The sequence below is a fragment of the Canis lupus genome, chromosome 14 (genome assembly GCF_011100685.1).
Source record: "Canis lupus familiaris isolate Mischka breed German Shepherd chromosome 14, alternate assembly UU_Cfam_GSD_1.0, whole genome shotgun sequence".
Lineage (NCBI taxonomy): Eukaryota > Metazoa > Chordata > Mammalia > Carnivora > Canidae > Canis > Canis lupus.
The window spans coordinates 6,756,999-6,878,894 of record NC_049235.1 but is presented as its reverse complement, the minus strand read 5'-3'; the positions used below and the strand labels follow the sequence as shown (position 1 = coordinate 6,878,894).

Genomic DNA, 121,896 nt, shown 5'->3' with positions numbered 1-121,896 from the left:
TCGGCGCCCGCCTCCCCGCGCCCGGCCCGACTCCGGTTGGGCCACTTCCGTTTCCGCAGACGGCGGCCGGGGGCGGGGGGGGGGGACGGGGGGGCGGGGCGGCTCGCGGGCTCCAGGCTGCGCGCTGCGCCGCGCCGCGCCCCGGGGCCCGCCCCCCCCCGCCCCCCCCGCCCCCCCCGCCCGCGGGCGCCCACCAGCGGGGCGCGCTGCCCGCCGCTGCACGGCCTCTGCCGACCCGGAGCTCCCGGCTTCTGCCACGTTCGCGGGACCTGGCGCTCTGGCGAGGGCTCTGCTTCTGCGGGAAACGCCGGCTGTGCCCGAAGCTTCCCGGGCTGCGCTGCCCGGCGGGGAGCCCGGAGCCACGCGTGCCCGGTGAGCCCCCGGGGGCGGCAACCGAGGAGCCGACTTTCTTCTCGTTTAATTTCAACTCAATCTGAAAACGAGCAGTGTGAGACCGTCTGTGACACAACTTTTGTCTTGGTAGCACGACGTGCCACTTAAAACACGGAAGATGTAGTGTGCCAGCCGAGATGTGCTGCGGAAAATACAGACTGGATTTCAGAGCTGGCACGAAAACGGAGCGCTCAGTATTCACGCCAAACTAGGAATTAGGCGGTTTAGCGCCGCCTGCAGCCCAGGGTGTGATCCTGGAGACCTGGGATCGAGTCCCACGTCGGGCTCCCTACGTGGGGCCTGCGTCTGCCTCTCTCTGTCTCTATGAATAAATAAATAACTTAAAAAAATAGTAATTACACACTGAACTATTTTGGATACGCTGAGGTAAATAAAACATTGATTTTACCTTGTTTAAAATAATATGGCTACTAGAAAGTGGTAAATTACTTGTGTAGCTGGCATGGCATCTCTAGATTTGCTCTAGTGGGTAGGTTGGGTCAAATCCGAATCTTATACTCTGACTCCACTGCAGGCCCCAGAGGTTGGTGACATGGTTATCAGCAAATATGGGGATGTGTGTGGCCTAAGTCCTGGACGTCAGGGACCATGGGAGTGATCCCTTGACAGAAGTCACACAGGCAGGCTCATAGGGTCAACCCAGATGCACCTCCAAGGGGCCCCAGATGGCAGGATGAGGTCCCTCCATGGTTTTGGAGGCGGGCACAAGGCTTGGCATGAACCCATGGAAAGAATACTCACCTGTGGCCTGAAGACTTGGCTGCTCACTATCTCTGTGCTTCTCTCTTGGTGCCTCGCAAAGCAGTTAATATGAAATAGGTCCAGGGCCAGGTCCCCTTCTGGAGGGACTCCCAGGGCCAGAGTGAGGATCATAAGGGGAAGCCCTCTTCAGCCACTGCTGAGGTCACCATTATCTTTGAATCATCTCTGGAGGAAGGCTTCATGGGAGACTTTCATATGCTTTTGGAATGATTTGTTACCAGCACATATTTCTTTTGAAATATTTAGAAGTGCATCTTTACAAGCTTGGTTCCATACTTTTTAAGTGCCCACTGGGCTAGAGCAGGCACCTGATTCACTGTTTATACAACCGAAGAGAACAGGATCTAGGCTGAAGCTTCTTAAAAGGAGCTGTGTGTTCTGCTCTTAGCTAGTAGGGGCCTCAGGAGGTGAAGCTGAGAGACCTGAAGGCCAAACCTCACAGCTCTCCAGCAACCCCTCTCCTGGTTAATCAGCAATGACGGGGCAGCCAGAAGGGCTGTATTTCTCTTAGGGAGCCCAAGTCTGTCCCTGCCATCCGACACCAGGTCCTAGGAGCCAAGTTTGAGACCCAAAGGGTTCTGGGGAACCCAACACCACACAAGTGTCCAGCCTTAAAAAAAAAAACAAAACAAAACCCAAAACATAATAGACATACAGACATCCACACACACCCCACATACAGAGCAAGAAGGGAAATATTCCTGTATCTTTTAATCTAACATTAAATCCCTTGTCAGGGCATCTCTTTGGTTGCAAGAAGTTCTAGTGCACAAATCCTACAACATGAGGCATGGGAGAGCAGGGTTGACCTAAGGTGGATCATCCTGGGTTCACCTGGGGATCTGGGTCTGAGAAGCCTGTGGGCTCCTCATAAGCAAGGCTGTGCAGTCTCGCAGGCAGTCCCCCAGGGCCTCTGCAGAGCTGGGGATTGGAGGAACCATAAAAACTCTCTTTGCCCTGCTTCCGGGTGGGGAGCAGGGACCACCGGGGTCTAGTGTCACAGGAACTCATTCCCTGGGATGGAGAGCAGGCTTCAGAGATGGCAAGAGAACTTAAGGTGACACAAGTCCTGGGATTCCCTAGTTCTGTGCCAGGACAATACACCTCAGAAACCCTGGGTCCCCCTTCCTAGGAAGGGGGTACTTACTTGCTGCCCCAGTGGCAGTGGAAAGCCACCTGCCCCCTGGGAAGCAGCTGGACTGAGGCTGAGGGAAGAGTGACACGGAGTGTGAGATTACTGTGGTGGTGGAGGTGGTGGTGGTGGTGGCGGGGGGGGGGGGGGGGTGCGGACCCAAGCCCCAACAAGTGTACCGGGACTTCCCATGGAGTTTTTAAAGCAGCTTCCTGTGAGATCGGTAGAATGGATTGTGCACATGACTCATACACCTCTTAATTCTTTTAGCTGGAAAATGGGATACTCTGAACTTCCGAAGCTGTTTGGGTCCCAAAAACGTCTGATCTTGAAACCTCGATTTCACGGGTTGCTGAAATATCCTCAGGATACTGCATCCCGGGACACGGTATTGGAGTTCAGGATACTGAATGGAGTTCAGAGTCACAGAGGGTCAGAGCCAGAACCTACTCGTTGAGGGACCTCATTTAAAAACACGAACCAGAGGCCGCACAGCTGAGGAAGAGATGGGACAGGGACCCACAGCGCTGGTTGGTCTACTAGTCCTGGCTGAGGGGTCAGCGAGCACCAGCTGCAAAGAACCTGTTGAAGGTTTTGCTTCTGAGCACTGGAGGCAGCCAGGGTAGCTGAGGGCTCACTCGCCCCAGGAGGGCTTCCGGTGCTCATTCACATTAGAGCACCACTCCTAGGTGCCTTACTGTCCCTCTCCCTGGTGGATACGAATCTGGGTCTACTGGAGAATGCGTTAGGATGCAGGGAGGAATCAAGGAGTTGGGGAAATTGAATAAGAAGAGAACAGTGGAAGAGAGCCAGCCGGGGAAGGAAAGCATGTGATCAAGTCATCCCTTTGCCTTAAGGGGCTTTAACAAAATCCAGCCCAAGTGGATTTTCCAGTAGCCTAGGCAACATTGCCATCTGGTGGCCATTGAGGGCACATGCTTTAGAGAGAGGAGTTGAAATGAGAAGCTAACCCACCCAGCGATACCTTTCTGATCCCAAACCCAGCGTTTCCCCACCCGCCCGGTTGAGGCTGGAATTTGGTGCAGCGGGGCCCCCTGTTTAGGCAGATCACCCAGGCAGGAAGCTGCATTGCCTGTGAGCTCCAGGCCAAGTGGATACCCTTCGTTCAGCATTAGCTGACCGGCAACATGGAAGCCATACCTGTTGATCCACGTGGGGGCAGTGGGGTCCTTCAGGCTACAGGACTTCACAGAAGAGAAGGCCTTTCAAGGCTGTGGAGAAGCCTCACAGCCAGCCTTGTTCATATAGTCAGCAGTTACCTGCCATTCCAGGTACAGAGATGGGACCTGGAGGTGGAGCCTCTTAAGTTATTACTGCCTAAAGGTGACACTCCCTTCCTAAACTAACCCAGTCACTTGCCTTTGTAAGAGCTTCTGTCAAAAACAAAAACAAGGGGCACCTCGGTAGCTCAGTGGTTGAGCATCTGCCCCTTGGGCTCAGGGTGTGATCCCAGGGTCCTGGGATCAGGTCCCTCATCGGGCTCCTGGCAAGGAGCCAATGCCTAGGTCTCTAGGTCTTCTTCCTCTGCCTAGGTCTCTGCCTCTCTGTCTCTTATGAATAAATAAAATCTTTAAAAAACAAAAACAAGCCAATGTCTGCTGCTGAGAGGAGTCAGATGAATAAGGAAGGTGTTTGGTGGTGCCTTTTTAGGGCTAAGTAGTCATGGAGGCTATCATCTTATTGATCAAGGTCCAGCCATTTGCCAAGGTATATACACATTTTATTTAAAAAAGTTTACAGTTTTCATTATACACAACTATTAAGAGGTTATAGTCAGAGGAGGCATTTGTCCTGTTGACAGAAGTGCCCGCTAGATCATCACAATGCAAGGAAAAAGGTGGAAGAGAGGAGATAGGGCAAGGAAAAAATAAGCGGTAAAAAGCTTAGATTTCAATTAAGGGCTGGTAAGTCCCTTTTCTCTCTTCAAGTATCACACAATATGTACCAAATACAATCAGTAAATAATGGCCATTTCTTCCCAAGCCCCCAGCCAAGACGAGTATTTGCTGAAGTGAGAATCCTGGCCCTCTCTCAGGTGGGTGGAGAACTTGCCCACCCGAGGGCTGTTAGCTTCCCTTCCCCAACGGGCCTCCACTCCAGTCCCTGATGGAACAGCCAAGGTGTTCCATGGCCAGAGAAAATATGAACATGGATTCAGAAGTCCAAAGAAACGCAGGTCTTTGCACCCAATCGGAAATGATTTTAGTCAAGAAGGCCGTGAACCTGGTTAGGAAGTTGGTACAAGGAAATGGAACTCTTGCTAACTCTTGTTAATGGCTTTCACTTTTCTGATTGAGTCCCTAGAACGTAGAAGGGCCAGGCGCCATTTAAAATCAAACACCAGTTCCTAGGAACTTGGTGTCTAGCAACTTTACCCATGAAGGCTAGCAGAGGATCTGTCTTTCATGATTCTCAGCCATAATAGGAGGCCTAATAAAAAGCAAGTGTCAGGCCAAGGCCAACCAGGGCTTCAGGGAGCATTTTGAGGGGGAAAAAAAAAAAATCCTTCGAGGGGAGACCCTCCTCAGGAGCTTAGATCAGCCAGTTGGCAATCAGAACAGCTTCTGAAGTGGAAGAATGTTAGGTACTGGAGAGACATATGGCAACTTCTGAGAACTACCCTAGTATAAAATGCTGGTTGAAACTGCACAGTAACCTCAAGGAGGGCGAGAAGACTGAAGACAAAAGAGCGAAATGCCAGCATCTGGCTTGGCTACCACTAAATGCAACCTGCTGGGCCCCGGGGCTGGGGCTGCGGCCACCTCGCTTGTCGGTTTTGGCAAGAGCTTGAGCCCGGTCATTTGAACGGGGGCAGAGGATGGCTTGCGCTGGTAAACCACAAGGTAAAACTTCAAAAACTATGGGTACACTAAGAAAGGGAGGGAAACCGCCAGAAGCAACGCTGACCTGCTACCACCACCTTTAAGGGCAATAGTGTTCAGCCCTTCTGAGGGGCTCTGGATGCTTTTGAGTGTTATGATGGGAAACCTGGAAAAGCTTTTGGTGCTGTAACATCCCCTCTTCTAAGCCTTACAGTATCATCTACTAGTGGGGGCAGAATCCTCTGCTTCACAGCCAGGCCTTCTTCCAGCTCCCTCTGCACCTAGAAGCATGGTCTCCTTGTCCTACCCAGGTACAGGAAGGGACAAAAATAATAAAAAGGGATTCTGCTCAACCCCTCAAAACCAGTTTCTCAGAGGATACGAAGAACCCCACACAGAGCCAAAAGCTTGGCTCCCCCCAAGGTTAATGCCCAAAAAGGACAGATCTCCACAGAACGAGAGGGTACAGCGTGATTTGGGTGGCATTTCCAGAAGCTTCTGTGCTAATGGGAAGCCTAATTACACCTTCATCAGATGGACTTGGATGGACAAACATACACGCACACATGCTGCAGCCATGCTCAGATCTGCGGCTTCACACCTGCAACCTCCCCCAATATGTCTTCATTCGGAAATTCCACACCACCAAACTCCCAGTGCCAGAGCGTTCAATCCGCGACAAGCTGACTTCTTTTTTGTTTGAGAAAAATGTTTTCAGTTGGGGAGCAGAGCTGTGGCTCATATACATTCCCCCTCTAAACTTGGCTCTATTAGTTTGATGGGTTTTGTTTTGACAAGATTAAAAGCAATTATTATTTGGACATTATTTTTTTTTTGAAAGGTAATTAGAACACTATTGTTTATACAATATTGAAAAAATACAATTTTTTATTGTTTGAACTCAAATCACCACCCAGCACTTTAAAGCCTACCCTAAGTCGCACCTACAATTTAAACGGTTATAGCACAAGCAAACTGCTAATTCGGCAGGTAAGCAGGTTAGACAGTGCCAGCAGAGACCCTCCCTCCCCCAAAATAATGAGAAGACAACGCGCTAGAAAAGTTAAAGCACACCATTCCATGTTAAATAGTTAACACTACCCCTCCAACAAGCCACAAATGCTAGATAGATAACTCAGTACGGTTAACTAACCACAGCCCTACATAACTGCACTTTAAATTTTTTTTTAAAGAAAACCTTTTGCTTCATGCCCGTAATTAACATAAAATAAGTAAATTCTTTGTCTTTTATTTAGGAAAATAATCATGCTAAAAGCAAGTTGTACTTTATATAGATTTTCAAAGAAAAGATTGATTGTGCTTTTTGAATAAAAAAAGATAGGATATCTTCCAACCTCACGGACTCAAATCTTGTAGAATAGATAGCACTTCTAAACTAAAAACACACATTAGAAAGAAAAATTCAATTATCCCGGTGGGACATTCAAAAATGGTCTTTAGAAGGTTTTAGGATTGGCTAATTCTGCTATTGTCCTATTGGTTGTGGCAAAAAAAAAAAAGGTGGGGGGGATACAGACTTGCTGTCTAAAGTTCTCCAAATTCAGTAGGCAACACTCATATCTGAAAGAAACTCTGCCGGCAACCTGGACATATGGTGAGCTAAGTAAACATTTGATTAGCAGGCATTTTCAACTGTCTGATTTCCTCTTAACAAATACAGGAGAGAATATGTTCTTCCTTCAAAACCTGTTCTACTGCATCATATTTCCGAACTCTTTCCTCCTCTTCAGTCACACTCTGAAAAAAGTGGTTTGTTTTTCTCGTGTGGAGTCACTTTGGGTACAAGGACCTTTATATGTTCCAATTATTACTCATTTTAAATTTAGAATGTGTGTTGGTCTAAAAACACCCGTTTCCCACTCCCACAAGCAGATGATGACCAGACTCCTGCCAAGAGCAGCAGCAGAAGGGAAAATAAACCCCAAACATGAATGAGAGTACCCAGGAGTAAGAGCCACAGGTGGGTCTTCTTGCTGAGTCTAATGGTCCACTGAGCGGCTATCCAAGGAGGAGGCCATCTCTTGGTAGGTGAAGATTAAATTTGCAACCTAAGCACAATTCACATGCACACACCAAAAAGAAAAAAAAAAAAGAAAGAAAAAAAAGAAAGAAAGAAAGAAAAAGGATGGGGGGGAAGCTCCAACCCAAACAAAACCACCCACAATCACCCTCAAATTTAAAGCTCTTAGTCCAGGGTAGTATCACAAAGTGGCCAATAAGATGAGGATGTGACTCTGCACGTGCTGGATGAGATGAAATACCTTCCCAGTCACTTTACTCCTCCTGTCCTGTCCTCTCAGAAAGGTATGGATTTCAAGCTCCACCCCAAGAAAAAGAATCAGGTTCAGAAAACACTTCCAAAAGGTTCTCCAAAGCAAAAACACTTGTGGGCTGTAGGGCCTGATAGCAAGACAGGCAGGAATCTACATATAAAAATGTACTTAAAATTCAGAGTCAAATGGTTTTAGGTTTCAACACTCCAATTAGCTCTCTGTCTTATACCGTTACTCCACAGAAATGGGGCCACCCAGGACTCACAGGAAGGAATGGCTGTGGCTCTGACACGGCTGGCTCTACACCTTCCCACAGCAGGCCTTTTCCTCCCCTGGCTCCTCCCGTCCATTTTGAAAAAGCACTATTCTATCTTCACGTCCAAGAGCTGGTTGGTTTGGTTTGTTTCTTTGGAACCATCAATAAAAGAAGCAACTTTTTCCTGTTAGTTTTACTCATGTCTACCTATCAGAGCGGCTATTTCTTTTGACAGTTCAGTAGCACACAGGCTGACTTGGCCAAAATGGACTTATGAATGCATGCATTCAGACCGCATATTGCTACCAAAATGGAATGTGGGAATATGCTATGCACCTCAGGTTGAGAAATGACCAAGAAATCAAGATCTAAAGGGTGATATATAATATATATATATCAATGCTATTATTCATAAAAACCTTGTTTAGTAATAAAAAAAATTGCTTTGTTTAAATATGAATATTATAGTCTGCTTCTCATGGTTAGGAAATAATAGTCTTTCTGAAAAGCAGGTGCTTTTTCTACTACAACTCCATATCCTGGGCCTCATCTTCCGAAAAGTCAGACATAGAACTCTCCGACGAGCTGTCACCGGTACCCTCTTCCTGCTCTTTCAGTGCCTCCTCCGTGGCGTATTTCTGGATGTACTCTGCATGGGGGAGGGGAAGGGGGAGAGGAATAAAGAAAACACAGGGGTGGTGACCAGGGAGGCAGGTGCTTCAGTGAACCCAAAGCTGGCAAAGTCCCAGGGAAGTTTGAGCCTTCCTTACTTGTTGGGGAGCCTTCCTTACTTGTTGGGGTGGGCTGGGCGAGGGTAAGAAAGGGGACCTTCTCATGGTCATTAAAGCTAAGGGGAAAATCCCATGGAAGACGTCTTTGGAGTTCATGCCTTTTGCCCCCTTAGTAAAAGAGGCAAAAGTAGCATGTCTGATATATACACACATATATACACACATACACACACACACACACACGCTGCACCTCCATCCCAGAACTCCCTTGGGCCATCACCTCCCAGGTGTGTGAGCACCTCCCAGGTGGATGTGTACAAGGCAGCCGACCCACCCCGGGCAGTGTCTGGTGTTGACTGGCCTCCCCTCCTGCTGCGTGGGCACCCTCACTCTTGCCTTGTTGCCTATCCATGTGGCTGCATTCCTCCAACCTTGCAGGACTGGGGAAGTGCAAACCCCATCCTTTCTTTTTCTCTCTCTGTTAATAGAACTATTCACCTCCCAGGTAGAGCAGGACTAGTTATGATTCCATAGTAATTTATAAGGAAATCCCCCATCATTTTTAGACTTGCAGTTATATAATTACAGTCAGCCCAAATCTATTATTTTAGGAAAAGATTTTAGTCTAAACAGATCCTGCCTGTCAGGTTTTTGAAGCAGCTGGTGAAAACAGTCTCTCAATCTGCTCAGGAATGAGCTGCTATCTGGAGACACAGTGAGCCCAAGTGACTTGATCATCTATTATTTACCTGAAGATTTATGCATCTATAGCCTAGGCTGAGAGAGAATTTTAAGAACTGCTGAACAAACAAACTTGTTCCTAAAAACTCTAAGTGCACACTGTTCTTAAGTAAATAGCCTACACACACACACAATATGAAAAGGTAAGACAGACCCTATCCAGAGCGCCAGAAGGGGGGAAACACGCCGGTCCTTACGTTTTGTTTCTTCTCCTATGGAATCACAGGGGCCAAATGCCAAAGATGAGGAACATGGTCAAAGGGGCCTGCCAAGTTTGAATGATGTCACACAGGGGCTAGCTAAGAATCTTTTTTATGTTTAAAGGGTTATATTTTTTAGAAGATTTTATTTATTTATTCATGAGACACACAGAGAGAGGCAGAGACACGGGCAGAGGAAGAAGCAGGCTCCATGCAGGGAGCCCAGTGTGGGACTGGATTCCCGGACCCCAGGATCACAACCTGAGCCGAAGGCAGATGCTCAACCACTGAGCCACCCAGGCGTCCCTGTTTTTTGTTTTTTTTTTTTAAAGATTTTATTTACCCATTCATAATAGACACAGAGAGGCAGAGAGAGAGGCAGAGGGAGAAGCAGGCTCCACGCAGGGAGCCCGACATGGGACTCAATCCTGGGGACTCTGGGATCACGCCCTGAGCCAAAGGCAGACGTCCAACCACTGAGTCACCCAGGAGTCTCGGGTTATTTATTTTTAAAGATTTTATTTATTTACTTGAGAGAAAGAGAGTGAGCAAGCATGAATGGTGGGGGGAGTGGCAGGGGGAGAGGGAGAAACAGACTCCCCATTGAGCAGGGAGCCCAATGTGGGACTCAATTCCAGAACCCTGGGATCATGACCTGAGCTGAAGTCAGATGCTCAACCGAGCTATCCAGGAGTCCCTAAAGGGTTGTTTAAAAAAAGGGGGGGGGAGGGGGAGGAAAGAATATGTGACAGAGACTCTATTTGTGGCCAAATCTGGCCCTTTAGAGAAAAAGTTTGTAGACTTCTTAGAACCCTACAAACTCATTATAATAAAGTTTTATGTGGAGATGAGGTTCTAAAAGCTTCTGATTAGGTAAGAACTTACCTGAATTTATTCTTCAAAGAGAGAGAAATGTTTATTACAGTCTTAGAAATGTTATTTTTACCCTCTACTGGGTCAGCTATGTCCCTGCATTTGTAGAAAGCTGCTGCACTTTGATATTTCTCTCTGACGCTATAAGGTGATACTATTAGTCCTCTTTAGTATATTTGAGGAAATAAATAGGTCTTAAGTGCTAAGCTTACTAGGACAAGGGTTTTTAGGAGATAGAAGAATAAAGAGCAAGGTCACTAATGAGCAGGAGACACAGATGCAGATAAAAGCAGTTAGTGCCACCGGAGGGAAGTGTGGAGGAAGGGACCCTGGCCTCTGAGAGCCAGGAAGCCAGGCACACCTGACCTGACCCTGGAAGGAATTCTTAGCTGCAGCATAGGACATGCCACTCCAGGGGAATGCACAGCCTTGCCAAAAGCACAAGGGAGAAGGCCATGGCCGGGAGGTTAAAACAACACTGAGAACTATGTTTATATCTGAAACAAATAAGGCAAAATGTATAGGTCTTGCTGTAGTTAGATGGTGAGCATATGGTTAAGTTATTTTCTGGGTTTTTTTTGTTGTTGTTTGTTTGTTTTTGTAGGGTTGCAACTTTCCCTAAGGAAGGGAATATAGTTGGCAAACTCATCCAATTTGATGGTCACATAGTGATACATTTAGGAGTAAAGGCAAAGATGGAGCTCACCACACAGTGAGAGAGAGCCATGAATGGCAGGCTAAGATGTCACTCAGTAAAGGTTTCTAAGCAGGCAAGTGTCCTATCCTACAGGCAGCTCATACTTACACAATTTAAAAAATCAACTATATATGAACATTGACTAAAATCCACAGTAAGAAAGGTTACCAAGCGTGGAAATGTCTGGTAGCAGCCTGGGAGAGAAGGCCCATCTAGACACATTTTTGGAAATCACCTACCTGGAGGTAGCTGTGAAGGGTGAATCAGCTCCCCAAGTGGGGAGGGAGAGTGAGGGTGGGTTAAATGACTGAATCTTAAAAGAATGACCATTGACCATGTTTGGGAATGGAATGAGAAAGGTTTTCAGGAAGGGAAGGGGCAAAATAGCAAGGCTGCAGAGAAGTCTGGAAAATGGTTCTTGAGCAGGGTGCATATGATTAGGAAGAAATGAGAACACAGGAGGAGGGAAAACAAACTAGACCTCAGGAGTTTAGGGCAAGGAAGTGAGGAGTTTGAAAATGACAGGAAATAAAGAACAGGACTCCTCAAGAGGTCCATGGGAGCAGACACAGGCTTCTGAAGCAGGGATGCCTCTGACAGGCTGGGTGCAGGAGAACTGGGAGAACAACCTCAGGCTGGGGGCCAGGGGAGCGTGTTTAAGCAATCAGCCCTGATTTTCACATTACGCAGGAAGACAAAATGATAGCCAACACTGACATTTCAGGAAGCTCAAATTCCCTAAGCTAGAGCTTGCCATTCTAAAATAAAAACATAGGGTGCCTGGTTGGCTCAGGTCACACATGATCTCAGGGTCCTGGGATCCAGCCCCGCATCTGGCTCCTTGCCCACTGGGGAGTCTGCTTCTCTCTCCCTCTATCCTCCCCGCCCCACCCCGCCCTGCTTACGTGTGCGTGCTCTCTAATAAATAAATAAAATCTTTAAAAAAATGTAGATTGGATTCCTTTTGTAATTGGTGCTAGAGCAGATATGTACTAAAACAAGAATCATGTTGCTGAGGCACAATGAATGTAAGAACTAGAGAAATACGCTCTGCAATGAGGTATCTGTGGGCTGCAGATACTGTTAAGTGATGTTTGTGTCACAATTTTAACACAGTCTCATAATAGAACTTTATCTGGTTGAAATGGACTTTTTTTCCTTTGAAATACTTGTTTGGCTATACAGATATTCTGCTACATAAATTAGGTATTAATTTGCAAAATACCTGAGACTTAAGTAAATTAATTAGAGTAGATTTATTTCTATTTTATCTCAACAGAAGCGCCAAACAGTACCCTACAAAGATCAGGGGAGAATGAGAAAACAAAAGGAAAGCGTGAGATGTGCCTGTCTCATACCAGCACAGTTAAGAGGGAAGACCTATATATTCCAGGCGCTCGTAAATTATTCCTACTGCCATCTCCCGCAGATGGGCCCCAGAGGGGCCACACAATTGGCAGAAGTCATGCTAAAAATTAGGTAAATACCAATGCCTGTCACTTGGTAAGAAGAGCAGACCTACTTTCATGGACTCTGAATTCCTTTCCTTTCTGGTGGAACTTTATCTAGACTTTTCACTATGAAGGATCTCAAGCATGCAGAATAAAAATGAACACCAGTAAGCCAGGGTGAAGCTACAGATGTTCTCTTGAAACCAAAAGTTCATTTTAATGAACTTTATGTCTCATTAGCAGGTAAACTATTTAAGAATGAGAAAATAGTAGGATTCTAAATCCTAAAGGATGGACAAACTAGCACTACTACTACCAGCACACTTCTAACTTTGAACAGTACATTTCACGTTTTACTAGAAAGCTGGGCCCTGGGGCTAGGTATCTACAGCAGATAAATGTGCCCAGATGTAAACTTTCCAAAGTAAAAGAAAATCAGTATGGGGCCAAGAAAAGAAGCCAGCTGGGTATTCTTAATTCAACAGGTAAAATGATACAATAAAAAAAGTATAAGGATAAATTTGGCATTTCCCAACTTCCAAAGTTAACTGCTTTTCTGAAAGGCCAGGATGATACTATCTGTAAACAAATGTGAGATTATGCCCTTCAATTAATATTTCATTCTCGAATCCAATTTTCTAATTTTATAGGACAAGAGGAAACAAATGGAGGCTAAGATTCTTTTGTACAGAGGTCCATGGGGATTTCCGGCAGGGTTACATGTACCACCACCCAACAGGTGTCTCCCATTTTCTCATCTTTCCTTTTGCTCTTTCTCGCTCCTTCTCCTCTTCCTTGCTGGGACATTCAGGGGCCAGTGAGCTCCGCTCCAGCCCACAGACAGTGGTCTCTTTAAAGGCCTGAGAAAAATTATTAGTAACTAAGAAGGGCTTTTAATGATGAAAGCCCAGTACATGTAAGTTTTTCTGTCTCCAGGTTAAACTATTTGCCTTCTTACCTTTAATTTTCTGCTTGTATTCTTCTGGTCGGTGGAGATACATGGCTGCAGCATCACCATTGAGAGGATCTATGGGGTTGGGATAGGCCAACAACTGGGGCAGGAAGGACTCAAATATATTGGTAAGATCTGAAAAACAAACAGAAATATGTCATGCATGGAAAAAAACAAGTCACCTAAAATTCACTTGAGTTCAGTAGTCAAAACCGCTTATCTTCTGAAATAATCAACCACATGAAAGTGTTCCATAAAAGTGTGCTCCATTACATGTGATCTCTATAACATATTCCTTTTGATACCAATTTTAAAATTTAATATTTAATTTTAATTTAAAGAACCAAATAAAGGTATACCTGATACTCCACTTTCAAAGGCAATCATCCCAATTTGAATTCACTCCATGTTTTAAACCAAGAATTCAGAAATAGTACATACATCATTTAATTAAAATGTGTACCCCAAAACTCTACCACTCTATATCCTTACAAAATGGGTAGTCTCTTAATATTGCCTCTTTCTACAAATTTGAAAATCCCCACTCTGAAAAGTATTCAAGCACCAGATCTCAGAAGAACACAATTTTATAGGCCTGATGTTTAATTCAATTCTCATCACCTTCAATGGAGGTAAATAGAACCGGTTTTTAAATTCTTCTGGCTAATGAAAGTAGGAATCTACATAGGCCACTTAAAATCATAGATAATAAGACAGAGAAGTACCAATTTATTGAATTTATTGACAATCATTTTAATAAACATTTACTAACTCCCTTCTTGCCAGATGCAGCACAAGGTGCTGGGTATACACGGATAACATTTACACACACAGCAGAGTCAACAAGAACTCTGCCGTCATATAGTGTTTTATAAAGGAAATAGGCCTTGCAAACCTGTAAAATAAACTACATGTTCCCATCACTTCAGAGATGCTATAACTTCCATTCTATTTGCTGCTCAGCAGACGGTAAACTGTGGAATCTTAGTGCTTCCAGCTCTCTGCCCTAGTCCAGTTACTCTATCATGTTTTATAGAAAAATTTCTGTTTCTGGAAGGAATGCTAGAGTATAGCAGCATAAAACTATTCTTTTATTTATTCTGCTCTCTTAACATATTTTTTCCCCTTTAGAGTGAGCACTTTTATGCAGTATTATAAATGAATGTTTGGTCAAGCCACATCAATTTAGCTTAGTGATTCTTAGCCAGGGGTGATTTTGCTCCCCAGCAGACATCCTATAATGTCTGGAAAGATTTTTAGTTGTCACACCTGGATGGGGAAAGGGGACAGGTGGTGTACCAGCCGTTGTGGATAGAGGCAGTGATGTTGTTAAACATCCTACAATGCACAGGAGAGCCCTTTACAACACCTAATTACTTGGACCAAAATTCAATAGTGCTGAAGCTGAGAAATCCTGGTCTAGAGAAAAGGGATTGACTGACTTTTTCATAAATGGCCAGAGTAAATTAGACTTTGTGGGCAACATCTGGACTCTGTTGCATGTATTCAACATTTAGCTCTACCACTGTAGCACAAAAGCACCCACAAATGGATATGGATGTGTTTCAATAAAACTTTATATACAAAACCAGGCAGCCAATGTTTGTCATCTTCTGCTTTAGAAAACCCTACAAATATAACAGAAAGAGAAGCAGGCTCTACGCAGGGAGCCCGATGTGGGACTCGATCCTGGGACTCCAGGATCATGCCCTGGGCCAAAAGCTCAACCACTGAGCCACCCAGGCTTCCCTAATTTATATTTAAATAAGCTCAGGTCTAGACAGTAATGTCACGGAGAGTCCCAGGATGTCTAGCATAGTCCCATTCTCATGCACCAGGTACTGACAGAGCTTGTTTACCTTGAGCCCAGGTAAAAGAGACTTGGTATTATTACACAGACTGGAGCTATTTCTCCTTCATAAAGCTAACTTCCCAAATAACCACGATTCCCATACACCAGAAAATAAATGCAGAGATTCCTAATCAAAAAAGCAAAACAAAAATAACCTTTCAAGATAACTCAATCACACTGCTATTTTACTTACAATTATTTTTTTAAAAAGGAAGCAACATGTTCAACAAATCAGTAATTATTCATGGTATAAAACCACTGAAAACTATTCAAAGACTAGAGAATAAAATATACTTATTTTCCTTTTTTTTTTTTTAAATTTATTTATTCATAGAGACACAGCTAGAGAGAGAGGCAGAGACACAGGCAGAGGGAGAAGCAGGCACCATGCAGGGAGCCCGACATGGGACTCGATCCCGAGTCTCCAGGATCACGCCCTGGGCTGCAGGCGGCGCTAAACCGCTGCGCCACGGGGGCTGCCCTATACTTCTTTTCCTAATGTCAGAGGATAAAGTCCATAAAATGGTATGCTCTAGGGCAGCCCAGGTGGCTCAGCAGTTTAGTGCCGCCTTCAGCCCAGGGCATGATCCTGGAGACCCCAGATCGTGTCCTACATCAGGCTCCCTGCATGGAGCCTGCTTCTCCCTCTGCCTGTGTCTCTGCCTCTCTCTCTCTATCTCATGAGTAAATAAATAAAAAATCTTAAAAAAAAAAGGTATGCTCTATAGAATTATAACTATGTACAGTACGTGTGCATAAGAACATCTAAAATGTTATCTCAAGGTAATAGGCTTACAACTTCTACTCTTCATACATCAAGTGACATTTTGCTTTTTTTACCTTTAAAAATAGCATTTTCCTATGAATGTCCTTTCTACTTCTGCACATGTTTGAAATATTTAAATAAAACAGAAGTCTAAAAAATTAAGGTAAATAAACTCAAAAGAAAAAAAAAACAAGAGGAGAAGGTGGGCAGGTTTTACAAACACCATGAGTTGGGAGCAGAGGAGTTAACACAGGAATGGTAGCAGGGACAGTCTGCACTACAAGCCTTGTAAGTACTTTACATGCACTCTTAGGGTCACTATAGCCAATGAGCGAGGTACCATTACTATCTCCATACTGCACCTGGGAAAATTGAGGCACGGGGTGGGGGTGGGTAGGTAACTTGCCCAAGGAACTCGGTTTCAATCCTGGGCTTATCCACCACGCTGCCTCTGTCAACAGATGAAATGAGCATTGCCTAAACCTTCATGAAGAAACAAACTACCCACATCTTGGCATTAAAATTGCATATCCTCAGAAATGGCCAACCTCCCTACCACAAAGTCTTCCTTTCTTACAAGTTCAAGGCCAGAAGGGTGATCTTTAAGCAGAGAATGTTAAGGCATTTCTGTGGCTGAAATGTTTGATACTTTACAGAGGCCATGTGCTTGTTTCCAAGTAGCTAAACCACAGAAAAGTAGCCCACAGCTGTTTGCAGATACCTGCAGGTGGGGACCTGGGAGTTCTTCTGTCACACTGGCATTACAGGCTCTACTCAAAAAGATTAGCAGCTGAAAAGTTATCAAACAACATCAAAAACCTTTAAAATACACACACACACAGCCCCCCCCCCCCCCGAAGTATAGGTTTTATTCTCTTTTAAGTAATGTTAAGGAGTGCTTTAGGACTTGAGAATATGGCAGACAACATGTTTCATAACTAGGTGCTTCCTGTGTTCCAAGAAGGAATTTTTATACCCTTTCCCCACTATTTTTAAGTTTTTCAAGCTACCGATAAGTGTCTTTGCCTAGATATTTGTTCTCAATAAGTAAAAGAATCCTCAATTATTTGTTCTACCTTCCTATGTCTCTCGTCTTCCTGCATTAACACACTTCTGGTCCATTTTACAGATGTGCTGTGTCACGCCTGTAAAACAGAAAAGCAGAAAAAGGAAAGTACCACAGCCCAGTTGTGGGCAGAAGAGGACAGAATTTGAAGACCAGGAAGTTGTGGTTATGGTCATTTTTATTTTATTTTTTATTTTTAGATTTTATTTAATTATTTGAAAGAGAGATAGCACGAACAGGGGAATGGGCAGAGGGAGAGGGAGAAGCAGACACCACATTGAGTGGCAGCCAGATGCGGGGCTCATTCCCAGGCCCTGAGATCAAACCCTGAGCCAAAGCCAGACATTTAACTGCCTGAACCACCCAGGCGCCCTTGCTATGGCTGTTTTAAAGCAGTTAACACAGCCCTGAAAGTGGCTAACAAAGTGATTCCTACTGAGAGGGTCTTCCCCAAGGAAACATCTCTCAAAAGTTGCAGATAAAAATCTTCTTTCAAGATAAATGTTGACAAAGAAATCTAAACTGTAAACTGAAAGTGAACTAAAGATAGTCACCTTTGGAAAAATCCATCATAAAATGAGTATTTTCCCCCTAGAATTGTTTATAATAGTAATAAAACTTCAACATCTTTCAGTTCAAAAGTCTCTTAAAAATATATTAATCTTCCACTTTTTGAAAGGGAGAGAACCAGACACACAGAGCAACCCAATCTCGAGATTATAGTCAGCTGGTTTCCATTACTGGCTGCCTTAATTTTTTAAGGAAGTCCAAAGACCCCTGAGAAGTACAGTTTATGATGAGCAAACAGCTCTTACTTTTGCTTTGGACTAAATCAGCACTTACAAAAATGCAGTCCATTAAGACAGATTCTTCAGCCTGATCTTACAGTATTAATATTAACAATATTACAACACTCATTCCTCAGTTTAGGTGCTTCAACTAATAATTTATATTCATATTTCATTTTTTAAACACTCAAATCATACTGATCTTTCATCAAAAGCAGCACCATTCACCCCCTTTAGTCCAGAGCAATGGTTCCTGGTGAGTCTGGATCCTTGCTGTTTGTCCATCAGAATTACCTGTGGCATTTTTTCAAAACATGCATGCTGAGGCCTCATTACCTACCCCATGGATTCTGACTTAGACAAGCTGACATCATTGTGTGTGTGTGTATGTGTGTGTAGAATTGCACAGCCAGGAAACACTACCTACCCTATACACCCCTAGCCCCAGAAAACAAAGAGGGCTGTTTGCTTGCAGGTTCTCTGAAAATGTTCAGGACTCTCAATTAAGCTGCTCAGGAGGCTCTAGTGAAGCCAACTCCCTGACCCTTTCAGTACTCCTTCCTGCATGATGCTATCATTGTCACTTCCTCTGGGTGGAGGTATTCCAAACTAAAGGTAGGAGAAAGTGAATCCATTTTTGAGGGCAGTAAAGGGCTGCTTCAGAGCATAAAGGGCAGCAAGAGATACCACCTAACACATTGTGGACATAGGGTAGAGCAAATTCCATTAGACTGAACTGTTTCTAGCAAAAGTTGTAAACAACAGATGGGAAACCTACAAGACCACAAATCTAATCTCAGGCCTTCCACTGACTTGCTCTCTTTGACCTTGGGCAGGTCTCTTCCTCTCTGCAACTTAATTTCTTCATCTACAAAAAGAGAAGTATAATACTGTAGTTCCTTACAAGGAAGAATTACACATTACTAAAAAGGACTATAAAACAGGCTTCATATGGCATCAAAGGACTAAAATTTTCATAAAAACATGCCATCTTCTTAGAAATTTCAGCTATCTGTATCCTTCAAAGAATACACATTAATTAAAATGAGTCACACTGAAAAAAAAAATGCACCAATTCTTAAAGTAAAGCCACCCTACTTCAGGTGACTCACAAAAAGATGGGACATGGCTTTAAGGAGAAAACACAGGAGGGGATGAATCACAGATCATGTTTTATTCTTGGCTGTTTATAAACCAGTGACCAGAAGTTATTTCTTCTTCCTCTATTTCCTTTGAATGTTAAAGTGGAAATTTTGGTAAAGCATGCTGCTATCTTCAGGTTAAAGCCCTCCAGATGCCCAGAGCTTGACGTGGCCTGCCCACCAGGAACCGTACACCAGGGACCTGTATCAGGCAGGCAGTCACCCCAGAGACTTTAACTTGCATAACATTCATCTGTTTTTCAGATTTAACACCTAAAATGCTGTAACTTGGAAACCACGGCCATCACACAGTACAGTCATGGCTACAGTCATGGCTAGGTGCCAAGTCGTCAAAGCCATCCCCCTCCTCCCACATCTCTTCAAAGGCCATCTATCCTACTCCTTCAAGATGCCCAATGCCCTGGGTTCCTTCCATTTAAAAGCAAACAACATACAGAAAAACTTGCTCAGAAAGACATCATTCACTTGCACAGTGTGTGAACTCTGTGGTGTTTATAATTTAAGAAGTAGCTTCATATACTCTTACTCTGGGAAGCTCATCATTTTACAATTTTAAAAAAATAAGTCTATGCTGTTAACTACCAAATCTTTCTAATCAGTCCTTTATATTTCTGGTCTTACCAATTAGACATGCTTAAAATTATTTCCTTGAAAACCTAACCTTTTCTCCTACTACCTAGGTAGACTCCAACACCCTTGTTCCTAGGCTCTAGGACTTTGATTAGGCTTTCTCCTTTATTCCATGTACTCAGTTGGTTTTCCAGACTCACTAATTGTCCTAACAAAATGCCTCTAGTTCCTCTTCTGTTTTCCCTCGCATGTAACTACACCAAGCCCAATGTACCATTCCACTTTGGATCAGGGCAACCACCTCCTTGATGGCGCTCTAGGATTCAAACTCTGTAATCAGAGAAATTTCCTTAAAACAATCACTCAGGTAATTTCCCTTCAAAAGCAAGTTCCTCTTGTTTTCCTTCAAAACTCTTCATATTCTAGAAGCATGCTATCCAAACAAACTTAGAGTTCATTGGCCCCTCTTCTCTGATGGAGGACCCCTGGCTTCTCGAGTTTCACTGTACCACCCACAACTCCTTATGGTATTTATTTGTTCCATAATTCAACAAGGAGCAAGGCTGAGAACAAGAAAATAAAGTCCTACTCATAATTAGAGAGGTTAAAAAGATGGAGAAAAATCACAAATTGTTGGTTCTAGTGGTCTAGAACTAATGATTTTCTAGAACTCACACAGATCTCCTATGTCTGTGGACTTCTGGCTATGATAGTTGAAGCTAATGGCTAAACAGTTGAGATCACTTGAGAATTTGAACTGTGTTATTCATATCCTTGATTTATTAGAGAAAAATCAGCAGCTGCCCTTTCAAAACCCCCTAATTCACTTTTGCTCATCTTATAAGCAATTGTAATTAATCAATCATGAAATGGTAATAGGCAAGTCATAAACCTATGATATATATTCATAATAAAAACCATAAAATTCCATTTCATTCTTTTTTTTTTTTTTAAAGTTCTGGCTCTTTTTTTTTAAATTTATTTATTTATTTATTTATTTATGAATGATAGTCACACACACGGAGAGAGAGAGAGACAGAGACACAGGCAGAGGGAGAAGCAGGCTCCATGCACTGGGAGCCCGACATGGGATTCGATCCCGGGTCTCCAGGATCGCGCCCTGGGCCAAAGGCAGGCGCCAAACCGCTGCGCCACCCAGGGATCCCTCATTTCATTCTTTTTTTTTTGAAAGCTTTTCAAACTTTTTTTTCTTGGAGGGGGAAGAGGTATCTACTAGATGCATAAAAAATACATACAAATGTATATTAGTTAAATTTTTAACTAATTTAATGTAGTTAATTTTTTTTAAGATTACAACAGGGCAAATAAAATTTCCAGATTTCCTTCTGTTATTTAATAATTTTGGTTAACTAACTGATGTTTACTTTTCCACTCTTTAACTAGGTCCTAAGAAGTTTGAATATTAATAATGGATTTTTAAAATTTCTCCTGTTTACAGTCTGTGAATATGAAAGGAAGTGAAATTCTACCCTTACAAATGAGGAATCGTCAAAAACCTATATAGTTCTTCAACCCAAAGAACTGCATTCATATGATCAAGCAGTTGTTCTGTGTGAAGGACTCAGCAAGCAGGGGCCCTAGAGGCTGACAGATATCTTGAGGAAAACTTCAAAAAAGCTGGTCAGGAGGAATGCCCTTAGGTTGGGTAGGTGGACTTGCAAGAAGAAATGGCTTTGAAATTAAAAAATAACATTCTCTAAAATAACTAACTTGAACCCAACTTCAATGAGGAAAGCCTAATCCTATAGCTGCTTTGAGGGCACACACGTGGTGAGAAGCAGACCACTACAAAGACCTCCTGTGGTACTATGGCACAGAACCAGCTGGCCAACAGGGCTTGCCACGCCATATTTAGTTTACTGATGGCTGACATGCTGCTAATGGAATAGTATATCAAGCCACCAATCTGCTGGATGATAAATTCAAGACTGTATCCAATTACTTAACTGAGAGGGCCTTCTGTGTTTCTGTGTGGATAAAATATATAAAAAATATGAATTCATCAGATTTATAAATGTTCTCAAGGTTAGTCCATGCAGATCTTTTATTTTTTTAAGTAGGCTCCATGCCCAGTGTGGAGCCCAATATGGGGCTTGAATTCACAACCCTGAGATCAAGACTTGAGCTGAGATCAAGAGTTGAATTCTTAATCAACTAGGCCACCCAGGTGCTCCCCACGGCGATCTTTTAAAGACAGAATAAGGTCTTACTAAGAGGGTCATGCAAGCAAAAAAAAAAAAAACAAAACACACCTCCCTCTTCACATCTTTCAAGAAAAAAAAGTCCAATTAGGAATTAGTAAGAATTAGTAAATATTTGGGGGTGCCTGGGTGGTGGTTTAGTCAGTTAAGCATCTGCCTGTGGCTCAGGTCATGATCCTGGGGTCCCAGAATCAAGCCCTGTGTCAGGCTCCCTGCTGAGCAGACTCCCCTCACCCCACATGTGCTCTCTAAAATAAAATCTTTAAAAAAAAAAAAAGAATTAGTAAACACTCAGAATTTTTGCAATATGATTGATATACTTAATCTCATGAGGGGTAGCATTACAATTTTTAAATATTCCAAGGTAAACACAGGTATTTTTGCTCTATGTTTGAAATAGCAATGTCAAAGACATAGGGCCCTAAAGCCTGGAAGACTACCAGATACATTCTGCTAAGTGCCAGATCACCAGGCCATCAACCAGAGGTGTGTAGTTAAAAAACACAGAATGTTTTAAAGTACTCCACCAGACTTAGAAAATCATCTTCTGGGGCAGCCCGTGTGGCTCAGCGGTTTAGTGCCCGCCTTCAGCTCAGGGCCTAATCCTGGAGACCCGGGATCGAGTCCCACATCGGGCTTCTTGCATGGAGCCTGCTTCTCTCTCTGCCTGTGCCTCTGCTTCTCTGTGTCCCTCATGAGTAAATAAATAAAATCTTTAAAAAAAAAAAAAAAAAGAAAAGAAAAAGAAAATCATCTTCCATCCGTTGCAGCTCCCTCCCCTGAAGTACTTAACCTATAGAGGTCTGCAGAGCAAAATGAATGCTGTTACAGAGATGAGAATGAAGGAAACAGGCTCCTATTCCCCAAAGCCATTTCCCTTGTTGCCTTGTTGATCTCACACACCCCTGCCCCACTCAGGTACTCTTAAGAGGCCGTTCATCCTAATTCAGACATGGTATGACCTTGCTTACCTTACAAGACTGCCAGCTAAAACATAGTAATGGGATTTGTTATTAACTTTCCAGAAATAAGGGCAGTTAATGTACAATTAGCTAGCTAGTACTCTTACAGTCATACTAAAACTCATTATTAAAGTTTTTAATTACTAGACAATAATTCTGTTTGTCTTTAAGGTCAGGAAAAAAGATATTTTGTGCAATTACAAGGTAAGTGGTCACACACGGGAAAGAATTTACCTATACAGGGTGATCACAAGCAAATGGAAAGAAAACAAATCTACATCTTCACAATTGAGCCCTGAAACTACAGCCCCAACGAAGGTAGAATACAGCTGTGGCTATCTTTGGAGGCCACAGCCCGGCTCAGATCCCACCATCCACAAAACCTGGACCACTCCATGATCCTAATGCTGACTCTCAGCGAACATGAATGTGGTTTTTAATAAGTTTGTTAAGTTGTTTAACCTAAGATGATCCTGTTTTTTTGTGTATAGCTAATTAAACTCTTGGGCCACATACCAACACCACATCTGAGTAACTCCAAGCAGCCTGCAGAAGAGGTAGGCCATGGAGCTAGCTAAGTACTGTCCAAGCTGTCAAATCCCAAACTCAACATGTTATATTTTCTATAGCTGACATTTCCCCCACGGTACTAAAGAGAAATTGCTCCACTTGGCCTCTGTCTAGAAGACTCGTAATGACATCCAGCTATTCCAAAGGCATGATGACATTTTAGGATTCCAACGTGCACAGATCAATACCGAGTTCTCAAGCCTGTTCTCAGACAGTAGTTGTTGGCCAATCACCCATGCAGACAGATAGATATATCTCTTGTCTGTGTAACTACACTAAAAAGGGCTAGACACATAGTTAGCAAACACTAGTGGAGCATAAAGCATTATTTTAAGACACAGTTACCTTTGGCCAGAATTTTGTTTGGTAAGATTCACAGGCTACCTGACTGAAAAGGGGATGGAGTAAATATTTCCAACATGAGAAAGCTTAAAATTCATGAGGCCCACAGTATAGCATATTAAATAGATTTATGGTCTAAAATTCTCTAAATGCCTAGTAAAAGAAACTTTTGTTTCTCTTGTCTAATTTTAATCTCAAAGTCCCTGAAGCATTCCTTTTGTTGTAGTCAACTTCATTTGTCTGTGATTGACTCCCCAGATGACTCTAGGGGAAGTACTTTCCCAAATGTTGATTTTTCTCACCAGCAAAATAAGAGGAGTATCCAGTCCATTGGCTAGCAACCCTAAAGGTGAGAAAGAATAAAACTGTAAACTGCCCAATTTTATAAGAAAAGTGTTTTCGACCTTACTTGTCCACAACTTAATCCACAAAATAAGTAATCTACCAAGTCAGTCGAAAAATGAGTAAAATTAAATTGGAGAGAAACACAATTTACATGGTGCTGGGAAAATTGGACATCCACATGCAGTAGAATGAAACTAGACCACTCTCTTTCACCATACACAAAGATAAACTCAAAATGTATGAAAGATCTAAATCTGAGATAAGATTCCATCAAAATCCTAGAGGAGAACACAGGCAACACCCTTTTTGAACTCGGCCACAGTAGCTTCTTGCAAGATACATCCACGAAGGCAAAAGAAACAAAAGCAAAAATGAACTATTGGGACTTCATCAAGATAAGAAACTTTTGCACAGCAAAGGATACAGTCAACAAAACTAAAAGACAACCTACAGAATAGGAGAAGATATTTGCAAATGATGTATCAGATAAAGGGCTAGTTTCCAAGATCTATAAAGAACTTATTAAACTCAACAGCAAAGAAACAAACAATCCAATCATGAAATGGGCAAAAGACATGAACAGAAATCTCACAGAGGAAGACATAGACATGGCCAACAAATACATGAGAAAATGCTCTGCATCACTTGCCATCAGGGAAATACAAATCAAAACCACAATGAGATACCACATTCTCACACCAGTGAGAATGGGGGAAAATTAACAAGGCAGGAAACCGCAAATGTTGGAGAGGATGCGGAGAAAAGGGAACCCTCTTGCACTGTTGGTGGGAATGTGAACTGGTGCAGCCACTCTGGAAAACTGTGTGGAGGTTCCTCAAGGAGTTAAAAATAGACCTGCCCTACGACACAGCAATTGCATTGCTGGGGATTTACCCCAAAGATACAGATGCAATGAAACGCCGGGACACCTGCACGCCGATGTTTCTAGCAGCAATGTCCACAATAGCCAAACTATGGAAGGATCCTCGGTGTCCATGGAAAGATGAATGGATAAAGAAGATGTGGTCTATGTATACAATGGAATATTCCTCAGCCATTAGAAATGACAAATACCCACCATTTGCTTCGACGTGGATGGAACTGGAAGGTATTATGCTGAGTGAAATAAGTCAATCGGAGAAGGACAAACATTATATGGTCTCATTCATTTGGGGAATATAAATAATAGTGTAAGGGAATAGAGGGGAAGGGAGAAGAAATGGGTAGGAAATATCAGAAAGGGAGACAGAACATGGAAGACTCCTTAACTCTGGGAAACAAACTAGGGGTGGTGGAAGGGGAGGAGGGCGGGGGGTGGGGGTGACTGGGTGGCGGGCACTGAGGTGGGCACTTGACAGGATGAGCACTGGGTGTTATTCTGTATGTTGGCAAACTGAACACCAATAAAAAATAAACTTATTATTAAAAAAAAAAAAAAGAAAGAAACACGATTTACAGGGGACAGATGCATGGAAGGGTGCAAGAGAAATTTAAAGCTGTATTGCAGTGGAAGTACCAGAGCCTCCAAGGGTGTAGGCAGAAAAGCCAACAATGGGTAAAATATATATTTGTAAGTAAAAAGGAAAACTGGAGTATAGTAAGGAAGCTTAAAAAGCTACCTGTGGCTTAATGAACTTTCCTTCCATCACTCTTTAAAATTACAGTTGTTTCTGAAACTAAAATCCAGATCCCCTTGGCTGAATTTTAAGTTTTCCAGAGCTTTTATCAGTGCTGTCTGGAAGAGCAGGAAGGGATGCTAAAAAAAGAAAGAAGAGGAAAGAAAGAAAACAGAAAGAAAAAACAAAGAAAAAGATGCTATCATACAGGAAATGAAAATGAATCAATTTTGTTTTGTTTTGTTTTGTTTTTGTTTTTGTTTTTTTGAATCAATTTTGTGATGGCATCTGCTACTTTCCTTTAAATGTCACAAGAGTAACAATAGTTGACTTTATACTCAATAATTTCATATGCTGACAAGCATCTTTACAAAATTAACCATATTACCCACTATAATTAGCTCTCTTGCAAGGTTAAATAATATAAAATTGAAAATTACTGGGTGATTACACTACAATCATACCAATTCTAAGTTTGAATGAACAAACTATATGGACACTTGGCAAAGGAAAACAAAATAAGCACAGAAGCAATGAGTGAGAGGAACTAGAGGACTAAATTTGTTACAAACATGAACACTGATTAATAGCAGGTTATGCTAAGTATAAATCTGAAGTTTTAACTGGCAATTGCTGTTATACTATAACTATGTATATCCAGTGCACAGTCCATGCCTTGGGGCAAAGTTAATTGCAGGAAATTTCACAAGTAACTCCCTGCTCCTTACTATATTATATAGTAGAAGTGTTGAAACAAGTTTGCCAGGCTAAGCCTTTTGGTTTTTAGCTGAGTATTTGTGTTAACATGCCAACTTTCTCCTGTTAGTTGTCTTATATTAAATTAGTTTTTTTTGTCCTTTGAACTAAGATTCTCTCAAGAATCACAGGAGGAAACAGAATGACTCCAAATTCGCCAATTACAGACTAATCTTCAATGCCAAAAGCTTTAGCAGTTTGCAATAAAAATTCAGTTTCGACCTCAGGATCAGTTAAGCCTAAAAGAAACTTCAAGGTCATCTTGTACCAACCATCTCTATGTACTTTTATATAAATTGTAATTACCTGTTCTAAAACTTTCCATGAAAAAAAAGTTGAATTTTCTTGAGTAGTAGTTTGGGTTTGAACAAAATGTCAGCACAATTCTTCCTTGTTGAGTATATCTTAAGTAGGCTCCACACAGAGTGTGGAGTCCAATATGAGGCTTGAACTCATGACCCTGAGATTAAGAGTCAGCTGCTTAACCAATTGAGCACCCAGGTGCCCTAGGAGTATTTTTTGACTACATTCTAATAATACTTGGGTTCTTGCACTTACCTACAATGTTAGTGTTGTCCATGTTTACGTATTATGGAACACTTAATGGTAATTCATGCACATGTAATAGGGAAATAAAAGTTCACTTTGACCAATGTGATTTAATCCTTGTTACTTACTAAATGCTTTACAAAGCAATGCTCTACTAACATTCTATATATGGGATGAAATCTTAAGTCATATTGGGCTTCTGTTCTGAACCTCATACACCCTGCTGGTAAGAAAGCAAAATGGTACAACCACTTTGGAAAACAGTCAGTTCCGCAAATGATTGGCCAGAGAATTACCACGTCACCCAGCAATGCTACTCCTAGGTAGACACCCAACAGAAATGAAAACACACGTCCACATAGAAACTTGTGCACAAACATTTATACAGGCATTATTCAAAATGGCCAAAAGGTAGAGACAACCCAATTGTCCATCATCTGAGAAGTGGATAAAAATGTGATAGCTATAAAATGAAATATTATCTGGCCATACAAGGTATGAAGTACTGATTCACACTACAACATGAAAAATCTTGAAAACATTAGGGAACTGAAAAAAGCCAGTCACAAAAGACCACATATTATATATTCCATTATTAAAAATTCCAAAATAGGCTAATCTATAGAGACAAAAAAGTAGAATAGTCATTGCCTAGGGTTGGGGAGGAAGGTTAGGCGGATGAGGAGGTGAGAGCTAAAGGGTAAAAGATTTTTTCTTTTTAAGGTGAAGAAAATCTCCTATGATGAAAATGTAGTAATTGTTGTATACAACTGAGTTTGCTTAAAAACTGTCAAATTACATGCTTTAAATAGGTGAATTTCATGTATATGAATTATAATTCAATAAGCTGTTATTTTAAAAAATCTGTTCTGTGAATGTAAAGTACTTGATAATCAGCAAATCTCTTCCACAAAGCTCTTCTGGTCAACAGTCAAAGAATTAGCTGAAGTCCAATTTACTTTACTGTAATTGGAACCAGCTCACAGTATTTTGTTATGTACATTTCTAAAATGTGAATGCAGTTTAAGAAAATACATCATTACATCAGCTATTCCAGGCAGTCTGCCATGAGACATTTTTACAAAAAAAAAAAAAAAAAGAAAGAAAAAAAAATCTTAAAAGGAATCCATTTAACCAACCTCAGAGTATATGTTCTTTCTTGTTGCCTCATCTCCTTATAAGCCATCATATCCCTAAAATTCTCATGCTTAACAATACTAGGCATGATTTAGTTATTAATTCAACAAATATCTGAACCCTTATTGTACACCACGCACTGCTTCAGGCACTTGTATACCTTTGTACACACACATACACACAAGTACCTGCTCTTGTGGAGCTTACAATCTAGTAAGATAAAGAATAAACAAATGCTGGTTTTAAAGATAGGTTTTTAAAAAACAGAGTGCTATGCTATGGAGGAATGTTGTTTTTGATGGAGTATTTAGGAAAGGAGGCTTCCCTGAGAGATGTTTGAGGTGAGAAAAGAAGGTACTCAGCCATACAAAGACCAAGGAAGAGAACTCTAGGCAGAGGAAATAATTATTGAATGGCAGAATCAGGAGAAAAAAAAAACCAAAACAGAAGGATTAACCATATTTTGCCTGTGACAAGCTTCTGCTGTGAATCTCATGCACCGTCCTCATACAGGTATGTCTGGCAAAGCGGCTTGCCAAGTGCGGCTTCAATAAGATGTCTCACAATTGTTCAATAAGAAAGGTCACCTCTGGTTAAGTCCTGCTTAAAATGATCTTCTTGGACATCAGCGGTTTATTATGTGTACCTCCCATTCTTTCACCACACATGGGTACAAGGTGCTATATAAGAAATGCTGGGACACAGAGAGCAATCAGATACGCACTTCAGTTACTCCTATGGCAGATATAATCTAGTGGCACAGAAAGGTAGGCATGAACAACACACATAGCTAAAAAATAAAAGTGGGACACAAAAAAGAGATAAAAAATGTAGGAGCGTGCAGAAATCGCCTGCAGCTAGAGCATCAGGGGAAGCCTCATGGGGTGAGGGCATGAGAACAAAAAGTCTATGAGGCCTGAGAATTTGGACATGTTCGGGAATACAGATTGGTTTGCTGTATCCCTAATTAAGTATATTTCAAAATATTTTTAGCACCCCAACCAAGTTACAAGCTCAGGGAGAGAAGGCCTGATAGTCCTTACATCTCCCTGTGATACTTAGCATTGTATCATGCATGTGTTGATTCATCATAAGAGAGGAGATGTTGATTTATCATAAGAGAGGAGATGTTGATTTCAGCACTGAGGCAAGGCTAGATTATTATTTGCTTCATAACGAGGCTTTGGGCTTCAAAACAGAGGACTTCCCAAACCTCTTAATACACCATTTCACATCACAGGGACATTCCTAGAAGTTTTTTCAAAATTCAAAGGTTATTACAGGTAAACAGATATACAGTGTGCTTCTGAATATATACACATAAAATGTTTACATGTGTATTTGTATGTCTACATACATACATCACTATACCTTAAGTTCAGAATCTCACAAGATTATTTTAAACTTCTGCTGCTAAATCAAAGTTTATACTTGAGAGATAATATACTGATCAAACTTTCCCATCCAGGCCCTCATAATCCCTTCCCATTCCCAACAAAACATCTTAAACCAGAGAAGAAAAGCCAAACAACATTTTTTAGGCAGTGTCTCAACATCTCTAAAAATATGTATATATATATTCCATGGCCAAACTCACCATAGAGAGCTGTCCAAGTTTGATTAATTACATCTAGACACACAGTTCCTGACCTGAAACAGATGGAAAGAATGGCATTTTTTTAAAAATTAGAAAGCTAGTTGCATGTATCTGGCAACTAATTTTATTTATCAAGAAAAGTACTTTTAATAGATCAAAAAAAAGAAAAAGAATCCCAATTAGGGAAAGTATGAGGAGGAGCAGAATATATACAAAGTCTTAGTGTTTCCTGAGAGACTGAAAGGGAAACCAGCGACTCAACAATGGAGAAACCAGACAACACCTTCAGCAGGTGAGAATTCACACTGACAACCAGGAGGTAGACAAACCTATGGCCTCCCCAGGACTGTGAGGACACAGTCACACTTTGTGGTTTTCCGGGCCTTAAGTGCATCCTCGGGATCTAATGAGGAGGAAACCCCAGACAGCCCCGAATTGAGGGACAGTCTCTAAAACAACTCATCTATTTTCTTTTAAAAATGTCAACTTTAAAAAAGCTGAGGAACTATTCCGGATTAAAGTAGTTTAAAGAAACATGACAAGTAAATGCAATACATGGTCCTGGGCTAGACCCTTCGCTGAGGTGGGGAGTGGGGGGGTTAAAAAAAAAGGTACATTGCTAGAATGTGGCCATAGATTAAAAAGTACTGTATTGATATTCAATTCCTGAACCTGACGACTATACTGTGGTTACATAACAAAACATTCTTGTTATTAAGATGACTGATACACAGAAGCATAAAAAGACAACGAGGCATGACGTGTGTGTACAACCTATTCACACAGAGTTCAGAATATCTCATGTATATGTGTGTGTAACAGTAAAATTTAGATGCTGTGACAAGGAAAAACTGCAGAACAAAAAATCACGTATTGCAAACAGCATCAGAAGTACACAATAGGAGGCATTCGTATCACATTTTAAAATATCACTATAAAATATTAGAAGGAAAGGGTAAGTAAGATTCATTAACTGAAATGAAACTACAGCCATTCATGTTTGCTTTACTCTCAAGAACTAAGAAACACTGTAAGGGCTGATAATAGTAAATCTGTATGCAGAAAACTGATCTCTGAATTGTGTCTACACAAAGAGAATGGAGATGTGGAATATTACAAACGCTAGATACTTATCAGAGGGAACGAAGGACCCACTCATGACAATTGAAAAACTAAGCAGCCCAACAGCAGAATTTGCACTAAGTGGTTTAGAATATCATAACCCTGGGACTCCATAGTTTAAGTGACCATAGAGTTTTGTTGATAAAATCTGAAAAGATAATAGATTTTTAAAAATTTAATAACTGAGAGAGAGATGAATACTAGTAAGAGAGCAGTCACTGCTAAGATTTAAACATTTTTAAATAGTTACTTACGCTTCATCAATGTTGGGATGGAAAATTTTATTCATGAATCCTGTAAAAAGAGATGTTCATTAGCAGCAAAAAGTGTCCAGAGAACAATTCGTTTTCAAGTATTTCAGTACTGGAAACAATTTCAGTGTTGGAACAAGGAGATGATACCCATAACTCATTACTTTTAATCTTAGATGTTTGGTTACTGGTAAATTACATATTCTCCTGACAGCGTCAATTACTTAAAACTTCAGAGTTCTATTTAAAAAATGAGTAAACTGAGAGCAATGCAGCTTCTTATACAAAATAATCAGAGAAACTGTTTTCTGAGCTATGAAGGTACTTGCCAAGAAAATTTGTAGTACTAAATGCTGACTACTTTTATCAGAAAGTTAAGAAAGCTACTCTGACTTTCCTCCCAAAGGTTTTATTGTTCAGTCTCTAAATTTAGAGGTCTGCATTTGAACTTCTCCTTCTGAAGTTCAGTTACTGGTATCATACTGCTACACTGTGTGCGGAACATGAATGAAGCTGTTGAAACACTAAAGGAGTGCCGCTTCCAAACCACAAAGGATTTCATAAGAACAGTGACCAAAATATTTCCTTTAACTTTAGTCTACTCATTCCAGGAAACCCAGTTTTGATTAAAATTGGGGCAACCAAGAAATGAGGCAAGGAGTTAAAAAAAAAAAAAATCTGTCAGATAGCTATATCTGTCAGGGATTCAAGTTTTTTGATTTATTCCTAGAAAAACAAGCCAAGACTTTAACATACATATTTTTTAAGATTTTATTTTTAAATAATCTCCACACCAACATGGTACTCAAACTCACGACCCTAAGATCAAGGGTCGCACGCTGTACTGACTGAGCCAGCCAGGCATCCCTAGACCTTTTTTTTTTTTTTTTTTTTAAGATTTTATTTATTTACTCTTGAGAGACACACACAGAGAGGCAGAGACATGGGCAGAGGGAGAAGCAGGCTCCACGCAGGGAGCCTGATGTGGGACTCAATCCTGGGACTGCAGGATCACACCTTGAGTCGAAAGCAGGCACTCAACTGCTGAGCCACCCAGGTATCCCTAGACTTTAATATATTGACATTTAAATTCCAAGAAGAAATTAATTTTTCTCTAATTAAAACCAGTGACTTAATCAGTTTGTGTATATGCAAATGACAATGTGCTAAAAACAGAGGTCCACTGTCAAAGCTGTCATCATCCTTATCTCATTTCAAGACTTCCTTATTCCATTTCATACTTTAAATAAGTTGAAGTTCCCTATAAAAGTGACCATCATTATTGTCCTTCCCAATCTCACCCTCCCTTCCCTCACCCCTACCTCATATTTCTCTTTCCTTTATTCAAAATATATTTGGTCAACACCTATTTGTCAGGCATGAGCTTGTTCAGAGTACAAGTAAAGCAGTACATTATTCTCCAGGAGGTCACCGCAGCAGTGAGACAAGACACAAGGAAGTAAGTGCAATGTGCACAAAGAATGGACACAGCTGAGGGAATGAGAAGGGGAAGAGGAAGATATCAGGGAAGATGTAGAGAAGTGGCTTCGGAAGAAGATCCTCAAGGACAAGTTCCAACAAAGGTCATCTCAGGAAATCTAAGAAAGTTCTCTAGACTTAGGAAACAGGGATAAGACAAAATCTCAGGTTCCAGTCTTTGTTTGCTCTAGTGACTCCAATACTATGTTTCTAACTTTGTTTTTTAACTTTTTGTGTTGAAGTAGCTTCATGTTTTCTCAATTGCTCAAGCAACGTTTAAATTACTAATGCAAAAGAAATGCCTTGTGTCCAATTACTATTGCATATTAATTTTTCATTAAGGAAATAAGATGTTTCCAAGTCTAGATTTAAGAAGTATGTGTTTATTGAAGAGATTAAACTAAGCCAATACAAACGTTCATGTCTTAATGTTAGGAGGATAAAAATTCTGTATGACCCTAGGAAAACACTAATAAATGTATCTAAGAAGACCCACAAGGATATTTGTTCTAGCCCTATTTATAAAAAAGCCAAGAACCAGATGCAATCCTATCCAAAGGGACTGGAAAAACTATACTACATCCATACTGTATATACTGGGAGTTTTACACAGCTAAGGTAATAAACTAGATTAAGTATCAATTTGGATAGACCCATAACTGAGGAGAGGAAAAAAAAAGTTGCGGAATAATATTTACAGCATGATACCCTATAGATAAATTAAAACAAAGCAATACTACCTATATCTATGGTAACAAGTATAAAAAACTGTACTGGACCAACATATATCAAACTTAGAAAATTGTTTCAGTGAGGGTGCAAGGTCAAGGTCACGGTGTGAACGGGGAACAGAATAGGAATGGTGATTAAGATGAATCCATATATAATACTATACTCCTTTTAAGAAGAGGTAATGTGCTTGTATATTATTTGCTCTTGTTTTTTTCTTTTTTTAAAGTGTGCATACAGTTAGGAAACTAGAAGCAAACATATACAACTGTTAATAGTGTGTAATTCTTCATGGAGGGAATACTTTCTTCATTATACTTTTCAAATTACATCACCACCCTGCTCCTCAATTCTGTACCAGAAGGTGGATCAAAGCAATGTAAAAAAGCTAGAAGGAAACAACCAAGTGTCAATAGTAGTCAACTTTGAGAGACTCCCACATTATTTCTACTATTCCTCTTCTGACTTTCCAAAATTTCTACATTGTGTAATTTTAATAGTTGGGAAAAAAACCTTCCAAGCTAAGAAATTGTAAACAGTAAACATTCTAAAGTGACTTAATTATACATAATCTAGTGCTGAATCATTTTAAGGAAAAGAGTCAGTCACTATTATCAACTATTTTTTTTATCTCAAATCTTACATACTCTTGTTTAAATATTCTGAATTCATTACCAAAAAAAAATTAAAAATATTCAGGTTATATGGTATGTGGTCCTTAAGATCTGTTACAAATAGGAATATACTGCTATCACAATTGCCAAGAAACTTTTTTTTTTTAATTTTTATTTTACTAGCCCTTCTTCAGGGCTCTTCCTTTACATCTGACTTTCTGATCTATATAATGTTCCTTCTTTCTAAAGAACTTTTTTACTTATTTATTCATGAGAGACACAGAGAGAAAGACAGAGACACAGGCAGAGAGAGAAGCAGGCTCCATGCAGTGAGCCCGATGTGGGACTCGATCCCATGACTCCAGGATCACACCCTGAGCCAAAGGCAGACGCTCAACCACTGAGCCACCCAGGTGCCCTGCCAAGAAACTTTCTGATGAGTGGGAAACACTATTAATGTTTAGCCACTAGATGGTTTAATTTAAGAGATTCATTCTATTATGTGAAAAGTATTTTGGCTTGAGACTACAATTAAGAACTTAAAATTCATTCTTGATGCTTAAAATTCTGCTTCTGATAGATTTCTCATGAGTAACACCTAGTGAAGCAACATCTATGGCAGAGGTCCCAATGCTATGGGTTAAGAATCACCTGGAGAGTTCTTTAAAAACAGAAGTGCTATGCTAGAAGGTGCCAAATATTATGGAGAAAAACACAGCAGAGAAGGGGACTCAAGATAGAAATGCTAAGGTGGGGGCTTCAGTTTTAAATGGGATGGCACCTGGGTGGCTCAGTTGGTTGAGCATCTGCCTTCGGCTCAGGTCATAATCCCAGGGCCTTGGGATGAAGCCCTGTGTCAGACTCTCTGCTCAGTGGGAGCCACCTTCTCCCCCTCCGTCTGCCTGCCATTCCCCCTGCTTGTGCTCTTTCTCTCTGTCAAATAAATAAATAAAATCTTTAAAAAATAAAAAAATATGTGGGATGGTCAGGGAGGGCCTTATGGAGAAGGTGTCAATTCGAAGGAGATAAGAATCATTCAGTATCTAGGGGATGAGTATCTACAAAACATGAACGACCAAGTACAAAATGCATCAAGGAGTTCACCTGATGTGTTTGAAGACCAGTGCAGAGACTTGTGAGACTGAAGTACAGTGAAGAAGGAAAAGCCTAGAAGTAAGGTCAGAGAGGCGACGAGCATTTGTGGGCCCTTTTGAGGATGTGGATTTTCATTGAGTGAGGTGGGAAGCCAGAGGCTTAGCTAGAACAGTGACACATAACCATCCCTCTTTGAGATTTTTGTTTTCAACAAAAGCCTGATCTCTCTCTCTTTTTTTTTTTGATCTCTTTTTTTTAAAAACAGTTTATTTATTTATTCATGAGAGACACAGAGAGAAAGAGAGAGAGGCAGAGACATAGGCAGAGGGAGAAGCAGGCTCCATGCAGGGAGCCAGATATGGGACTCGATCCCGGGACTCCAGGATCACGTCCTGAGCCAAAAGGCAGACACTCAACCACTGAGGCTCACCCAGGTGCCCCAGTGCTGGGGACAGAACAGAGACCTCAAGCAAAATGGAGTGGGCTGTGTCTCCTACATCAAGAATGAAGCTTCAACAGTTTGATGTCACAGGAAACCTCAGAGGTTTAAGACTAGAAAACAGCCAGGGTCAAAAAAAGTTTTCAATGTTTATTACCAAAACGGTCTCTGAAAGATTAAGATGCCTCGCTCCTGGTACCATGCCTGGAGATTACATTTGAAATCAATGAAGTTTCCACAATGTTTTCAATAAAGTCAAGATTTTGGCTTGGTTGAATCCAAGAGTACATAACAGAGAGGGCCAAAAAAAGGACTTAGTAATAAACACACTCTTAGTAACAAATGGGTTGGAGCCCAGTCCCCAGTGTCCCTGCTAAGTATGAAATATCATCTAAGCTCTGAGATTAAAAAAAAAAAAAAAAAAGCTCTGAGATAGAGGGCAAAAATCAGGCTGGATAGAGAAAAGTAACAAGGACTTGAGTTCTAGTCCCAACCTTACTATTATTTGCAGGCCTTGGGGCAAATCACTTCACTTCTATGGGCCTGTTTCTTTATCTGAAATAGTTGGACTGTATGATCTCCAAAATCTCCATTCTTATTCTGTTAATAAAGTGACTATCAGTTCTAAAAATCCAGGATTTAAATAATAACAATGGCCAGAGCTCTGACAACAGAGGACTTTAGGTCCCTAAAGGAAATTAATTCTGCAAGGCAAAATTTTAGGTACAGAAATATTCAATACAAAACTAACAACATGCTAAAATACCAAGAGACACAAAACCCATGGCCTATTCCAAAGTAGGCAGAAACAGAGTTTATAACCTTGCCTTTGAGGAACAAGTTCAGCCAGACAGATTCTATCCAAAAAAACAATCCCCAGACTACAACGATCCCTTTCCATACCAGGCTTTTTCAACTGTTAGAAAAATACCCAAAGCAAATAAACAGAAAGGAGTATATCTCCTTTACATTTTACATTTGCTCTTGGACAAGCTGTGAGGAGCGTTTCTGGCAAAGCCAGTCAGTCACTTTCTGGATAATGATGGCAACAATGGCACTTCTGGACGAGGAGGGGAGGAGACGGAGAAAAGAACAGGCTAGGAATTCAGAAAAGGAACATTCTCAGGACGGAGCGTGTTTGCCCTGGCATGTTTTCCTTCCTTTTGGCAATGCTATCACCACACAAATGAATACGTCTGCAACAAGAGAATTTTCCCAACACTTGTTTCCATTCAACCAGGAACTATTTTGAAGATATTTTAAGAAAACATATTTTGAAAACTGCTTTTATGAAAACACGGTAAGTGGAAGCAGCAAGTCATTTTTAATCTACATGGCTTAAGATTTTATTCACTACCAGACATTTTCTAATCATATATATATTTCAGTGATTTGACCCGATAAAATCCAGAACTCCTTCAAATCTTTTAGACAATTATTCTCTGGCATGACTCAGGCACTTGTAAAAGGGAGGACAATAGGAACAAAGGTTTATAGCTAAAGAGCTCACCACCTCTGTTCTCTATCTTTCAGCAGAAGGGAATCAGGTGATTTATAACTCTGGAGGAGGAATCCAAATCATGCTTAGTTGATGTAAAAACAAAATCTACACATCTTAAAAAATAACAGACTATTAAAATACAAAAATATGCCACGCTTTTGCCTGTTACACTCCAATACTCAATTGTTCTAGAATAACAAATCTTTTGACCCACAGGCTAATAGGCAGAGAAAGTAAATAACATCATGCCAAGTCATGCTGAAAACTGGTTTTTATTTTGGCCTGTTTCTGTGTCTACTCCCAGGAGGGGATCTGTACAAAGTTGTACATACTTTCAAGTAACTTCTGATAGTGGGATCAATATGTAAATAATAAATAAAAGTGGCAAAAATTCATCACTTCTGTTTTACTTGTAAGGATATTTTTAATGATCAACATTGTGGACAGAATGAAATACCTAAGGCCAGTCATCAATACAGAAATTCCCTTCAGAATAGTCTTAAGAAGTGAGAGGTCAAACAAGTGACTCATGAAACAAGGTAAACCCACCCTAAGTTAAGTAGGTGAAAAGCACCAAAGATCAAACTGGTAGCTTCTATCCTAGGGATAAAATGAGCTTGGACTGCAAATGGTTGAGGCAGCTGTGGCTGATACAATTTAATTATAAGTTTATGAATTCCTGTGAGAAAACAGTAAGTGAATACATTCAATTATTCTGATATTCCATCTTCATGATACATGCCCACATAAAGTAGACCATTCAGAATCAAACTAATTGTATTTTTTAAAGTAGATATAATTGTTCAAAATATATTTATTAAAGATTGAATCTTATCACCCCTAGCAGTATCTCCAACTATACTTTTTTTTTTTTTTTTTTTTAGGTAATAACTTGGATCTCCATTCCTAGCATGCAAGGAGGTGACCAGGGTTGGGACGTTCCAGCTAAAAGGGGTGGTGGAGGTGTCGCCAGCTTCACCAGCAACAGCCATACTGCCAGCTTTGTGCATGAGTGCACAATCAGAGAGATTGTCATCTTACCTCAGACAGCTAGGCCCAGCCCGTGGCAGCCTGCACCCAGGCAGAAGTCTCTTCAGAGAGCTGAGCCTTTCCTACTCAGGAGAGATGGACCTGGGCCGGTCTCTTCTTGGGTGAGGAACCAATCAAGGAGCTCACTCTCAATGCCCTGTGTCATGGGAACTTCTGAACTGATCCTGTGTGTGTTCAGGAGATCTAAACTCAACAAGGGGTCCTCTTTTCTGTTTCTTCCTTTCTCTCTGATAATATGGAATCTGAGGAATGGGCTGGATGGATAAGAAAAGTTCATTTATAACTAAGAAAAGGTGAAGTGTTATCCTTCAACAGCCTAACCCTGTTACCAACCTAGCAGATTACCAAAACCTACAGCTCTAAATCTACTCTCCTGTAGTTTCATTTTTGGAAGATTATAATATCTTTTCTGGCTCTACAATTTATCGTTCACTCTCCTGGTCATCCTTATAACCACACTGTCTGAATCAGGCAGTATTTATTCTCATGGTTAGAGGCAGTATAGAACACACGTGGCCAGCCACTCTTTATAAACAAAGTCGTGGTTAAAAGATGAGGCTCAAGTCAGACTACCTAAATTCCATCTGTGAGCCTCCGGCCAGTAAGAGTTACTCAATCTCTTTGCCTTTGTTTCTTTCTTCGTAAAGCTTCGTTGAATATCGCTATCTACACATTGCAGGACTGTTATGGAGAGTAAGTGAATCCAGGTACGGCATCTGATCGGCGACAGGCCCACAGTAATCACTCAACGTCACTATTAGCTTCATGAGCACAGGCAAGTAACTCCATCTCACTTTCCTCGTCCTGAGGATGAAAATATCCACCCCTACCTACTCCTCTCTGAATCCTTTAGCAACTGTCCAGAGCATTAGAGGATATGTTGATTACTGGATATGAGGCGTTCTATAAGCCCACACTGGAAATAGCAAATACAGTGAGCTACTCTAACATTTGGTACTATAAAGACCATTCTAATTGCATTTGGTATGGGGGGAAATACTAGACCAGAAAAAAGAAGGCAGACTCTACAACTAACTGATAGTGATTTATCTCCACTTTCATATTTTTACTATCCTTAAAATGAGGCAACTGGGTGATAAAATCTGTGACATTCTTTCTAGCAATATGGTTTTCAGGGCTATGAACAAATCTTAAATTGTGGTAAACAAGCTTTTCAAAGGAACTAAGACCTCATTCTTATTTGTTTCTAAAAGAATCGCAGTTTTAACTAAAGAAAGAGGAAGCAAAGAATCCATGTTTTCATTGTAACAATCCAAAAAAGAAGGAGTCAATGCCAAAAAGATGTCAGAATTAGTAACTAGCTCAAAAACTAGAAGTCACTTACTATAATTAACGTAGGAAACAACCTAAAGAGCAAGTTAGATAGAATTCTTATACAGCAAATGGAAAGATCATACAATCATGAATCGCCAAAGGCAGAATTAAAATTGACATAAGCCAGCTTCAAGAAGAAAATGGACAAATCCTCTGACAGAAACAAGCCTGTACAGAGGCAAGACTCCCCTTACAGGTGGCCTGGGGGAGGAAAAAGCAAACTACTGTTTTTACTCTGGCTAATAGCAAGAAGAAGGTGAATGAATTTAGATATTGCAGACTGCTAACGGGATTTTTGTTAATAGGGCCAGTATGGCCACTAGTTTTTCCTTCACTGAGGACTTCAGTACCTGGTCTCCAAGTCTCTCTCTTGTCATTTTTAGTGACAGGTCATCTACACAGACCACACTACTGAAACTCTGTCCTCTCAGTCTCCGAAGCTTCTCCCCAGTGACCTTTTCCTCTATCACAATTCATTTACACTGCCAGGGCAGGGCATACCTTGAACTTTGTCATCTTACAGCCAGCTTCACCTCCAAAACCACAGACGCCTCCCGCCCACCAGTCTCCTATGAACTTGAATCCACTGACTCTCCCTCTTCTACCTACCAGTCCTCCTATCTTCACTCCTCTCCTTGCTTAGTTTAAGAGCCATCGCCATCATCACTTTGTAACAACCCTCTGCAAATCCTGGGCCCTCTCCCCTCTGAAACGTCCAGTTCATACTTGGGCTTGAAGGCACCACTAAATACTCATTCATTCACTTCCTTACTCCCTCACCTCAATACAGAGCAGGCAATGTATCAGAGGTGGAATAAGGAATATTAGTAGAACAGACCCACAGATGCCTTCACAGAGTTTCTATCTACCGGGTTGGCAGCAGGGAGAGACATAGGTGAACGTACCAACTTCAAGAAGTATGCTCAACAGCCTTTTGTGGATTCAACATCACGGATAATTCTCCTTTCTCCTTTCACTAGTGGCCTGTTCCCTATTCTTCAATGACTTGTGCATTGTACCGTTATTCTGCAAACCTCCTGGTTCCCTTTGCTCCTCCATTTTTCACTTTGACTTAAAAGCCCTGCCCATTTGCTTTGAGAAAATGGGAACCAATGAATAGGATTCCTCATTTTTCCCATCAAAATCCTCCCAGCATACATGCTCATTTCTCTTGCCTCAACTGCTCCCTCAAATGTTTAAGGTCTTCTCAAACACAAGTCCTCCATTTGTGTTCTGATCTTATCCCTTCTACCTTCTTTTTTTTTTTTTTTTTTTTTTAATTTTTATTTATTTATGATAGTCACACAGAGAGAGAGAGAGAGGCAGAGACATAGGCAGAAGGAGAAGCAGGCTCCAGGCACCGGGAGCCCGATGTAGGATTCGATCCCGGGTCTCCAGGATCGTGCCCTGGGCCAAAGGCAGGCGCCAAACCGCTGCGCCACCCAGGGATCCCTCCCTTCTACCTTCTTGAAGGCATCATGCCTTCAATCCTTCTTCTGATTCCCAGCATCACCAAGACTGGCCTCTTTTCTAGACAATTCCCTACAACGAACACGTCAACATCCTTCAGAATTTGTGCTTTCCTTCATACAGCCAAACTTCTTCAATGTATTATAGACACCAGAGTTTCTCGATCTCAGCACCATGATCCAAACCACCAGTATTTCTATTTTTTGCCCACAATAAGAGTGATCATTAAAACCTGCTTAAAGCCTTTCAATTATTTTTCCATTGCATTAAATATAAAACTCAAGCCCTTAACCTGGTCTACAAAGCCCTACAGAACCTCACTCAGCCTGCCACTTGGACTCTCTCTCCTATATCACTGTTCACCCATCCTTCCTCCTTTCTCGTGCATGCTAAGCTTCTATCTGCCTCAAGGTCTTTGTCCTCACAATTTCTTCTGCTTCTCATTCCTGACCTTGGAGGATTCAAGGCTGGCTTTCCCTGCTCCCTCCCCTTTTAATTTAAGCCTCAAGTTTAAATATACTTTATCAGAGAAGCCCTTCCCAAACACCTCATCTAAGGCAGCTATTATATCAATTTCACCACATCTATTCTCTGCATAAAGCTATCAGACATTTCAAAATTTTGTTTCATCTTTTTTTCTCAAAAAATATAAGGGTCAAGAGAGCGATCTGTTCACTTCTGGATCTCTAGCATCTAGAATGCACTGCACACAGCTGGTTTCTAATAAATTTATGGAGCTGATTAGAAGAAATGGGGTAAAATGTACCCATATTCTCAGAAAGTAGGTTCTGCTTCAGCTGCCGGACACACTCTTAAAAAAAAAAAAAAATCCATCCTGAAAATGTTCATTTTCAGAATAGCAGTAAAAAGAGCTTTGAACAAGGCCTTATAGTCTCATAGCACTGTCTAAAAAAAACTTAGGAAACTTTCCTACTAGAACTTTGTTTCTCTCTACTGGAATTCAAAAGATATAGATCACTACATAGTAGCAATTATATAACTGAGACAGAAGCTAAATTCACAACCAAGGTCATGAAAGTAGAGAAACAGAGAGGTGATCTGAATGGAATTTTGCTTCCTTAGTCAAAGAATTCATTCTATTTGTAGAAGTATAATGGTATAAACAAGGCTTCTGTTAAATGACTAACCCCAAACCTTTCAGAAATGACTACTCCAAATCCTGGTCCACCCCTGACAACACTGCTCTCTTAACTTACTCAGGGGCTAGTTCCGGAGAAGGTAATTGTATAATGTTTCCATCTAGGAAGACACAAAGTAAAATGGTAAACATTTTAAACTCTATAGTTTAGTCATACCGTATTATAAAATTCCATTCCAAAAACACTGTGAGGTAATTTCTGGCCATAGTGAATTAAAAATTTAGAAGTGTCTGCTATTCTGACAATGAAAAAGGTTAAAATCACTTTCCTTAGTTGCTGGCACAAATAAAAATAAGGTGAACTGATTATCAGAATATCTTCTAAGAACCTATGGCAGATTGGAGATTTAGAAGGTATTTTGATAGGTTTTCTAATCTAGTCTCCTTGAAATAGGAAGATCTAAACCATTCTATTTAGAGAATAGCTGACTTAAGTATAAAGGCCACTGGTTGAGCTCAATATAGTATTCCAGCTTTTGTTATTGTCCATGACCTTTGCATTTTGTCTCCATTTATTCATATGGGTTTGGCTAGCTTTTATTATATACCACTGACCATCGAATTCCACTGCAGAATCAGGGTGGTTTTTTCCTCTGCCCATTTTATCAACATTAAGTGAATTATTAAGCAGTCCCTCCAGAACCTTGTTTCTCAACCAACCATTCTTCTTACTCTGCTCTAGTATCATCACAAATTGCAATCCAGACACACAGCCTTCTCCTGAGAGAGAGTGCTCCTCACTGTTAATATGGAGATGCACATAGTATTTCAAAAGTTAGTTTCTAGACTTGTTAGCTGGATCTTACAATATAGTTTTCTATTTTTAAGAAATATAAATGAAAAAAAAACCCAATAAAGTATAAATGGCGACAGAGCTCTCACACTATAAGGCAAGGTTAAGGTTATTTATAAAAGATTCTAAATACTCCATAGTTCTATCTGAAATTAGTCAAATGCAGTTCTATTAATATACTGCCCATTAATCATTTAAAAATAAGATACAATGACAAATTCTTAATTTTCTCTTGAATATTAGTGTTTAAGTAAAGTAGCTATAGTGTGATGGAAACTACTGTAGATCCTGAAGGAGACTCCAAGGTATTTTTAAGACCTTTAGAGGCTAAAAGCCTTAAATCTAATATTTGTATTTGTATTTTATTAGAAGACATAATTTTTCCCCTGGGCTTAGGTTTATCAAAAATATTATTATTACTATTATTTATTAGCTATGAACAGGGACCTTTTTTGGTTCATATGAAGAGAAAAATGGAGCAAGAGGAAATACAGGTGGAAGAGTCAGGCTGAAAAGAGAAACAGGTAAGAACTGCAGGAGGTAGCATCCCAAGAGGAGGGACAAGGGGGTGAACAGCAATTATGTGTAAAGGTGTAAGGGGTGGGCTCACGATGGAATAAACTAAATTGCAAGCAGAAAAACAAAGGAAAGAGAACAGTCTGTACCCTTCTGCACACACATCATTCAAACTGAAAGGGAAAAAGAAAGGAAACTGTGGGGAACATAAGGGCCAGCAGGTGTTTTAGCATGCTACCAGGTGAGAACTCTGTCCAAGGAGAACTCTGGCCAAGGAAAGCTTCGTGGCTTTCTAGAACAAAGGACAGGAAAAGTGTAGACCCAGACAAAGATGCAGACAGGACATTCAAAAGACACGCATTTGCCATATGTTTAAAAACATATACTTTTATAATATAAAGGAACTTATGATAGAGTATTTAGAAATCATAGAAAAATGTTTTTATAATCCCCTTAACAGCCACGGATAACTGTATCGATATTCTGCCATTCATACCTGAAATTTCAAGGAAACAAAATACAAGTCACACTATAGAAGGTTACCATTTTCCTGTGGGTTCTTTTAAAGATGGGGTTAAAACATAAGTAGTGACTGTAAAACATTCTGTCCATTAAGCTATACCATAATTTAACTATTATCTGCTGGGTCACTTAGGGTGCTTCAAACTTCTAAAAATAAAAGTTTTAAGAATAACACTGCAATATGCATACTCTTGTACATTAATCTTAGTGCATCTCTCTGAATCTTAAGATAACTTAAATAAAAGCACTCAAAGGATATAAAATCTTCATCAAACCACATATACTGCTATGTTGGCTACATCATACCTGCCAATCTGACAAGTCCTATATCTCCCACTTTTAAAAATATGCATTCTTTGGAATAGACATAAAACCATTTTCTATCTTATGCTTATGGGTACTTTTAAATTTTTATTCAAAACTGCTCTATTTTACCCTCTTTGTGTATCAATCATCTTTATTTCAACCCCACAGCAACTGCAAGTCTGTGTTTTCTCTGACTTTCTAACAGCATTCTCGTAATAGATAAGCACATGCTGGAAACTAAACCTGGAGAAGTATGGCATATGGCAGTCTCCACAGCAACTTCTCTGCATAAAACAAAATCTTCATGGACTGCGGATTACTTGGGGTTTTTTTTTTTTTTTTTTAATTTTTATTTATTTATGATAGTCACACAGAGAGAAAGAGAGAGAGGCAGAGACACAGGCAGAGGGAGAAGCAGGCTCCACGCACCAGGAGCCCGATGTGGGACTCGATCCCGGGTCTCCAGGATCGCGCCCTGGGCCAAAGGCAGGCGCCAAACCGCTGCGCCACCCAGGGATCCCTACTTGGGGTTTTGAAAGAATGCTACTTCTATCTAAAGTCTTTATGCACTTTCACATCTCTGAAGCTTTCCAAAAACTATATTCTCAACACATGAAACATCTTTCTCGTAAAAGCCTATCTCCTTCCATACACACACTCTTTTCCCCAACTGAGGCACTAACTCACACCTCTCCTAAGAATCCATGAAATGTTGTCACTAAATACCATGCAATATTTTATTTACACTGGTCTTATCTCCTAACTACTGAGAGCCTTATGTGACCTTCCTAATTACCTAATAGATAGGTCATCTATCTTGAGGATCTAATATACTGGTCAGTATCAAACATGCAGAGTTCACTTAATTCTAATATCTCACTTTCTAGAAAAGGAAACAACGGTTCAGATGAGTATCATTCTCATGGTCAAGGAAAACCAGAGTGAGAAGTACTCTTTCCTGATAACCAGTCCACTAATGAAGCATACTCTCCTAACTCTACACAGCTGGTAACACCAGCAATACTAGCATTCTAGGAATGTTTCTGAATGAAAAAGATAAAGTCTGAACTTTCAAATAAATCAGAACTTAAAGATTTACATATGATTTATTTCTAAGCAGTCTCTCTGGAAAGCTATGCAAATATTTCAATGATGTTACAATTGATGAGAGGAGTTTTATAATTTCTCTTTGAAAGTGCTGCTTTGGCTAGTTCATGACAAAATCATAATCCTTAAACTTAAGCCAATTTCATAATCATATATCATTTTACACTCCAACTATGTCACTCAGTTTTTCCATTCATCTTATTCTGTGAAATTAAATGACCTTTAGCCATTTCAAAAATTTACATCCAGCTTCAAAGCATCAAGATGATTTCATAAACATCAACACTAATGATACTCAAAAAGAATGTAACATTCCAAAAGATCAGCTTAACATGCTTGAAACGATGGCATTTAGAAAGTTCATAACCTCTTTATATTCCCTATGTAAATAGTCTGTTTATGTTCCTTTTCTTCCCAAAGAGAATTCAAGATAGCTTTCTCGCTATTTTGAGAAAAAACAAAACACTTGTATGATAATATAAATTGTTTTTAAAGGACATTTTTAATTATAACTCAGGCAATAGGGTAACTACTGAAAACTATACAACTTAGAGGAAAGTCCAAAAGATAAGCATGTCCAATTACATTGATTAAATACTGAAATATAAAAAGAAAATTGGGGATCCCTGGGTGGCGCAGCGGTTTGGCGCCTGCCTTTGGCCCAGGGCGCGATCCTGGAGACCCGGGATCGAATCCCACATCGGGCTCCCGGTGCATGGAGCCTGCTTCTCCCTCTGCCTATGTCTCTGCCTCTCTCTCTCTCTGTGACTATCATAAATAAATAAAAATTTAAAAAAAAATAAAATAAAATAAAAATAAAAAGAAAATTGCTTTAAAGTACATATACTGGAATGTAAATAATGATATCCATTGAGGGACAGGATTAGGAGACATTTTAAATTTTTCTTTATTTTTGGTCACCTGGACCTCCTTAAATTCCTAAGAATATGGACCATTTATACAATAAGTAAACAGCAAACAAATGTTTACATAATGTGTATGTATATTATATTCATATATATATATTTTTTTTTCCCAAGATCTAAGGAGTAAGGATGCTTAATCTAAATTTGCATATCTTACTATTTAAGAGCTCAAAATTTGGCTCAGGAAGAAGAGTATGCCTAGATACTACAGAGGCAGGATTTAAAAAGAATCTTAAGGTTGGGTTTATCTCATCTCTTTGCCCTTCTATATAATTCTACACCTACCTATACAACTCAAAAAGCAAACGTTGCCTATTCTAAATGAGCCAATACCTCTCAAAATGTTTAAAGCAAATTCAACAGTAATTACATTGTTGATGACCTGAAAATGGGTCACCCCCAACAACTGATTATAACTCTCTTATGTAATGTTCCTTTGGAGGAAACAAGCACAGCTTGTACAAATATTTCAACTAGATCTACTTCCCTAAGAGAAGATGGTACACATCTGTAGGTATTACCAAGTTCTGAAAGCACACAGAAAGGTAAAAAAAAAAAAAAAAATTATGAAGAAGTTAAATCAGCCTAGTCATTTGTCCCAAGCAATTTCATATTACATCATTAATTTAAGAAAGTACATAGGCATTGTGTCATTGGTTAATAAATAAATAATGCCTGAAGTTTAGACATGTTTACTTTAAAAGTTATGATGAAATAATTACATTATCTGGAAAAATACATTAAGATAAGGTTTGAGAAATAACTGCATTTCTACAGGATATGCAATTGCTTTTCTATAGTTCACTATTAAGCAGCTATTCTTTCTGACTAGGAATTTAGGGCTCAAAACTAGATTCAGCATGCCAATTTTTAGTCTTTAAGCAAATGGACATATATGAAATATATTTGAAAGAATTTATATGGCTTATACATTCCATTTGTAAGGATTTAAAGATCCTATCACTTAACTACACAAAGGTTCAAATGCCTGTATAGAAAGAAGAGACCAATGGGAGAGGCGACCACAACGTGAAGGAAAAGCCTACCTGGCTGGGTAAGTAACACCAAATTCCATTACCCTGGAATGAATTGGGAAAGACTGCCACCTCATCTATACAGGTAGTAGTAAGTCATAGGGATTATCTTACAGCTCCCTTCCTTCCTAGTTCACCACCTGATAACCCTACAACTCAGAGACCCTTGCAGCAAGGGGGAAATTTCAATCATTCATAAAGTATCTTCTCCATTTCTGAAACTTAGAAAAACCATTCAAGGGACCTTAAAAGGAAACCACCAATTTATTCCTAAATGAACGATAAGGGTTCCCAGCATAAGGAATCACAAGTGCTCTGTATTATTTTTAAATAGCACCAAGCTTGAAAGCAGTAGGGTAGCTAGCTAAGTAGTGGGGAAGAAGCTGCTACATTTGATTGAAAATTAGTCTTGACTGAAAATTAGTCTATGATGATCCTACCTTTCCCACATTATCCTAGGATAGAGGGTGTTGTTGGAAGGTGGGTGGGTGTGTGATGTCTAAACTCCAAGTGACCTGGAATTAGTTCCAAAGATGAGCATAAAAAAAGTGAGCCCATAGCAGTAGCAAGTTGTATGAACCCTGGTAATTCTGAACATGAGGTTCAGTGTGACTGTCAGAGAATGCATAATATATTCCAGTTTTATTTTTCCTTCTTTCTTAAAGTTGGTTAATACTTTATAATATTTCAAAATTATCTTTAGAATTAAAATTTTAAAAGCTAGCTTAACTTAGCTGAGTTACTACCATTCCACGATCTCAAAATCTTTAAAAAATATATCAACCTTCAATCAGATATACTTCTGTAGTGTCTGATGGTAAAACACCTAAATTTGTGTGTCTTAATGGGGGTGATGGGTTAATAATATCACCAATTAGGGCAGAGAGAAGATGACAGGGAAGAAAAAGTACCTCTTTATACAATCTCACTGAGGCTCCTACTCTACTTTCTTCATCTGTTCAGGGGGCTAAAAAGATGAGTAGAAAGGCAAAGGGTGATTTCACTGCTAGTTTAAGTGAACTACAGTTTAAGTGAACAAAAGCAAAGGAGGATCTAGAGAGCATCTTAGTAAGAGAAACTGAGTAGTTACATACCTATAGATGGAGATTTGAAAGGGTATTTATCAGGAAGATCCACTCTAACTTTCCATACTCCGCCTTCATATGGTGCTGAAATAAAAGTAAAAATGTTAAACATTACAAGTGTCTCCACATTAAAAAATAAACTCGAGTGTAAGTGAAACATTAAATCCTAATCTCTTTTGAAAACCTTGCAAATTAATTCTTTCAAGAGTCAGGGAGGTATATTCTGTGTTTAAATTAAAATAATTTTCTTAAAAAGATCTAGAGTTAGAAAATAAGCAAAGATTCTTTTCTCCTCTAAGTTTACTTGATTTTTAAAGTATTAAACACTACTGAACTAGTTGGTAAGTAATAGCCTCCTATTTCAATCTACCCTGTTGACTCCTCCCCATCAAAAAAATAAAAACCACAAACCAAACAAACAAAAAATAGGAAAACACAAAAAACATTCCCCTAAAACCATCCATGTGGTTAATCATTAAAAAAAAAAAAAAAAAAAAACAGTACTCACAATTTGTGTTTAATACTGCCAGAGATGAAAAAGAAAAGCAATATAAAGTAATTATGGTAAGAGCAAGATTTCCTCACTGGTTCTAGAGTTCCAATAAACTTACTGTTCAAATACCACACACACCTCCACCTGTCACTGATACTCTCACTACCTACTAAGGAGTAGAGGAAAAAAAGAAACTGAAAAAGAAGAACACATATGAACACATGTACTTACTTCCTTGTGGTCCATAAAACTTGACTACAAATTCATTGAGTCCTCCCAGGATCGTAACCTCATGCTTACTCTCAATGCTAAGGTGGAAGGTAAAGGAAAGTACACAGGCTTTATATTACCTGGAAGAACTAAAGATGATATCCCCAAGATATGCTATGTAAAGTGGTATCAACATTTGATATGAAACTGATAAAATATCAAATATACATAGTCACTCTGGTCATTTAGAAGGAAACATACACTCTTGTGAAAAGTATGCCAATGACCTTTAGATTCAGACACTGGTGTTCAAATACTAAGACTGCCTCGTAGTGGGTTTGTGAGCCCACACAACATAATGTAAGCTCACTCCCCAAGCCTTTGTTATCTTTGTCAATCAGGAAATACCACTTCATAAGGTTTCTATGAGGATTAAATGGGTTAAGTATGCAAAACATGTAAACTGCATTTTGTAGATAATGTAAATGAAAGACAGGCACTTAGTTTTCATTTTTCTCCCCTCTGTGTTCTCTTCTCCCCTATCTACCCCCAGGGAACCTTTAACATAAACTCCATTATTTCCTTTAGTCAAATTCAAAAATTTAGTAAAATACTGATTCTCCTAAACTAGAAATGCTATGCTCCTAAAATTATGGATTTACTTAAGCAAAGTCCCCACCTATTTTCCTCCTGGCTTAGACAATAATCAAATAATTTGGATACCACCTTGCTACAAGTACTGTTAAATGCGAGACCAGGGGGAAAAAAAATTAAATCTTGTCTGTAGTATTTATTTTCACCTACTCTTTCCCTCCCTTCCAAATCTTTCTCCTCCCATTTAGATTGGCCTCTTGTTTCTGGTGTGTTCTGAGGCTCTAATCACAGGAGTAATTCTGTGCTCTCTTCCTCAAAAACTTATCTGTCCCTGAGACTCTTAAATACTTTTAAGACACTAAGATTCATCTGTAAAAAAACAAAACAACCCTTATCAATAGAGAACAGGGCTACTGGTCTAATAGGTACCTGTTTTATGTTTCTTCTTTGTGGTCTAAACAAATAATGACTCAGGAACTTTAGGTGCTGGGCCCTGGGCGGGGCGGGGCGGGGGGCTCAAATCTCACAATGAAATTAAAGAACAAGAAAACCCCAAACTACCAGATATGATAAACTCATCTTACCTTTCTCCACCAGCAGTGCAAATCACAGTTTAATTACAAATACTATTATGCCAAAGAAAAAGCTGAAGAAATTAAAAATTTTTCTCTTACACAGAGAAAAATAGTATTTTTAAAGATTTGAAACTACATATTTGGCTCTCCTATCTGTTCTATAGGCCACAGAACAGAGGCTAGGTGTATTTTTGGCAAAATCCTTGCTCAAGAACCTTGAACACTCTCCATTACAGGTATAAGAAGACCATTTAGTCTATGCTAATTAGACCCCATTCTTTTCCATTTTTAAAAATATTTTTAGGGGATCCTGGGTGGCTCAGCAGTTTAGCGCCTGCCTTCGGCCCAGGGTGTAATCCTGGAGACCCGGGACTGAGTCTCACGTCGGGCTCCCTGCGTGGAGCCTTCTCCCTCTGCCTGTGTCTCACTTCTATCTCTCTCAAATAAATTTTTTAAAATTTATTTATTTATTTATGATAGTCACAGAGAGAGAGAGAGAGGCAGAGACACAGGCAGAGGGAGAAGCAGGCTCCATGCACCGGGAGCCCGACGTGGGACTCGATCCCAGGTCTCCAGGATCGCGCCCTGGGCCAAAGGCAGGCACCAAACCGCTGCGCCACCCAGGGATCCCCTCTCTCAAATAAATAAATAAAATCTTTTTATATTTAAAAAGATTTTTATATCTCTTTTTATATTTAAAAAAGATTTTATTTATTTATTTGAGAGAGAGTGCACATGCATGAGCAGGCAGGGGATGGAAGGAGAGTAAAAGGGAAAGAATCTCAAGCCCACCCCATATCTGAGCACAGAGCTTGATGTGGGTAGGGCTTGATCTCAAGCCCCTGAGATCATGACCTGAGCCAAAACCAACAGTCAGATTCTTAACCTACTGAGCCACCCAGGTGCTCCAGAAAAAACATACACTTTAAAAACATGTCATATTAATGTTATTAACAAAAAATGTCCCTTCTAAACTAAGGATATGTGACAACCATGTGACTTGTAAACATTACTTAATTCTACAGAAAAAGACACCAATAAGTGGAGAAAACACTTTTCATGGATCGAAAACTCAGTATCACACAGGTATCTCTTATCTCCTAGATTACTTAGACTCAATGACATGTCATTGAAAATCCTAAGTTTGACATGCTGATAAAAATTCATTTAAAAGAGCAAATACCCAAGTATGTCCAAACATTCATACAGAAAAAGATTAAGATGAGAAACTGCTAAACATCAAGAATTAAAACCATAATAATGAGGACCATATAGTATATTGGCTCAGGGATAGGCATATTGACTAATGGACTCAAATAGGCAGCTCAGAGGGCAGACTCATGTGTAAATGAAGGTCTCATTCTTTTCTAAATGAAAACTGTTTTAATAGCATGCACACTGAAAGGATTCATATAGTAACTACAATGGAAAATGAGCTTCATTTCTCACTTGGTCAAATGACACATACATAAATACTTTGGTGTACTAAATTCTTCCTGACCTGTCACCCTCTGACACCCGGCAAAATATTCCAAAAGGTAATGCTAATGTAACAGATAAAAGCATAACAGGGGCACCTGGGTGGCTCAGTCAGTTAAATGTCTGTCTTTAGCTCAGGGTCCTGGGATAGAGCTTCACATTGGTCTCTCTGTTCAATGGGGAGTCTGCTTCTCCCTCTTACTTTCCCCCTGTATGCTCTCTTTCTCTTTCTACCCCCCTTTCAAATAAATAAATTTTTAAAAAATGTATAGAAGTACAACAGATTAAAATTGTTTTAAAACAAACAAAAAAACACCTTGAGTTAGAAGTTAAATCTAGTTACAATAAACAAAATTAAGTATGAACAATAAAGCCTTTCAAGAAAACAGACTTTTTAAAAGATAATCTTGGGGTAAAAAGGCTTTCTTTAGAGTAACACTGAAGCCAGAAACCAGAGAGGAAAAGATTAGCAGATATAAGTGTACACAGATATTTGAAACTTTTATATTGTAAAAGACAAAATTAAAACAAAGAACTAGGAAGAAAAAATTATAGCATACGACCAAAAAATGTGAATTAAAATATAAAAGGTTATTACAAAGCAGCAAGAGGGACACCTGGGTGACTCAGTGGTTGAGCGTCTGCCTTCAGCTCAGGGCGTGATGGGTGGGGGGGGGGGGGGGATGAGTCCCACACTGGGCTCCCTGCATGGAGCCTGCTTCTCCCTCTACCTGTATCTCTGCCTTTCTCTGTGTCTCTCTTGAATAAATAAAATCTTTAAAAAAAAAAAAAAAGGCAGTAAGAAAAATTAGAGGGGCACTTGGGTGACTCAGTTAAGTGTCCAACTCTTCACCTGAGGTCATAATCTCAGGGTTGTGAGATGGATCCCTGAGTCAGGCTCTGCACTGGGCGTGAAGTCTGCTTAAGATTCTCTCTTTTTCTGTCCCTCCCTTCAAAAAAAAAAGAAAAAAGAAAAATAAAAAACACCTTGACAAAGACCAGAACAGCCAAGAAAACTGAATGGGCTAAATTAAGCTTTAAAAAGTTCAACTCAGGGACACCCGGGTGGCTCAGTGGTTTAGCACTGCCTTCAGCCCAGGGCATGGTCCTGGAGTCCAGGGATCGAGTCCCACATCAGGCTCCTTGCATGGAGCCTGCTTCTCCCTCTGCCTGTGTCTCTGCCTTTGTCTCTGCCTTTCTCTCTCTCTGCCTCTCTCTGTGTCTCTCTCATGGATGGATGGATGGATGGATGGATGGATGGATGGATGGATGGATAAATAAATAAATAAATAAATAAATAAATAAATAATTCAACTGATTAGTTTAAAAATAAAACATTTTTCACTATAAATTGATAAAGATGAAAGAGATGATGAAAACTTAGTGTTCGGTGGAGTATAAATTTGTATTCCTAAGGATAAATTTAGCACTGTGTTCCAAAACTCAAAATAAATTTATTCTTTTATTCAAATTTCACTTTTATGAAGTTATTTTTAAAAAATTAACCAGACACTGCTGGTGGGAGTGTGATACAGTTTCAACCACTTTGGAAAACTGTTGGCGTGGTAAAACTACACATATGCACACCCTATGCCCAAGAGCACTATCCCACTAGATAGGTATAGCTACGATCATCAAAGCACAGTTTAAGAATGTTCATAGCACTATTTATAATATTCAAAAATTAGGTTACAACCCAAAAGCTCATCAACAAAAAAAGGATAAATTATGGTTGTCACCCAACACAATACTGCATCACAATGAAAAATAATTGCAACATGTAAGTATATGAGACTCCCAGATATTATAGTCAAAGAAACCATATACCAAAGAGCACACATTATATGATTCCATCTATACACATTTCAAGCAGGCTAAATGAATCAATGGTGTTAGAAATTAGGATAGTAGTTACTCTGATAGGGTCTGTGATCATTACAAAGTGGTTTGAGGGAGACTTCTAGGGTGCTGACTAAACCTTTATTTATTGTTCCATTTATCACTGAGCTACAAAGATTTATGGACTTCTCATATATATGCTATTGTTTAACAAAAAGTTTTCTAAAAATAAGACAGTGTATCTGAAACATGCAAATGTTTACTGGAATATGTGAAACTTAAAAATGGAAATTAAATATTTATTTAAGAGAACTGATTAAATGAGTTGTAAGTCACTTATACAATAGGCTGCCACTATGTCCACTAGGGTTTACTGGTACCCTCTCTACACCCAGAGCTCCTCTGATGTATGTTTCTGCTCAACTTGAGGTATACAGAAGCAGTCAACTGGATAAAGTAGTACAGGTAAAGATATCCCAGTCATTAAACAAAACCAAATAAATTCACAATAATAATGAAAGAACAGAGGAAGGTAGAGGATTTAAAGAGTTTAACAGAAGAAGTCATAATCTTATAATCTAAAAATATGTAGAAGGGCAGCCCAGGTGGCTCAGCGGTTTAGTGCTGCCTTCAGCCCAGGGCGTGATCCTGGAGACCTGGGATTGAGTCCCATGTCAGGCTTCCTGCATGGAGCCTGCTTCTCCCTCTGCCTGTGTCTCTGCCTCTCTCTCTCTCTCTCTCTGTTTCTCATGAATAAATAAAATCTTAAAAAAATATAAAATAAAGAAAAATATGCAGAAGCAGTATTTTCCATTGGTCAGAACTAATTTGCTTAGGAATAGTGTTGATGGATAGCAATTACTCTTAATCATTTAAAAGTTATCCACATGGATGTTTCTTCCAGAAAACTGAAGATATTTCTATCCTTTACGTGAATGCAATAAATCTGGGTTTCTTCCATTTTGTGATATGATTGAGAGTTAGTCCATGCTTTTATCTACTTTCCAAAGAAAATTTTCCTTCCCCAAGTCATACTGAAATGAGATTAGAAGTCAGTGCTCCAAACTTCCCTTTCCCACGACTGCTGGTACAAGCTTCACATCAGATATACGGGTCTGTCCTCAATTACACATTATACTGTAAATTAAAGAGTTCTTACAGTCTATTTCATGTGAAAAACTAGAAGTAAACTCAATGAAACCTTTAAAACCTCTACCAAGTTGGTAAAATGAAGAAGCTATGCTAAATTTATGCTGCCTTGGAACGGTACAGACAACTAAATCAGATGGAAAAAAAATTTTTTTTAGTCAAAAGAAAAACAGTGTATTAAAAATAAGCCATTTCATCACCACGAATGAATGACCTGCCCACAAAATATATAAAATTACTTGACTGCTGTTACCATGTGTATTTATGGTAGAGGCCACGAGTTTCTTTCTCCTCTCTGCTGCAAAGTCAAGGGCAAGGAAGGCAAATGAGAAGGCAGGTTACAATGACAAAAATAATGATCTATTTCTGAGATGTGCTGGTCAGGCTAGTAGACTGACAGGAACTCACTAGAAGGTTTCTTCACGACTTTCTCAGTTTCAAAACTTGAACACAGAAAATATCCTTCAGATACTGTTCCGGTAAACATGTTAAACCCATAAAGCCACTTTTTACTCACCTATAATCTAAGTTATTCACAAAATACTGTAAGCTTTCTACTTAGCATTTCACTATTAAGGACTATCAGCATTTTCGGTAGAATAATGATTAACATTCCCGGGAATCCAAGTTCGTTTCACTTTTAAAATGCCAACCACCCACCACCTTATTTTCCCTGAATGGCATTATGATTGCACAATTTAATATTTGAAGGTTAATGCCAAACTGTCAAGATAGCTGACGTTCTTGGCAAAACGTGTCTATTGGGATTTTTTAAAAAGATTTTTATATAGTTCTGGTATTTTCCAGAAAGGGAGCCAAGGACTAAAGCCTATGGTGCAGGATTGACGTTAACAGGTCAAAGACCTAGGAATCAGACAGCATTGTTTCCTAAGTTTACTGATAATGAGCTTATAAAATAAATGAGGGTGGCCTCCCTGAGCTGTGTCCATGGAAGGGAACAGGGTGAAGAATGCACTTCTGTGCAAAAGGTAGAAGCGGCTTTCTCTATGTTCAGACCAGTCTGTTTCCAACTCTCCTTGAGATGAATCACACTACAGAAGTTGAAGAAACTTGCCAACCTTTACTATCTAGTATTCTTGATAAAAATGCATGTCTATAAACCCATTAATGTGCAAAATATCATAAAAATAATACTTTTGGGGTTGTGTTTATAAGGAATCCTTCTCCTTTAGAGACATACGTTGAAATATGTACTAATTAAATGATATGATGACTAGAATTTGCCTCAAAATAAACCAGTGTGAGTGGAGTTAGAAGTATAGAAGAAGGCACACCTGGGTGGCTCAGTGGCTGAGCGTCTGCCTTCGGCTCAGGGCGTGATCTGGAGACCCGGGATCGAGTCCCACATCGGGCTCCCTGCATAGATCCTGCTTCTCCTTCTGCCTATGTCTCTACCTCTCTCTCTTTTTGTCTCTCATGAATAAATAAATAAAATCTTAAAAAAAAAAAAAAAAAAAGGATAGAAGAAATGGTAAAAGCTTGAGGTAGGAATTACTGAATCCATGATGGGTGCCTGGAGGGGGGGGGCATTCATCACATTGGTTTTTCTTTTATGTTTGAAATTTTCCATAAGAGAACTTCTAAAACAAAATTAAAAATGTAGTCAGTTATTGGAACTTTAGCATTTAATAAGCATAACAGTGTAGAAGAACTAAGCTGCTTTAGTTCTATTTTCTTATAGATTTATTTATTTAGAGAGAGTACATGTGCATGTGGGGAGGGGCCGAGGGAGAGAATCCCCAAGCTGACTCCTTAATGAGTGTGGAGCTCCACACAAGATTCAACCCCACAACCCATGAGATCATGACCAGAGCTGAAACCAAGGATCAGACACCCAGCTGAGCAACCCAGGTGCCCCATAGCTCTTTTTTTTTTTTTTTTTTTTTTTAATTTTGAGAGAGACAGAAAAGAGAGCTAGCACAAGTGGGGAGAGGGGCAGAAGGGCAGAGAAATGCAGACTCCCCACTGGGCAGGGGGCCCAATGCTGGGCTAGATCCCAAGACTCTGGGATCATGACTTGAGCCGAAGGTAGACGCTTAAGCTACTGCACCATTCAGGTGCCCCTCTGTCTCTGTCCCCACCCAGCGTGTGCTCTGTCTCAAATAAACAAATAAAATCTTTAAAAAAATAAATAAGAGCTTATAAAATGATGCAACATTTTTTTCCCTGAGGTCCAATACTTAGTCTAAGGAAGAAAAAAAATAGCAAGTGATCCAGTATATAAGAGAACAAAAACTTCTTACTGAAAGAGAAGCATACTCTGCCAAGAGAGCAAATCAACAAGTGACATTCTAGACAAATCAAATTTAAATGGATTCAAAATGATATCTAAGAAAAATCCAACCACCCTGAAGGAAGATGAGCATGGCTATTGCGTATCAATGATAAATAGCCAGCCCCTGGTCAAAATAATAGTTACACACATATTATATTTTTAAAGATTTTATTTTCAAGCAATCTCTACATCCAACATGGAACTTGAACTCATAACCCCAAGATCAAGAATTGCATGTTCTACTTAGTCTGCCAGGCGTACCAATAATTACTTATAATTTAAACAAAAGTACATCTGTAAAGAAAAATGGTCATGTAGAATAACAGAGGCTCCTGGGTGAAATGAAAGTTTAAATTAAAAAAAAAAAAAAAAAAAAAAAAAGAAAGGTTGGGTAGCCCGGGTAGCTCAGCAGTTTAATGCCGCCCTCAGCCCAAGGCGTGATCCTGGAGACCCGGAATCCAGTCCCACGTCAGGCTCCCTGCATGGAGCCTGCTTCTCCCTCTGCCTGTGTCTCTGCCCCTCTCTCTCTCTCTGTGTCTCTCATGAATAAATAAATAAAATCTTAAACAAAAAAAAAAGTTTTGAAAGGTTTGTATTCTTTATTTTGGGAGAAGGGAAGACTTTTACACAAAAGACAAATACTGAAAACAGCAGAAATAAAAAATTATAGAGACAATAAGCATGGGGAAAAGGATGCAAGGCAGTAAGAGGGAAGGAAAAAGCCTTCTACCAGTGATGAAATAAAATATAAATAAGAGCATATTTTCATCATTTATCTCAATCTGGGAGGCAATAATACAATGTCAAGAGCATTCAACAAAACAATATACAGGTGTTGTATCTCCTAAACTCAAGCAATTTTATTCCCTATATCCCCTCCACAAAATATTTTAAGCTTTCCACATGAAGTAATAGGAATCTATTAAGCTGAGCTATGGAGCATTCATTAAATCCAGTAAAGATCACAGGCTTTATTTCTATTAAAAGTTGGTTTACTAAATATTCTACAAACCTTCCCCACACAAGAGGCATAATGCAAACAAAAACTACCCTTAAATGAGTATACCTCCAAGAAGCTTAAAGTTGAGCAAGGGAACATGAGATCTGTACATTAAAGAGTAAATGCAGCAACAGTCTGCTACTAGGGTTTCAGGTAGGAATGGATTTCTTCCAGTTTGTGGATATAGACTGAGATGGATTTACATAGGCCTTAAGAACACCACAGGATCTGGGATGTGTAGGAGTGGGAGAGGCATTTAAAACAAAACCAGAAAAGTACAGGATAGGTCCACAAAATGAGACCACTGCATTTTTATTTTGATGAGTGGACAATGGGGAGTGTTAGAAAGTAGGCCAAGACCAGAGTATCAACTGCCCCAAAGCATGGATTTTATCTGGTGAACAGAGAGACAATTGGTTATTTCTAGGCATGGCATACACAAGTATGCCATATATATATATTGCCATATATATATAATAAAATATATACTTATATTTTATTATATATATTATCTTTATATATATATATATATAAATATGGATAACTGAGCCATGGTGTATAGGACCAGCTAAGGTGTGATTAAACAGTTAAAGCAAAAGAGCAGAAAAGAAACGTTCAAGGCCTCAACTAAGGTTAACAGCCATGGGAACAATGGAGAGATAGAGACCTCATAGGCTTTATAACTGCCTAGATTTAGCAAAGCTGGTAGAAAGCTCCAGAATATCTCATTTTGCTAGATATTGCTAAAATATCTCATTTTCATGAGAAACCAAAAAACTAGATTTCTAAATCAATCTCCTAATTTCTAAATGCAAACAGCACATGTGCTCCAGTGTCTCTCCATGAAGCCTTCTGAGACCATCCTACTTACAACCACATACTGCTACATTGTTACCGACTAATATACTATGTACTTTTTAAAAGATTTTATTTATTTATTCATGAAGAGACAAAGAGACACAGAGACATAGGCAGAGGAAAAAGCAGGTTCCCTGTAGGGAACCGGATATGGGACTTGATCCCAGAACCCTGGCATCATGACCTGAACCAAAGGCAGAGGCTCAACCTCTGAGCCACCCAGGCGTCCCTATACTATGCATTCTACTTTATCACTTATCTCCTACTACTACAATGCAAGCTTCCTTAAGGGCAAGGATTGTCTGGTTTGTTCACTGCTGAGTTCCTGGAGCCTAAGAAACTCCCAGCACATAGTAGGCACTCCATTAACACTATATAAAATGAACACATGAATGAAGTTGCAAGACAGACAGAGCCTGAACCTGCCAGTCTGAGGTCTAAGTATAGTCCTAGCCTTGTCTGACAGGGAAGGTGATACTATTAATGGCAAAGTGGAACACAGGACAGAAGGAACAAGTTTTTTACGGAAGATGCTAAGTTCGGTCTTAAACACAGAAACATCTGAAGTATAAATAGATAAAACTAAATGGCAATATAGTATAAGCAGCTGGAAAACTGGTGATTTAAAAGTAGTGACCTTGTAAATCACTTAACTCTCAGCTTGTTTCCAATCTCTAAAAAAGAGAGAGGGAATTGAGGAGGGATTACTACCTCATTCACACAGATGCTGAAGATGAAACACTTACAAAGAAAGGTACCTGGCCCAGTATCAGACATAACAGGAATTCAATTTTTTTTAATGTAAAAAAAATATACAAAACTAGTTTCCACAGGACTATAATTTACTTAAGCAACATTTGTTTAAATATCAAGAAAAAGGGGATCCCTGGGTGGCTCAGTGGTTTGGCACCTGCCTTTGGCCCAGGGCGCGATCCTGGGGTCCCGGGATCAAGTCCCGCGTCGGGCTCCCGGCATGGAGCCTGCTTCTCCCTCTGCCTGTGTCTCTGCCTCTATCTCTCTCTGTGTCTATGATAAATAAATAAATAAATCTTTAAAAAAATATATTAAAAATTGTAAGTTTTCTTCTACATTCTTGAGACCCCCATTCACCCAAAAAACCTTTCCTTATGTTATCATTACAGACAATGGTTACTTTAAGGCACCATAGAACACAATGTGCCACAAGGAACTAACAAGGCACATGCTTATTTTCTAAAATAGAATCTTCCCATACTGTTATGCTGAAGGTTTTGGCAGGTTCTTTTCCTAATTGTTGTTGTTTTATTATTATTTTTTAAATAATCTCTACACCCAACATGAAGCTCGAACTCAAACCGCAAGACCAAAAGTCCCATGCTCCACCAACTGAATTAGCCAGGTGCCCCCCTAGTGTTTTAGTTTTGTTTTGAGCTAGGTTTGAGATGTTTATGTGTTAAAATGTTATCTGTGAGGGCACCTGGGTGGCTCAGTTGGTTAAGCGTCCAACTCTTGGTTTTAGCTTAGGTCATGATCTTCTGGGTTGTGGGGTCAAGCCTTGCATAGGGCTCCACATTCAGTAGGGGGGTCTGTTTAGGGATTCTCTCCCTCTGTCCTTCCCCCACTCTCCCTCAAACAAAATCTTAAAAAATAAAATGTTATCTGTGGTAGGTTATAAAAATCAGATAATCAAAGTTCATGAAATTTTGTTAATAAAAAAAGGGAATACATTCTAAAAAACATTCTCCAATAAATAAAATACTTTTTCTTCTTAGCTGTTTATTTGCAGGTTTACAACTAAATTAGTTGGCTATAGCTGCCAAAAACTTGAGTGACACAGGTATCACTTATTTAATGGGTCTTTTCGAAATAATTACGTATTGTTCAGAGGTTTGTAAAGCAAAAAACTTTGACAATTTCCTATGATATACTGAACACTTAGAGACTCATTATCAGGGGTGCCTGGGCGGCTCGGTTAAGTGCCTGTCTTCGGATCAGGTCATGATCCTGAGGTCCTGAGATCGACCCCAGCATTAGGCTCCCTGCTCAGCAGAGAGCCTGCTTCTCCCTTTCCCGCATCCCCATGCTTGTGCTATCAAATAAATAAAATCTTTTTAAAAAAAGCCTCATTATCTAAGGGATAAAAGACAGAATGTATTATTTTCTTAGGTAGCAAATATACATATTTTTAAAGATTTTATTTATTTATTCATGAGAGACACAGAGAGAGAGAGAGAGGCAGAGACACAGGCAGAGGGAGAAGCAGGCTCCACGCAGGGAGCCCGACATGGGACTCGATCCCGGGTCTCCAGGATCACACCCTGGGCCAAAGGCAGGCGCTAAACCGCTGAGCCACCCGGGTTGCCCGGTAGCAAATATTTTTAAAGTTTTACATAGTCAAAAAATTTAGTTAAAAAAAAAATTTAGTTAAACAGGGTAAGAAAGTCAAAAGCAAGTATGTTCATTACCACGCAACAGGGTATAAATCACACTAACCCTAGAAGAGATTTTTTTTTTTCCCTCAAGTGTTATATTTTCATTTAAAGTTTCCATGTCAGAAACAAAAGTAAATACTGGTAAAATCTAAGTTTATTTTTTTTTAAATGGGAAAATCTTCATAACTTAGCTCTTCTCAGATGTATTATTCTGCTACCAGATTCCCAAATGAAGCTAAAAATTCAAAAGAAAAAATTGAGTCGTAAGTCACAGAAAATAATTTTTTTCAAATAGATTTCAGAAAAAGGAAGTATATTAGAAAGATATATAGAAAATTTAAGCCCCACCCGACCCCCAACAAAATGTTTTATAAAGCATACTTACAAAGTCTGATACTCAGAGATGTCCTAGCTACAGAAAAAGTAGTGAGAGAAAAGCAATGGGAAATATGGAAAAATGATGGCTTCTTGAGACCAAAAAAGTCAAAACAGAAAATTTAATATTATCTAAAAAGTTCATATTCCATTTAAGCACCTCAAAATATTTAGGTTATCAACAAAATATAAATAGTTCTTTAATAAACTTCACTGCTTTGCTATTTTATGGCAACTGTGCACTTTGTTTACTTTTAACTAAAAATGTACAAATCATATACATAAATTAACAGTATGTTAATTAAACAGTGTGCTAATCTTCAATAACTCATGCAAGGTTAATCAAAAGCTTAATTTTAGGAGTGGCTGCTGGCTCAGTCAGTAGAGCATGTGATCTCAGGGTTGTTAAGTCCGGGCCCGAAATTGGGCGTAGAAATTACTTAAAAATAAAATCTTAAAAAACAAAACAAAACAATAACAGCAACAACCCTTTTCACGACTTGATTTGTTACAGCTTAATTCAAAGGTAAAAAACACTGCTGAAAACAAATCATTTACTCAGAGTATTGCTTATAATCTTAAGCATGATAACAACATTATGGTTATTTACATAAATGTCCTTATTTTTAAGAGGGGCCACCTGGTTTATATAGTTGTTAAAGGACAATGTCTGGAATTTGCCCTAAAACATTACAGAGGAAAAAAAAAAAAAAAAAAAGATGTGTGAAAAAGTCCTGATAATTGCAAAGTTTTAAGTGACAGAGATTCCCTAAATTAATATTTTACATTTGAAAAATTTAATAATAATAAATCAATTTCTAATACCTGTCACATTTTTTTTTATATCAAAAGGTTGTATATGTCCAACTACACTCTGCTTCTATGGAAGGTGACACTCACTGTCAAGGAACTAGTCAAACATCCAGTTTAAAATCTACAGATGAAGGGACCCCTGGGTAGCTGAGTCAGTTAAGCACCTGCCTTTGGCTCAGGTCATGATCCCAGGGTCCTAGGATTGAGCCCCACATTGGGCTTTCTCCTTAGTGCGGAGTCTGCTACTCCCTCTCCCTGCTGTTCCCCTTGCTTCTGCTGTCAAATAAATAAAATCTTAAAAAATAAAAGCTACAGATTCAGAATATAGCTTTGAACTATAGAGAAAAAATAAAGACTTAAAAAGATTCTCAAGACACAAGATACCCAAGAGACATCAAGTTCACTATGAACATCTAAACAAATGATCCAGAAAAAATTGTTTTAAAAAACTGGGGGGGTGGGGTGGGGAGTGCCTAGGTGGCTCAGTCAGTTGACCATCTGATTTTTTAATTTCAGTTCAAGTCATGAACTCAGGGTCATGAGATTAAGCCCCACATCAGGCTCTGTGCTGGGTTTGGAGCTCACTTAAGATTCCCTCTATCCCTCTTCCTCTGCCCCTTTCTCTCCATTAAAAAAAAAGTTTTCTCTTTTTTTGGGGGAAAAATTTTTAGAAGTGGATACATTAAAAGACACTGGTACTTAATTATAACTTTCCGTTTTCTGTTCTCAGTATGGAGGTAGATGAAACCACTGTCCACATGTCAAAGAAGTAAACAGAAAGAACCCTGTCATTCCAAAGGCAGACTACCTAATCACAGTAGGCTGGAGAAGAAAAACAAATGAATCACAACCTTGAGAATGACAACAGTACCTAAACTTGAGAACTTTGAAGTCAAAGGCAACATATACTTTCCCTATAAATGATACAGAAACATGCAAATAGTCCAGTGGCCCTCTGCAAAATCCTAATAGAAGCATCTATTTAAAATACATCCTATCTCCCCTTCTGGGCGATATGCTTCTTCATTCTGCCATCCACAGTGTCCATGACAAAGTGCATCATGAAGCAGCTTCTCAGTAAGTATTATAAAGCTAAATTTAATATGGCTTTATGGAATATCTTTGCAGTGTATTTGGTACTCATGCTTCCAATGTTCTTCTCTAATCATCTTTGAAAACTGTACTTCCTTTGTTTTAAATACAGTAGACCAGTTTTTACCCTAACACTTGACATGTAGACTGCAATGTCATTCAATGAAAACAGAGTTAAGTGAAGTGTTTAATAATCCCTACCCACAGACATTCTAATCAAGGCATATGTGAATCATTTACAGTAAGCAGTGATTTTTTTTTTTTTTTTTTTTTTTTTTTTTTTTTTTAAGTAAGCTCTATTCCCAACATGGGGGTTGAATTCATTACCCTGAGATCAGGAGTCCCATAACTCTGCTGACTGCCAGCCAGTTGCCCCAGCAGTAACATTTTTATTTATCTTTTTTTTTTTTTTAAGATTTTATTTATTTATTCATGAGAATACACAGAGAGGAGAAAGAGAAAGGCAGAGGGAGAAGCAGGCTCCATGCAGGGAGCTCGACCGGGACTCGATCCTGGGTCCCCAGGATCATGCCCTGGGCTGAAGGCGGCGCTAAACTGCTGAGCCACCCAGGCTGCCCACAGTAACATTCTTAAAGGAAATATTTTCTTTGCCACTCTACAAGTGACATATATTATATTACTGCAAAGTGTTGTATAAAAATTAATAAATAGAAGCAGTGGCATCGTTCTATAGATAAAGATTATGGCAAAGTGAAAAAGAATGAATTACAGTAAATGAGGAAGAGGAGATATCAGATATGTGGTCATCTATTTCTTTTTATAAAATAGTTAAGAGATCTCAAAGTCATGGAGCTACTTATGGAAAGATCCAGGTCCATAACCCAGGCCATGACTCTCTCCTTTCCTTCTCTGTACTAATTATGAGTGTCTCTAGACACTAAGAATTCCCCACAGTAATTTTGTAACTTCAATAATCTCAAGAATTTCTTAAAGACAGTTCTTTAAAAATTCATATATAAGTGCCTGTAAACCCAGAGGAAAAGGGAAAGAGAATATACATGCACATACAAACCGTTAGTTTGCCCTTACAAATCACTGCTCTAAAGCTCTGGTCACAAGTACCTCTCCTCATTCCCTAGTTTCTTCCAGAACATAAAGGACGAATACTTGCTGTTCTCTTTACTACTCCATGTTCATCATGCATAGCAGGTGCCAAATACTAATAACACCTTCACCTCGATTTCATAAAAATTAAACAAGGGAAGAGAGCAGCACAGACTCAGGCTTTTTTAAAGCAATAAATGTACAAAGACTAAGCAACAGGTTCAAGATCACTGTCATGATTTTATACTAAATGAAGCAGAACTACAGACAAATACAAGCAGATAGAAGCTAAGTTAAAAGCACAGTCCACCAACACAGGGAATGCTGCATTCCAAAACGAATGTCTGTATTCAACTGAACCTAGTTTCTACTACCCATTTGGAAGACTTACCAGAAGTGGTACCAATTATGTGTTACAAGTTTAATAAAGGCTTTCACAAACAATGTTTTTAAAAAGGGAATTAAAATGTAGGGCAGCCCGGGTGGCTCAGCAGTTTAGCACCTCCTTCAGCCCAGGGCGTGATCCTGGAGACCCGGGATCGAGTCCCACGTCAGGCTCCCTGCATGGAGCCTGCTTCTCCCTCTGTCTGTGTCTCTGCCCACCCTCACCCCCCTCAAAAATAAAATCTTTAAAAAAATAAAATAAAAAATAAAATTAATAATCTAAAGTAATATGGAAAATAGCAGTGTCTTCTTGATATTGAAATTCTGCTAAAAAACTTTAAGAGTAGTTAGAAGGCAAATATCCTTTTTGATACGTTCAAGTAGCTATTATAAGCCATCTTTATTTATCATCTCATGAGTAATGAGGATGAAAGAACTCGGATGACAACTTTCAACGGAAACTAGAATGTTGCTTTTTTCAAAAAAGTCCATGGTGAAAATAAGCAAAAGATATGAAACATTAAACAGGGCGGAGGGGGGTGCTTTTAAAGAAAATACCCTACCATAAGAAAATAACCCCCAAAAGATTAGATAAGCACAGAACCCTGGAAAGCCAAGAGTTGTCAGGTGAAAGGGGGACTCTACACTAGGTGTGCAATGTGATACAACACGAGCGGCTGGAGCTGTTTAAAGCATCATACAAGTAACAGGTGACACTGCCAAGAGGACGCTTTCTCCCCATGCTAGCAAGACTGCTAGCTCAAGACCCACAGAGAAGATAACACACAGTAAGAAATGGGTTGTCAGGTACAATTAAGAAGTATCCAAGTGATAAATAGCGATAGGGAAGCTAGCCTAATAATGTCAAATAAAAAATCTGAGATTTAAATATCCACAAACAATGGGAAATAAAGGCTGTATTATTAGGAGGTACGGGAAGGAAATGAAAAATCAAGTTTCTTACAAGGAGTGTTTCCTTAATAATTTAACAATGTGGGGGGGGGAAGGGTGCTTTCTTTTTGTTTGTTTTGGTTTTTTTTTTTTAGCAAAACAAGAGAAAACAAACCTAGACACACACAACAGTGAGTGTATATATAGTAAGAAAATTTGGCATTGAAAAGTGACAAAACGATTAGGTTTCCTTCTCTCATGTTTGTACCACGGGGTCAAACAGGACTAACAGGTTCAGATGCCACTAAGTTCCACAAACAGTTGGCTGGTGCCCCTACCACTGGGCAGAGTGCTGCTCTGAGAATACCTTTCAATACAACTAAACAGCCTCCAGTGGTGAAGCACAGAGTTTTAAGGCTTTTTTCCTAATTTGTCTTTTAAAATGTGAGTGGGGCCTAAAGCGGCCATCCCATCCCTAACCCCCTAGTCTCACTACCCACATATCACCAGTTTATTTTCTATAAAAATGTTTATACACATATACATTCACACCATGACATACACACAGACACACAAGTGTAAAGTGTTCTGAAAACACCTTTCTCCAAGTAACACATGGAGGTCATCTTTATCAGTACATACATATCTAAGCCTCCCCATCCCCCTGCTTTAAAGCTTGCACAATATCAAAATACCATAATTTAAGCAGCCATTAGTGAAGTAGTAATTCTTTGTCAGTTTTTGTGCTATTACAAAATGTCACAATGAACACTCCAATACATGTCTATTGCTATAACTTTTCAAGTTTCTGTTTGCAATTTCCAGAAGTGGAACTTCTGGGTCAAAGGGATATATACCTAATTCTGATAAATGTGCTTCAAAAAGATTACATCCAGTTACTTTCTACCATCATATGAGCCAACCTCACACCCTCACCAATACTGGTATTAAAGCTTTTACAGTGGAAATAAAGTTCATCTTTAAACACCACAATTGCCATCTGTACCTCAAATTGCTGTTCACCAATTCAACTGCAGCCATGGCTGGGTCACCCAAGAGGAAAGGATCCACTCTACTGACCTTCCTTTTTGCCTCTCTAACACAGCACCTACATGTGAATATGTGAAGGCAGCCCTTCAGTATTTATGAAAAAAAAAAAAAAAAAAACCAAAAAAAAAAAACCCACTAAAATACGAAGCACTTTCAGTAGCTAACTCAAAGACAAGACTAGCCAATTAAATCTCACTTAACCTAAGGCAGGTTAACTCCAGAACCTGGGCAGAAAAATGTGAAAAAAAGAAAAGAGTTTAGTCTGACATGTCATCATTTAATTAAATGACAGGAATTGTATTTTACCTATCTCTCTAAATACATAAAGTATTTGCACTTCCATATCTATGCCCCAAAGAGGATGTGAGGTTAATTTATTTCTTGGGTAGACCTGATACTTTATTTTTTTTTTATTTTTTATTTTTTTTAATTTTTATTTATTTATGATAGTCACAGAGAGAGAGAGAGAGGCAGAGACATAGGCAGAGGGAGAAGCAGGCTCCATGCACCGGGAGCCCGACGTGGGATTCGATCCCGGGTCCCCAGGATCGCGCCCTGGGCCAAAGGCAGGCGCCAAACCGCTGCGCCACCTAGGGATCCCTAGACCTGATACTTTAAATAGCTCCTTATACCAAACTACTTTTGCTGTTACAGCACACAAAATAATGAATACTCACAAAAGATTTATACAGATTTACATAGAGTATCTCAATAACAGATATTTAACATTTTAAGAAATAATGTTAGTCTCCAATTTACTAAAAGCCTTAGTTTACTCTTGACTACTTTGAAAACAAAGAGATCTTGGAGGAAATAATTCAAACATATAAAGTGGTACTTAGCTTCCATGTATCTACTTATTTATATACTATTTGACTTTCTAGTTACAAATATCATCAAATGACTTCCTCATTACATATATCAGGATTTTCACTTTACTCCCACATTCCCCCTCCCTAGCTATCCATGGAACAAAGGTATAGCACCACTGTTGGTCAAACTGATATTCAGAAATTACACTCCTAATAACCATGTAAATATGATTCACTGCTGAGACATACAGTATATGACCAAGTTTTTTCTTTTCAGTATTTTTTTCAAAGGAAATAATCACCGCTTTACACTAAGCAAACAAGAAACCAATGTATCCATCATTAATCTCTCCCTCAACTCTGATAGAACTGTCTCCACATGTTTAAACACATCAAGACGAGTACCTGTATTTGAATGCTTTCCCTCACAAATTTACCAATCTCACTCTTTGACTCGATCAGGGAGATGCCCTCCAGTCCCTAAGCATATGCTGGCTGGATGTTAAAGGAAGGGGACTCATGAATATGCAGTAGAAGGGTGCCAGAAAGGGACTGGTTCCTGACTTCAATGTGCCCAGGAGTAGTTAAGAATTTGTTAAAAAGGAACCACTAACATCACTTTAAAATAAACAGAAAATATTCAACATCTGCACTATCTAGACGGTAATATCTAGGACTGCAGAGTTGCATGGAGACTGACAGAACACCAAGGAAGTCCTAATGCCCAGCCACCTCTCTGCCACTCAGGTTCATAAAATCACCCCGTTTCAGGGATCCCTGGGTGGCGCAGCGGTTTGGCGCCTGCCTTTGGCCCAGGGCGCGATCCTGGAGACCCGGGATCGAATCCCACATCAGGTTCCCGGTGCATGGAGCCTGCTTCTCCCTCTGCCTATGTCTCTGCCTCTCTCTCTCTCTCTCTGTGACTATCATAAATAAATAAAAATTAAAAAAAAAAAAATCACCCCGTTTCGGAGCTCCCCTATTCCCAAAGAGGGCTTTTTTTCCCCCAAGAACAAAGACTTCAGAAGAAAATAAATTCAGAATTCTAGTGGTTAGAGGAGTGGACTCAATGTGAATCTCTGCCTGATCATTTACTTGCCATATGGTCTTGGGCAGGTCACTTAAATCTCTGTGTGCCTTTGTTTTCCTCAATGTAAAAAAGGAGCTTAATAAATACAAGATTAAGGAAAGGCTCAGTATGTGCTATTATTAATAGTCCAAAAATCATATCTGCATCTTTAACAGGGTACAGCTATCATTCTAGTCTACCTTGGTTACTATCATATAAAACTGAAATTACTTCTCTTCTCTTAAATCTTTTTTTTTTTTTTTTTAAGATTTTACTTATTTGAGAGAGAGAAGAGCGAGAATGAGAGCAAGAACAAGAGCGAGAGGGGGAGCAGCAACCCCTCACTGAGCAGAGAGCCGAATGTGGGGCTCAATCCCAGGACCCCAGGATCATGACCCAAGGCTAAAGCAGACGCTTAACTGAGCCACTCAGGGGTCCCTGCTTAGAGCCTTGTTATATTGATGTTAGCAATTACTAACAAGGGGATTAACCTATAACTTGTTCCCAAAATGGCATTCTGCTCAACTTCTATGCTGAAGTCCCTTTCCAATTTTTTAAATTGCTACTTAGCGTTTTTAGTCACAAATATATATAACAGCTATCCCTTTTAGCACTCAAATGGGCTGAGTACTATTCTAAGCCTTTTGTACTAACTCTGTACCCTCACAACAGCCAGAGAGACAAGTTACTATTACAAAGACATATTTGTACCACATTCTTCCTCTCTGCGTTTCCAGCCAACACTGGTCGTCTTTCATTTCCTGAAACACAACAAGCTCTCACCCTCTTCAGGGCCTTTGCAATGGTTACTTCTGGCTGGCCCTGACTTCCCTGTTTCTACAGATAGCTTGCTTCCTCTTATCCTTTATGGTGTGTCTCAAATGCCACTTCCTCAGATACCTTTCTCATCACCTGAAGTACACACCCCGATCGACCCCCCAGTTATTCTCTACCTGTGTCTGTTTCTGTGAAGGTCTTACCAGAAATACTATTTTATCTGTTTATATGCTCCTTCACCTCCAACAAAATCCAAGTTCCAAGATGGCAGGAACCTTATCTGACTTGTTCTTTGCCTGTATTATAATTAGTGCTCAACAAATACTAGCTAAATGAATAATGTGAGAAAATAAAAATAAATTAACGTGAATAGGTACCAGGCACTATCCTAGACAGTGGGATCTGGAAATAAGAGAGCACCTGCCCTCAGTTCAAGTTCTAGTAGGAAAATGACAAGCAAACAATTACCAAGGAGTATTATGATAAGAGTTACCCAAAGGGTGCTAAGGAGGCTTAATGAAGGTGGTCCTAACCCAAGAGAGTGGGAAGGGAAAAGGTATTTTCAGGATGTAGTGATGCCAGCTGAACCCAAGAGGAGATTAGCCCTCTGTTCTTACGTGGCAGCTACAGGAAGTTTGCTCTAAACATGCAAAAAATAAGATGGTCCCCAAAGCTCAACTCAGTATCAGCACATAGTAACCAAGAAGAAAGGTGTGCAAGCCATCTGAAGGAGCCAAACTGAATATACTTGTGCATGTAAAGAAAAAGGTATCAACAGAAAGGGTCAGTAAGCACTAAAGGAAAAATCAGAGGAAAAGGTTGGCAGACACCACCGAAGAAACTGAGCAGGGGAGGAAAAGCTTTTGCTCATACACATGAGTCTTCTGGTCACAAGGGATCTCTTCATTATGGGATGATGGCATCATCAGATTATGACAAGCCATTAAACATTTCATTCATCTCATTGTTTTTGTTCTGATTCCTTCTCACATTACTTTCTAGTTATGGTATGGGCTGCTAGCGATGTCCTATAGGGAGAGCGCACACTGGTGCACACTGTAAATAATATACAGGCTTTTCAATTTTGCCTTTCAGATTCATGACCTTGGTTAATCTGAGGCCAAAAAAAAATTGGATCTGCCCCTAGTTCACCAATTATATACCTGGAGGTGGGGAGTCTTTCTCCTAACAAAGGATGAGGGTTAGCCGGATTTTAGAGAGAAGAAAAATGTTTAGGATTTAAGAAAAACATTTGAGGTGGATCTGACAGATACAGAAGGTGAAGAAAGAGGGCTGAGCCAAGGATGATTCTAATATTTTAGAACTGAGTTATCTGGAGATGGCAATACCCTTCACCAAAAGAGCAAGAACAATCAGAGGGACACAAAGACTTACAGAGATTTCCTATTTAGGACATGTTAAATCTGCAGCCTCCTAAGGACAGTTTAGTGGAGATGTCCAATAGGCATTTGGCCATCCAAGACTGAAATTCAAGGGATTTTAACTTTTAGAGACACTGTTTTAGGGCAGTAGATGAAATCATCCAAGAAAAGTGTGTCAACTAACAAGAGATGAAGACCGGGAATCCCTGCGTGGCTCAGCAGTTTAGTGCCTACCTTTGGCCCAAGGTGTGATCCTGGAGTCCCGGGATTGAGTCCCACATCGGGCTCCCTGCTTGGAGCCTGCTTCTACCTCTGCCTGCGTCTCTGCCTCTCTCTCTGTGTCTCTCATGAATAAATAAATAAAATCTTAAAAAAAAAAAAAAAAAAAAAGAGATGAAGACCAATTGTGGAACCTGAGCAAAGCCAGTTTTTAAAGAGGAACCTGCAGGGTAGTCTGTGAAACAGAGACAGATATCTAGATTTGTTCTGAACACTTGTTAGGTGGTGGTGAGTCAATGTCATATTTTAACAATTATATCTGCAATTTTTTTTTTTTTTACAGAGAAAGTACAAGTTTTAAAACAAAAGTGATTTGCTAAAAAAAAAAAAACAAAAAAAAAAAACAAAAGTGATTTGCTTAAAGTTACTGAAAAAGACACAGGAGTTCTTTCTGAATATCATAATATAGCTTCCTGGGACAGGAAGGAAATCAATGAGATACACCCTCCTAACTTCTTAACAGCACTTCAAAAAGTGAAATAAAGCTTGTTGAAAGGAACAAAGAACGTTCTTTGGGGAGCTACTTTAAAATGTTTAAGTCTTGCCAAGAGTTTAAAGTCCATGATGCTAACTAACCACCTTTGGATGAATTTTCAAGGCGGAGAAAAAAGTTCCAATGTGTATTTTAATGACTAACATAGGTTTTGAGAGACATTACTACACATTCATATTCTATAACAAGTCAAACTTTCATCTTAGGAGGTCTAGGATACAGCACAGTATTATTCTCCCCAATGGCGTCACTGAGTTTATGACTCACTGAGTTGAAAACTTTGTCATCAAGAACCATTCATTCATTCATTTATAGCAATGCCAAGTGCTAAAAATTGAGCTGTACCACACTTCCTATCCTATCATAGCTGACAGCTTTGTTGGAGAAGACAAACTACTCCACAAAAAACCTGGGATTTCAATACAAGTTGCAAATTAAGTGCCAAATAGCAGTAGGATAGGTTAGATGAGGGAGTCATCACAAAAGACTGGATTGCATAAGAAGAAAATGGTGAGGGAGCCAAACTTTAAAGAAAGGCAAGACAGTCAAGAAGCAATATGAGGGGGATCCCTGGGTGGCGCAGTGGTTTAGCGCCTGCCTTTGGCCTGGGGCGCGGTCCTGGAGACCTGGGATCGGGTCCCACGTCGGGCTCCCGGTGCATGGAGCCTGCTTCTCCCTCTGCCTGTGTCTCTGCCTCTCTCTCTCTCTCTCTGTGTGTGTGTGACTATCATAAATAAATAAAAAATTTAAAAAAAAAGAAGCAATATGAGGTAACAGGAGTATTGCAAGCAAGACAGAGGTATGAGTGAAGGCACAGATGCAGGAACCAGCTGTTCAGTCTTTTTGGAATAAGAAATTCATGTAGCCAGGCAATAGTCAACAAGGCCAGAGAAGCAGACCACAAAGTTTTATACTTTATCCTATGGACAGTATACAGCCAACTGATGGTTTTACAAACAGGTAGGCAGTGGAAGATTTTGAAAAAGCAAGATTTTGGAAAAAATCTGGCAACTGTGTAATAAGTAATAACATATCATGATTGTGGTGGGGGTACACATGTCAAAACTCATCAAACTAGACACTTGAAATTGCTGAATTTTATTGTACATAAATCATACATCAGTAAGACCAATTTAAAGGTAAAGACAGAAATGATATTAAGTATTAAAAAAACAAGCTGTAATATATATATACATTATATATTTATAGCCTATATATAGAGATATAGTCCATATAAAAATTTGAATATTTGATAGCTGAGGTTAATTTAGCAGTGTGCTGAAACCAGCTGATTATATGCAGTTCTTCCCAATTTCAAGTTCAGTGACATCACATCTGTACTCTGAAACCAGACATGGTGGAGTATTTACACTTCAGAAATCAGCAAATGCTACAAATCAAGGCTTTATTCCCCGGGCAGAGGTTCAACATTCACCAGGACACCACTGTGTCATTTCTATACAAGGTCTAGTATGAATACGGCACTAAATGAAGAGTCCCTCAACATTTTCTTCTAATTCGAAATAATGACACAGTTCTGAAGCACCATTTCTTAATCTTATCCTCAGCAGATGGTTACCAAAAAAGTATTAGGTTTAAGAGCCTAACATTTTATTGGTTTGAAGAACTAAAGCATGCCTATGTATTAAGACAGAAACCTTTGTTTGCATCTCTCAATCAAGGTTTTCTAGCTATTATGTGGTTCCCCTGAGACTAACACCAATTGATGATGATAATGCACAAAAAATTCCAGCATTCACTCCATTATAGGAAAGGCTAATTGCATGGGCCTATTATTGGAATATGCTCTCCTAGTTTAAACTAGTTGCATTTCAATAGAGTAAAGAGCATTTTCTAGAGAAACCCTACTGTGAAAAGATGAACTTTTGTCTTAACAACTTTAGTTTCAAAAACTATTCACTTATAGATGCCTATTTCACATCTCTGAAGCAAAATGGCTCATTTGTTATGTAGATTACTAGGCAATCACTTAAGAATAAAGAGGTTTCTTCTTTAGAGGCACCAGCTCACTATCTGCACAGGCTCAATCTCAAAACCAGCCAAGTATACTTCTAAATATGACAGCAAATAACTATTTGAACCTTTGTGATTTAACTGTGGAAAAATACAAACGTGCACCTCCTTCTTATTCTCCTTCCCACCTTCCAGGGACCAATCTGGGGTTCCTTCCAAGGAAGGGTGCCTTTTAGAGCTCTTGGCGTCTCTCTGCAATGATATCAGGGTATAGGAGGCAGGTACAGCAAGAGGTACAGTATGCTGATCACTGCAGCAGGTCTGATTCCGTGAGTCCTTATTTAATTAATAGACTTAAGTTTTGTTTCAAAAGTTCCTAAGTCCATTACTTAATTCAGAATGTAATTCTTCATGAACGAAAGCCAATATAACTCACTTGTATCTGAAGTACACCACTTTACTTGGAACACTAATCCCCATCTATACCGAAGTTTCTACTAGGGAACACACATGCATTCGGGGTTCTGAGATGCTAACAATCTTCACCGTGTAGACCTCATAGCACCTAAAGCCCCTATACCTCAGAAGAAGGGAAATAAGAAGACATAAGAATTATCATGAAGAACTATGAAATATAAGGAGCAGGAAGAAAATGTCAGGGGGTACAAATGACTGGAAATGTGAGAAGAAATATGTAAGAATCACCAGGGTATTAACATCCCCTCCCCCACAGAGAACTAGGGGTGTGGAGAGGGTGGCAGGTATTCATCAGACATGTACACTTTGATAAAGCACCCCATGAGTTCCAATCTACACTACAAACGAAGAACTGCAGATTTAGGGAGGAAGCTGCCAGGCCATGAAGAGTATACAAGAATCAGTTCTAAGCCCCAGGCCTGTCCACTGAGCACTTTTTGTACCACAGGTCCTGGCCCAAGTATCTTTTCCTTTTGCTACTTTCTTTGGGCTTTTAGTTCCCCTGGAAGAGTAGAAATAAGAACGCCAGCCCCCAAAAGGAAAGAAAAATATACCTGTGGCCCTATCTCTTTACTAATATTTACCATTCTTCAAAATGTTCAAGCTCAGATGTTACAATGTACAATTCTAAGAGCTGGGGACAAAGGTATAACAGACACAGGATCTACCCTCCAAGGAGCAGCTTGACAAGGCAGGTGGGAGGGAGCTGAAGCCACAAACACACAGCTGATTATAAAGTGTAACTTCTCACAAGGAAACCAAGAACGCAATTGGAGTACACACAAGACAGGAAAAGCACCTGTGGCAGATATGGAGCTGGGTGTGGGACTTCCAGGAAGACTCTGAGGAAGATGGAAAGCTTGAGGTGAATACTAAAGAATAAAGGCAAGCTGGCCAGAAGAGGGACTATGCAGAACAGTCAGCAACCGTCCTTTGAGAAGACAGGCACAGCACCTGCAGGGTGGGCGCAGCTCCACATTTCAGCCCTCCTTCTCTACCAAAAGGACCTTCTAATACCCAGGTTGGGCTTTAAACCATAGGCACTGAAGAGCAACTAAGGGGTTTTAAGCAGGAAGTACCATGATCGGATGTACTAAACAGGATCAATCTAGCAGCAAAATGAAAGGCAGACTGGAAGGAAGGAGACACAGACTAGCCACAGGGAGCCCTGAAGTTGTGAGATGATCTGCAACAGGCCAGGTAGATCATAGGGCCTAAATAAAACAGTGGTGCTAGGGCTGGAGAAAAGTGGGGAGACAAAACATCTCAAGGAGGCAGAAAAAACAGGATGAAGGAGTTATGGGGTCATTCCGGTTTTTTACTTGGGTAACAGAAGAGTGAACACACACACATACACACACAGATCAGTCTGATTTTGGAGGATATAATACAGAAATCAACATTAGACATGGTAAAGTTTTAGAAGCCAGTTGGGATATCCCCAGGGAGAAGTCTGAAAGTCAGGAAGCTATACCAAAGTAGAGTTTGGGAAGCAACCAACCATGTAAACATCTGAATCTTTTTGTATGGTAAGGTTGTTACAGGAAAAGATTGATGAAGCCACCCATGGGAAAACCAATCTTTAATAAGTCTACATTAACCTAGAGAGAGAGAGAGAGAGAGAGATGTGGGACCAAGGTAGGTCTTTCCAGCAAAACAGAATGGAATGTTTCTTTAGTCCACGGGTCCATCAACTATGGCATTGTGGGTTTTTGTAAATAAAGTTTTATTGTACAATGCCAAATCCATCCACTGATTGATAGCTGCTTCTGTGCTGCAACGACTGAGTCGAGTAATTGCAAAAAGCCCAAAATATTTACTACTTGGCCCTCTATATATTATTTGGCCCATCCCTCCTTTAATTAATAGCCTTTGGGCCAAGCCTATCCCCACTTCCTACCTCAGTCTCTTCATTTGAGAAACAAAAAGTACATTGTGTTTAAATGCAGCAAGAACTTAGAAGGTTCATGAAGACTGTTAATATCAAAGCCATTCATCAAAATTTATGCTCACCCCTTAAAAAATGCTGTGCAACACAACTGAACAATATTTCCAATTAAAGTCAAGGTTTTAAAGTATATAAAAATTTACAACATATAATTTGAGGATGCAGTATTTAAATTACAAGGCAATTTACTGATTTACATGTGACTACAAAATAAAGGGAATCTCAATCTCAACCTTCAATCCAATTTAGAATGTTACACCACAGTCTACTCCAGAGAGCATTCACCTCACAAAAGCCTTTGATAATAGAACAGATGGAGCATGAAGCAGATTTAATCAGTGCCATCTCCACCACCACTGCCATCATTTCTTGAACACCTACCATGTCCAGTTAACTATGCTGAGCTCCCAATGCCTGTTTGTCTGACTTAAGCCCTACAATGAGGGCACCCAGTGATTTTACAGATGAGGAAACTGAGCCTCTGGGAAGTTAACAGCCTTATCTCATATCACCTGTGGAGGGTCAATGGGAGAACTGATAACTGGTCCAGGCACAGTTAGAACCAAGTCGGACCTCAGAGGCTCCGTGCTCACCCTCAACCCCATATTATATTAGTTGTTTCTTGCACCACGGCAAAGATCATTTGCAGAGACACAAGGAATCTGGAAACAACTAGGAACACCTATCTGCTTCTCTTCCTCCTCAGAACTCAAGAGTAGGTCTTAGAACTGGTTTTGGTATCATAGACGTTAAGAAGGTGAAGCATATCAACTGTCCCAATGGGCTCGGGCCTCAGAACCACCACCAGGTAGGAGGACCTGTTGCCAGCAGACAATGTATTCTAGTTTCCAAACTACTAACCTCACAGACGAACTTTTTAAACAACCCTGTCTATAAACTGAGAGTAGCCAGCACCAGAAATAAAAAAGATCTTAGTAAATCAGATATTACAGTAATGTACTCTAAGAGGTAATACAATATACTAACTCAGTGGAAAGAACACAGGCTTTCACTTCAAACTGACCCAGGTTTGAATTCTGGTTTCAACACCAGCCTATGACAGTGACTTATCTCCTGGGGACCATCTCCCTTGGGGAAATAAGACCACCCTTCTTTCCACATGGCCTGGGGAACTATCAGTACTGTTGTGAATTTTAGTGGGTTTAGAGTCAGACAGCCCAAGTTTATCACCCAGTCCTGCAAATTACTTGGCACGAGACTGGGGCCTAAGCCTCAGATTTCTCGTCTGCAAAACAGGAAAAATGACAACAGGATCTACCTCTCTGGATTATTTTGAGGATTAATATATCTAAAATGCTAGAAGCACAGTGCCTGGCATATAGCACTCAAAGAGGCTTATTTTCAGTCTAAGTTATAGACCGAATGATAACTTCTAAACCTCCTAGAACTGATCTTTAGGGGAAGTAGCATCTTTCCTTGAGGCTATGAAATTAACTTTTATAGCTTTATAAAGGAGTGGTAGAAACTCCTTTCCAAAAAAAGCTGGTGGCTTGGCTCTATTTTGTTAAATGGCAATAAGTTTTCTTCATCTCTTGCCTCAAACTTTAAAATAAATATTAAATAATACTACTGGTGCTTTCAGGCAGGCAACGCCCTTAACCTCCAAAGAGAACAAGACTCTTTTTCCCCCACATATGGTTTTCAGAGCACCAGGAAGAAACACTGGAAAAGGCATCTGCTGAGAAGCAGAACCTTAACTCTTTGTAAAACAGCCTGCCTGCACCTGTGGCCAAAGCCCAAGCAAAGAAATTATGTGGCCCAGACCCCAGTCAGCCTGTCTTTCAAAAGAAATCCCCCACCCCCAACATGCAGTCACCTTTGAGCCTCACCTTCCACCTCAAAAAGCCATAAAAATATTGAGTTCCAGAGTTTTCTTTCAATCATTAGTTCCGGATTTAGAAACAGATCAAAAGCAACACAAAGACAATCTATAATAAAGAATTCCTTGTCCTCTGCCAGCCTCCTAAGTCTGTCCGGCTAAAACGTGCCTTTTGTACCAAGTTCAATTATTGATGTCACAACAGAAGAAATTCATAAAACCCTCTGACTTTCAGAAGGTTTTCTCAGATGCACGTTTTCAGTTTGTATTCCTACACCTGTTAGTTTTTCTTCAAATGATTTTAGCTTTTTTTTTTTTTTATAGGCAGATAATCATATTTATTTAGTCCAGGACTCAAAGACTCTAAACACAAACGTTTAACATGCACTATAACTGGCTTAACATAGAAGTCTTCTGCCATTAAACATACCCAGTTCAAGGGGGATACAAGAAAAATAGGAAAACAGTCTTCTGATACAGCACTGGCTTTATCTACCACAGAAATCAACATGCTTACTTTATACAGACCATAACAGATCTGCTTTAAATTTCTCAGTCATTTGCTACAGAATCACAAGTGATAAATGTATTGTGCTTCTCACTTTTTAAAAACCATTTATCGGGATCCCTGGGTGGCGCAGCGGTTTGGTGCCTGCCTTTGGCCCGGGGCGCGATCCCAGAGACCCGGGATCGAATCCCACATTGGGCTTCTGGTGCATGGAGCCTGCTTCTCCCTCTGCCTATGTCTCTGCCTCTCTCTCTCTGTGTGACTATCATAAATAAATAAAAATTTATTTAAAAAAATTTATCTATGCTCAAGTTCTAACAGAACTTTTTTCCCCCTAAAAAAAAGAAAGAAAGCCCCACCAAAAATCAATTCAGGACAAGAACCATCCTCTACAGCACTATGCTACAGTCTAGGTTCAGATTTGCAAGCCTTACTTTTGTTTTGAAAGCTAAGGGGAAGGAAAGTAGCTTTTCTGTATTAGCTTTCATTCCTGGGGAAATGGAAATAGATGCAAGCCTTCAAGGTTATACAGTGCACACAGAGAACATCCTGTCCATTTGCCTAGCACACTGCTAGCATGCTCACAGCTAATGGCCAAACCACCTGCAAAAGTCTCATTTGCTCAGTCCCACATGTTGCCCACAAATTCAAGATTATGCTGTTTCATTTTGTTTATTTTAGAACAGTCACCTTGTATCCAACTGATCCAGCCCACTTCTGGTGCCAAGGTGTTAACATGTATTATTACATTGCTAAAGGCAGGAAATAAACAGTTCCAGCCCCTACCCTGAAGACAGACCCTTTACATCCCTACTTCTTCCTCACCTGCCCAACTGTTCTATGTGTGTTAGAGGCTGGGTAGGTGACGGCAGATGACAAGGTTGAGAGAACCAACACTGTGGGAGTGGGGGGGGGGGGGGGGGGTGGGAGCGGTTTCTGAGAGGAAAGGGTGCAGGCAGGAATATTGGGCAATACAAACTTGTCAGTTCTTTTAACCCTAAACATGGTGCTCTCAAAAAATGTTCTCCCTGGATTAAGTCCTAAACTAATAAAAAGCCTTTTAGAGATATCATGGAGGGATGTGGGTATTTTTACAACACTAAGTAGCTAGGAAAGACAACTACAACTTTGAACTTTAAAGTTTAGAATAATTCTTTTTTAAAATCTACTTGCTTATGATTTTCCTAAATTAAAAAAAAAACCTTGGGCACCTAGGTGGCTCAGCTGGTTAAGCATCTGCCTTCGGTTCAGGTCACATTCTCAGGGTCCTGGGGTTGAGTCCCATATCCCGCTCCCTGCTCAACAGGGAGTCTCTTCTCCCTCTCCATCTGCTGCCCACCCTCCCCATGCTCACTCGCTCTCAAATAAATTTTTTTAAATATATATATATAAATAAAAATAACATCTAAGCAGTACTCAATGTTGCCTCACCATTTTAATGAACATACCTTTGAATACTCTTCCTAAAACCACCAAGTGTGAGATTCATTACCAAGAGCTAAAACTATTTACTGTTTTGGGCTGTATGTTTAACATTTATTCTCTCAAAGCACAGAGAGTTTCAAAATCATACAACTACCTCCAACTTGGTTTCTAAAACTGCTTCTATTTAAATCAGGTGCTGGTAGGTCTCAATTTTCATACCTTAAAGCTTGACAAATGCTCCTATTAAAAAGTACTGGCAGAAGGATGCCTGGCTGGCTCAGTTGGTAGATCACAAACTCTTGATCTCAGACTCATGAGTTCAAATCCCACACTGGGCACAGAGATTACTTTTAAAAAGAAAAAAAAAAACAAAAAACAAAAAAAAACCTGGCAGCTCAGGAATGCCAAGAGACAGCTCATATCATCATCATCATCTACACACACACACACACACACACACACACACACACACACGGTTCATAAACAAGAGGAACTCAAGCTTTCTACAGAATTCTCACAACTATATTCATACTTGCTATAATGTATATAGCAAGAGACACAAAGATAAAAAATACCCTCATGAAAGATGATGTTCAAAAACACAAATTCTTAAAATTACCAAACCTACATCTATCCCAATTTGATGATAGAAAGAAAACACCAAGAAGACCCCCTGATGTCCCACCTAAAACCAAGGAGTGTAGGTGAGAGCGTATGTATCACATGATAGGCTACAATTATTTCTACTTCAGAAAGCAAATGACCAACTCCAGTTCAAAGGAAAAATGATCAATTTCTATTATCTACTTGCTTCAAAAGGGTAATAATAAATAAGAGTCAAACTAATGAATTTGAAACTGAAATTAAAACAAAAGCTTGATTGAACATAAACTTTATGTTCAACATAAATACCAAGATCCAGGGGATCCCTGGGTGGCGCAGCGGTTTGGCGCCTGCCTTTGGCCCAGGGCGTGATCCTGGAGACCCGGGATCAAATCCCACATCAGGCTCCCGGTGCATGGAGCCTGCTTCTCCCTCTGCCTGTGTCTCTGCCTCTCTCTCTCTCTCTCTGTGACTATCATAAATAAATAAAAATTAAAAAAAAAAAAAAAGATTTTATTTATTTATTCACGGGAGACACAGAGATCCTGAGCCAAAGGCAGACACTCAACCATTGAGCCACTCAGGCAAACCACATAAATATTCTTTATAGTATTATACATAATCATAAAAAACTGGAAGTAATCTAAATGTACATTAACAAAATGAGTAAGTAAAATATGGTACTGCATGTAACTTTTTAAAATAGGTATAAATGAAGTAGAGCTATAAATGAAATAGAACTTCTATCAGTATCGATAAATCTCAAAAGTAATACTGACCTAATATATAGGATATTATTTATTTAGATATACAAAACAGGGACTCCTGGGTAGCTCAGCAGGTGAGCATCTGCCTTTGATTCAGGGCGTGATCCTGGGGTCCAGGATCAAGTCCCACATCAGGCTCCTGCGGAAAGCCTACTTCTAAAAAAAAAAAAAAAAAAAAAAAAAAAAAAAAAAAAAAAAAGGAAAGCCTACTTCTCCCTCTGCCTGTGTCTTTCTTTTTCTCATGAATAAATAAAATCTTTTTAAAAAATAATAAATATGCAAAACAATTATACATATTACTTATGGATACACACATATACCTAAAAGTAAAAAAAAATGACAAGAGAATTCCAGAAAGTAGTTACTTCTATTTCATGAAGAGAGGGAGGGGGGTGGAATCAGAGAGGACTACACAGGGGCTTCAATGTTAACTACAAATCTTCTCTTTATCTAAAATATAAAATTTCAGGGATCCCTGGGTGGCTCAGCGGTTTAGTGCCTGCCTTTGGCCCAGGGCGTGATCCTGGGGTCCCAGGATCAAGTCCCGCGTCAGGCTCCCGGCATGGAGCCTGCTTCTCCCTCCTCCTGTGTCTCTGCCTCTGTGTGTGTGTGTCCATCATAAATAAATAAAATCTTTTATAAATAAATAAATAAATAAATAAATAAATAAATAAATAAATAAATAAATAAATAATTTCTGAAGCAAATATAGCAAAATGTTAAGATCTGACAAAACTGAATGGATCTTCTATTATCATCTTATTTCTTCATATTTGTTGCACTCAAAATATTTCATTTAAAAATTTTTAAATGAGCAAATAACTAGAACACATCATAAATAAAGCAAAACCTAACTCTGACAATGTCCTAGTGTCTATAGTTCCAAATCAGTACATATGCCATGTTATTTTTCTTGAGCTAACATTTGAATGCTTATGTGTCAGACCTTGTGCTAAGCCCTAGGTCCACAATCTCACTTCACTGGTATAATGGCCCTCTGTGTACTATTACTTTTCTATTAGGCTGACTGCATCACTGTCTCTGGTCTTTAATCCTGAGGGTCCAATTATATTCACCATTCCATATTTTCTGGGGGGGGGGGGGGGGAAGGATGAATCTATTTCCAAAAGATTTTAATATAGATTCAAATCAAGAGAGCTTCTCCTGCTGAATTCTGTGAATCCAAAGATTCTATTCCAGTTTTACACAAATGAAATTTTATTAAATGTACCCGACCCTTCTTCAGTTTGAATTTTTTTTTTTAATTTTTATTTATTTATGATAGTCAGAGAGAGAGAGAGAGAGAGGCAGAGACACAGTCAGAGGGAGAAGCAGGCTCCATGCACCGGGAGCCCGACGTGGGATTCGATCCCGGGTCTCCAGGATCGCGCCCTGGGCCAAAGGCAGGCGCCAAACCACTGCGCCACCCAGGGATCCCCCCTTCTTCAGTTTGTGTAAAATTTATACATATACAGCAAAAGCTAACCTAGCCTCCATCTGATCACTCACTTTGCTTTAAAAAAAAGAAAATCAATTCAGTGCATATGGGTCCACTTCAAATACATTTGGCATAAATTGCTAATCTGTTTTTTTTTAGTAGGCAGCTATTGGGGTACCAGGGTGGCTAAGTTGGTTAAGCATCCAACTCTTTTTTTTTTTTTTAAGATTTTACTTATTCATGAGACAGAGAAAGAGAGAGATAGGCAGAGACACAGGCAGAGGGAGAAGCAGGCTCCATGCAGGGAGCCTGACGTGGGACTCAATCCCAGGTCTCTAGGATCATGCCCCGGGCTAAAGGCAGTGCTAAACTGCTGAGCCACCCAGGCTGCCCAAGCATCCAACTCTTGATTTCAGTTCAGGTCATAAGCTCAGGGGTATGAGATGCTGAGCAGGGAGTCTGCTTGAGATTCTCTCCTATCCTCCACCCTCAGGCATGCCCATACTTGCACTCTCTATGAAATCAATCTTTAAAAGAAAAAAAGGGCAGCTGTAACAGTTAATTTAAACTCTAAAAGCTTAATTTATAAGTTATCAGAATGTGTGAAAAATATTTTCCCCACTAGGGTAACATGCGTTTTAAAGCAATCTTTCTGGCATAACTTTGCCTTTCTAATACTGTTTAGAGTAAGAGTATGCTTTCTTACTCTGAAAATGAATAAATTAACAATCTCATCACTTGAATATTTCCTCTATGGAAAAAATTACATGATATCAGTGGAATTATTGTTAATATCCTCTAGTGTGATAATGGTACTGTGCTTACACAGGAAAAGTCCTGACTCTCTGAAGATGTATGTTGAAGTTAGGCAGAAATATTACGATACTTGCAACTTACTTGGAAAAGGCGCAACTAAAAATAGATGATCAAGCAAATACAGCAAAATATTGAGTCTACACAGTGGGAAGATAGATAAGAATTCATTTTATTCTTTCCACTTTTATGTATCTGAGATTTTTCATAGTCAACTATAAAGAAAATTTTTCAGTCAATATCTGTTGAACAAAAAACTTAATGCCAACTTTATGCAATCTATCTAAATTACCTCATCAACCAACTTGCAGAAAATGAAGTTTTCTCTGCTTTTGTAGTTTTACTCATTAAAACGTGGCAGTTGAAAGAAAAGATCTACAATAAGGCCAAGTTAAAGGCCTACTGCTACATTTTAACCAGTAAATATTACTGCCAACCTAAAATTGGTTCTGTATTATTATTAATCATAACTTAAAGTATCTTGGACAAGCTTAGACTCCTTAATGCCATAGAAATTATGTAGCAATCTAGAAAAATCATAAAACTGATAACCAATTTCCTCAATCATGGCATTTCCAATAAGCCAAACTTCAATAAAAGGATCTATAATGGGGGCACCTGGGTGGCTCAGTCAGTTAAGCATTTGCCTTTGGAGCAGGTGAAGATCCTGGAGTCCTGGGATACAGCTCTGAGTTAGGCTCCCTGCTCAGCAGGGAACCTGATTCTCCCTCTCCCCCTCTCCCTTCATGCTCTCTCAAATAAAATCTTTAAAAATAAATAAATACGGGGCACCTGGATGGCTCAGTCATGATCCCAGGGTCCCAGGATGGAGTCCCCACATTGGTCTCTCTGCTCGGCGGGGAGTCTGATTCTCCCTCTTCCTCTGCCCCCTCCCAACTCCTATTCTCTCTTGCTTGTGCTCTGCTTTCTCAAATAAATAAATAAAAATCTGGGGCACCTAGGTGGCTCAATCAGTTAAGTGGCTGCTTTTGGCTCAGGTCATGATCTCAGGGTCCTAGGATAGAGCCCCACTGTCAGGCTCCCTGCTCAGCAGGGAGTCTGCTTCTTCCTCTGCTACTCACCACCACCAACCCCCCCCACCTGCTCCACTCATGCTCTCTCTCTCTCAAATAAATAAATCTTTTTAAAAATAAATTTTTTAAAAATTAAAAAAAACTAATTAAAAACATGGAAGCAATCTGAAATCTATTGTTTGTTCGTAACACCAGGGATCAGGCAACAAAGGCGAAAAAGAAATGTACTAGCTTAAAATTACATTGTTTCAGAAAATTCTTTTTTAAGATTTTTTGAGAGAGAGACAGACAGAGAGAGCAGAGGGAGAGGGAGAGGGAGGAGGAGGAGGAAAAGAGAAGCAGCAGACTCTTTGCTGAGTGCGGAGCCCCATCTAGGGCTCAATCTCACAACCCTGCAATCATAACCTGAGCTGAAATCAAGAGTTGGATGCTCAACCAACTGACCTACCCAGGCACCGGTTTCAGAGAATTTTAACAAGGGCCTTGTCCCATTTACTAAAGCATACTGCCTCTCATGACACTCTTCATTAAAAAACAAAGCTAAAACAGGACATGGGTGAACCACAAGTCCCCTTCTCCTAAAACATACAGGGAACAGATACATTCACCCACCAGACAAAATCAGAAAGCATTCTTAATTTGGCAGCTCCCCATTACAAGGACCATAGCCATCTCACTTTAATTCCACCATCTGTAATAATGGTTTAATAACCAATTGATTCATAGTTAGTCAACGTTTGACTTAAAACATGGTAAACAAAGCATTTGAATTCTCAGGTGAGCAGTTAATGCCAAATAGTGTTTTAATAACTGCACTTTCATAATAATTCATTCCAGGGATCCATTTTTTCTAATTGCACTTTTTTACTTTTATTATTTTTTAAAGGATTTGAGAGAGCAGGGGGAGGGGCACAGGGAGAGGGAGAGGGAAAGGGCAGAGGGTGGAGCCTGATGCAGGGATCTCAGTCTCACAACCCTGAGATAATGACCTGAGCTGAAACCAAGGGTCTGACACTTAACTGACTGAGCCACCCAGGATCCCCTCCAGGGATCCATTTCTAGAAATGAAAAAGCAACAACTGTTACTAGCCTAAGACAGGGTCTTCCTAATCAACATTAACGCAGATTTCTAAACATGAAGCAACATTTTATCTCAAAGTCAGAAATGAAAATGTCAAGGGCTTCTTAAAAAGCCTTAGGAAATATTCAAACCAAGGAAGTTGTAAGTTGCAGAAGTTATTTTTACAATACACATCTGCAAAGATAATAAGATTAAGATTCAAATTAATGGGACACCTGGGTGGCTCAGTGGTTGAGCATCTGCCTTGGGCTCAGGGCGTGTTCCCAGGGTCCTGGAATCAAGTCCCACATCAGGCTTCCAGGGGGAGAGCCTGCTTCTCCCTCTGCCTATGTCTCTCCTGAATAAATAAAATCAATCTTAAAAAAAAAAAAAAAGATTCAAGATAAGATTTAAAATTTATCATAAAACTACTTTCTCTATTCCCTAGAAGGCAATGCCAGGTATATACATGGCTGTGAGGATCTTTCACATTTTACATATATATACACACACGTACTAAGAATTACATGCAAAATGTCTGCAGATAAAAATTTATAATATTCAAGTTGCAAACACTTAAAATCATTAGACCAACTCCTTATTCAATATATAAGGAATGGAATACCCAAGACGGAAGTGAAAGGAACAAGGTCTCACAGCACTGAGCAACAGGGCCAAGGGCAAGAACCCTGGATGGTCTGTCAGGCAGTCTTCTCTCATACTAACATGCTGCCCCTCCTCTACCAACCTCCCAAACTGATCCCAAGTTAAAGTGTGAAGATAAACTAGAAAAGAGACAAGTTAATGGTTTGTCTTCTTCTTTAATGCCCCAGAGTAAATAATTTTATCATGTAAACCCAATCCTCCAGCAAAGCAAAATCTAGAAGACATGGGATAAAGGAAAAAATAAAATTTATAAACCAGAATTCAAGGCATGGGAAGCCAAGCCTGAATGATAATACTCCCAAATATGTAAATGAAAGGAAAAAAAAATTCACTGTGGCAAACGCTGATGGTTACCCAACCCAGTATCTGTTCTTTCTTTCTTTTCATATTTTTTTAGTAATTTCTACACCCAATGTGGGGCTCAAACTCACGACTCTGAGATCAAGAGTCGCCTAGTCTTCCAACTGAGTAAGCCAGGCACCCTTCCCCTTCTTACTAATGAACTAATTTTATTAAGGGCAGTCAAAAAGTGATGTTTCCCAGCCTCTCTTGCATTTAGGGTTGGTCAGCTGACATTCCTGGTCCAGATATAAGTGCAATTCATAGAGAGGGACACTCAAAAAAGCTACTTAAAAGTTGGGGGTGGGGGAAGGCAGGGTTAGCTAGTTACTGTAAGTTTGTCTTAATCACCCCTTTCTTCCTCCTCCTGCACATAACATCAATGTGATGGTAGAAACAACCCTTTTAGGAGACAGTAAAGGTAACTGAGCCTAAGAAAACGGAAGGAATCTGGATCCTTGACAACTCAATCTTGCCTTTAACTGCTTACCTGCTAACTCCACATTAAACTACATTATTTCAGATCTTTTACTAACAGCCAGCTAAAATTCCTCAGTTATTTACTAAGCAACTACATACTAAATGCAGTCACATACATTATTTCATATCATCCTTCTAGCAATCCTATAATGTGGTATTTCATTTTTTGGATGAAGAAACCAAATGTAGACATAAATCTAAACTTATGACTGAAGCCTACAATCATTCCACTGTATTTTATTTTTTCTAATGCAGTATACATCTGAAAAGGTATAAGCATTTCAAAATGTTATCATTTTCGTATAATGTGCCACAAACCCATGCGTTCTCTTCTACTAATACCATTAAAACCTTGCGGGATCCCTGGGTGGCGCAGCAGTTTGGCGCCTGCCTTTGGCCCAGGGCGCGATCCTGGAGACCCGGGATCGAATCCCACATCGGGCTCCCGGTGCATGGAGCCTGCTTTTCCCTCTGCCTGTGTCTCTGCCTCTCTCTCTCTCTCTCTCTCTCTGTGTGACTATCATAAAAAAAAAAAAAAAAAAAAAGCCTTGCCAACCCATGATCAGATTTCAATGTCTATGGGTAAATTCTTTAACAAGAGCCCTCCTTTAGTTGACATATGAGAAATACCTCCAGCAAGGTATCAGGTGTGGTTCTACTGGTTTCAGAGTGTCTATAGATCATAAAAGGCAAAAAAAAAAAAAAAAAAAAAAAGCTCAGCCTATTCATTTTACAGCAACCCATATAATCTTGGTCACACACAATATGCTCTAGCACATAGATACTTACTTACAGTGACTAATTTACAACCTCTGATCCTTTAATCAAGTTAAGCCACCAACCACCTCATAACCCCACATGTGCCCTCTTGCTTATTTACCTCTTATCTCTAGTAGGACAGTCAGCTTCCTCCAGGAAGCCTTCTCTAATAGATTTAACTCCATACTTTTGCAAGGCCCTACACCCTCTTTTTAAAATTATTAAGGGTACCTATGTTATTTACTTGTACAATATCTTTAGATCTCCATGTTACGGTACTTTTTGTTTTTATACAGTATTAAATAGAGGCACACAGTTAATAACGGAATCCAATAACTCATCTTTTAATGGACCTCTTCAAGAGAACAGAAATTGCTCTAAAAATACACAAATGAGGGATCCCTGGGTGGTGCAGCGGTTTGGCGCCTGCCTTTGGCCCAGGGCGCGATCCTGGAGACCCGGGATCGAATCCCATGTCAGGCTCCCGGTGCATGGAGCCTGCTTCTCCCTCTGACTGTGTCTCTGCCTCTCTCTCTCTCTCTCTCTCTCTGACTATCATAAATAAATAAAAATTAAAAAAATAAAAAATAAATAAAAAAAAAATAAAAATACACAAATGAGCACCAGTATCTCCCAGGTTCTCAGAACACCACAAAGAATAAATATTAACAGTGCTCAGGTTCAGAATAACAGAAGCCAAAAGTAATCTTACAACTTCTTAAAGCTTCAGTGCAGTATTAGTAAATATTGAATTTTTTTAATTAAAAAAATCTTAGGGGCACCGGAGTGCTCAGTCACTTGAGCAGCCAACTCTTGGTTTCAGTTCAGGTCATTATCTCAGGGTTGTAGAATCCAGCCCTGCACTGGGCAGCATGCGCGGCAGGGAATCTGCTTGAGTATTCTCTCTCCCTCTCCTCCCTCTGCTCATGTGCACACGCTCTCTCTCTAAAAGAAATAAATAAACCTTTAAAAAATATATTTTTAAAATCTCTCAATTCTGCTACTCTTCTTTTTTTTTTTTTTTTTTTTTTAAGATTTGAGAGAGCGAGTATGCATGCATGAGCAAGGGGAAGAAAGAGCAGGGGGAGAAAGAGAAGCAGTCTCCTCACTGAGTACGGAGCCTAACCCGGGGCTCAAGCCCAGAACCCTGAGATCATGACCCGAGCTGAAGGCAGATGTTTAAACCAACTGAGCCACCCAGGCGCCTCATTCTTCCTCATTTTCTAAGAGCCACACAGTAAAACCTCCCATGGCTTTCAATAATTCAATAATCAACATGATGTTCCTATCAACAATATTATTAAATAGAACATAAGCTTTGCATATGAAAAAATTTTACATCACATTTTACATTTTATTTTAAAAGCCTGAATTCTAGCAGTAGAATCTAGTCTTGTCCCATGGAATGAAGATATTTGCTTTATGAATGGGATATTCTAACAATGGATCCATTGTCAACTGCTTAGAGTCAACTCAGGGCCTGATTAAGTAAAACTTAATGTAACATATTCTGTATCCCAAGCAGTAAACTGCTATTCAATGTTTCCTCCTCAGCTCCAAACAAAAACATGCAGGGGGAAAAAAAAAGGATGCCACTTTATTTCATCATTTCTACATTATTTTATGACATCAAGAAACAAAGAACCTGGGACTCCTGGGTGGCCCAGGTTAAGCACCTGCCTTTGGTCCAGGGCATGATCCTGGAAGTCCCGGGATCAAATCCCATATTGGGCTCCCTGAATGGAGTATGCTTCTCTCTCTGCCTATGTTTCTGCCTCTCTGTCTCTCATGAATAAATACATAAAATCTTTTAAAAAATTAAGAAAAAAAAAGAAGTTGACAAAGTGTTTCACCACCAAGTGTAAGACATCTCAATTTCAAAGATGTTGAGATATGGAAAAAAAGGCATTAGAATCTATAAAACACGGTATAAACTCTAACACTCTTTACTAACATGAAAACACTTCCCATCTTCACACAATACCAATTTCCCTTCATGGCTAAATGTGTATTTATCTTATTTACTGTATAATTCAAATCAACCTGATTCAGGTTTTTTTTTTTTTTTTTAATTTTTATTTATTTATGATAGTCACACACAGAGAGAGAGAGAGAGAGAGGCAGAGACACAGGCAGAGGGAGAAGCAGGCTCCATGCACCGGAAGCCCGACGTGGGATTTGATCCTGGGTCTCCAGGATCGCGCCCTGGGCCAAACGCAGGCGCCAAACCACTGCGCCACCCAGGGATCCCTGATTCAGGTTTTTTGTTAAAGAATCTACTCTTGGAGCACCTGGGTGGCTCAGTCAGTTAAGCATTCAAATCTTGATTTCAGCTCAGATCTTGATCTCAAGGTTGTGGGATGAAGCCTTGAGTTGGGCTCCATGCTCAGCAAGGAGTCTGCTTGAGAGCCTCTCTCCCTGATCTCCCGCTGCCTCTTCCCCTGCTCATGCATGCTCGCTAAAATAAATCTTTTTTTTTTTTTTTTCGCTAAAATAAATCTTAAAAAAAAGAGAGAGAGAGAGAGAGAGAGAATCTAAGCTTAACAATAAAGAACTAGGGATCCCTGGGTGGCGCAGTGGTTTAGTGCCTGCCTTTGGCCCAGGGCGCGGTCCTGGAGTCCTGGGATCGAGTCCTGTGTCAGGCTCCCAGCATGGAGCCTGCTTCTCCCTCTGCCTGTGTCTCTGCCTCTCTCTTTCTCTCTCTATAATGAATAAATAAAAAAAAATTTTAAAAAGTCAAAATAAAAAATATATATATATCAATTCATTTAAAAGTTAAATCTGGGCAGCCCCAGTGGCTCAGCGGTTTAGTGCCACCTTCAGCCCAGGGCGTGATCTTGGAGAACCAGGATCAAGTCCCACATTGGGCTCCCTGGATGGAGGCTGCTTCTCCCCCTGCCTGTGTCTCTGCCTCTCTCTCTCTGTGTCTCTCATGAATAAATAAATAAAATCTTAAGTAAAAAAATAAAAAATAAAAGTTAGATCTTATGCATGTTAACATATATCATTTTTATGAAAAATAACTTCCAAAACAATTTAGCAAATATTGTTAATGTCTGGCTTAAGAGAAGTGGGCTGTATTCTCATATATGCTTCTTTTTTTTTTCTTTTTTTTTTTCTTTATGATACAGAGAGAGAGAGAGAGAGGCAGAGACACAGGCAGAGGGAGAGGGAGAAGCAGGCTCCATGCACTGGGAGCCCGACGCGGGACTCGATCCCGGGTCTCCAGGATCTCGCCCTGGGCCAAAGGCAGGCGCTAAACCGCTGCGCCACTCAGGGATCCCTCATATATGCTTCTGTATTAAATCTGGTATATTACATGTTGAATGTAGTTAGAAAAAAAATAGTAGAGTTTAATAGTCTTTTCAAATCATTCTGGACGTTCTCCATTGATATTATACCAAAACTTGACAAGTGGTAATTTCCTAAAGGCTAACTACAAGGTGGAATCTGGAATGGTACCAATGAATTTTTTCATACTGTTAAAGTCCACTTGTCTACCTAGTATTTTTAGTGGCTCTTTTCCCCAAGCATGATTTCCTATTTGATGGCCATTCCATTTCCATGATGGCCACTTGAAAAATACTGGTTCACAAACTTAGATGGATCTTCCTAATGCTGACACATTTCATTACACAATAACAAAAAATCATGTTTGTTAATATCACCACTAATCTCATCAAAATATAAGTATTAGACAATTGTCAAGCATGTGGCAGCAGAGAACAAGTTACCCAAAGTTCCAATTTTTGCTTTATTGTATCGTATCATCTATCATTTTATACACGTTTGTATCATTTTATACAAATTTTCCTTGAAATGATGGGCTCTCTTTATTTGGAGAAAATGTCTGCCAAACACCCAACTCTGAACAATTACAGTTGTTTCAAGTACATACTTGCAAGTACAAACGGTATTCCATAAAAATATATATATATATATATATATAGCTAGTTCAGTTGGCAACTCAAAATCACTTAAATTGTTTCTTCTAGAAACCATACTTTTGGGGGATCCCTGGGTGGCGCAGTGGTTTGACGCCTGCCTTTGGCCCAGGGCGCGACCCTGGAGACCCGGGATCGAATCCCACGTCGGGCTCCCGGTGTATGGAGCCTGCTTCTCCCTCTGCCTGTGTCTCTGCCTCTCTCTCTCTCTCTCTCTGTGTGACTATCATAAAAAAATAAAAAAATAAAAAGAAGAAACCATACTTTTGGCATGTAGGAAAGATGCTTCCCATTTCATCACCACAGAATATGAAAAGACACAAAATTGCAGGCCAAAATTTACTAATTATCTTTATTCCTCCTTAAGTATATGCTCAAATGAAATTGCCTCTTTTTAACGGCAGGTATGTGGTGGTGAAGAGTACATCGACTATGACCACAGTTTTGATTAGCTAAGGCATCAACAGTTTTACCCACCATTGGTTTTGTTCCATCAGAGCACATGTCAATATACCAAAAAAGGCAAAACAAAACAAGGTAACTATGAAACAAGTTTAGACCTTACAATGCCCCTGAAAGTGTCTCCAGGATCCCAAGGAGTCTGCAGGCAATACTTTGGAATCTGTGTTGAGAATTCAAGTGATTAAAGAGCTTACCAATAATATGAATAAAAATCTTTTCCTAAGAGCCCATGTACAAAGAAAAAAGTTCTATTTATATGTATGTACAATTTAAATATATCACTAAACCTCAAGTTTTGCACTTATGAGATTTTAAACATCTAGCTATTATATTTTCCCCATTACTTTGAGTAACTAAAAACAAGCCACATATAGTTTTTATAAAAGGTGTAAGCTATTACAGCATTTCTTAAATGAAATCTTCTCATTCCTCTGAGTATGGGTGAAAGAGCAAAAAAAAAAAAAAGAAAAAAAAACCAACAACAACAACAACAACAAACTCCTCCAGTCAGGTCTTGAGCAGACAAAAAAGTTGATAGTATCAAATCTTAAAAGTTGGTAAAAGCTACCCTGAGAATCACTAATTTGTAAAGGACAACTTGAGACATTTTACAAACTACAGAAATGTTAATAAGCTTCACAATTTGACAAGTTTAAGATTTTCTGTTTTACAAAGTAACAGAAGTTTCAACTGTTTCTCTCCCCAATCCACAATCCTAACAGCTTTTGTGATCTTTTCTTTTCTTTTTTTTTTTTTATTTTATTTATTCATGATAGGCACACAGTGAGAGAGAGAGAGAGAGAGAGAGAGGTAGAGACACAGGCAGAGGGAGAAGCAGGCTCCATGCACCGGGAGCCCGACGTGGGATTCAATCCCGGGTCTCCAGGATCGCGCCCTGGGCCAAAGGCAGGCGCCAAACCGCTGCGCCACCCAGGGATCCCAGCTTTTGCGATCTTAAATAAAACCAGTAATCAAAGAATCTTAAAAGGGAATTCATCTGAAAATGACTATTCATAAACTATCATCTGAAAATGACTATTAATAAACTAAAGCAGAGTGCTTGGGTGGCTCAGTCAGGTCATGATCTCAGTGTCCGGGGATCAAGCCCCACATCAGGTTCCTTGCTCAGCATGGAGTCTACTTCTCCCTCTCCCTGCCACTCTCCCCCTTTTTCTGTCAAATAAATAAAATAGTAATGGCATCTGCCATTAAAAAAACTGAAGTCCTCATCATTTGAGGAAGATTTTGCCTCTCCCCAGCATGATTTCTGTACACAAGTTTCTAATTTTCCATACAGGTGTCAAAGTTTAGTCTAAAACTGACCCAAGGACTTGGCAAAAATCTGTAGTACATTATGATCAAAATTCACTTAACAGGTAGTTTTCTGAGCACCTACTTCATATGCAAAGTCAAATGTGCGCCAAAGGAACAAAACCATTGACAAACTTTCATGGGCTTCAGACTCCTCACCAGAAGGACTTCCTCTATGATCTCAGCTCTTTCAGCCAATCTATGCAGCCCAGGTTTTTAATCCATAAAAAAGTGGGTCATAACAGCTCAAAGCAAGGATGCCACAAGAATAAACAAGCAGCAAATTATAAAGTATTAGGAATAGAATGGGCCAGCAGTATAAAATTAACTACTTGCTACTAAGAGATTTTTTTTTTTTTTTTTAAGTACAAAGGTGAACCTGGAAAAACGAAGAACCATTAGAAAAATATTAGCTCTGTTCACTAAAAACAGCTCACCAAGGTGCATGGACAAACTAACTGTGGTACATCCATGCAATGGATTATTTGGCACTAAAAAGAAATGAGCTATCAAGTCGTGAAATGTCATGATGGAAACTTAAATCCATATTACTAAGTGAAAAGAAACTAATCTGAAAAGGCTACATCCTGTATGGCTCCAACTATACGATATTCTGAAAAGGCAAAATTATGAAGGCAATAAAAAGATAACTAGTTGCCAGGGGTTGAGGGAGAGGGGAATGAACAGGTGGGGTAAAGAGAATTTTTAGGGCAGGGAAAATACTGTGTAGGATACCATAATGACAGATATACCTCATCATATATATGTCCAGACACAAAGATACACAACACTAAAAACGAACTCTAATGCAAACTACAGCCTTTGGGTGATAATGACGTGTCAATGCAGATTCATCAGTCATAACAAATGTTATTACAAAGGGGCATGTTGATAATGGAGGAAACTGTACATGAGTGGGGCCAGAAGGATATGGTAAATTCTCTGTACCATCTCCTCAGTTTTGCTATGAGCCTAAAACTGCATTAAAAAAATTAAGTCTCAGGCAGCCCGAGTGGCTCAGCGGTTTAGTGCCGCCTTCAGCCCAGGGTTTGATCCTGGAGACCCAGGATCGAGTCCCACATCAGGCTCCCTGCATGGAGCCTGCTTCTCCCTCTGCCTGTGTCTCTGTGTCTCTCATGAATAAATAAAATCTTAAAAAAAAAAATTAAGTCTTGATTGTTTCTTTTCTTTTAAAGGTCCACTGGGTACACAAACTTAAGAAAGCAAATGAAACAAACACAAAAGAACCAGTTCAACATCTGGCACAGAGTCATCAAGCCAGTAAGATGGCCCTAAGTGCCACACGACTGACTCAGCATCTACATGACATCCAGGTGTTAGTGTTATTTAAGGCCAAAGGTCTAAAAGTATACCACTGGAGTTACTAAACCAATAAACAGCTGGTTATAAACACTTCTAACTTATATACCACACAAAAGTCCACATGTCCTCATGAGTTGATACACAAATTCTGAACTGTCTTCTATAATCTCAAATAACGTATTACATTTTGCTACTACTCTGTTTACAACTAGAAAGATATTCACCATTAATACTCAATTTCTACCCTTCCTCCTCACTATTTTCAAGGAAGCTCCTGAGATACTTTAGCTTAATATTTTAGCCTAGAAACCAAGTGGACTTAGCCAAATTTTAATATCTCACTATTATTTTCCAAAGGCTGCTTACCTAAAAGCCTCAACTATAAATATACTCTGTTCAGAAAAACAATGCATTGGAGCACCTAGGTGGCTCAGTCAGTTAAGTGTCTGACTCCTGGTTCAGTTCAGGTCATGATCTCGCAGTTCTGAGTGCAAAGTGCTTCAGATTCTCTCTCCCTCTCCACTCCCCACCACCATTCGTGCTCGCTCACTCACTAAAATTTTAAAAATCTTTAAAAAAAAAATGTTTTGTATATACTTTTATGACTTCCGTCATCAGTGTTATTCCTAGGGAGAAAGGAAAAACTGGCAGAAACATCCAAAATAAAAATACACCAAAAACTGCCAAAGTAAAAGGAGTTTTCTCATTTAAAAAAGTAAGCTTGGGGATCCCTGGGTGGCGCAGCGGTTAAGCGCCTGCCTTTGGCCCAGGACGCGATCCTGGAGACCCGGGATCGAATCCCACATCAGGCTCTCGGTGCATGGAGCCTGCTTCTCCCTCTGCCTATGTCTCTGCCTCTCTCTTTCTCTCTGTGACTATCATAAATAATAATAAAAAAAAAAATTAAAAAAAAAAGTAAGCTTGAATTGCTTAGGAAATTCTGAAGTAAAGAAAAAGTGAAGTTCTACATAGTTAATCTTCCCATAATAACTGAACTTCTGGTTAAAACTGACAACTACAATTATATTAAGATTTTCATCAAAACTACAAATAGAACTACTTTAAAGAAAAAAAAGAAAAAAGAAAAAAAGATATAAAAAATGGTGGAAAATGCATTCCTTTTAGAATAAAATGTTTCTATGGGCCAAAATAATGATCTTCTGCTTGAGTTAGCAGCTGATAAGAATATATTCTTCTCACTTATGAGTTAATTATGTAACTGGTTAATAACAAGAAACCATGCAGAATATAATAGCATTTTATCATTCCCCACCCTAAACTCTCATTTTGGTCTAAAACTGTTAAGATTATAGAATTCCTTGACTTATGAAGATTTTAACTAATACCACTGCAGCTCATTCTAAGTTTATCTTCATTTTCACATATAAATATTATAGATCTAAAAACAGCCAAATGTAGAAAGTTAAATCTGCCATGCAAATTGCTAAATAAACAAATCCAACAAATCTGTGTGCTCCCAGACCACATCCTCATATATTTACATCCTATTTTGTTTCCAAAAGGCCTACCAATTTATACTTCATTCAAAATCAAATGTAATTTTTGAACAGAAGGTAACAACTTAGATTAATGCACTAATTAATACATTACAATCAAAAGTCAAAAACAAGGACCAGGAAGATGGCAACAAAGTAGGACCATAGGTTCACCTCAGTCCAAGAACATAATTAGATAACTATCAAATCATCCTAAATACCCCAGAAATCAACTTGAAGACTGACAAAACAAACTCCACAATTAAAGGAAGAGGCCACATCAAAGAAGGAATTTAAATAAAAAAATTTTAATGAATTAAACAAAACTTTAGAAAGCCAAAAACAAAGCAAAAAAACACCCACACACCCACATCCATCAAAAACAGTAACTCCTCCCAGGAGCAGAACCTAATTTCTCTGGGCTCCTTGAATGTCAGCTACACTTAGTGACTATCTTCCAAAGAATAGAATACTGAAGGAAAAATAGTAACTTTATAGGAAAAACCTGGCAAGTATCACCTGTGATGTCATAAGGACCTAGGTATGTCTCTCACACACCCCATTAGTGATGAGAAGGGCATTTCACCTCTGTGGTATTCTTTCCAAAACTCCACAGTGAGTTTAACCAATTTTAATACCTTTACTATTACAAGGTCTAATCATAGAGGGGAAAAAAAAAATCAGATAAACCGAAACTAAAGAATACTCCAAAAAAACACATGACCGGTCCTCCAAAACTGCCAGTGTTCTATAAAACAAGAAAACAAAAAAATAAATAAATAAATAAAATAAAATAAAACAAGAAAACACACAACTGTCACAGACTAGAGAATACTAAGTAGACATGACCACTACATGTAATATGGTATCCTGGATTCAATCCTGGAACCGAAAAGAACATTTACGGAAAAACTAGTGAAATTTGACTAAAGTCTGTAGTTTATAGTAACATACCAACCAACAATGGTTCTTGGTTTTGACCAATGTGTCACTGCAACATAAAATAACATAGAGGTAACTAGAACTGGGTGAGGTACGGGAGCTCTCTGTACTCTTTGCAACTTTTCTATAAATCCAAAATTAAAAGTTTATCTAAGAAAAGTAAAAAGCTATCAAACATTAAGGCAAAAACAGTAGGAAATGAGAAAGGCTGCTTACTTCCCGAGCTTGCTTTCATCTCAACGTTTAAAAAATTAAGCATCCAGGGGAACCTGGCTGGCTCAGTTGGTAGAGCATGCAACTCTTGATCTCCGGGTCATGACTTTGAGCCCCACACTGCATGTGATGTCTACTTAAAAAATAAAAAATTATGGGATCCCTGGGTGGCTCAGCAGTTTGGCACCGGCCTTTAGCCCAGGGAGCGGTCCTGGAGTCCAGGGATCAAGTCCCGCATCGGGCTCCTGGCATGGAGCCTGCTTCTCCCTCTGCCTATGTCTCTGCCTCTCTATGTCTATCATGAATGAATAAATAAAATCTTTAAAAAAACAAATAGAAGAAATAAAATAAACTAAGCATCCAAAGTTTTTATACATGCTTAGCTATCTTGAGACCAATAACTAAAATTACTATACCATGGATCCAAACTGATCCATTATAGACACTCAAGAGTTTAAATATCAATAAAAATGTTGGCAATGGAGCACCTGGCTGGTTCAGTCGATAGAGAATGAGTCTCAGGGTCATGAGTTTGAGCTCCATGTTGGGTATAAAGATTACTTGTTAAAAAAAAAAAAAAGGTTAGCAACAAAATTTTCTACAAAATATATCTTCAAAATACCTAGAGAGTATTAAAAGACAGAAAAGTAAAATATCAAGTACTGAACTGCTTTAAACTCTCATGAGATCCTATCCTGGCTCTGGACATATCCTTTTACTCAACTGTATTCCCATTCCCTAAATTTACCTTTTAAAAAAATGATTTAGGTGGGCTGCCCCCAGGGCTTAGCGGTTGAGCACCACCTTCAGCCCAGGGTGTGATCCCAGAGACCCGGAATCGAGTCCCACACATCAGGCTCCCAGCATGGAGTCCTGCTTCTCTCTCTCTGTATTTCTAATAAATAAAAAATATTTTTAAAAAAATGATTTAGGTGATCAAATACAAAATTCTGTAAGGAACAACATGCTGTCATTCTATGCTGATAAAAACTTCCATAAGTCAGACACTATTACAGGGCTTATTTTTTTTTAATTATTGACAGGTCACATACAATTCAGACACCTCAAAAAATTTAAATGCAATGCCATCTAATCTACTATTGTAAAAAGATACCAGAATGTTTATATTAAAACTTGCCTAATGTCATTTTTCATTCTCTAGGACTCTGACATTCATAAATAGGATTAACTAAGATATTTGGCTATACTATTTTAATTCTATTTGTCGTGTATGACTACTAAATAGTAAAACTGACTTTATAAGTCAGGAATGAAACACCAAAGAAACAAACAATCCAATCATGAAATGGGCAAAAGACATGAAGAGAAATCTCACAGAGGAAGACATAGACAGACATGGCCAACATGCACATGAGAAAATGCTCCGCATCACTTGCCATCAGGGAAATACAAATCAAAACCACAATGAGATACCACCTCACACCAGTGAGAATGGGGAAAATTAACAAGGCAGGAAACCACAAATGTTGGAGAGGATGCGGAGAAAAGGGAACCCTCTTGCACTGTTGGTGGGAATGTGAACTGGTGCAGCCACTCTGGAAAACTGTGTGGAGGTTCCTCAAGGAGTTAACAATAGACCTGCCCTACCACCCAGCAATTGCATTGCTGGGGATTTACCCCAAAGATACAGATGCAATGAAACGCCCGGACACCTGCACGCCGATGTTTCTAGCAGCAATGTCCACAATAGCCAAACTGTGGAAGGAGCCTCGGTGTCCATGGAAAGATGAATGGATAAAGAAGATGTGGTCTATGTATACATTGGAATATTACTCAGCTATTAGAAACGACAAATACCCACCATTTGCTTCAACGTGGATGGAACTGGAAGGTATTATGCTGAGTGAAGTAAATCAATCGGAGAAGGACAAACATTGTATGGTCTCATTCACTTGGGGAATATAAATAATAGTGAAAGGGAATATAAGGGAAGGGAGAAGAAATGGGTAGGAAATATCAGAAAGGGAGACAGAACATAAAGACTCCTAACTCTGTGAAACGAACTAGGGGTGATGGAAGGGGAGGAGGGCGGGGGGTGAGGGTGAATGGGTGACAGGCACTGAGAGGGGCACTTGACGGGATGAGCACCGGGTGTTATTCTGTATGTTGGTAAATTGAACACCAATAAAAAATGAATTTATTATTAAAAAAAAATAAGTCAGGAATGAAAAATAGGCTCCTTAATTCAACTTTGGCTTCTATTTTTGATATCTATAATAAAAACAAAGTTACCAGAATTTACTCTCCTAATCTGAAACAGTACAGCCAAGAATTAGTATCTCTCAAACCATTAAAGCCACAAAAGATATTGACTAGAAATAATACAATTATTAATCTCAACTCAAAGAGCCCTTATATTCAGAAAGCAACCATTGCTTTGTAATACTATTATTTGCATTCTAGATTTTCTCCAAGTAAAAAAAATGCTAAAATCTTTCTAAGTGTAATATCTACTGAAATTTAAATTTAGGGGACACCTGGGTGGCTCAGCAGTTGGGCGTCTGCCTTCGGCTCGGGCCGTGATCCCAGGGTCCTTGGATGGAGTCCCACATCGGGCTCCCTGCATGGAGCCTGCTTCTCTCTCTGCCTGTATCTCTGCCTCTCTCTGTGTCTCTCATAAATAAATAAATAAAATCTTTAAAAAACTAAATAAAATTTAACTTTAAATAATAAAGTGTCATCAGAACTTGATTAGAGCTGACAAAATACTGTAGGAATGACATTTAAGAAATAAAACAGCCAGAATTGACAGACTAAAATCCTTGTTTTATCCAATTCATTCAAATGAATAAAAGCCCCAATTTAAAAGCATACAAATCATACACTAATTTCTGATTCTATAAAAAACAGAATTTCTAATTCTATTACCCTTTAAGCAAATGGAAAGATAAGACATGTATCTGTGTCAATTAAGATAATCCAGTTCAAAAGCTTGTGCACATAACCAGGTCACCTCCCAAAAATGGACATACGCACAAGTTAACATGGTATTTCATTAGTCATTCTTTGAATTATAAAATGCAAATGGGCAAGAACTTAATCCTGGGAATAAGTTCCCACGGGGGTGGGGGACTGCTCCCATTTACCCTGCCAGAGAGCACAGAAGAATGCTGGGCGATAAAGATCTCTAGACTTCCTACCTTGAGGACTTATTAAAAGAAAATAGAGTCAACAGTTTCTGAATCTCAGAAACACTGACCAGATTATATAAACTAGCTTAGAAACACCAACTTCTTCAGAGGCAAGGAGAGATCAGGACCTTCAAAAGTATAAGAACACAAAATTCAGGTGCCAAGTTCCATTGTGTATGACTTCACTAAACAGAGTTAAAGCAAATCTAAGGCATAGCCTATTTTTACATTCAGAGGACACAGCAAAGTTGTAAACTACAATGTATTTTTAGCTTAAGTTCTAGTTTGATAAATAATTGCCGAATTGCACAAAATGAACTAGGTCAAGTATACTCTGATTTCCAAACTCCTAGAAAAAAGGACCTGGCTTCACTACTACTTCTGGTTAAGCTTGTGTAAGATAACTAAAGGATCTAGAAATAGCTTTTCTTCAAAGGTTTATTTCTGTACTTTCCTGTAAGTGTGTTTAACTTTTGTTCAAAAAAAAAAAAAACCTTTTGTTCAATTTTTAGAAATTAGTCAAAGTGTAAATGAGAAACACCAACAGAAAAACAGACATACAAATGGAAATATATGGAATAAAATTATAGTCTTGATGAGCTACCAATAGTCTTCTTGATATATCATGGTTTATAAGCTATAAAACTTTTATTTTTTTTTTAATTTTTATTTATTTATTTATGATAGTCACATACAGAGAGAGAGAGAGAGAGGCAGAGACACAGGCAGAGGGAGAAGCAGGCTCCATGCACCAGGAGCCCGACGTGGGATTCGATCCCGGGTCTCCAGGATCGTGCCCTGGGCCAAAGGCAGGCGCCAAACCGCTGCGCCGCCCAGGGATCCCTATAAGCTATAAAACTTTTAGCCAAATCTCAAAGGAAATGCCACACTAATTACTCAAGGATAGAAAGAATCTGGTACCTAACTATCCTAATTCAAGAGCCTATAGAAAGACAAGACAGAAGCAAATAAGTGTTCTCAAATATATAAATGGTTCAATACAGGTATACTCAAATATATGTCATTTGATCATCAAAGACAGCATTCAAGACCTGCCTTTATTAACTGCCAGGAGAAATGCGCAGCAACCCAGACAATCAGACTAAAGAACACACTCAGAGGTCTATTTCCTCTCTTTCTTCCACCCATAAAACAAATCTGACTTAAAAGTATTTTGTTTTTGTTTTTGTTTCTAATCTCTAAGGATACAAATGAATAGAGGGGCAAGAAACAGTTTTTTTTCCCTTTACTCATTGTGAAGATGGTAGCTGTAGTGAACTGAATGAATTGATAAAATTAACAGAAGTTAATAATGTCAACTGCTGCTGCCAAGATCGGTGATTTCTGTTATCAAACGTATCATGTTCTACATTTTAATGTACTTTGAATATGTGAATGTGAATATAATGTGTAATAAGGCCCCCAAATCTCCAAGATCTACATCATGGAATGATTTCATTATAAAAGCCTTAGTTTAAATTAGTGGCCTGACCAGATATTAATTCACAGCTGTGGGACCATATATAAAGGCCATATAAAAGTGACTGTTAATGATAAAAAAGTAAATCTTTTCTTTCCTTTGGAGTGAAACAAAAAGGGTTATGTAGTTTCAGGCTGTGCTGCCAAGCAGACTTACTAATTTATACACAGATTTACATAAATAGAGACCCCTGGGTGGCGCAGCGGTTTGGTGCCTGCCTTTGGCCCAGGGTGCGATTCTGGAGACCCAGGATCGAGTCCCACATCGGGCTCCCGGTGCATGGAGCCTACTTTTCCCTCTGCCTATGTCTCTGCCTCTCTCTCTCTCTCTCTCTCTGTGACTATCATAAATAAATAAAAATTTTAAAAAAATTTTAAAAAAAGATTTACATAAATAGACTAGCAAAAGGGTACTAAACATTCAGTAGTCTGTAAGGTCATAAAACAATATAACCAACTATATTATTATACCTAGTGATCTCTTACCAACACAATTCTAACTGAATCAGCTTTTTTTTTTTTAATTTTTATTTATTTATGATAGTCACACAGAGAGAGAGAGAGGCAGAGACACAGCAGAGGGAGAAGCAGGCTCCATGCACCGGGAGCCCGACGTGGGATTCGATCCCGGGTCTCCAGGATCGCGCCCTGGGCCAAAGGCAGGCGCCAAACTGCTGTGCCACCCAGGGATCCCCTGAATCAGCTTTCTACAGGTAACCACAATGGAAAAGTTTACCCAAAATTTTTTTTAACCCAAATTTTTATTTTAAATTAATCAACCTTCCTGAAACTATGCAACATAAAGTCATCTGATTGAAAAACAATATTCAGATAACCAAAGTTATACTGGCACCATTTGGACAAAACAAATTTATTTTCACTAAGCTGGGTAGTAACCCAATTGCTTCTGAGGTAACACGAACCAGGTACACTCTGGATCTATTTATATTACCTCAACTAAGATTTTATAATCCAAGAAACCTTGAAAAGTGTACATGATATATTAAAAAAAACATGATACGTGGAAAAAGAAGTATTTTGCCTAATGCTAAAAAGAAAACTGTAATTTACAACATTAATAACAATTTCAGGGATCCCTGGGTGGCGCAGCGGTTTGGCGCCTGCCTTTGGCCCAGGGCGTGATCCTGGAGACCCGGGATCGAATCCCACATCGGGCTCCCAGTGCATGGAGCCTGCTTCTCCCTCTGACTGTGTCTCTGCCTATCTCTCTCTCTGTGACTATCATAAGTAAATAAATAAAAATTAAAAAAAAAAAAAAAAACAATTTCACATGTAGAGAATCTCTCTTACTTTTATACATAATGCCTCCCTAAAAGTTAGAAACCAAGAAGTTGAACTAAAGATGTAAGATTCCATTCCCAATCAACTAAGCAATATTCTAAGTCCTAAATATGGTCCCTCCAAGTGCTACAGCCCAGGTACCTGTTCTGTGCCTAGCGACAGCCATGTCTGTCTTCCAGAAGATGACAAAGTCCAGCCAAGCCTCTCCCCTTCACAGGAGATGGGGACTCCTACTCCTCCCTGACTTCTCTGCAGGGCCAGGCCGAAAGATCAACAGCACCTGTACAAACCTCCTACTTTACACCCTAGATGGGCTAAAAAGCAGGAGAAGGCAAAAAAGACCCCTCATCCGCATATAGCTGCCCTGTAAGGCTTTCCACCACCTGGCTCTTAAAGGATTTGAGTTCTGCCAGGCAGAGCAGACTGCACAAGCACCAGCCTGCAAAAAACCAGACACCCTTTGCAAGCATCTGGTGAGGTATAAAGAAGAAAATACAATAGTACCTAAGCATAAAAACATAACAGTTCTGCTAAGACACCATGCCTCCCACCCTACCAGAAAATCACTAATGTAACAACAGTCTCTCAAAAAGTACACACTGATTTTTCTGTGTGTTCAAAAGGTTTCTATATTGCACTACTGGCAATGTGAAAGTAACACACTCTAATAAACCTGCTCAGAGCACCGTCCCTGTGTCTGAGGACTGAATCAAGTCTCTCCACCAAATAAAGTGTCATCAACTGCAACCTCCAACAGGTAGAAAGGCAGTTATCTTTTTTCGTTAGCCAACTTAAAAGTTTCAGCTGCCAGTAATACTAATTGTCAAAGCAATATGCATGTAAACATCTACATATAAATTCAAATGACTGTCGTTTATAAGAATGTAATAATAGAAAAAAAATGTAATAATAGCTACTGCAAAGCAATATCTATTTTTTTTCTTTATGTCAATGTCTATCAACCTATCAAATAACTTACATCAAATGCCAAAAAGTTAAAAGGCAAAAACAAAACAAAAAATCCTATTTTGTTAAAAATTAACTTTAAAAAAACATTCCAGGAAAACATATTAAGGAAATATATAATCTGTTTCCGGTTCTGCCACTAAGTTGCCATTTTGGTTCTTGAATTTAGTCCATATGAAAACTGAAGATACTATTCAGACCTCAACAGAAGTCCTACACCTCAGTATTTTTATTTTTATTTTTTTTAAAGATTTATTTATTTATTTATGATAGAGAGAGGCAGAGACACAGGAGGAGGGAGAAGCAGGCCCCATGCCGGGAGCCCGACATGGGACTCGATCCCGGGACTCCAGGATCGCACCCTGGGCCAAAGCAGGCGCTAAACCGCTGAGCCACCCAGGGATCCCGACCTCAGTATTTTTAAACTGCTATATATGTAATTGGAGGTGCTAAATAAAACTAATATAAAAAAAAAATTCTCATCAATACTTTACAAAAAGAAAGGGTACATTCAATAAAAAAGTGTGTTTATCTTTTCAGAAAAGTATAGTCTTCCAAACAAATGCAAAAATAAGTTATTTGTGACCATAGTTCCTGAAGTACCAGGTCAAAGGGCTGGCCACAAAACAAAAATATTCCACATGAAAATTCAATTCACTAATTCTGAATGGAGGAGAGGGAAAAACAGTTACAAAACTAGCTTCGACAGTCAGAATCACATTATTGAATGGGATTCCTTTAAAATACAAAACAGAAGCCACAGTTTAATGTCACAATTTAACTGTGTGAAATAGTCAAATTAAATTCAAGCTACCTGTTAAAAAGCAAAGTTTATACCTACCCCATGATTCAACTATTCCATTCCTATATATTTACCCAAGAGAAAAAATATCCATAGCAGCTTTGTGATAGTTCCAAACGAGAAATAACCCAAACACTCATAAAGAGGTAAATGTATAAACAATTTGTGGTATAGCTATACAATGACATACTACTCAGCAGTAAAAAGAACATGGTGATCTCAAAACATGATAAAAGAATTCATATAAAAGTACATACTATATGGTTATATAAAACTCCAAAAAATGCAAAATAATCTATAGTGACAGAAATTAGATCAATGGTTGACTGTGTTAATATTTCTTGGGTGGTATTTTGTCAAAACTTATCTAATTTATCACTTTAAATATAGTAATGCCAATTATATGTCAATAAAAAACAAAAGGAAAAAAAATTTCAGATACCAAAACTAATTCTATAGCTCTTGCCAGTCAGATCTAATCACAAATGTAATATATTTAATCTACCAACTCACAGTAGGCACTTTGAGAAGTACAAAAGTGTCCTTAAGGATCACCATTCTCTCTCTCTCTCTCAAACACACAAAGTTTAAAACAAAGAGATCAGAACTCATTTGTCATCACTATGACAGGTTGATTGCTTCACTGCTGAAATTGCACCAACTAAAACCCAACAGAACAAAATGAGAGCACACTGAGCGTGGGGCCTCAAGATTTTTAATTAAATATTTTAATTCAAATGGTTACTTTCTTTGATCTAGAAGAAAATAGAAAAAATAATTTTAATGCAAATGGTTTTCTTTGATCTAATAGAAAACAGAAATAATCCAAAAATACAAGAAAAGCCTTATGCACAAGATGTTAATTTCAATCTTATCACAGAAAAATGGCAAAGAATTAAATCAATGGCACAGGACTGGAATGGCATATTACATGACCTCTTCATTATGTTTCATACTTTTAATCATGGGGGAAAAGAAGCCACAAGAAGTAGTAAGCAAAAATAAGGCACATACAGTAGTATAATCAACAGGTTGAAAATAATATATGGGGAGAGGGGAGCAGAGATGACTGGTAAGAAAAAAATAGTATAGGGTCAATATTTGAGGATAACGGTTCTTAAAGTGTAATCCTTGAACCAACAGCATCAATATCATCTGGGAACTTGTTAGAAATGCAAGTTCTCTAGACCCACTGAATCAGACAACTCCAGGGCTGGAACCCCCCCGCAACTGGTTAATTTAACAAACCCTCCAGGTAATTAAGATCACACTCAAGTTTGGGAACCACTGTTTAAAGGACAGAATTATGGGTGACTGTTTTCTTTCCCTTTTTGTAACCTATACTTCCCTCAATATCTTACTACTTGCATAATCCAATTAAGTTTTTTCATTAAAGTATTTTAATGTATACTGTGGATCAGTAGTAGTAGTAAAGAAGCTATTATACCATAAGCACCTTTACAAGCCTGAATTGCATGCCAAAAGATGCAATGACTCTTAGAATCATCAGATCTGTTAAGAGTGACAAGATACTGGGATCCCTGGGTGGCGCAGCAGTTTAGCGCCTGCCTTTGGCCCAGGGCGCGATCCTGGAGACCCAGGATCGAATCCCACGTCAGGCTCCCGGTGCATGGAGCCTGCTTCTCCCTCTGCCTGTGTCTCAGCCTCTCTCTCTCTGTGTGACTATCATAAAAAAAAAAAAAAAAAAAAAATTAAGAGTGACAAGATACTAAATTTCATATATATCTGTGTGTATATACACACACACATATATCCATGTGTTCACACACATATTAAACACAGGTCAAGGTGCTAGGGAAATTGTACAGCACTGGGAAACTAACAAATCCAGGTTCTTTTTAACACATGCACACAAACAGGGTTAAGGGACTTTTATGGCTCACATTTGCAAAAGATTTTTTTCCTCCTAAAAGAGGAATTTTTAGGTTTGTGTGTAATTTACTAGAACTGCACTGCAGGACTCCGATGTTCTGAAGCTGTGAATGCTTACTCATGTAGGTTCCTGCTTAACAAAAATAAGTACCAGTGTGTTATATTTGTCACCAAAATCTAGGCAGAGAAGACAAATTCAGAACACTGGAAGTTGCCAAAGCTTCAACTTCTAGCTTGAAGACCATTAAACTGTTCCACCTTCCACCTCTTCATCTCACAAAAACAGAGGCCACAGGAAATAAAGGCAAAACAGAGGTTCTCTCAACTGATACTGGAGCTAGTTAAAAGATTACAGAATTGCCTACACTTTGAGCACAAATTAAAGAGTAACAAAGACTACGGATTTAGGGATAGAATAACTACTGATTAACAACAAAATACCAAAGTGATGTGAAAGACAAACAGCTAAGCATTTTAATGTTTTTGTTTCCATTTTTAACATCTTTAAAATACCAGAAATACATATCCTTATACATCCCACAGCATAAATTCATTTTAACCTTTCTACTCCTTGAAAAGTCAATTCTAAAAGTAAATACAAGTTATTCAAAATGCTGATACATAAAGTGTTGACCTACTATAAACAGCTTCTACTTTGATTTTTTTTTTTAATTGTTTAACCGGTTACATAAGCATCATGACCACCCACACTGAATTTTTCCCTACTAAACCCCCAGCACCTAGCACCAAGCCTGGCATAAAGAGGGTGCTCAAATGTTTAGGGGGATGAACTTGTTATCGAAAGCTTCTGCAACTCTAAAGCAGACACCCCGATTCTGTAGGATTTCACTAATGCTGTTAATGACTTTAGTAAAAGTCACTGCCCCTTTCTAGCATTCTTCAAGCTTTTGCAGGGAAAACTGACATTTCTACCATACTTTTGAATCCCTGCGTGAGTCACATAAGTACATTTAAAGTGGCAGCATATCCTATTTTAAGTTACAGCAACTCCCTTTGAAAAAGGGAATCTTTGAAAACTTAGTATTATAAAGTAAGTTCCAAAATCTCACCAATAACAAATACAGTGTATGCCAAGTCTCCATTATTATCAGGTTCATTTTTCTGATTTAACTTTGAATATTTATTTCTTGTAGCCTAAAAGATCATGTTTTGGTCTTTTTACCCCTTGATAATACACTTGATCCTGTAACACTACTCACAAGGCCTCCCCAGCCCCTACTTCTTTTGTATATAAACACACTCTGGTCACACACTCCATCAGCTGTTTGGTAGCTCCACCCCTCCTCCTTTTCCGGGTAGTAACAGAGCAGCCAATGAGCTGTAAGGAGCTGTGCCTGAGGCCTTTTGCCTGCATACGCTTTTCCAAAACAAGCAGCTCCAGCCTTCAGCAGGGGCCACTGGTTCACAGATAAAAGGATCACCAGGCTGTGCAACAGGGTGAGACGAGTAACCCCCACCAACTAGGAAACCCGTGTAATCTGAGCTGTTTGTTCCTCCACCAGGGAGAACTTAAACCGATATTCCTTTAGGGCAAATCACGCTTTAAGGTCACCAGAGTCCCAGTTCTCAGACAATCTAAATAATCAGAGATGGAAACCTCAACGCTTGCCAGCCTGGGAACAGCACAGTATATGACCAATCTACCTGACTTTGCAAACAAATGGCCACACTATCCACGACCATTCCACAGGATTTGGGCTGTTAAGTTTTTTGACTAGGACACATTCTTACAGGGCCCAAAAGTCAGTACATCAGTCTCTAGGCTCCTGGAGAGGTTTGCACAACCCTCAGCAAAGGATCAGAACAGAAACAATGAATGAGTCAGAGTTTCAGAACATAATCGCCCAGCAGATTATTAAGTGCATCGGTGCAAAACACTCACTCCCTGCATAACTTGAGAGTCAGCTCTCCTCCTACCAACCCGTCACAAAAGAAATATCACCGACTCCAAACAACAACCAGAGACAGTGTCTCTGAAAGAACCTAGAGAGCTGGTGGAAAGCAGTGGCCAATTAGTTACACATCCCCTTCTCTCCCTACCCCCACACTGCTACTTTCCTACTATATAGGTTCCCTGCCAAGCTATAAATCGTGGTGGCATAATTACACTCAGGAGACATCCAAAAATGGGCTGAAACAGGAGATTGCAATGAAACCAGCTATCGGCCTCCAAACCAAAGAAATCATCAAGGGGCACTGAGGGGGCAAAAAGCAAGTACATTCCTTCAGACCATCTCTACTTCCTCTCTACCATCTTTCATTTTCAACCCCCGGCCCTTTCACACAATTGTACTAATTTTAATGGGCTGGAAAAATTTTCCTTAAATCTTTTGCTAAGTATACCCTGCTCAAAAATTATTGGCTCCATTTGGGCCTACTAACATTAATTCAGCAGAGAAAAGAGGCCACAAAATCTCTCATCCCCAGAACACACATGCACACACAAAAGGAAATGCAAAAATTTTAACTTCCAAACTATGCTAGACCAGAAAATAACAAATACGAAACAAAGATAACCTCTGGCTTTTAAGTCCCGAGTCTGTTGTCCTCCTATCTCAGAGATCTATGATTTTAAAGCGCCTCTGCTTTCTTTTGTCAGAAAGGAGGAAGGTGGGGAAAGAACAGAAGGCCAATGCATCTTTGCCTTTCTTCATCTTCTACTAAAAATAAGCTATGAAATAAGCCACTTAGGGGAAGAAAAAAGAGAAAGACACCCTGCTGTTCTTTGTCTGTTTTCCTCTCCCTCTCAACCCCCCACACTCCGACTCCTAAATGCGGTAATCATTCTAGATGCCACAACTACTAAATGAACAAAAGGCACTGTATGGAAAAGGCATCAGGTCAAGTTAGGCCTCACCCTTTATCCTCAATCTTCTAAAAATATAGATGTATATAATTTGAGACTCTGACATTGATCAGAAACAGCTGGAATTCTCTCTCCACCTCCATCCCAATTAAACATTAGGTAGAAATTTGCATTAGGTGTGACAGTAACTCTCAATTCAGGATAAAAATAACTCAGATTCTGCCACCATGTCATTTCCTAGTTTCTAAACAAAAATAAAACCCAAAACTGCTTTGTGTAAAATGCACACACAGCCACAGTTACAAGTTTTCCTGCAACCATATGAAAAGCCAGCGTTACTGGGATCATTCACACATTTACAAAACTCAATCACAGTCACAAACAGCTCATAAAGAGTCAATTTCACTTGTGCCTAGACACATATTTGGAACACATATTATTTGCTCCTCTCTGTAATCTCCTCTCCCATCTCCCCAAAATTGTAAACTTCAAACCCTAAAACTTAGAAGTCTATCTAATGTTCCTAATTTCTAGCTAAGTTTTCCTGAGTGAAGAGAAAAACACCTTATTCCTGAAAAGATGAAAAAAAAATTTTTTTCTTGCCCAGGCAACTTCCCTCCCATCCCCCACTTCCAATCCAAATACAAAAACTACTTTTTTAAAACTTCAGAGAATTCCATAACTGAGTTGACAATAATCATCAATCTCTGAAAAGAGGGAAAACGTCCAATCAAAGACAGTAAGAAAAGTAAGAAAGAAGGAATTCACCTGAAGAATCTAGCCAAACAACTTGAGTTATATAAACAAAACCCTGCAACGGGGGAAATGGTGGGGGGATGGGGGTGAGGGAGAAAGAGAAGCAGGAGACAGGACTTTTTAACTGCGTTTCACACACCACCACTCCCCATCCCCGGTTCCCCTTCTCCCCAGGGATTAGTTGTTCAGAACACTGGGCTCATTTCCTCTCTCTCTCTCCCCTCACCCCCCCCCCCAACCCTCTAAATTACCCCTCAAAAATTGTCTCGATTTGTCACAGGAACCCTCGCGAATTTCTCTAGCTGGTCATGAAATAATCAGTCTGGACTCCAACCAAAACCACTGCCTGAAGGGCCCTTATCAGTTACAGCTTTCCCACTGCTACCTCCAGAGTACATAAAGTTGGGGGGAGGGAGGAAAATAAAGGGTGTCACTTGGTAAAATCAGGGCAGTTATTCCACAAGAACCTTACCCTCATAGAGGGAGTTTGCTCGAGTGGCTAATACAGGGGCTATTTTGTCAAGGAGATCCTCTTTCTCACCCTCCCCCAGCTGTCATAACCACAATATGGAGGGTGGCTTGCTGGAGGGCCTGGGGGTCCTCATCACATCCAACTATGGGTGGGACAGGCTTTGTCAGTGAAAAGAAAAACGGTGAGGTTCTTCGAGGGACCAGAAAGCTTAACCGGGGTCCCTGATTTAAAACACTCAGCTCTTTATTACAACAGGGGGCACTGAGCAGACTACTCTTCCTAATATAGAAAGGAATTAGGGATAAAGGAGGTCACTTGAGTTACCCCAGTTCAAGAAGCATAGGAGGGAACAGAGGCATCTCAAGAAAGGAAGAAAGGCTTCACTCTCGGGGATTTCTATCACGAGTCCCTAAATCCAGAGCGAGCAAACAGGAGAGACCCCGAGGTGGGCACGGTGGTCAAGAGAGGTGGATGGTCCTGCAAAAAAAAAAAAAAAAAAAAAAAAAAGGCCGTCTCGGGAACCCAAATGTCGTGGAGGAAAGTCACGGGCAAGGGGGGTGCAGAAGAGCGAGGAACAACGCACATTTCGGGGTGCTGCAGATAAAGGGGGAGCTGAAAAGGCTCCTGGCTCCTGGCTCCTGGGAGGTGCCAAGGAGCCGCCGTAGGCACGGGGGTGGGGGGGAGGGAGGAGAGGAAGGGAGCCTCGGACAGTGGCCTGGAGTGCCCCAAGGCCCCTGCCTGGGTTTCAGGGGGTGCCCGGGGCATCCCCACACCGCCCCCCCTTGACAGCCCGAATCCCCCCTCCACGAAGGATACAGCTTGACCACGTCCGTGTCCATCCGCCTCTTGCCCGGACTGGGGGATGACATGGTGTCGCCGCTGCCTCCCCGTCGCCTGCGCCGCCGCCGCCTCTCTCCTTTCCTCGGCCCGTCTATCACGGGCCCCGGGCCCCGGCTCCTCGGTGGAGGTGGCAACACCCCCGCGGTCCTGTCGGGTCCCGTCAGCCGCCGCCGCCGCCGCCGCCGCCCCCCGCACGGGGGAACACCGGGCACTGTCCGGCCGGGTGGGGGTGGGGACCCCGCGGCGCCCGGCTCGGGCTGCCCCTCTCCGGCTGTGGGTTCCTCCGCGGCCCGGCCCCGGCGCTACTCTGCGCCGCGCGTCGCTCCCTGCTGCCTGCTCTAGCTCGCTCGCCTGCTCGCCTGCTCGCCCGCTCACCCTCTCGCCGGCTCCCTAGCAGCCTCCACGACAAGCGGACGACTCCTGCTCAGTCGGCCTCTCTACCCCAGCCTCGCTCTGGGCGCCGTGACGTCACCTCTGTGACGTCATCGGCGGGGCGGGCCCGGCTGGCGAAAGGGGTGGGGCGCCGCCGCCGCGGCGTGGACTCTCCCGGGTGGTTCTGGGAGATGTAGTTCTTCTTTCTCTTGCCCTCCCAGCCCAGTGCCCCCTCCCCCAACTCCCCCCACCCCCACATTTAATCGCTCAACTGCCAGTGTCGTTATCATCATCATAAATGATAATAGTAAAGAATGGCAATATTATTACATTTGTGTGTTTTAGGGTAGTGAACCTCCTTCTCATATACACTGTTAGAAAGGCTGTTTATTTGATTTGAGGTGGCAATTACTAGGATAGGCACCAAAATCTGGAAATTCCCACACTAGCAGGTCCCCTGCACCCTGCTCCCTCCTTGGATGGAAGGAATCTGTTTGCAGCGATTGTAGACTACAGCGAGGCTTCCTCAGAACTTGCAAACCAGGGTTCATTACCCTCCTTGTAGAGAGGGCCACAATTTCAAGGATTAACCTTGAGGCAGCTAGTTGGCAAGACCGGAAATAATTTGGTACTAGCATCCTTACCCCACAGAGTATGAGGTAATTTCACAAAGTGAATGACTGGTAGACGCAGAAACACCCCAAGTATGCTGTAGTTCGAAGGACAAAGATTGTTCTGCCTTCCACACTCCTGTACCAACCCTGTATATTCCATCATTCGTTCATAAATAGTTATTGAGCACCTACTGTGTGTGAATCACTCCACTGGGCATGAGGATATCATGGTGAACTAAGAAAGACTTTAAATTTACACAGCCTTCCCAATATGGTCTGCAGATCTAGAGCATCAGCCTCACCTGGGAACTTGTTAGAAATGCAGGCTAGAGCTTCACCTCAGACCTACTGCATTAGAATTTGCAGTTTAACAAGGTCCCCAGGTGGTTCCTATGTGCAGTGAAGTTTGAGAGTCACTGCTCTACAAAGCACTCCATAAGAAGTGGTATGGGACCCACCAGTCAACAAGGCAAAAGGGGCAGAAAAGAGTGATCTAGGCATCTCCTGAGGTTTATATCACATTTTTTGCTGCCATTGACTCTATTTTCAAAATTTTTATCTATTCTCTTGTTCCTATGAGTATACTTGTACTTTGTCAGACCACGTGCTGTGAGATGGGTCCCCTTCTACAACCTCCCATAGACACAAACATACACGCACACACACACCTAGGGCAGCAGCAATCAACTAATGTTGAGCATTCTTCATTCCTATCATCCCATTCTTCCAAAGGACTAGTAATTTGTGTATGTGATTAATATACATAACATAAATTTTGCCACTTCAGCCATTTTAAGGTGCACAATTCAGTGTATTAAATACATTCACCAATGTTCTACAACCATCACTACTCTCCATTTCCAGAACTTCATCATCCCAAGCAGAAACGCCATACCATTAGACAAGAATTCCTCATTCATTCTCTGCTCCCTGCCTCCACCCCCATCCCACCAAGTCTCTGATAACCTCTACTTCACTTTCTGAAAAAGACAGGCTATTTTAACTGCTTCTAAAAGGGGTACGTTGGTCTTTCCTACTGCACATAGCAATTCCATCAGAAGGAGGACCTGTCTGAGATTTCTGACCCCCTTTATGTGACCAGTTTGTTAAAGGGAAATAAAGATGGAGCAGAAAATTGTTCCCGACTGTCTCCTCTAGGCTCTCCAGGCTCCTGTTGCTACTACCTCCCCTCCCAACATTGCTCCTCCCTCTCCTTCACCTGAGTAGCCCCCACTCATGTGCTGAGAGTGGTTGTCAACCTTTGGTGTACTTCAGAATCACCTGGGGAGCTCGTTAGGCTCTCAAATGTCCAGGCCCCACTACTAGGGATTTTGATTCAGAAGGTCCGGGGTGAGGCTTGGACGTCCGTGTCTTTTTTTTTTTTAATTTTTTAAATTTATTTATGATAGTCACAGAGAGAGAGAGAGGCAGAGACACAGGCAGAGGGAGAAGCAGGCTCCATGCACCGGGAGCCCGATGTGGGATTCGATTCCGGGTCTCCAGGATCGCGCCCTGGGCCAAAGGCAGGCGCCAAACCGCTGCGCCACCCAGGGATCCCGGACGTCCGTGTCTTTAACAAGTTCCCCAGATGATTCTGATGCAGGCCAAAGTTTGAGAACCATTGTTTGAAGATTCCATCAGTGCTATCAAAACACTTGCCTAACCCCTCCAGTGAGTCCCATGCTTCTATAATATCCTATGCAAATAAGGACGCTTCCTCCCCACCTGAGAATGAGGTGGCAGGCTCAGGGGACCCAAAGTTATTGTTTCCAGAGCAGAGAGAACAGGTCAAGGATGGGACTCTTGAGAAAGAAGGGCATGGGGTGGATCTAGAAATTAGCCCTGGTGGGCTTTAATTTTTACGGATGCTATCCTGCTGTGATCTAAGAGTTCAACAAAAATTTAATCAGAGAGGTGTTTAGAGAAACTTGTTCCAGATAAGACTGGAGAAGGTGGGGCTGCTCTACCTAAAAATGCAATGGAGATTAAGCCCTCTGAGAAGTCACTGAAAAGCAATCGCCTAGAGAAGAGTTATTGTAGAGTAAGTATCTTAGCTCTGGGTTACTCAGGACAAACCTGCCCTTCTCCAGCCCTTAATTATGCCTCAGTTAATTGCATATATCCTCCTGGAGCCTTGGTGTTCTCATCTGTAAAATGTGGTCCATAATGTCCTACCCACTTGAGTGGGTTGACGGGATAAATGGAAAGGACGAATGTGAAAGCCCCTTGTAAACTATAAATTGCTTTTCATAAAGGAAACATGAAGTGTTGATTATAAGATGCAATATATTATTGGTGGTGGTATTATTGTATTATTAATCTCCACTTGCCGCACTCCTTATGCATTCTCTGTCATTCAAGGAGAAATGCATTCAGGTGGTTTCTTTGTGTTTTTTTTGTTTTGTTTTGTTTTTTAAAGATGTTAAGTGTCAATTATTTCTCTTTGTGGTAAAGTATGTTCTCACCTTTTAATGACATACCTTTTGTCTCTGGGCATTTTGCCATTTGCTCCTTCATAAACCCATTTCCTCTATTCTGACTTCATCCTCTTTCCTCCATGACAACCTTCCCCTCATCTTTCCAGAGATTTGGAGGACTCCTAAACCTACCCCTGACCAGGTAGGTTCAAAAGGGTGGCTCTAAAATGGTGCCAAATGGCAGACTTTGTTGGACTTATTTTTGGCTTCGAGAACCTGGAGCTCCTCTTGAACAAAGTAAGTTTGTGCTCACCTTTTATTGTTGTTTGCACTTGCCTTTTTATCCAGTGTTTTGGCCATTCAGTATGTCAATAATTTAAGACAACACTGGGGCCTGGGAATGTCTGTTTATATGTGTGCACACAGATGGCAATGTGCTGGAATGAGTCGTGTTTTTCCTTATCAGGTACAACCAGGGTGCCGCAAGGGAACAGCTGTCCACCCTGACTCACTACTGTTGCAATCTGGGAAGTGTATTTGGGCCTGTTTATCTCTCCCCAAGGCAGGGCCAAGCTTGACCAAGGAGCCTCCGATCTCAGGAGCTCAAAGGCAAACAAGTTTGGAGAGAATATAATGCTTGGAGAAAGACATCATTTGATGGAGTGAGTGGAATACCCTGGCCCAAAAAGCCCAAAAGCTACTCTCTCTCTCTCTCTCTCTCTCTGAAGTTACCTGTTAACACAAGAGCTCTAAAGTCAAAGTGAATTTATCACCATCCCCACCAGATGTGAAAATCCCTCAGATAAGGCTTCCTGATTCCATTTGACCATTTCTATAGGGAAATAGGTGCGTTTTGAGCTGGCACTCTCAGCGTCTGAGATCACAGATCCAGACCCCTCTAGGAGGCAAAATATCAGTAGTTTCCTTGCTGCTGTGGAAATAAAAGCTTAAAAATCACTTCAGGGGGGGCCTGGCTGGCTTATTCTCTTAATCTCAGGATCGTGGGTTCAAGCCCCGTACTGGGTGTAGACATTACTTAGAAATGCAGTCATTCCAAGCCATCTCCATGTAACCCTGTTACAATGTGTCCCCACAGACGCAGTCAGGGGGAGCTCAGGAACACGCAGGTCAGACAGCAGCGAGGATAGGAAGATTTCATCTCCTGCGCTATCATCACCATGGTTTGTTTTACTTGCTACCTGTGGCAACAGGCTCCTTGGACAAACAGCTATCCCCCTAAAGCGGCGTGATTCAGAGAGAACGTGGAACTTAGAGACAGACAACCCCTTCCAGCCCCAGGTCTGCTGCCTATTACTGATATCATCTGGGCAAGTAACCTAACCTTTCTGCTTCGGTTTACTCCTCTGTAAAATGGGGTGATAGTACCAGCACTACCCTTGCCTAGATCAAATAGAATAGATGCTGCATATCACCAACCCCATCCCCACCCACACCCCATACACATACACCAACACACACACACCCTGATGCCCAGGCTCAAGGAGGGAGAAAGATTGGAAATTATTTACTCGTCCATCTGGAGTGAGCTCACCTGGGCCAGCTACCAGCTGTAGCCTCCTGTGCTTTTGCTGCTTCCTTCCCTCCCTGATCTGGAAATGCTGGAGGCTCCAGACTCGGCCCTCGGGTCTCTGTTCTTCTTTAGCTACATTTCATCCCTGGATGACTTCATCCAGTCTCCACTTCAATTGCCATGAGTACTCTGACTCCCCCATGCACATTTCTGGTTACAGCCTTGCCCAGATACAGACTGTATGTTGCCTCTTTGATGTCTCCTCGTGTCCCAAAATACACTTCTGGCACCATCCCCACCTCTTTCTCCTATAGTTTTCCCCAGGCAGTAAATGGCAGCTATGATATTGAAATATAAGAAACTGCTGTTTTTATTTTTTTAAGATTTTATTTATTTGTTCATGAGACACAGAGAGAGAGAGGCAGAGGGAGAAGCAGGCTCCATGCAGGGAGCCCGACGTGGGACTCCATCCCGGGTCTCCAGGATCATGCCCCAGGCTGAAAGCGGTGCTAAACCACGGAACCACCTGGGCGCCCCTAAAAACTGCTGTTTTTAAAGTTAAGGACAATCAAATATTGGCCACTTCATTTGGTTCAGCCTAATACATCCTGCCAGTTGCTCACGGCAGAGTTGAAGCTACTATTCCTGATCTCTCTTTCTCTAACACCCTTCATCCAAACTATTAGCACATCTATGAAATATATCCAGAATCGTTTTCTTATCATCTCCACCGAGCCATCATCATTACTACAAACATTTCCCAACTGTCCTCCTCTCTTCAACTCCCAAATTCATTCATATAGAAGCCCAGTGATCCTTTTAAACCATAAATCAGATGTCTCCTCACTGTTCAGAGACCTCCCATTTCACTCTATGTCAAAGCCGAAGCCATAGCAGGCTTCCCAGGCCTTACAGAAGCTGCCCCTCCCCTTTTCCCTCACTTGTGTCTAGCCACAATGGCCTTCTTGCTGTCCCTCAAATATACAAGCATGCTCCTACCCCAGGGCCTTTGCATTTGCCACTCTTCTAATCTAAACACATGGCTGAAACACTGAAAAGGCAACAAAATATTAGCTTAAAGCAGTCCCTTGTGAGCTCACAACGTTCTTCCGTTTTTTTTTTTTTTTTTAAGTTTTTATTTATTTGAGAAAGAGAGAGAGAAAAAAATGGGTGGCAAGGAGGGGCAGAGGGAGAAGGAGCAGCAGACTCCTTGTTGAGCAGGGATCCCTATACGAGGCTCGATCCCAGGACCCCAGGATCATGACTTGAGCCTAAGGCAGATGCTTGACTGACTGAGCCACCCAGACACCCCACAAAGTTAGCTCTTCCTAATGGTCTCTGAAGAGTGGCAGGAAACCTACTCTGTGCCAGGCACTGTGCCAAGATATGTTACTTACAACCTAACCACCTGGCAGGACTGATGCTATTTGCCTATTTTACAGATAAAAAACCTCAGGCTCAAGGAAGTTAAGTAATTTGCCTGATGTCACATAGCCAGTAAATGGCAGCATCAGAATTCAAATCCAGGTCCTCAACTTCAAAGCCCATGCTATTTACAGTCTGCTGTGCCACCCTGTTTGTTAATTCAAATAAAAATGTAATTTGTTGACATCGATGAACTCATTACTTTGAAGGCCCAACCCAAATTCCACCTCCTTTGTTTTTTTTTTTTTTTTTTTTTTTTTTAATTTTTATTTATTTATGATAGTCACAGAGAGAGAGAGAGGCAGAGACACAGTCAGAGGGAGAAGCAGGCTCCATGCACCGGGAGCCCGATGTGGGATTCGATCCCGGGTCTCCAGGATCGCGCCCTGGGCCAAAGGCAGGCGCCAAACCGCTGCGCCACCCAGGGATCCCTCCACCTCCTTTGTAATGAGGAAGACTTCCAGGTCATTCTACACCAAATTAATGTTCTTCTGAAAGATAAAAATTTCCAGTGTTCCCCATTTCAGCAGCTGGCACTACCATTCAGCCCATTGCTGACTGTCGTTAGAGTCTCCCTTGACTGTCTGTTCTTCACCTCTCAGAGGAATGAGTCCATCAGCAAACTCCATGAGGGCTGACTTCAAAGCATCTGTAAAACCCAACCCCTTCTCCCTGTATCCATCACCTCATCTGAGGTACCACCTTCTCTGCAATCAATCCATCTATTGGCCACTCTTACCCCCCATGACCCTCAGCCTCATGTCACTACCTATTCTCTACCCAGGAGCCAGACAGATGGTTGTTTTCTGTTTTTTGTTTTTTAGGACTTTATTTATTTGAATGACAGAGAGAGAGAGAGCACAAGCAGGGAGACAGGCAGAAGGAGACAGATAGGGAGGAGCAGGCTTCCCACTGAGCAGAGAGCCCAATTTGGGGCTTAATCCCAGGACCCTGGTATCATACCAAGCCAAAAACAGACACTTAACCAACTGAGCCATCGGGCACCCCCCAGATGGGTGTTTTAAAATATAATTCAGCTCAAGTCCTTCCCCACTCACAGCCCTTTATTGGATCATCCTTAAACTCAGAATAAAATCTCAATGCTGTGGCCTCTGTGACACTGTGTAATCTAAGTTTAAACTACATTCTCAACCTCATTCCATACCTCCCCCATAGCTGCTCAGACATTCTAGTTGCTTGTATTCCTGGACACACCAAGCTCATTTCCACTTCAAGGCCTCTGACCTGACTATTGCCACCTCCTGGAATGCACTTCTCCTACATCGCAGGGCCAACTCCCCCCTTTCCACACAGAGGTCTTCATTCATATGGCCTGTCTTCAAAGAAGGTACACCCCTAACTTTTGTCTCCTTACCTTGCTTTAGTTTTTTGGTCATCTTTTTAGATTTTTATTTTGGAAATGTTCAAATATGCTAAAAATTAGAGGGAATAATATAATGATCACCCAAATACCCACCATCCAGATTTAACAACTGTTAATTAACATTTTGCTATATTTGCTTTATCTGCCTACAGGCATGTGTGTATGAAATGTGACTACTTTTTTTTTTTGCTAAATCTTCTGAAAATAACCTTCAGACACTGACACTTCAGCCCTATATACTTCAACGTGCATGCCCTACAAATAAGGACCTTTTTCTTGATAACCATATCGTTATCACACATAAGAAGATAAGCAATGGGGGATCCCTGGGTGGCTCAGCGGTTTGGTGCTTGCCTTTGGCCCAGGGTGCGATCCTGGAGTCCCAGGATCGAGTCCCACGTCGGGCTCCTGGCATGGAGCCTGCTTCTCCTTCCTCCTGTATCTCTGCCTCTCTCTCTCTCTCTCTCTCTCTCTCTCATAAATAAATAAATAAATAAATAAATCTTAAAGAAAAAGAAGATAAGCAATGATTCCCTAATATCATCTAACTTCCAATCCATAATCAGATTTTTAAAAATCTTTTTTTATTGAAGTATAGTTGACAAACAGTATTACATCAGTTTCAAGTATGCAGCACAGTGATCCAACAGTTATATACATTATGAAATGCTTCACATGACAGGGGGAATGGCCATCTGATAATCAGATGTTCTTAACTGTATCCTCTATGCCAATTCTTTTTTTTTTTTTTTTAAGATTTTATTTATTTATTCAGGAGAGACACACAGAGAGAGAGAGGGAGAGAGAGGCAGAAACACAGGCAAAGGGAGAAGCAGGCTCCATGCAGGGAGCCCGACGTGGGGCTCAATCCCAGGACTCCAGGATCACGCCCTAGGCCAAAGACAGCACTAAACCACTGAGCCACCCGGGCTGACCCTCTATGCCAATTCTTTTTTGAGTTAGATCCCTCAAAGATTTATATAACTATTTTGGTTTTATATCTCTTTAGTCTGGTCAGAGGACAGCAGGGAATTATACTTTACATTTACAGTTCTTTTGGGTCTTGGTCGTCTTATATCCCCTCCCTCATCCCTACTCCCATCTCTGTGCTGTGTATACAATAGGCAGTTAATAAATGGTTGATCATGACTAACTGAAAAGTCCTACTCCTCAATACAAAAACTTGTATGTAAATGTTTATAAGCAGCGTTATTCATGATACCAAGAAGTGAAAACAACCCAAATGTCCATCAGCTGATAAATGGATAAACAAAATGTGGTCTGTCCATACAATGGAATATTATTTGGCCCTAAAACAAAATGGAACACTGCTACACCCTGTGCCATGGATGAGCCTTGAAGATATTTTGCAAAGAGAAGCCAGTCACAAAGCACCACATATTGTATGATTCTTTTTATGCCAAATGTCCAGAATAGGCCTATCTGTAGAAAAAGAAAATACATTGATAATTGCCTAGGGCTGGAGAAAATAGGAAGAACAGAGGGTGACTGCTAAGGGGTGCAAGCATTTCTTTTTGAGTTGAGGAAAATGTTCTAAAATTGATTGTGGTAATGATTGCACAGCTCTGTGACTATACTGAAAACCATTAAATTATACACTTTGAGTGAATTGTATGGTATGTGAATTAACTCGATAAAGGTATTATTAAGGGGCGCCTGGATGGCTCGGTCAGTTAAGCATCTGACTCTTGATCTTGGCTCAGGACATGATCTCAGGGTTGTGGGACGGAGCCCCGCATAGGCTCTGCCCTGGGCATGGAGTCCACTTGGGATTCTCTCCCTCTTCCTCTGCCCCTCCCCCTGCTCACAGGCATGCTCTCCCTCTCTCTCAATAAATAAATAAAATCTAAAAAGTGAATAAAGATGTTACGTAAAAAACAAAAAACAAACCAGTCCTGTTTTTCCTTGTTGCTCCAGATTACCACAGGAACAGAGGTTGACCAAACATCCTCTTTCCTCCTCTCCCATCCCCTCTCCAGACTCTCCTTCCCTTTGAACTTGCCGAGGTGTGGAGGACTGGAGAAATGGAAGCTTCACCTGCTTTGGTGGAATGGCCTTTTATCTTCTAGTCTGTTGACTGAGAAGAACCTCGACTTTTCTTTCCGCTAAAGGTGCTACGATACAGAGAGTCTCGTGTTGTCCCACTGGATGCAGGACTAGCCCTTTGCCCCAGCCTGTTGAGCTCATGCAGATCAAGGGCAAACACAGCTGCCCATCTGAGACCATCTCCTGGAGTCAAGGGTGTCCTTGCCAGG

At 40.0% G+C, this 121,896-nt stretch overlaps 1 protein-coding gene across 5 annotated transcripts; it reads right to left on the bottom strand.

The window, feature by feature from the left end:
- Positions 1–4,027: 4,027 nt before the first annotated feature.
- Positions 4,028–112,364, bottom strand: UBE2H (ubiquitin conjugating enzyme E2 H). 5 transcript variants are annotated; one of them, XM_038556532.1, is made up of 7 exons: positions 111,854–112,340; positions 48,905–48,981; positions 48,190–48,264; positions 31,024–31,063; positions 29,648–29,700; positions 13,353–13,481; positions 4,028–8,350 (listed from the first exon to the last, which is right to left on the bottom strand). In XM_038556532.1, exons 1-7 carry the CDS (start codon positions 111,904–111,906, stop codon positions 8,226–8,228), a joined length of 552 nt encoding a protein of 183 aa, XP_038412460.1. In that variant the 5' UTR covers positions 111,907–112,340; the 3' UTR covers positions 4,028–8,225. The 5 variants fall into 5 exon arrangements, with proteins under 5 accessions (XP_038412460.1, XP_038412461.1, XP_038412462.1 ...); XM_038556533.1 differs by lacking the exon at positions 111,854–112,340 and adding an exon at positions 111,362–111,500; XM_038556536.1 differs by lacking the exon at positions 4,028–8,350 and adding an exon at positions 13,005–13,254 and having other exon boundaries at positions 111,854–112,349.
- Between the last annotated feature and the right edge of the window lie 9,532 nt (positions 112,365–121,896).

Bases quoted from the DNA above. Each gene is read 5' to 3' on its own strand.
- UBE2H (XM_038556532.1), bottom strand. From the start codon at position 111,906: ATGTCATCCCCCAGTCCGGGCAAGAGGCGGATGGACACGGACGTGGTC. The intron at 48,265-48,904 runs GTAAGTACATGT...CTTTTATTTCAG, and splicing joins GTTTTATGGACCACAAGGAA to CACCATATGAAGGCGGAGTA. The intron at 29,701-31,023 runs GTAAGTAACTAT...CATCTGTTTCAG, and splicing joins CATCCCAACATTGATGAAGC to GTCAGGAACTGTGTGTCTAG.